This window comes from Carettochelys insculpta, chromosome 6 (genome assembly GCF_033958435.1).
Source record: "Carettochelys insculpta isolate YL-2023 chromosome 6, ASM3395843v1, whole genome shotgun sequence".
NCBI lineage: Eukaryota > Metazoa > Chordata > Testudines > Carettochelyidae > Carettochelys > Carettochelys insculpta.
In genome coordinates this window covers 10,415,544-10,550,034 of record NC_134142.1, presented here as the reverse complement: position 1 = coordinate 10,550,034, position 134,491 = coordinate 10,415,544, and the positions used below count along the sequence as shown (strand labels likewise).

General features: G+C 43.4%; 2 protein-coding genes across 5 annotated transcripts; one reads left to right on the top strand and one right to left on the bottom strand.

Annotated features, from left to right (window-relative positions):
- Nucleotides 1-34,983: 34,983 nt before the first annotated feature.
- SOCS4 (suppressor of cytokine signaling 4) lies at nt 34,984-48,868 on the bottom strand. Of its 4 annotated transcripts, none has more exons than XM_074998643.1 (3): nt 48,791-48,858; nt 46,704-46,839; nt 34,984-37,593 (listed from the first exon to the last, which is right to left on the bottom strand). In XM_074998643.1, exon 3 carries the CDS (start codon nt 37,491-37,493, stop codon nt 36,183-36,185), a length of 1,311 nt encoding a protein of 436 aa, XP_074854744.1. In that variant the 5' UTR covers nt 37,494-37,593; nt 46,704-46,839; nt 48,791-48,858; the 3' UTR covers nt 34,984-36,182. The 4 variants fall into 4 exon arrangements, with proteins under 4 accessions (XP_074854744.1, XP_074854743.1, XP_074854745.1 ...); XM_074998642.1 differs by having other exon boundaries at nt 48,795-48,839; XM_074998644.1 differs by lacking the exon at nt 46,704-46,839 and having other exon boundaries at nt 48,791-48,868.
- Nucleotides 48,869-48,966: 98 nt separating this feature from the next.
- WDHD1 (WD repeat and HMG-box DNA binding protein 1) lies at nt 48,967-113,772 on the top strand. The gene is made up of 26 exons (XM_074998641.1): nt 48,967-49,027; nt 53,592-53,706; nt 58,874-58,985; nt 63,742-63,893; nt 66,662-66,773; nt 67,347-67,397; nt 70,398-70,493; nt 73,999-74,091; nt 76,264-76,370; nt 78,971-79,112; nt 79,287-79,497; nt 79,690-79,874; nt 81,040-81,224; nt 83,861-84,102; nt 84,984-85,121; nt 86,832-86,988; nt 89,296-89,410; nt 95,668-95,799; nt 96,602-96,819; nt 103,494-103,621; nt 104,726-104,782; nt 105,490-105,533; nt 105,668-105,826; nt 107,263-107,387; nt 109,133-109,268; nt 112,980-113,772. The coding sequence occupies exons 2-26, from the start codon at nt 53,630-53,632 to the stop codon at nt 113,181-113,183; spliced, it is 3,378 nt and encodes a 1,125-aa protein (XP_074854742.1). The 5' UTR covers nt 48,967-49,027; nt 53,592-53,629; the 3' UTR covers nt 113,184-113,772.
- The last annotated feature ends 20,719 nt before the right edge of the window (nt 113,773-134,491 follow it).

Here is a 134,491-nt window from a genome sequence, read left to right as displayed (position 1 = left end):
GAGACTATTGAGAAAAGATACTTTGTGTAATCATACACAAGGCTCTGACTAAACAAAGGCCCATGTTACAGCTACACTGGATAATAGCTTGTATTTTTCTTTAGAGGCAGAGTTGTCCTCTGTAGCTACTCACTGTACAGTGGGATATGGGAAAGATTGTTAAGCAATACTTAATCTACAATTTAAAATATGAAGTGTCAGTAATGCCATTCCATGTGAGAACCATTAACATGTGCATTGTCTGTGGCTTCTTTGGGGTTGCAGAAGTGGGAAGCAAGGGTGAAATTTGCATAGCGTGTCTTCAATTATATTTCATAGGAGTTGAGCTGTCAGTGTTCCTATCAAGTCAGATTTAATCTTTCTCAGAGACAACAGCAGAGATGTAGAGATGACAAACATCCGAGGTAGGAAATCCAATCACACCCCCCGGGCTGTGCATACCACAAACAAGCTATCCAGAGGAACAACAACAAAATCTGTTTTTGTACCAGCTGTATGAATCCAGCTACTCAGACCGAAGAAATCCATTACAGAATGGAGAAAAGAAGCACCTTTTAAACCCAGGCGAATAAAAGATTTTTTTTATCCCAATAAAAGTTCTGCAATACAAAATTATTTGTACTGTAATGAAAACAGAAAGAAATTGCTGAAAGCTTACAAAGGAAAAGAAGGGTAAATGATGTGAAATTAATCTACAGCTACACAGAGCTGTTTTTTTCTGAGTTACTTCCATTTTTATTACCATCACTCTTCACTGAGCACATCATGCACTCTAAAGAATTAGCTAACCAGCCCTGAATCTAGTTTGTAACGCATACCAGATGGCATGTTCAATGCACGGGGTAAGCTTTTATGTTCTTCTCCCCTATGGCCAATCACAGACTGATAATTTACTAAAGAAACCCTCATAAAATAAATCATGTTGAAAAAAGACACCATCTTCTAGTTAATAATTGCTCTTTCTCTAGGCAGATTCTTGCTTCCTTGAAGATAAAAATCAGAAAGCTGGTTCCGTGTGGGATGAAATGGAAAAATGCATCCCATCGAGAAAATGAGATTAAACTGGGTTTAACTGGAAAGGAAGCAATGTTAGCTGTAGAACCTTTGATTCTTCCGGAATTATGTAGAAGTGGGCTGTTACGATACTTTGATAATCACTTAGACCAGTGGTTCTTAACCTTTACTGCAGCCTGGATCCCTTTGGTTCTCAAAATATGTTCTCGCACCCCTTATCAAAAATGGGATTGGGGGCCTATGCACTTTTAAATGCCTATTAAATATATGTAAAATAGTTTTATATCATCACTCACCACAAACAATAGTACGGTAGGCATACAAAAATACACAAGTACTACCTAGAGATATTGCAGAGTTTTACTGTGGAAGTAAAATGTAACCGATGTGCTAACAGCGGCTAACTGAATACAAACACATTTTTTGTTTGTATATTACAGTAATTTAAAAATGTATAAGGTTAATACATACATGGGTTTGTTGAATCAAAGTAGTTGTACTTACGTGCATGTGCTTAATTTGTGTTTTTAATGATTTACCTTCTAAAAAAATCTGACATGTCTCACACCCCTGAAAGGGCATCACACAACCCCGGGGTTGCATGCACCCCAGGTTAAGAACCACTGACTTAGACTCTGGAACACAACTCTGTGGCAAGCAGTGAATTCTACAGCAAACTGTGGGACTGGGGAATGTATGGACCCTGATCACCGAGCAGATAGGAATAAGGGGATTTTGAAGTTCACAGGGTTCTTTTGAAAAGGGCACCCGGCTGAACGAGCAATGCAGGAGCGAAAAGCAGCAATTTCGAAGTGCCACGGCCGACGGCATGCTAATGAGGTGCTGAATATGCATTTCAGTGCCTCATTAGTATTCTTCGAAATGGCCATTAGCACGGCTATTTCGAGGTTTAGTCTAAGTATAGACACGGCCAAAGTGTGTGTGTGTGCTGGCTACTGCTGGGTAAGTTTCTGTCACCCTGTCTCTTCAAGGGAATTCTGCCCTGCTCTCTTGTTTTCCCCATCCTCTGCTCTGCATTCCCGAATAAGTCATTTACCATCCATGCTTCAGATCTGAGCAGCTCCGCTGCGTGTCTCCCTCTGCAGAAATGGCGTACAGGGACAAGGGAACACCCTGCCTTCTGCGCTACCCTCTTTCCCCTAGCCCCTGCACTGAAAGCTGGAGAATCCTAGAAGCAGCTAAGTGGAACAAGGTGGTGGCGGCAGCTGAAAAAATCTTGCTGGCTGGAGAGAACTGCTCAGCGGGCTGGATCTGGCTGATTTTGCCCACCCCTGGCCTCCCTAGAGTTGCTCATATAATTTTCAGTTTTCTAAAAGGGAAAAATGTTTTTGAAAGTACTAAGCATTGGAGCTGGACCTGAACCAATCCCCCTTGTGTCTGCACAAACACATAGGCTGGATGTTGATCCACGGTTGCTAAGTAAGTCTCACAACTGCAGCTGCTTTGCTTAAAGCTCCAGTGATGGAATCAGGTGAAGGCCTCAGCATCTGCCTTTGCAGCCCGCGCTGTAGTGGGGAAGAAAGCATGAAAATGGGACATCTTGGGGTGCACAAAGCAGAGGGAAAATAAGAAGAACCCCCAGTTTGTAATATATATATTTGAAAATCTCATGATTTTAAAGCTAATCTTGTTTTGGTTTTTTTTTGAGGGGGGAAGAGCTGACTCATGCTTCTTGACCGCTTATGGCCACTGATACTGTGGATTCAAACTCCCCAGTTACCTCTGATTCTCTAATGGACAAGAGCTCCAGTATGGTGCCTGGTACGCCTTTTGCTCTCCACATGTTGTGCTCCTGTATCTCTGATGATGCAGCTTCTTGCACACGCATGTGATAGAGACTAGTTAAACGTTATATGCCTTGTAGCCCAGGTCCTCAAAGGTATTTAGGCTTCTAATTTCCACTGAAATCAATGGAAGTGGGGTGCCTAAATAGGTTTGAGGGGGTTGGGCATGGAGTCATAATGAATTTTTTCCCTACAGGTGCTCTTATTTTGCATGCTGTTTTGAATAGCATTAAAGCAATTCATATTCTCCTGTCAGTTTTTTTTCTCTATCACTTGTTTTTCTCAGTTATCAGTTATTCTCCAGATCCGAAGAAGTGGAGCTGTCCCACGAAACTCATCACCTAATAAATAGTATAGTGAGTCTTTAAGGTACTATAGGACTGCTTTTTGTTTTGTTTTGTGAAGATACCAACTAACAAGGCTACCTCTCTGAGACTCCTGAGAAAAGATATTTTGTGTAATCATACACAAGGCTCTGACTGAACAAAGGCCCATGTTACAGCTACACTGGATACTAGCTTGTATTTTTCTTTAGAAGCAGAGTTGTCCTCCGTAGCTATGTGGGAAAGATTGTTAGGCAATACTTAATCTAGAATTTAAAATATGAAGTGTCAGTAATGCCATTCCATGTGAGAACCATTAGCATGTGCATTGTCTGTGGCTTCTTTGGGGTTGCAGAAGTGGGAAACGAGGTGAAATTTGCATATTGTGTCTTCAATTATATTTCACAGGAATTGAGCTGTTGCATGTCCAAAGAAAGTGCAACAGTGAGGCCAACAGTCTCGCCAGGCTCCTGGACGAGCCAGAGAAGATCCTGCTTTGCATCCCTGATAGGGCTGGGGCCTTTGGCAGCCCTCAGCACTGCCTGGACCATGGTGTGACTCCCACCCCACACACCTCAGCACTGATGGAATCACTCTACCCTGAGATCCCACCTCCCCAGGTAGCCCTAAGGGCCTCCTGAGCGTGCCATGTGTCACTCCAGCAGCAATTTAAAGAGCTCAGGGCTCCGGCTGCTGCTGCAGTAGTGGCAGCTGGCAGCTCCGTGCCCTCTTGTATCACTGTGCCCTGGGGCAACTGCCCTGTGTGCTCGCCCCCTGTTTCCAGGCCTGACAAACAGTATTTTCTATAGGCAGTATACCCAACAGTATCCTCTGTGGCCATGTGATTAGCCCTGAGCAGGGAGTATATTGTGGACCACAGGACCCGAAAAAGGACTTGTGTCTGTACAAACAGCACATTATATCGACTGCAGTCACTTCAGAGACTCAGCAACATGGCTACAGCAGTCGACTGTTTGCCACTTGACTGCTTCCTGATGAGTCAGCTTGCGAACGCATCAGTGTCTCCCTTTGCCTTTCTGTACAATGTTGCTAGAATGCCTCCATCTGTCCGGAGATAAACATGAATGACAGGTCTTCCTCTTTGTCGACTGCGCTGCCTTTCCTCTATCAATCTCTGCTAGCTCCTTTCAGCTCTCTAACTTTGTGCAGCCATAAATGCAGGTATTTCTACACGTGACCATATAAGGCTTTTAATTTATCTAATTAAAATATATACTGAAGACACACACATAGGTAAGGTCAATGATCCACAGACTGGTGCCAGAGAACACATTTGCAATCTTATTGCTTGTAGTAATGGTTGGAATAGGGCATATAGAGATCATTTGGACTTGTCCGCGGTCTATAAGATACTCTTTTGGCAAAGATGCTAATGAAATACATATTCTGAATTATGGATATAAGTACTCAGCAACAGGGCTGACAGCCACCATGGGCCCCAGGGCAAGGTGGGACAGGGTTGGCTCTGCACCCTGGAAGGGGCGGGGCCAAGGGAGGAAGGGGCAGGGCCAAGGACATCAGCTCTTAGCGCCACTCAGATCTTGGCGCTGGGGCCCACCCAGGAGCCATGCATAGTGGCACAGCATCTCTGCCACAAAAGGGCCCAGAGCTGCCAACACCGGGCCCTGAAAAAACTGCCCCTTTTGCCCCCACTTGTCAGTGGGCCTGGTACTCTGTCTGCAACACTCTGTGGAGAGGGTGAGGTGTAGATGATCTGGCCCAAGAGTTAGACTCAGCAACCTCCCCTAGACAAACGGGGTGGGTCAAATTTTTCCCTTTTGTCTGGAGGAGGAAGGAGCTAATGGAGAAGATGACTCCTATGGACATGTGGATTTAGGTGACTCTCCACGAGGTTCCTTTGTTTCAGAGCAGCAGTAGATTTAAACTAGCCTGGCTGTTAATAACCAAACCTAGAGCAGGGACAGGACAGGCCTACACTAGAAACTATTACCTGGATCATAAGGTCATTTGAGAATGAGACACTGGGCATGTGAGAGAGCCCCAATGCTGACAGTTATACAGGCAGAAAGTGCTTTTGCCAGTAATGTGGAGCTTACGTCAGTCACTGAACCAGGCTAAGCCGTACCATCAGAAGGCCTTCTTCGTTAGTGAAAACTAGGTCTATCCCAGAAGGGTTTGCTGGGATAGCTACACTGCCAAACCTTTTCTAGTGTGGAGCTGGCCCTAATTTGGGGTACATGCGCCTCATGCGGCCAGGGACTTTCAGTTACACCTATGGGATTTTCTGGGGAGAATGGATGGGACAGAGGCCGCTTTTTATAGTGCTCTGTCAGTTGCTGACCATTCAAGAGCACTGAAGCAACTGGCCAGGCAGACTCAGGGGGGCACCATCCACATTCCCCACTCTGCCCCAGGACCCGCCCTCTTCCTCCCCTGCTCCACCAATCCCTTCAGAAGACCTGCACCACTTCCGGTGAGTGCGGGGCCGGTCCTGTCTCTCTCCCAGAGTGGCGCGGCCCGAGAACAGCGCGAGGTAGATCTAGCGTGCACTGTTCTCGGGCCGCACTGCTCTGGGGAAGGGGCAGAGAGCGTCCCTGTACCTAGCAGAAGTGGCACACCGCTGACGGTAAGTCTGTGTGTTGGGGGTGGGAGCTGGGGGTGCATGTGACCCCTCATGTTCCCCTTACAAGAGCCATATTGTAAGAAGGGGATCCTACTGTTATGCTTATGAGAAGCACATGGGATCTTTCTCAGGGGAAAAGGCAGTGCGTCGCATTTATTGGGAATACAGTAGAAAAGCAGTCAGCATATGCCCACACACACACACTGTCTGGCCAGTTGATGTTATAGTTACCAGTCTGTTGCTCACTTTCCATTAGTTGACCAAGGTAATGCCATACAAGGATGGTTGGGGGCCAGGTTCCTTTCAGCCGGGGCTGAGATCTCAGTGGAAGTGGCAGATGAACCCAAAGTCTATGGCAGAGCAGCCCCCTTCTTATAGTAGTTTTTGCACATTGTGATCTGTGGATTTGCATCTGTCTGGCCGCGCTTGTTTTCTCAAGTTTCTTAATGTTTCCTTAAGTTGTCCTTCTCATCTCTTGTCCCATCATGCTGATTCTCAATGACGACTGCTTGCTTCCTCCTCCAGAGTGGTCAGTATGCTCCCTTCTCACATAAGAAAAAAGCAGTCATGTAGCACTTTAAAGACTAACAAAATAATTTATTAGGTGATGAGCTTTCATGGGACAGACCCGCTTCTTCAGATCATAGTCATACCAGAACAGACTTACCAGATCTGAAGATCAATAAAATTGATCTGAAGAAGTGGATCTGTCCCATGAAAGCTCATCACTGAATAAAGCATTTTGTTAATCTTTACAGTGCTACATGACTGCTGCTTTGTTTTGATAGAATACAGACTTAACACGGCTACCTCTCTGTTACTATTCAACGTTTTAAAGAGGATATGCAACCAGCCCAGGGTCTGTCTTTGTCTCTCCCTAGAACATCTGGTGATGGTCTCACACTTATCACACACAGTAACAGAGAGGAAGCTGTGCTGGTCTATACACTATCAAAACAAAAAGCAGTCAAGTAGCACTTTAAAGACTAGCAAAATAGTTTATTAGGTGAGCTTTCGTGGGACAAACCCACTTCTTCAGACCATAGCCAGAGCAGAACAGACTCAATAGTTAAGACACAGAGAACCAAAAACAGTAAGCAAGGACTCCTTGAGTCTGTTCTGGTCTGGCTATGGTCTGAAGAAGTGGGTCTGTCCCACGAAAGCTCACCTAATAAACTATTTTGCTAGTCTTTAAAGTGCTACTTGACTGCTTTTCGTTTTTATCACACACAATCCTCATTCACTCAGCAGGGGGCTTTTATTAGCATAGAGACAATATAAACATTTAGGCAGAAGATTAAGTTAGTTTTAACAAACACTCATCATGCTCTTTTTTCAATATTTATCTTAGGTCTGAGTTAACATCAGAGACAGGTAAAGTATTACGATATTGTCCTAAATTACAATGTTATTCTAAATTAGATATAACTAAAATAGAATTTTATACTACACTACAGTTCTCGAAGCTCATTAATTCAACCCTAAAAAGGGCATTTCTTGCCACATCAGCTCAAGTCAAAGGGCATTCAACCACTGAAACAAATTTGGAAAAAACAACCACCCCGTTGTCCTTCCTTGGTTCCACTTTTCAGATTTAAGGCATTGTTTTGGCAAGTCACTTAAGCACATGCATAAGTGTTCTGATGAATCAGTGTCACTGATGATAAATACCAACCTGCATCTTTTACCCATGAGAAAGCACTGGAAGGGGGAAGCAGTCTCACAATAGTATTTCTCAAAATCCACATGAGCCATTCCCTAGTAGGGTGGGGTTGTTTTTTTTTTTTTGGTCACATCCGCCCTCAGGAAAATCTCATCAGGAAGAGAGGTAAGCCTGGGAAATGCTTTCCTTCTCTACCAATAAACACATCACAGAGAGATTTATTCAGAGGCAATTTAGATCAAATGGGATTTGCCAAACCTATACCCATCACTGGAGAAATGATTCCTTTAAGTAAAAGACTTAGATATTTTGAATACCTTTTTGACCGAGCTATTAAAATCCAGAAATTGTACCTTCAATTAACTGTGGTCTAATCAGTTCAAGCCAAAAGTCCTACAGTAAAATCTTGAATCTATCTTAATCTTGGACTTCTGTTTAATTTTGGACCTCTGTACTACATAAATGGACTGGAAATTCTATAGATCTGAAAAAGTGGGTCTGTCCCACGAAAGCTCATCACCTAATAAATCATTTTGTTCGTCGCTACAGTGCTACATGACTGCTGTTTTGTTCTATTTTAATCTTAGTGGTCTCTTTAGTCAAATACACAGCAATGATAATAAATTCAAACAAATGCCACAAAAATCTCTGTTCTTCCAACTTGAGACAAGTAGCATAAAAGTCACCATGTCCTCTTCCTTTCTATGAAAAGAGGAAGAAATTATAACAGGTAAGAATATTTTAAACCCTAGCCTACATCCCTGGGGAGTTTATAGACATTTCAATGATAAATTATGAGTGAAAATTGAATGTTTTGAATAGGCTTGATCCAAAGCCTACTCAGGTTCCTGGAAATCTTTACATTGATCTCAGGTCTCTGGATAAGACCCACCATGAATAGACCTTGCCTGGTGGAGTCATGTCTGAAGGCACTTCCCGGGGGCAGAGCCTGTAACAACTTGGGTTTCATAGGGGGCATTACAGAAATGTTAATTCAACCATGGCCTACAAAGTCAGATGGCATATTCTGAAATCATTTAATTCCTATGGCACATCTTGCCCTGCCACCAGTTAATCTCCTTCAGGATTCCAGCTTTCATCTGCAATATTAACCTTATCAGTTTCTCCAAAAAGGTAGAGCCTAGTGAACGCTCAGTTTGTACGGACAGTAGTCTTTGAGGACTCCACTTTCTTGTACAAACCAAAATATTTCTATTGCCATCTCTGTGCCTCCTTTTTAATCTTGATTTTGATGGTCTGCTCTCAAATGCAGGCCTTTTGGGAGGTTCTGCTTTTATGGTTTACCTAGCATTCCAGCCGGCTGGCTGGGGATCTCAGATTATCTCAGAGCGCACATGAGCCCAAGTTGTGAACCAGAACCCTGTGGGGATGGACGCTATACAAACACCAAACAAAAAGGGCAGCCCTCTTCCCAAAGAGCTTAGAATTTAAGCATAAGAGACAACAGATAGATACAGGCAAATGGGGAAAGTACGAGAACAAAGAGGCACTAGTGGTCAGCAAAGTAGGCTTTGGTCTCAGGAGCCCATTGTCAAATCAAATAGCTTCCCTGTTTGCACTCAAGCTCAGTCAGAATCTGAACTCAAGGCTTTCCAAGCATTTAGACCAAGGGTCAGCAGCCCCCGGCACTGGTGCTAAGAGTGGCATGCGAGCTGATTTTCATTGGCACGTGAGGCGGGAGCTCAGCCCCACCCCTCTTCCCCCATGCAGCCAGGAGCTTATTCAAAGCCATGCTGCCTGTGGATTAACAAAACCACCACCTATGTAGTAACACTCTGCATCTTAATTCATTTATTAATGAAGGTGTTGTGAGTCAGACTATTAGGCTATGTCTACACAGCTGTGTTATTTCAAAATAAGGTATTCCAGAAGAGATTTTCCAGAACAGCTTATTTTGAAATAGCACATCTACACACCAAATGCATACTGAAATAGTGCTCAGCTGTTTCGGAATAGAGTGTCTAGAAACAACAGAGCCTATTTCAGATTAGAGCACTTGGATGTGCTATGACTTATTGGCTATGTCTACACTAGCCAAAAACATCGAAATGGCTATGCAAATGGCCATTTCGAAGTTTACTAATAAAGCACTGAAATACATATTCAGCGCCTCATTAGCATGCAGGCAGCCGTGGCACTTTGAAATTGATATGGCTCGCAGCCGTGTGGCTCGTCCAGACAGGGCTCCTTTTTGAAAGGACCCCGGCTACTTCGAAGTCCCCTTATTCCTATGAGCAGATGGGAATAAGGGGACTTCGAAGTAGCCGGGGTCCTTTTGAAAAGGAGCCCCGTCTGGACGAGCCGCACGGCTGCAAGCCACATCAATTGCGAAGTGCCACAGCCACCCGCGTGCTAATGAGGCGCTGAATATGTATTTCAGCGCTTCATTAGTAGACTTCGAAATGGCCATTTGCATAGCCATTTTGAAGTTTTTGGCTAGTGTAGACATGGCCATTTTAAAATAGCCCCTATTTCCTGTCTACACAGTCCCTATTCTGAAATACCTATTTTGGAATAAGTTTCAGAGAGGTAGCCGAGTTAGTCTGTATCTTCAAAAACAACAAGAAGTCCTGTGGCATCTTATAGACTAACATATTTGCCCACGAAAGCTTATGCTTCAAAATATCTGTTAGTCTATAAGGTGCCACAGGACTTCTTGTTGTTTTGGAATAGATGCTATTCCTCATAGAATGTTAGTTAAAGCCTATTACGCCTGCTGGCATGTAGAGCAGCAATGAAGGTTTTCCACTTCTGTCTTTGACCATTTTCTCCAGCATGTCCCAGTTATAGCTCATTATCTTCACGTCTGCCTCAACAGTATGCTGCCATGTTGTCCTGGGCCTCCAACGTTTCCGTTGTCCTTCAGGCATCCAGTGAAGTGCTATCTTTACAATGGCGTCTGCCTCCTTTCTCATCACATGCCCTATCCACCTCTGGCGTTTTCTCATGACAGTAGTGATCATATCTCCTGGTGGCATCACAGGAGCAGGTCTTGGTTGGAGATTGTCTTTGTCCATAAGATGCGAAGTATCTTGCAAAAGCTAGTGGTATGAAAAGATGAGACCTTGGCAAGGTCACACTCTGTCATTTGCCAGCACTCTGAGACATATAGTAGTGTTGATATGACACAGCTCTGGTAAAGCTTAAGCTCGGCGTGGACACTGTTATGTGTAGATCTCCATATATTTTTCATATATCTGAGGACATTTCTGTACTTGCTTAGTCTGCTCTGGATGTCATTCTTGGTGCTCCATCATGGCAGATGCTGCTGCCTAAGTATGTACAGCTGTCTGTGCTGGGTAAATCTGCATTATATCCCTTTTGGTTGGTGCTGGTGAATCTATGTTGACAGTCATAATCTTTGGGTTTTTTGGTTCACTCTTAGTCTAACCTGCTGTCCACGGGTATGTAGGTGTTGTGTATTTTCTTGCATGTGTTGATGGGTGTGGGAAAGCAACACAAGGTTGTTTACAAAGTCAAGGTCTTCCAATGTGGAAAAGGATGTCCATCTGATATCCCTTGACGTATCTGCTGTTGCTTTCCGCATCACCCAGTCGATGACCACGTTGAAGAGTAGTGCAGACATGATGCTTCCCTCTCTGACCCCAGTCTTGACTTCAAAAGACAGACCACAGTATCCCAGGCTGCACGTGAAATTGGTGTAAAAACTCTTGATGAGCTGGATCGCTTGTAGAGGAATTCCGTAGGCTCTCAGAATGCGCCAAAGGCTTTCTCTGTGTATGCTGTTGAAAGCCTTCTCAAAGTCCAAAAAGTTTATGTACAACTATCACTTTGTCCACTGTTCTAGCATGTTTCTCAGGGTATAGAATGAGGTTTACTAAATTCAGAATAAACCGTCTGCTATTTTGAAATAACTTTGAAATAGCGGTTGCTTTGTGTGGATGCTTGCAAAGTTATTTTGCAATAGTGGCCGTTATTCTGAAATAACCTTGCTGTGTAGACATACCCTTAATGAATTTGAAAAGAGTCACTGGCTCTCTGACCGTACACAGAGGTCAAAAGGTCAAATTTTATCACTCCACCTCAGAAAAGTTGCTGACTCCCAATCTAGTATGCTGTTTTAACTGCTTGATGGCATAGTCTTCCTTGAGCTATGACGTAGGTTACTGAACAGCACATGTTCTCTGCGCTCTTTTAGTTGTCTGCTGAAAATCATGGCCTGTTCCTTTGTTAAGCTGCTCTGACTCAAAATTCTCTGTAATTTTTTCCAAAGGGAAAAACTGAACCTAATTAATATGTAAACATTTTAGGAAGAAAGAATTGAAGATGGCAACAAAGCACCCTGCAGAGGCAATTGGTTTGATACATAGCTATGTCACAGGAATCAGAGGCTGGAATGATAGACTGAATCCCAGAAATGCTGGGCTGGAAAGGACCTTGAGAGATCATTTCACCCAGCCCCTTGCACTGAGGCTGGAGCTGAACCGCCAGATTATCACTCATGGATGTTTGTCTAACTTGTTCTTAGAAACCACCAAAGACCGTGAATTTAAAACTTGCCTTGAAAGTCTGTTCCAGATCTTTACTATCCTTGGTTTCAGAAAGTTTTTTCCTAACACCTAACCTACATCTCCCTTGCAGATCCCACCCCTGGCTTCTTGTCCTACCTTCCACAAACATGGAGAAGAAAGGATCCCTGTCCTCTTTATAACAGCCTGGAATGGGGTAGGACTCACCATGGCAGCACCTCTAGCTGGCCATTTTAGGAATTAGCTCTATGCAGCTGGAGTGCATTGTCTTCAGGGCATGTTCTGCCCGTTGTCTGCTCTGCTGTCTCCACCCTGTGGCTCTGGAGCTGTGTCACTCCTTTGGACCATGGCTTATGCTTCAGGACACTCCCGTCTGGCAGTGCCCCCCACTCTCTTCTCCGTCCTTTTCTGTGGGTACCATTAGTCCTCAGTCTGGCCATGCTGTCCCCAGTGTAGCCCCTCCCACAGGGCAAGGTGCAGTCGTTTACTTAGCCAGTCTCTCCAGCAGCTAATGGGGCAAAGGATGGGGCGCAGGCCCACACACTACTGTGGAGCAAGCCCTGGGACTCCCAAGCAGCAACCTCACAGTGCCTTCCTCTGCTCCTTTCTTCTGCCTTCTGTCCCCAGGCCACTTCCCCATAGCCCTTGCACCCGCTCAGTCCTTTTATCAAGGCTGCAGTCTAGCAGTGGTCAGCCAGAGCTTCTGCTGCTTTGCTACCCAGCCTGGAGCTGGTGCTGTGCCTCCACCAAGGACCAATCCTTCCTCCTTGCTAGTCAGGGAGAGACTGATCTTGAAGTGTAGCCCTTTCCAGCACAACTCAGCACTTGCCCAGGGCTTGCGGTTCAGGAGAGCAATGCTTCTCCTGTTCCTGCCCCACAAACTCTGCCCAAGTTAGAAGGGGTGGGACCATGGTCTTATTGGCTAGCCCCTGGCTCCAGCATCCGTGCACAGCACTCCAGATGAGCCTCACCAATGTAAAGTAGAACAGGACTCTTACCTCTAGTGTCTCTGCTACAACACTTTTTTTAATACACTCCAGAATTATAGTAGCCTCGTAACTGTCTCACTGTTACCTTGTGCTACCTGAGCTGTCTGCAGCACTCACCTCCTCTCCCTTGAATTATACTCAGATTGTAAGCTTTTTGGGACAGAGACTATCATATAAAAGCGCCCAGCGTCTAGAACAGCGGCGTCTGAGAGGAATTCAAAGATCGTCACACTTGTGGTTGTCTTCTTTCCCTATTCGTCACATTATATTATTCACAACTTTATTAAATAATACTTGAATATTGGTAGATACTTCATACTAAATAATACAAACCAAAAATTTCAAATGCTCCATTTATTAATGTTATTAGAGAAAAGTGTGACACTTTGCAATCTGTATCTGTTACTCAATATTATTTCTTCTGTCCCCCAGAGCCAAGCACTCCCAGCCCCCCAGTTCTAATTCAATGTTGGTGACTGTACTGAGTTGCCAGAGCTGCCACCAGGCCCTCTGCTGGCGCCGCCACGTGTTTCTCCCACCAAGTGGTGGGGTGTGTGTGCAAAGCAGGTGGACGGTACTCCCCGCATGTGGCTGTCAGGAGGAGCTTCAGTTAAAGGCTCCAAGAGACGCGTGCAGCTTGAGAGCTGCAGGTTGGCCATCCCTATATTCACCACAATGCATTGTCCCATTCACCATGAGTGGTGAATGTATTGGACACCATGGGTCTAGAACAATAGGACGGCAGCCTTGAGAGCGGGTAGAGACAACTTTTTTTTTTTGGTGGGGTGGGGGAATAAAGTTAAGAAATAATAAACTAATAGTTGTTAAATATCATTTGAACAAGTAGTTTTGTGCCGTGACTAAATTTGTCCATTTTTAAGTAAAATTAAATAAATTATCTTAAATTCCAAGCTCAGAGTTTTCTTTATCAATGCAATCCCTATATTTCGGGGGGTTTTCCAGGTACCCCAAGCCTCCAGTTGTCTGTCCCTGTTCTTTAGGTGTGTCTATTTCAGTACATAAGTGACACTCAGCTGTCTATATCTTCTGTGTCTAGTACCACACTGAAAGGCAATCTCTTGCGAAAAAACAGAACCTCAGAGCTGGTTGCTGACCTGAGAAAACCAGTCGTATTCTGGAACACTTCAAAGAGATCACTGTCCCTTCCCTACCATTCCCCTTGCTAAATACATTTTGAGAAAACAAACTTTGCTGCCAAAATAGCTAGAACAGACCAACTCCCTTAAATGGAAGCGAGACCTTCCTCTATCTCCACTGCTGCTTCAAAGCACTTTCCTCTCTTTAGAACCAAGTATTTTTAGTGCTTCACAAGAGTAGCCCAAGATTTTGTGATGCTGCTATTTGTGTGGTTGTTTTAATCGAGTAACAGTGAGTTAAGAGCAAAGGGCATGATGCTATGAAGAGTCCTTATTCAAAGTCACAAGACCAGTGCCTTGTACGTAAAAAAAGAGGAGCCGGTTCTCAGCCAATTCCAATCCCAGTCCAAAGGCTGCTGAGGTGCTGGTACTCGGTACCAGCAAGTACTGGTAGGAAAAAGAGCACTAGCCAAGACTAACTTTATAGAAAGACTACTATGTAAAGAAAGGTTGTTGGGCAAGAACGCAAATCCTGTACATTAGGGCCTCAGAGTTGCACAGCATTTAAGCACAAGCTTAACTTCGAGAAAGTGCTTAGATCTCATTGGATTTAGATACATGTATAAAGTTCAAAAGTGTTTGGCTGATCAGGATGGAGGAAGAGATTTTAGTTTTGCAGATTCAGGTTGATATTAGACCAGGCAACAGCATCTTGGAACATTTCAAATCATTATTCACTACAAGGATGCTCCTTGCATTTTATGATATTGAACAAAAACTTAGGAGATATGTTGGAGTCTGAATGAGCCATATTATGCACCCCAATAAATATATTTACTGCAAATTTCTGGTTGAAGAAAATGTTTTGCTAACAGGAACGTGATACTGTACAATCTTAGTATCATCAGAAACCAAAAGGAAATTAATGCCAAAGGCCATGTCACTTACTATCTTCCTGCATTTGCACTAGTTATCATTTGGTGGTCTACATACACTGAATAGTCTTTTTCCAGGTTGTTACTAACCCCTAAAAAATGACATTAAACAGCAGGTTACTCAATTAAGTTCAAAAAGAGATTTTATGTAGATTGTCCAGAGCTTAGTTCTAAACTATACTGCACTGTTGCTTAGGCAGCTGTTGTGTTGAGACTGGGGCTGTCCATAACTATCTCATTGTTACCTTATGCTCTACCCATCTTCTTGTATCCATCTTTGGGGGCAGAGACCATTTTTCCCGTCTCTTTGACCTATACCTAGCAACCTACATCACTCTTTGGGACTCAAAGCATTATGGCTTGGATCCCCAAAGCTATGTAGGCACCTAACTACAAGTCTCCTGAAGGACAACACGTCTATACAAATGTCCTTTCTGAATGTGTATCAGAGAGGTGTTACCAAACCAGATGAGGTCATGGCTGAGGTTTCTCATAATCAGAATACAGATTGTACCTCCCTGGCTGGCACCCTGGTGACCCACCAGGGAATTTGCTGGACCAGGAGAGGTCAGTGCTGGCTCCTCTGCTGCCTCCAGTCCGGTCTGGTGGCAGCAGAGGGGCTGATATTGACAGAGCAGGGTAGAGGGGAACACTCAGGGCAAAAAGAAGAGCGGTTGTGGAGCTCTCTGGCCAGAGGCCTGGAGCACACCAAGCCCTGTGATTTCTGGGCTGTGGTCCCGGCCCCTGCCACCAGATGTAGAGCTGCACTCATGGCCCCCAGCTGTGGGGCTCACCCCACCTCTTCCTCCATGAGTGCCCCTTCCCTGTTCCCTTTCCTCCCCTCCACCCCTGAACTTGAACACCACAAATGAGCTATTTGTGGGACTCTGGAAGCTCTGGGAGGACAGGGGAGTTGTTATTGGGTGCGGGGGCCCTGGCTTCTCTCCTTGAGTGCTACAGCTCAGGAACACCCACAGGATTGTCAGATCATAGATGTTACCAGATGAGGGAAGTCCAGATTATAGAGGTCCAACCGGCACAAGTTTGGGGAATCTGGGGTTTCTGCTTCTGGATATTTGTTGGCGACAGAAGTTAAAGCCATAGGGAACATTGGAGCGTGTTATTGATACAGGGCCTACATTAGGATTTATGACACCCTAAGCAATACTGCGTAACCGGTGCCTCTATGCCTGATGTCACGTGCCTGTTAATTGGCTTCATCACCACTTGAATGGCTCTTTCACAGGCTCTGCTAATAGCTTTAGCAGACTTTTTCACTTTTAACAAACCAGCAGTCCTGTAGCCCTTTAAAAGCTAACAAAATAATTTATTCAGTGATGAGCTTTCATGGAACGACCCACTTCTTCAGCTCTGGAAATTATTGGAGTTTTCCAGCTCTGAAGAAGTGGGTCTGTCCCATGAAAGCTCATCAGCTAATACGTTATTTTGTTAGTCTTCAAAGTGCTATAGGACTGCCGGTTTGTTTTGTGATGTCACAGACTAACATAACTACCTCTCTGTGCCTTTTTCACTTTTAAATTAACTAGATATTCTGGGGAGGAAGCCGAGCCACAGGCAGAAGCTGGTGGCTAGACCTTAAAACCCAGAGCTGTCCCTTTGCAACTGCATATGGATAGGAACCACTCTATATTGATAGGGCTGAAGGCCAGATGGCAATGGAAAGGAAAACACAAGTCTTTTCCCTTAAATTCTTATTTTAATCCTTGTAGAGTTATGGTGGATGGATTATGCATGTGGCTTATCGCAACCTTTACTGCCACTGCAATGTACTCTTTGTTTGCTAATCCAATATGCTCTTTGTGTGAAATTGAGTATGCTTCCTTCTCAGACCACAAAGGGTTAAGCCAGTTTCCACAGTATTATTTATTACTGCAACCTTGGAAAGTGTTGACAGGCTAAGCTCTAGAAGTTGCTCTCTAGAGTGCTATTTGGTCAAGTCTGTGTAGGAGTTTAATTACTTAAGGATGCAGTTTTGGGGACGGAAGGCATTATAGTTAAATAACAATGTAACAGTGGTTGGCTTGATGAGCGACTGGGATTGGATGAGTCATGTGCTTCGCCCTCCACCCCCAAAAAACAAAACAAAACAAAACAACCCAAAACCCTTTTCCCAACTATTCCTGGCTGTTTTGACTCCAAAGAGATGAGCATGGTGGATTCAAGAAGCTGGCAATTTATTTCCTGCTTTTGTCATTAAATGAAGGAAAATATAAAAGTCTTGACTGCTTGGCCTTGGCCCTTGTAAAAGAAGAAAAGAAACTTCCTGTTTCATCAGCCAGTCTGTGTCTAGCCATGAATTTGCTAACTGCACATCTAATTTCTACGAAGGGACTGCTTCATGCATTGTTAAGCAGCCCCTGTTCCTTTCCATATCTTTTCATTGAGGTTTATATAAATGTGATCATGAGTGAGAGTTTCTTTGAAATCCTAGTGCTTTATACAGTTCATACATTTAAAGTTACACAAATCCGTACACTGCTGCCCTGGCACAAATCTAACTCACTCCATTAACCTCCTATTCACCATCACACCTGCCCAAGTGAACACTGGGTCAAATACCTCCATAGTGAAAAATCTTCTGAAGCCTTTGGAGTTACCCCAAGGATTAATTTAACGACAGAATGTAGTTGGCTTGTCTGTCTTGTCATTCCCCTCTGACTGGTTGAAACCCAACCTCAGCCCCAATCTCCAAAGCAAAAATGTTGTCATGTGACAAAAGATCTTGAGTCCACAGTGGTTAGAGAGGGAAGGTTTTTTGGTAGGAGACCTTTAGGGGAATTCTGAGCAGTGATCAGGAACTGCAGTATCAAGTTCCCCTCCAGGAAGCATGACAATGGGGATTCCTGCTTTTATGAAACAGATACTGTCTACATCTACACCAGCACACTACGTCGAAGTAGCCTATTTCGAAGTGAGGACATCAAAATAGGCTACTTCAACGCGTATCGTCTACACGTCCTCCAGCGCTGGTGCCATCAACGTTCAACATCGAAGTAGTGACGGGGAACATCGAAAGGAGCCGCCCCGGAACGAAATGTGGAGCGTCCACACACACAACCTCTCCCTGTCGAAATAAGGGGCCAGCAAAGCCCCAAGCCGCTACCTTAAAGGGCCCCTCCCAGACACACTTGCCCTGCACAGCACAAGATCCGCAGAGCTGACAATGGGTTGCAGATCCTGTGCATGCAGCATGGACACCCAGCTGCAACAGCAGCAGCCAGAAGCCCTGGGCTAAGGGCTGCTGCATACAGTGACCATAGAGCCCCGCAGGGGCTGGACAGAGTGTCTCTCAACCCCTCAGCTGATGGCCGCCATGGAGGACCCCGCTATTTTGAAGTAGCAGGACGCGGATCATCTACACATACCCTACTTCGACGTTGAACATCAAAGTAGGGCGCTATTCCCATCTTCGGATGGGAATAGCGATTTCGACGCATCACCGCCTAACATCGATTTCAACATTGAAATAGCATATGGCATGTGTAGACATGACGCGTGCTATTTTGACATTGTGCCGGCTACTTTCAGGTAGCTGGCTAGTGTAGATGCACCCACTGTAGCAGAGTGCAGGGAGCTAACCGCTAAGCCAGGACTCTGATCACTGGCTCCCACAGAAAAGGCTGATTAGATCATTAACGTCAATTATTCAGTCAGGTGAGAGTGGTCAGCAGGTGAGTGAAAGAGCTAGTTAGCTCATCAGCCCAAGACTGCTAAGAAAGACACAGAATAGCAGTGTCAGGAAGAAGAGGACACTGGTGGTGGTAGGAGTTGGCGCTAGCTGTGTCTCAGGTCAGAGACAGCTCTAGGAAATGAGACCTCTTCTCTACTTGGGGTGTGGGAATAGGCCCAAGGATACAAGGCACGTGGTCAATCATGTTGATGCGCAAAACTGGAAAGATGTTGGTGGAGGAACCACATACAAACAGCACAGTATGAAGCAGGTTTTTGTATTGCAAGAAGGCAGGAACAGAGCATGCCCCATGAAAAAGAAACATTCAGTGGTTCCTGCAGTTTGATCCTGCCCCACATTTGGCCTTCTGTCCATACATCCATTGCAGTGGTTTTCCATTTGGACTGCTGTGTTCTTCCCTTGTTTTCTTTACTTTGGGCCAGTAATGGGTTGGGCACTCTGAATGTGGGTGGCCACTGGTATTTATATCTGTAAGGAATGTGCCAGCAGGAACTCAGTGCTGTTGAAGGCTGGGAGGAAGGTATCTCCCAGAGATCATTTGCATGAGAATGCAAAGGTCTGCATATGTTGCAAACAAAGCCTCTTGGGTAGCAAGGAAGCGATGAGATTTTGTCTATTGTAAACACGTTATTGTAAAATCACAATTTATGGTAACACTCAGTATAAGAATTGTGAAATCTCACCAATGCTCCAAGTCGTTGGTGGGGGGGGGCGGTGCGACACGCCAGGTCATCATAACTGCAAAAGACATGGATCACACAGGGGTCCCCTGGTTGAAAGTATTGTAAAACAGAACGGGAGGGATATGGATTGAACCAGCTAGTTGAGTGCCTTGGCTGGATAGCTATAAGCTTGATTTGATTAGCCCTTCCCACCTGTTAAAAAATAGAGCTTGATACTAGGCTTTTTTATGAGATTCTGCTTTGATAGGTATTAAGACCTGAAATCAGAGTGGTGGCTGAGGCTGCTAAGAGCTGAAATCATAGGGTTTTGCCTCAGGCCAAACCCACAGTGCACGGGTGGTGTGACCAGTAGGCAGCCAGTAAGAGAAGCGTCCTGGACAATAACAGCAACAAAGGGTCCTGTGGCACCTTATAGACTAATAGAAAAGTTTTGAGCATGAGCTTTGGTGAGCACAGACTCACTTCATCAGATGCTGATCTTGGAAATTTCCAAGACCAGCATCTGATGAAGTGAGTCTGTGCCCATGAAAGCTCATGCTCAAAACTTTTCTGTTAGTCTATAAGGTGCCACAGGACCCTTTGTTGCTGTTACAGATCCAGACTAACATGGCTACCCCTCTGATCCTGGACAGTGTGACTGGCAGGTGGCCGGTAGGAGCAGCAGCAGTGGATGGTGCGACCGGCACAAAGATGGTATTGTCTCAGGTTCCATGAGGGAATGCGTCAGTGTGAGGTGTCAGTGCTCTCAGAGACTGGACCAAGTTGTAGGTGGGTACAGAGAAAGTTGGGTGTATGGATTGGCTGTTTACACTATTGGACTGGTGAGCCTGAGAGGCCAAGGACATTACCGAATGCATTTGAGCTGCATTTACTTGAGGATTGGTTATGCACTCTGGGTGTGGTATTTTCCCAGGCTTATGCTAATTGACCTTTCTGCCTCTTTTATTAAAAGTTCTTTTCTACACTCAGACTCTGTGCTTGCGAGTGGGGGGAAGGATTGCCTCTCCGAGGTGCCCAGGGTTGTGTGAAGTTCCCAGGCTACTGAGTGGGGACTTGAACCAGTTCTGTGTGAGATGGATGAAAAGGAACCCCTAGATGTTGAACCCGGCCCTCCTTGCTGCCAGCTCCTTCCGGCAGAGGGTTACATATCAATCCTTTGCAATGCAAACCAGCTCCATTCATTTGGCCCATTCATTTACAAATTCAAGCAGATGACAGTTGCTCAAAACAGCCAAAAAGCATTTCATCACCAGTCCCTGTTGGGTTTTATTGAGGCACTGCTAACATACCTGGCATACAAGTCTTGTGTGCATATTTTGATAAAGAAAAAGTATTTTCTAGTGAAAAATACCCATAATCAATGAGACAATGGGGTTTGGGGTTTTCTGTACAAATGATACAGTAACACTGCAGTAGCTCAGATTAATTTTAATTGCAATTTACTTGATCAATTTGTCAGGGGCTGGATACCAATTAAAAGAACCTTGTCCATTTGTCTTGTGTGTTACTCCCCTACAAAATAATGAGCTGTTTAATACCCCAGAGGCAATTTCAATTTATCTAGTTTAATGAGGGAGGTTGCGGCAGAAGATTTATTACCCTGCTTGATCTGCTAATGTATTTCCCTGACCAACCCAGCAGCACCAATCACCATACAGTATTTACATTATACAGCTCTATTTTCAGAGGTTCATTGCTTGCAGACTAAAAATAACATAGTAGGTCTCAGCTTAAGAGCTAATCCATTTTTCTTTTTAAATTGGAAACAATTTAATCAGACCGGCATAAAAAATTCAGAGACATTTACAGGGTTTTTTTTGCCATCGTATAACTTTTGCATGTATAAAGGCCTGGGACTATAACTACACAGCTGCTGTGGGAAAACAAACTTCAGCCTAGGCCTTTAAAAATCACATTGTTAGTGCATGCAATAGGTTGCAGCTGGTACTGAGTAACACGTATTTTTAAAAATACCGTAAGAAGGACCTGTTCAACTGATACAAACCCAGAGTTTTTTCTAGCTGTTGGCTCACAATGGCTGTGTCTACACGTGCCCCAAACTTCGAAATGGCCATGCAAATGGCCATTTCGAAGTTTACCAATGAAGCGCTGAAATGCATATTCAGCGCTTCATTAGCATGCGGGCGGCAGCCGCGCTTCGAAATTGACGCTCCTTGCCGCCGCGCGGCGCGTCCAGACGGGGCTCCTTTTCGAAAGGATGCCGCCTACTTCGAAGTCCCCTTATTCCAATGAGCTCATGGGAATAAGGGGACTTCGAAGTAGGCGGCATCCTTTCGAAAAGGAGCCCCGTCTGGACGCGCCGCACAGCGGCAAGGAGCGTCAATTTCGAAGCGCGGCTGCCGCCCGCATGCTAATGAAGCGCTGAATATGCATTTCAGCGCTTCATTAGTAAACTTCGAAATGGCCATTTGCATGGCCATTTCGAAGTTTGGGGCACGTGTAGACATAGCCAATGACACTCAAATAAATTGCTCAAATATGCAAAGTAAAAAGGTAAATAAAAACATTTCTGATGAGTTAGAGAAAGAAGCAAAGCAGGGTAAAGTAGTTTATGCTGCCAATACAAAGCCACACACCTCTGAGTTACTCGTTCAGACCCTGATTGGGTTGGCAGTTTCCAGCAGTTGTTACCATACTGATTCATTGATTGCTCTTCTGTCAGGGACAAAAGTGACATAAGCGTGGTGGTTTTCAGGCTCTATTTCCATACACAGCAACCAGCAGTGCAGCTGGCACCCTTCTTGTCTATGGCCACAGAAAAGCCCAATGGACTTAATGGGTGAACTGGTCACCCCTTTCAAAGTGTGCATGCCACTAGGTCAGTAGTGGGCAACCTGTGGCCCATTGGGGTTCTATGTGTGACCCTCAAGACATTTTGTTTCCCCTTGTCCATGCATAAGGTTTCTGTCCGCATAGGTTTTTTTTCCTATCGTTATTACTAAAGGGACACACATGTGACACGATGGCCCATGAAGTGAGGTGTGTGCTGATTGCACACATCATTGACTGTGAGAGCTGTGTGCGCCCTCTGCATCCAATCAAAGCATTGCTATGATGCACTCCACACACCCTGAAAATTCTAGGTATCCAAGAGCTGTTAGCAAAACTACCCTATCTCAGGAAAACATCATGGTTATGACAAACTTATGCTCCAGTGAGATGAAGGAAGGCCACTCATGTGGCCCATTCATTAATCTAGTTTGCCAGTTGCTGCTCCAGACTGAGTCACATTGATTGGGAATGTCCAATGCCACGTTCTAAATTACAGCAGATCTGCAGATACAAAGAGGATTTCAGTTCTTGCAGCCAGAGCTCTTATCAAGAAGGACGATATAAACTCCGCAGGTAGATTTACCTGATAGAATACAATAAGCATCAATTGTGAGTCTATCTGAAAGATCAAGGCTGGATATTATTCTAAAATCCATGGTCTAGGAATTTTTGAGGAGGGGCGTTTAATGGGCCTTTTTATACAGGAGGTCAGATTAGATCAATATTTCAGTGTTTCTCAACACTTTTGTGTGGGTGGTCAGCTTGGGATTGAAAAAAAAAACATGACCCCCGCCGTCCCCACTAGAAAAAATTACAACCCTCTACTGCAAGCTTGGGGTTTCAGCCACAGGGGGCATGGGACTCAAGCTCCACACATCTGAAACATACACATGAGGTCTGTCTTGAGGACTTGGTGGTGATGGGGGACTTCAGCTATCCAGCCATCTGTTTGAAAAGTAACAGATTATCCAACAAGTTCTTGAGGACAATTTTTCATTTCAAAAAGTGGAGAAAGCAAGGGAGGAGGCTGTTCTAAATTCCCTGACATCACAAAAAGAGAAGAATGGGTAGAGAGTTTGAAAATGGAAGGTGGCTTGCGGGGGGACAGTGATCATGAAATGGTAGAGTTCATGATTCTAAGGACTAGTAGGAGGAAGAGCAGCAAAATAAAGACAATGCCTTTTAAGAAGGCAGACATTAGCCAACTTGGGGAGTTGGTAGGTCCCATGGGAAGTGAGTCAGAGGAAAAAAATTGAAGACAGTTGCCAGTTTTTCAAAGAGACATTAGCTAAGCGTGCAAGAGAAAACTATTCTACGGTGTAGAAAAGATAAGGAGTATGGCAAGAGACCTCCCTCCCTCCCCCGCTTACCCAGGAGATCCTGAATGAGCTGAAAATCAAAAAGGAATCCTAAAAGAAAAGTGGGTCAAATGAGAAAGGATGAATATATACAAATAAGACCTCAGACTACTTCTCCAGTTTGTCCAGATTATTTTGAATTCTGATCCTATTCTCCAAAGCAGTTGCAACCCCTCCCAGCTTGGTATCATCTGCAAAATTAACAAGCATACTCTCTATGGCAATATCTAAATCATTGATGAAAATGTTGAACAAAACCAGTGCCAGAACAGACCATTGTGGAACCCCACTCGTTATGCCCATCCAGCATAACTGTAAACCATTAATAACTACTCTCTGAGTATGGTTATTTAGCCAGTTATGCACCCACCTGATTGTAGCCTCATCTAAATTATATTTGCCTTGTTTATTGATAAGATCATGCAAGACTGTATTAAATGCCTTATTAAAAATCTAGGTATACCATGTCTATCGTTTCTGACCTTATCCACAAGACTTGTTATCCTATCAAAGAAAGCTATCAGGTTGGTTTGAATTATAATACAAAATTAGATGGACAAACTAAAGAAATGGTCTGAGGGAAATAGGATGAAATTCAATAAGGACAAATGCAAAGCACTTAGGAAGAAATCATCAGTTTCACACATACAAAATAGGAAATGAGACCACAAACTGAGTATGAGTTAATTGTGTGACATTTGCAAAAAAAAAAAGTAAACACCATTCTGGTATGTATTACACCGGTGTTACAAACAAGACACGAGAAGTAATTTTTTCCATTATATTCTGCACTGATTAGGCCACAAGTGCAATATTGGGTCCAGTTCTGGGCACCGCATTTCAGGAAATAGGGAGACAAATTGGAGCAGGTCCAGAGAAGAGAAACAAAAATGACTAAAGGTTTAGAAAACATAACCTGTGAGGGAAGATTGAAATAACTGGGTTTGTTTAGTCTGTAAAAGAGAAGACTGAGAGGTCACATGGTAACAGCTTTCAAGTACCTAAAAGGTTGTTCCAAGGAGGAGGGGAAAAATATACTCACCATGTAATGTTAGGGAAAGAAACAATGGGTTTAAATTGCTGCAAGGAAGGCTTAGTTTCGATATTAGGAAAATCTTCCTAACGGTCAGGATGGTTAAACACTGAAATAAATTGTTTGGGGAGGTTGTGGAATCTTCATAACTGGAGATTTTTAAGAGCAGGTTAGACAAATAACTTTCAGGGACGGTCGAGATGGTGTTTGGTCCTGCCATGAGTGCAGGGGACTGGACTTGATGACCTCATGAGGTTTCTTCCAATTCTATGATTCTATGGTTTGGGGCCCAGACAACTGCCATGCTACCTACCCCGTAAAGCTAACCCTGATAGAGACCTTCCCCCAAATCTGTCATGCAACTCCCAAGTTAAGAAGCAGTAAGATGGGAATCTATGAATCTTGGCACCTTCAAAGGTCAGTGTAAATTTTTCCACTGATGTTATAGGGAATAGAATCAGGGACAGAGATCCCACAGAAGAATTAATGAAAATAAGAAACACTCAGGCTTTATTCAGGATATGAACATTGACCTACACTGGACACAGGCACTTACATATCTAATGTAGATAAAATAAGTTTTAATAAGGGTGTAGGTAGGGGAACTGCCATTCTTTGGATATGTGACAGAAGACCAGGGAGGGCTGAATTTGCCAAGCCCATGGATGGGAGGGGAGGGGGCAGTGTGGACAGATAAAGAAGAGAGATTGCATCCTAAGCCCTAATTTAGCTCTCCTTAAAGCCAATGATGTAGCACACTGCCCAAGTGTGATTTTGTCCTTTCTCATCACTGGACCTCATAAGAGGCTCTTAAGCTTGCTACTGGTTTCAAACAATGGAGCTAGTTCTCTAGCTCTAGCAGTAGAGGTCCGCGCTTGTAGATGCATGCAGATATCCCTAATGTACTCTCTACAAACCACCTGACCAAGGAGCCTTATAGCAAAAACCCCTACAAGCATCTACAAGAAGAGATCTGGAGTCAGGAAAAGTTTACCAGAATCTTTAGGGGTGTAACAAACACCTTTAAAAATTCACAAGCTCTTTAGCCTGAGAGTAGCTGATGCATTAAACGTTTCCCCTCTAGCAATCAGGTCAAATGCTATGTCTATACAAGACATAGAAGTCAACCGCTAATACGCAATTTTAGCTATGCCAGTTGCGCAGCTAAAATCGACTTATCAGCAGTCAACTGCTATGGTTGTCTACACAGAAGAAGGTCGACAGAAGCATTTCTCCCATCAACCTTCCTTAATCCTCACCCCTCGTGAGGCAGTCCAGGGTCGACTTTGACCCTAGAAAGCTCTGTTTCGCTGAAAGGGTCAATGTTCTGTGATAGGACACACTAGCCTCATTGAGGCAATAATTTCAATGAATATCGGGGGTGAAGTTAACTGCAATTCATCCCATGCATGTAATATTGGTTTTATATGCAGCCCTAGCAAATCATGCAGAGTTGAGTAAGCCCATATCAATTTTTACACTATAGCACAAGATGAAATTTCCACCAATCTAAAGGCTTTCATGATGATCTTGGTATCTATGCCTTCACCCTGGCTTCCTGACAGTAGCATTTAATCTGGACAATCAACTTTAAAAATCAGTTGACAGCTACAGCCTCTGTTTCAAATGGAAATCAATGGATACAGGAGGTCAGCTCTCACACAGAGCAAAGGAGGCTGCTATTGCCACCTGACCATGGTCCAGTTTATTTCAGATAAGATAAGTATGTAGATCAGTGTTTCTTAAAATTTTTGAGACCATGGAACACCAAACAATATTTTTTATGTAGAAGACCTATGAAAATGTTCTTAAAAAGGGGGGAAAAAAACAGCAACATATACAGCAAAACCAAAATGAAGTAATTTAATCAGGTATCTTAGCAATGAAGTAGTAACATTGTATCTGGTTTTAATAACAGAAGATATATCCGTGTGCTGCATGTCACTTCCAGTAGGTACACTGCCGCAGTGCAACTGTGAGTTGTTCATGGAATACCTGTGTTCTGCAGAACATAGTTTAACAAACACTGGTCTAGATGATTCTACACATTATTACAGTCTGCAACTTAAAATCAGAAGTTTGGTTTCTGAGGCACATGAGGCTGGTGTAGAGGGAAAGCAACGAGGAGAGGATGTTTGAAATGGAGTTTGCTCCAGTCCCTGGTGTTTGCCGGTTCCCATCCTAGCCCTGACGTCAGCACTTGTGTATCCTGCCGAGAGGCAGAATAAAATAGATATGTGATTGCAGAGCCGGGACCAAGAAAGAGAACAGCTGTCAGTATCAAAGAGACTATTTTATAGATCTACTTAAAATCCAAACCATCTGAGAAAGCTACCAACAGAACTATGTGAGCTGTGGTCAAGATTTCTATCTCACAACATCAACTTATCACACCCCATACACATACAAAAAACAAAACCCAACCAACCTCAACAGCATTTTCTAATATAACATACCCAAGTGACTAAAAAAACCCAGTTTCCTCACAGTTAATTTTGCTACTCTGGATCAACGTACAAGTTCTTTATTGGATTTTTATTATAGCTAAAATTGACAAAGAAAATCACTAGGATATACTTAAAAATGGGAAGGAAATGTACGTTTACAATAAATAGGTCTCTGAAGGTCTCTTGTTTCATAGGAAGGAAGCTGTCTTTATATTACATGAACTATAAAAATGATTAAAACTGAAAAGAGACAGGAAGCTGATAATTTGATTTATCATCTTAATGGCTATGATTCATGAATAAATAATATAATGGTTTATGTCTCTCTCTTGTAAAAAAGTAGGGAAGAGCAATTTGTCTAACAAATGACTTCAGAAATTACAGCTGAGTCTTGTTTGCCACATTTGTTCTATTTAAAAGAATGAGTGAATACCTTATTCCTTATTACTTACTAAGACATTTGTTGTATTATTTATAAGAGTCAAAAACCTTAACTAAAAGCCACTCATCTTTGACCGCAGTCTCCCATTAGCTTTAAATTCAGGAAAGAAGAGGGGATTGATCAGCAGATCAATAAATCTAACCTCAAAGCTGACTAAAAGCTTCCTTCAACCTCCTTCCTATGGGGTCTTTTTTCAAAATTAAAGTACCCCCTTTTTAATTATTTAAGAGCTTGTCAGTTTTACAGTAAGGCCATGTATGACAGCATCACACAAAGATTCCTTCTTTTATATTGGAAACATGGGCAACTTCTTTAAAGGAACAGCACATAAATTATGATCCCTCTTTGCAGCTGCATGTGCTACTGAAGAGACATATGGTTTGGAACAAATGCCTGTACTGTAGTTTTCATTGGTTTGAAGCCGCTGACAAGAGTAGTAAAATTGACAAGAAATAAAGGCCCCTGATTATCAGACTGTGATGGGGTTCTGGGGTCCCCAAGCTCTGCACCCCATCTGCAGACAGGAGTGACTCTCACTCAGCAGAAGAACAGCAGTTTATTAGCTGACAGGACACAGCGTCTTACAGAAGAGTCAGTACAGCCGGCAGGGACAGTCACTCCAATCCATGCTGGGGAGAGGAGGGCCCGAGGGGCCCCGGGAGCTAGGGCTTTGCCCCCTCCTTTGTCTCTCTCTCTCTCTCCCAACCCAGACTAACTGCTTTCCAAGTCCCTGTTCCAATTCAAACCCCTCAGTCTCCACCTCCTCCTTTGTCTGCAGTCCAGAGGTGTCACCTGGTCACCGCAGTTACCCTCAGCAGGAGCACCACACCCTCTGTGAGCCACTCGTGTACACATGTATCCCCCACTATATCACACAGATATACTGGGCACCCAAAATGTAAACTCACTCCAATGGGAGTTACAAGAGCTCTGAAATGCTGATGTCAGGCCAATAACTTATATTGCTGCAGAGGGCTGTGTAAAACTCAGGGAGAGTAAAATCCAATGTAAAGAGCAATAACCAAAAACTCTCTTTTCCATAGGAAAAGTTTATATCAGACATTTGTCGACTGTTCCTCTCTGGGTCTGACTATCCTTCCTGCACTATCTTACCAAACAACTATTTTACTAAAGACAATGGTAGCCAGGTTTTTCCTTTTCTGTACCAGATGGAAGAACTAACTAGCAAAAGTTAAAAGCATTTCATATTTCTTGCAATCAGCTAGACATGTTTTTACTAGAAGGGTTAAAAAAAGCACTTCAGCATGGTACTCCCCTCTCACCCATGGTCATTCTGCCTACAGCAAGACTGGCAGCATAATTCAGTGGTAAGATGTTGGGCTTGGTTGTATTCCAAGTTTAGCTACTGACCTGTTGTATAATCCTCGGTCAGTTGCATCACATCTTTGTATCCCTTCTTCTTCCGTGTTTAGTGCTTCCAGTTCAAATGGATGACAATCTCTTACTATTTGTGTGCACAGTGCCTAACCCAATGGGACCCCGGTCTTGATTGTGATCTATCAGTGCCAGTGGAAAACAAGCAGTAATTTACTGGCACTCATTTGTTGACATGGAGAAGCATGGATGGGAAAGAGGATTTTGCTTCATAACAAACATATGGACCAGTTGTTAAACTACTGACATATTCATGAGCTTTATCCACTAGCCTAGGATATCATCTCTGGATCTCTCTCCAAAACAATTTCATTATCTCTGAGGCTATTTAGGTTTGTAGTCCTGGGTCAGGAGCAGGAAGTGTAGAGCCAGTCCTACAGCAGTACGTGCATTTTCCTAACACTGAATACAGTGTGCGATTCACCGCACAAGCTGTGGTGGTTAGCACACCCAGACCTTCTTATACTAGTGTTTGCAGCCTTAGACAATAGGACCAGAGTAGTAAATTGAAGGATTATGAGGCCCAGAGGTGAAATGGTATGCCAGGTCTACTAGATTTTGCATGGATCTGGAAATAATAGAGATATTAGTTCTAATCCGGTTTGTGATACTAATTCTCTGTATGATCTTGACCTTTCACTTAACTTGCCAGGCTCAGTTACCACTGAAGGAGGTATATTTGCCTAAAGGTGGTGTTAGATCTTGTACTTAAAACATATGAGCCAGACTGTTAGGGGCAGAAATGGAAAAAGAAATGAGGAGTGTTCTAAGCGAGATAGAACCATTTTAGACTCTCAAAAACTGATCAATTTGTACTTTTCAGCAAAAGGTGGTTTTGAGATTTCACATACTTCACAATAAAAAAAAAAGAAAAAAAGAAATTTTTTTTTTGGTAAAATTACATGCCCCCTGTCAGATCCCAAAGGTGTAAAAAATCACATTAAATGAATTGGTAAAACAATACGGGCACAAATTTTCATTGTTCGGCAGTTTTGTTTCTATCAAGTTACTTCAAACAGTTATAATTAATTAACCCATGCAAGAATGGCTCTGTTTTTACACACACAGCAGCCATTCTAGTGATCTATTTAACCTCCCAACATTGTAGGGAAATCTGGAATAACTAAGCTACTGTTTTGTTTCAGTGTTATGACAACAAATGCCACAATTACCAAGCCTGCATAAAAATACACAAACAAAGCTGAAAAAATACCGCAAGCTGTAAAATTGCATCCAAGGCATATTTATCTCATGGCCATTCATTTTGAAGGGACAATTTTTGTTGTTGAAAATTAAGATAGTCTTTGCTTTGTAAGCCTTCGTTAAAGCATTCATATACCTTCATAATAAGGTAGAACAGTGTAAGTAGTAATCAAGGTTGACAAACCAGAAAAAAAATGATCAAGGTGAGCAAATCAGAGAGTAGAGGGGTGGGGTTGGGGGGAGTCAAGAATTAGATTAAGTCAAGTATGCAAAAGAGCCCCTATAATAATGCGTCAGTATAGGGGCTCTTTTGCATACTTGGCTTAATCTAATTCTTGACTCCCCCCCCCTCTGATTTGCTCACCTTGACTATTTTTTTCTGATTTGTCAACTTTGATTACTAATTTTCGTTCTCTATGTCTTAAATATTGAGTCTGTTCTGGTATGGCTATGGTGTGAAGAAGTTGGTCTGTCCCACAAAAGCTCACCTAATAAATTATTTTGTTAGTCTCTAAAGTGCTACTTTACTGTTTTTTTGTTTTGATTGTATGCTCTATCCCTGCTCCTGCCCCTTCCTCCCAGAGGTGGAATGTTGCACATCAGCTCTTTGTGACTGTTCAAGTTCTGGGAGGGAGGGTAAGGAATGGGGATGGAGCACAAAATCAGGTGATTCTTGGTGCTCAAAAGTGTTGGGAACAAGGGAGTGGAGTAGGAAGTGTGGAGCCCCAGTGCGCCAGAGGCATGTGGGGGAGGGAGGCAGACAGGGAGGTCTGCAGGCTGCTGTAGCCAACTGGTATAAAGGCACCTCACTTGAAGGAAGGGATAGCTCAGTGGTTTGAGCATTAGCTTGCTAAACACAGGGTTGTGAGCTTAATTCTTGAGGGGGAAATATAGGGACCTGGGGCCAATAGATTTAAAAAAAAAGGGGTGGGGGGTGGTGCTTGGTCCTGCCAAGGGGACTGAGGGACTAGACTCCATGAGATGTGTATCTCCATATATTAATTTTACTCATGTCTCCTACTCACTATTCTTGGTTGCCTATCACTGAGTATGACTGAGCGGACTTACAGGCTCTAAAGTTTTCCATTGTGTTGATTGACTTACACATGAATGGCTCTCTCTCTCTCTCACACACACACACACACATACACACTTTAAAAACAAAAAAAACCCCACCCTCTACATCTGTAAGTTACACTTTCACAATAGTTTGCAATACAATACCTTTAGGTGCTGAACCGAAAGATACTATCTTTTTCATTTTTACAGTGCGTATATATGTAATCAAAATATTAAGCACCGTACACTTTATATGTTATGTTGTAATGGAAATCAAAATATTTGAAAATGTAGAAAAAACATCCACAATCTTTAATACACTTCAACTGGTATTCCGCTGTTTAACAATATGATTAAGATTTTTAAAAATTAGTTAATTTTTTTCAGTTAATCTTATGTGATAGCTGTGATTAATTTACAGACCTAGAAGAAATAAATTTTCTAATATGAACTAGCTTAAAAAATCATGAATCCTTAGAGAACGTCCAATCTCTCTAATGAAGTTAATTGAAGTGAAGCTGTACAAGTAAGCACTAATCGCTATGAATAGTTTCATAAATATTAGTTTAATAAAAGGCATTTGGACATACATAGATGGAGGCTCAACTGATGTAAACTTCAATGGTGCTAACAGAATATACATTAGCTAAGAATCTGCCTGACAGTGTATTCATCAACATATGACATATTCATGCACTAGCATGGATTGATGCACTAGCATTTTATCTCTGGAGACTTTGATTCAAAACCTATTTAAGCCACAATTGAAAACAAATACGATGGTTTCTTTTTAGTCCATAGTGGAAATATATCTACATCACAATGTCATCAGATTAATTCAACACATGTTCTATGGCTGATACCTAAAAAAGGCAGATGAGATGCTGAGGCCCATTAGTGATAGCAACTCTTGAGGCCTGACATACTCACTACACCTAACACACTGATGTTATGAGATATGCCCAAAAGGGGGCATGTAATATCTTATTGACAATTAATATTCCTGAGTGGTATACTTATATGGGATGTGTATAAAGAGTTAAGTATGTGCTAAAATTAGCTTCTTAAGACATGCTTGGCAAGACATGATTACGCCTAGACTGCTTTAGATGAAGGAATGTGTATTTGCTTGTCTGACCAGCCTGGTCCTCAGGCAGAAACAATTAAGGTACTTCTGCATAAAAGGAAGCAAAGCTATCAAGCTAACATGGGAATGAACCAGCAGACCGCATGGCATCTCTTCCCATAGGCAAAAAGTTACTTTATCTGAGAATATATTTCAAAAGTTTATTGGTCTATAAAGACAGGGGTCTAAACCTCAAATGATAAGCAACTGAATTAACTGATTACAAACAATACTGCTGTATTATAAAACCTATTCAATAAGATCTTACAAAGCCTATGATGTGCTGGTGCTTAATATCATTGTAAAATGTATGCATTAATACTATATGGGCTTGTCTACACTAGCTCCCTACTTTGAAGGGAGCATGGTAAGTAAGATGTCAAGAGATTACTAATGAAGTGCTGCGCTGCATATGCAGCACTTCATTAAGCTAATTCTCCCCAGTGGCAACTCTGAAGCGTTAAACTTTTGAGGAGTTTGAGGCAAAATTTTAAGTTCTGAGAAAATTTTGAGGACTAAAGGGACATCGAAGTTGCCCAGGAACTTCGAAGTATGGGTGGGTTAGCCACAGCTACACGTGAGCCAGCACTTTGAACTTGCCATGCGTGAGAATTAGCTTAATGAAGTCCTGCATATGCAGTGCAGCACTTCATTAATAACCTCCTGCCACCTTACGTACCATGCTCCCTTCGAAGTAGGGAGCTAGTGTAGACAAAACCTAGGAGGAATTGCTGATATTCACTGACACGCTTTAAAGTATGTGAACAAATGGGAAAAAAAGGAGCGATAGCTGTGTTAGTCTGTATTCTTTCAAAACAAAAAAGCAGACATGTAGCACTTTAAAGACTAACAATGATTCATTAGGTGGCGAGCTTTCATGGGACAGACCCACTTCTTTCGTCCCATGAAAGCTCATCACCTAATAAATCATTTTGTTAGTCTTTAAAGTGCTACATGTCTCCTTTTTTGTTTTGATAGAATACAGACTAACACAGCTATCTCTCCTTTTTCCTCCCTGTTTGTCATGGTCTGTCCCATGAAAGCTCATCACCTAATGAATTATTTTGTTAGTTTTTCAAGTGCTACATGGCTTTTTTGGGGAGAAAAAAGTTCTCTCTCAGACAGGGGGAAGGCTGCAATGTATATCAAGCAATCTAGAAACAAGACAAGGGAAACTCATACAAATGAGCCAGGGATAGGAAGCCTTCTTCACTCTGGAAACAGGCAATGAACTTTGGAGTGAAATAAGGAGACAAAAAGGTAGTTAAGTGAGCCATTCATTGGTTGATTCAAGGTGCCAGAGCTCTTGAAGTCAAAGAACATTGGATCCTTCAAAGTCAAATGTTCAGTAGGGGAAGAAGTCTCAAGAAACCTACTTCAGCAAACACGGCTAACTTGCTGCAATTACATTTTAGCCCTTACAAGGGTATTTTACTTTTGTTTGCTTGTCACCCTTTCTATTTGTCTTCCTTATACACATAGATTATGGTATAATTTGAGCCTGTGTCTTTTTAACAACCTTATTTTACTATAACTCAGAACTGGGGAACCTTTTGTGGGTTAGGAGCCAGACACCAGTGAGAAGCAAAAACAAAAAAAAACCCTTATGGCTCCCAACCCAGAAGCAGAAAATAAAAAACATTCCTCTCAGGCTTCTGGTCCATTTGTGTGGGAGGGCAGTAACATTCAGTGATTCCCTGTATGCCCAGATTAATTCTTCTGAGGGCTCAGGGCTAAAGATTTTGTGGGGGGTCCTCTAGGCTCTGAGGTCAAAGATGAGGAGTTCAGTGTATGGGAGAGGGCTGCCAGGGGGGCAGGCTGAGGGTCGGGGTGTAGGATCTGGGTGTGAAGCTGCTAGGGATGTGAGGTCTGAGAGTTAATGAGTCATGGGGTAGAGGCTGGGGGTTTGGGCAGGAGGGAGGCGGCAGAGGCACCCCCAATCCTATCTGGGGCAACTCCTGGCAGGGGAGGAGGGGAAAAAACAAGGGGCTCTGTTCCACTCTGTGGTTTCACGCACCACCTCCCACTGGCCATGATTACCAGCCAGTATAAGCAACAGGGTGGGGGAAGTGGAACCTACAAGCAAGTGCAAAGCTAGAGCTTCCCCATGGTAGTTTCCCTGTGCTATCTTCCCGCAGCTGTGAGAGAGGGGGAACAGTAATATGCAGAACTACTTTGTCTTACCCATCAGGCAGAGCTTGCTGGCCGCAATCCAGCCCATGGTTTGGTCCAGTCTTTTAGACTTGGCCCCTTCCCTGCAGGAGGGTGCAATACTGGCTATAAACCCCTTCAGTCCTGCGACTAAAATAAGAGTGTTTGTGAAACCTCAGTTAAATGAGCAACTGCCGTGTAGCTGTCCCTTTAAAGGAGCAAAGAACTTAACTTGTGTGAATGATCCAGGAGAGAGCTGGAGGGAAAGAACCAGGGAAATTTGGGACTGGGCAGGCACTGGCCTTACTGTGCAATGGAAGCCTGGGTGTAACCTGCATGCTTGTAGACTGGCTACTGGCATTCAGGCTCTGAGCCACAACAGCCTAGCATTTAAGGCATCCAGAGTTGTAAGGGAGGCAATGACACAACCCCTTCCAGGCCTGTGTTGAACCCCAAGACATCACAGAAAAACTTTTAGGCAAGGAATGGAGTGCTTCAGTGGAGTTGTGTGGGAAAGCTTCCAAAACCAACTCTCGCATTATTAAGTCTCCAGTTTTGTGGGGAGGGGAGATTTGCTGCCACAAATCAAAATGGCCAGAGAAACAAAAGTAATGCTATTTTAGGTTCTAGTTTTGCAAACATATGAGTCATCTCATTCAAGCCAAAGAAACTATGCAGGAGTACGAGAGTTAATTACATACAAAAGGATGAGGGCCTAAATTCCTGGGGGATTATTCAACATGTTACAAATTGTCCATGTGGTTAAAGGAAAAAAACAATATGCTCACTTTAGTTACCTATATTATTACTTAGCACATTTGGCAGACTGGCAAATCTGGGCTTTGTGCTGTAAAGCAGAGGTGAGTCCCTTCAAAGGCGAAAATGAGATTTGGAAACTGTTCAGCATCTCACAGAATTAGGTCCCTCTGCCATTTACAGTGCATGACCTTATGCCCGATCCTACACCCACTGAGGTTCACTGGGATTGTGCCATTAATTCAAGTGTGACCAGAATAAAAACTTTATTGAAAAGAAGGCAAGAGTCTGATTTTCATAAATGACCACACAACTATAATATAAAATGGTGCAGCTTTCTGGAGGGTTATCCATGCATAATATTCTTGCACACAGAATTTGGCAGCAAGCTATTTTGTTGTAAGATGTAGCATTTGATCAATCTTTGCTGTTTCTTCTAAGCCATACAAAAAGCCCTCCCACTACGAATGGAGTAAGAAGGTTATCCATCATCTTTTCAAGATTGAGAGTGCAAGATAAGACAGTGCTGCGTCATAAGCATTTAAGAGAAGAAAAGTAGAAAAAAAACTTGATAGAAATAACTTCCCATCAAAAGAGAATGACTGCTTATTTTACACACATTAATAGAATTAGAAACTGATCAGTTTTACTTTATATATATGTCATTAGCACTCATTTTAAAAGAAAGATAGAAAATACAGATTAGTCAATCTTGAGTTTACAGTGCATATGTTTCAAACATGCCTGCAACATATGCAAATTACAATATAAAAAGACAAAATTCAAATATGAATTTTTATTTTTTAAATCTAAAGTCTATCCCTATGTGGAAACACCAAATTCCATAAAACCCTAGGGTATGAACATCACCAAAACCCCAGAGATTCTGGTGAGTTGACTAGAAAGAGAGGCAGGAAGAGTCAATGTACATTGGGCCAGAAAGTCTGACGGAGAGGTCAGTTTGGACAGTAAATAACCTGCAGAAAAAATTTAAATTGCCATAGAAAAAAATTCAAGGGAGGAAGAATAAAACAAACATTATTAGATCAAGAGGCAATTCTGTTCCCCCACAAAACTACATTCTACTTTTGGGGCTCTGGTACATCGATCCTGAGTACTCTTACTTTTGATTTATAGTGATATTCCTTCAGATATAACTTGACAGATGGAGGAATAGGAAGAGCATCAATGCCGTCATACGTTGTAGAGTTGCAAATAACTGTTCTGCATATATGCTGAAGGGAGAAAGGGAAAGTTCTGTTTAAGGGAGTGGATAAAAGTGGTTCAAAGAACATACAAGAGCTTGGGTCTTTATAATGCTCCAAAAGACCAGTTATGTCAGGGGAATGGAAGACACAGGGATCATGAGCATCAAAGCTGAAGTTATGATTCCACTGTTCAATTCTTGCATGAAGAGAACGGCTATAGCGTCTAAAACTAACAGAAAACAAATAGTCTTCTTGGGCAGAGTCCCGTAGTAAAAAAGTTCCCTCTGGCTTTCCTTCTAGTAGTGCCTCAGCTGCATATTTGTCCATTACGCCCCAGTAGCATGGGTTGTTATTGATCTGAAGAAGGTCTGGGACAAGACAGTGAATGTAATCAATCTGGGTATGATATTTGGGAGGAGTTTCCAACTGTAGCAGCTCATCATCCATTTCCCATTTGGGTTTGTTCCTCTTTCTGGAACTTGTGCAAAGAGTAATAACTTCTTCATCAGAGTCCATATCACCCTCCTCTTTATGGTTCTTTAACACCTTACTTATAACCGATTCAGTCCTAGGATCACATTTACAGGAGCTGCTATCTGTAATGTCACATGGCTGAGAGAAAGCTTTTACTCTCCCATCTGTGCTCTCTGCATCTCTCATCTGATCATCCTTCTCTTCACTTCGGGATAAATCAGTGATTATCCAATCTTCTGACTTTTGACTTATAGGGGCAGTGTGTCTTTTAATCAAATGCCATCGAAAAGCTAGCTCTGATCGTGGTGGGAAAGGACACTTATCAAGCATTAATTCACTTATATGAATTTTTCTCTTTGATGGAAGAACTGAAGAGTGCCGACTGCTACAATTTTTTATGGGAAAACACTGTCCCACAGCATCTTGCAATTTCTGTTTAAGAGACCGGCCTAAAAATCTGTGGCCACATGAATGATCTAAATCCAGTTCAATAGATGAACAGCTGTGCTTCCTCTCTTGGCTCCTTAAACCAGTTGATGGTTTTCCTACACTGCTCGCTGCTTCACCATCAGCACAATTCTCATTCTTTTTTGACCATGAGAGCTTCTTTCCACTCCATACGTAACCATCCTTTCTGTCTGCACTCCTACTACGGATAGTTTTGGGTCTTACATCTATATTTTTACTATTACTTTCTTTATTTTCTGCCATTTTGACAGTTTAATTCCAAACCCTCCAAAAGGTATACGTTGTGTTCTTCTATAATAGTTTCTACAGCATGAAGCTTCTTTCAGGAATTTTCTGTAAGTATCTAAGGAAACAGAAAACACAGCTAGGTTAACAGCTTTACAAGTTCACAGCACACAACCAATGCAATTGTATAAATGATACTAATGGCAATTAATTGCTGATATATGTATGAATAATATGATAAAGCTCAATTCATTAGGAAGATTTTTCACAAACACTGCATTGGTCACAGAGCTAGACACTCTTAATTCTTCTCCATTATTAATATTTTCTAGTATTTACCAACTCCTTGAATATGAATAAGACATATATTTACACTATGCTGCACTTAGGTGTTGACATTTTTGAGCGAGGTAGGTTTTAAAATGGTACACTGCATGCATAAGGTTATATTGCTTTGGTTGTTCAGTGAGCAAATGCTACATCTGTTCTAATCAGCCTTTCAGGAAAAAACAAGCCAGAACAGAAATAAAGTAGGTCAAAGAGTACAAAGAGCTACTGTACCTATATGATATGCTTGTTTATTACTAATCCACAAAGTCTAATACCTGGGATCCCATTCTTAATTGACATTTTTGGGTCACTTTCAGGATACAAAATAAATAAGTTACAGATTCTGCCAATTCTGAGTGTTATTTTTATTTATTTTTCAAAATGGAATTAAAAAAAATTGAGTCCACAGGGGGGCTGAAATATCTGAGGCTTTGCATACTGAAAAGGATTAAAACAAATCCAGATCCCTTACTACACAGCAAATGAAAAAAGGCCACAAAAGATGGAGCTGTTCATTACTCACTGTGGAGGAAAATTTACATTAAAGGAGCATTTTCCTTAGACTTACGTATGTTAGTTCACTCCCTATGTTTGTTTCCTAAGGCTTCTTTTATTCTTAAGACTTAAAATGTTTATGTGGGTGTATGTGCATGTACATACTATGGGAAAGGGAGGGAGATGTCTTGAAAAACATCCAAGTACACAGTGGAAAATAAAGTAGTGCATTTTTCAAGATGCATGGCAAGGTGCACCTAAGCCAAGTGTGGGGAGCCTTTTTTGGGCCAGGGGCCACTAATCCGCAGAAAAATTTGTCAGGGAACACATGAAAGTGAGAAGCAAAAAAGACCCTACAAACCTCTCACTAAGATGTCTTAGTCAGAGACCATTACCACTCTCCTCATGCTCCAGCGCCACAGGAATGGGTGAGGTATTGAGAAGGGGGGACTGATGTTCAGGGCTTCTAAGGTCCTTTCGGGGTCCCAGGGAAGGACCAAAAACAGGGGTGGTGGTGGTGGTTCGAGATTCATTGTACGGAAGTGGGCTACCAAGGAGCTGGTTAGGGTCTGGGTGGGAGGGAGAGTGCAAGAGTGGGCTACGGTCGAGGATCTAGTTGGGATGAAAAGTAAGGGAGCACGGTTGGTGTGTAGGGGAGTGGGATCTAGGTAGGAGGGAGAATATGGAACAGGCTGAGGGTGGGAGGTATGGGCAGGAAGAGGGGGCAGGGGCATGCTGAGGAAGTCTGGGCAACGGGGAGGGACATTTACTGTCACCACTGCCACTCCCTCTCCTGGCTAGGAGAACGGCAATATGGAGAAATGCTCCCTAGAGAGGATTTTTTCTCTCTCCCTCTCTCTCCCCTTCCCCCCATGCACCACCGTCCCATTGCTCTGATTGGCTGGAATTCCGGTCAATGGGCGGAGTTGGGGCGGGGCGGAGGGCAAGGCAGTGCCTGGGAGGGACAGGGAGAAAAGCCATTCTGGGGAGTTGAGCTGCTGTTTCCCCCAGTCACAGGAGATGGAACAGGAGTAGCAGCATCATAGGCAGTGGTATGGCTGTTGCTTCCTGCCACCCTGGCCCCCCTACTTCCCAGGCAGAGCCTGTGGCGGATCCGGCCTCTGCTTGCCTGATCCAACCCGCAAGGCTTCGGGCTCCCCACCCCTCAGTGGCCAAATGCTGGGGAGGGAAGCCCCAGGCCTCATGGGCTGGATCCAAACAAGCCACTGTCCAGATCTGGCCTGCGGAATCCCTACCCTGACCTAAGCGCTCCAGGTATGTCACACCCTGAAATAGGTTTTTCCATACCAAATCAGGATATGGTTCCTCTCCTCCACAGTTTAAAAACTGATAGAGAAGGGAAAGAAAAGGCATACACTTCCTCCCTCCATCAAATCCATTCTCATTATGAGAATTACCGAGTGTATTATACCCCATCACTCTGCATTCCCTGAGGGGCTGAGCGTGCTGGTGCTTCTGCATGCTGAGTTCCTTCCTCCTCTGTTGGTGAGTGAGCAAGAGTGAAATGAAAAATTAAACCTTTGTCTCTGCTAAAGAGCTACACAGCAGTACTATTAGACTATCGAGATGTCTAAATTTAATCAAAGGGCCAAATTCATGCCTGATGTAACCCCACCATGGATTTTGGAAAGACATGCTTAATTTTACTAGAAAGTATTTCCACAGGCACAGTGTGGGTTTAATACCTGAGTAGACACGTATATGACATCATAGTTTGCACAAATGCCCCAAAAATAGTTGTGTAAACTCTGCAGGTGGCAAACCGGAGACAGCAGTGATGCCTCAGCCACCAGACAGCTTTAGCACATTAGCCCCACCCTGCCTACCCAGGCTGGCAGGCTCACTCCCAGTTTCTGTGTTACTATCCCAGTTTCTATGTTGATATACTTTATTTGTATTTCCCCTATTTAGCACATAAAGTATCAGAAGTTTTGGAAAAATATTTGATTAGAGCACCCTTGATGATTAAAAACTCAACATCTAGTATTGGGCAATGGGAACTACAGGCCTGGAAAGTAAATTTAATAGATCCACCAGCCCAATTTTCATTTACATCCATATGCATATAAGAACAATTATAATTTGTACTGCAGTAGTGTCTAGAAGGTACAATCAGGGATCAAGCTCCTGTTAGGGTAATAGGCATTGCACATAAACATAATAATAAGGGCGTCCTGCCCCCAAAGAGAATATTGTTTTTCCAGTTTCATCTGCTGCTGCTGCAGACTAATTTTGTCAGCCCAACTAGAGAGGCAATTGGTACTCAGAATATATGTCTGTGAAAGAGTACCTGGTATTACATCCTCTCTAAACCAGGTCTGAATATGGGCCGGATAAAAACAGAAAGAGGGAGTAATGGTTAATTGGGGACCTTGAAGATCCAGATTCAGTTCCCATCTCCGTACATGCTTCCTGTGAGACCTTGAGGAAGCCACTAAGTCACACTGAAATTAATTGAAGTTAGGCGCCTACATACCTTTACAGAGGTGCACTTGCATCACTGTAGTGCTTCAGTGTACACCTTACCTACACCAATGGAGGGTATCCTCCTGTCAGAGTAGGTTAATCCACCTTCCTAGGAGGCAGGAGCTGGATTATTGAAAGAATTCTTCTGTCAGCCTAGTTCTGTCTATATGGGACTCAGGTTGATTTAGCAATGCCACTCAAATGTATGGTTTAACTGAACTAATTTTCTACCACAGACCAGGCTTCAGTTTTCTACTTGTAAAAATAGGTTAACAAAATCATAGGGGCATTGTGAGGATAACTACTTGAAAGATTGTGAGATGCTCCAGTATTATAGTAATGGGGATCATATAAGTACCTCAGAAAGGAATTGTACACTTAAATATCCCATCCATAAACTGAAGACTAACTAAATAATTCCATGTAGGTGTCATTCCGTTAGTGACCGAAATGCAACCAAAGGGAGGAAATGGGGCAGGAGTTGGGGAAAAAAGAAACAGAGATAGAGAGTAAATTTTACCTACAGGCAATGTTAAATGAAACAGCAATCCAGTATACCAAGTTATGCATGTCAGCGCCGAGAACTTTACATTTACAAAGATGAATAGACACGACAACCAACTACACACATAATAGAGTCTCCTGTCTATGAAGGCTTTCTTGTAAAGCAAATATACCTTAGCCATTTTAAAAGCAGATACAGCTGACAAAACTCTTCCTCCTAAACAAATGACAAGACAAAACAACACGCAGGAATGAAGTTTAAAAAAAAAAAAGTTCATATCAGGACACAGGATTCTGAAGGTTAAAGGCATCATCATAGCTTTAAAATCTCTATTAAGTCATTGCTCTGCTGTGTCTTGATATAAATTTCAGGATCTCCACTAAAAGCAACATCTTCTAGCAGATGTATTTATACAATGAAGATGCTTCCCCCAATGAGACAGAGAACAATCACAAGGCACTGAAAATACAAAGGAACAGAGCCTAATCCTGCACACTGAAGTCAATGGCAAAACTCCCATAGACTTCCTAAGCAGTAGAAGCATTAACAACCACAGGTAAGTCTTGTTCTAAGTAACTTGACTGTTGTTCCACCAAAATATGCTTTTTCTACAGCCACTGTGAATGTCTGTCTGTACTTCACAGCCAATCCTCCCAAAATATTTCTAATCAAGTTGCTAGTTACAATTTCCAGGTGATTAATTATTTAGACAGTTCTCTACTCAAATGCAAAAACCCAAGTGTCTCCACCTGATTATTCCTCTCATTAAAATGGCATTCAAAACACTTCTGGTATATTACTAATCGATAAGGTTAATTTCAGTCATAATTGTGGAAGCTGATATTAAGATGTAACTTAGGACCTACTGGTAGATCTTTGACCCTCTGCTGGGTGATCCTGATTGTTTTGGCTGGGAGGCTCTCCAGTACTGTCACTTCAGCTGCCCATCTCCACTGTGTTCTCCTTGAACCCTCTGCCTCGGAGCTGCTTCCCCATCCTGGGAGCCTTCCCCTTGCTGTGCAGGGTGGGGAAGGCAGAGAAGGGGAATGCTGAAGTCAGGGTGTCTCCTTCTCTCCACCCCGTACCCCATCTCAAGAGGGGGACATGATAGGGCTCAGGATGGAGGGAGCTTGCTGGAAGCTGTTCCTATGCTTGAATGTGCTCAGCATACTTAAAGGGGCAATGCAAATCTCTGTCACTCTCACATAGCGTACGTCTCTATCACCCACACAAACACACTCTCTGACACTCACCTTCTGACCCACCACATAATTGGATTATTCTTTTACTTCTTTCAAAATGTGTATTTTTAGGTTTTTGACTGGTCTGTGGATTTCATAATTTTTTCCCTGATGCTTAAATTTAATTTGAGTAGTGAATTCTCAAATGACTAACCTGTCGTGTCTAGAGTAATTATCCGGACAGTAATTTTTAAAAAATATGTCTAGGTTTTTGGCTTCTAGTGGTGGCACACATCTGCACATTATCTTGATATTGGTGTATGTAACAAAAGTAATTTCCTCTAATTTTTTCCTGTGTGCAGAACACTGACTGAATCTCCTGGAAGCTCCTATGGCCAAATGAGGAGATCAGCCACTAACTGTCCAGCAGCACAGTGGGGCTAAGCAGACTCCATCTTGTTCTGTCTCTATGCCACTCCTTGACATGGCCAGTGTATCTTAGTGGTTTCTGGGATGGGAGTCTCCACAGGCTTGCTTGCAGGTACCACCTCTGCAATGGAAAGCATGAGAGCAGTGCCCACAGATAAGGGGCAGTGTGCGGAGTCAGTTTTCATCTCTGCCTCCCCTGCACAACAGCCATCACTGAACATGTCAGACACCTTTGGGAGTAGCACAGGGCAGGGGTAAACCTGCCTCAGCCCCACTGCATCACTTCTTCGAAGCCACTTGATGTAAGTTGTGCCAAGCCGAAGCCCGCATCCGGAATCCCTGCCCCAGCCCTGAGCTTCTTCTGCATTCAAACTCCTTCCCAGAACCTGCACCCTGAACCCGCTTATGTACCCCAACCTCCTGCCCCAGGCTCAGCCTAGAATCCATCCCACGCTCTGAACCCCTGGCCTGAGACCCAGAACCTGCATCCCAATTTCTTGCCCCAGCCTGGTGAAAGTGAGTGAGGATGGGGATGGAGTAAGCACAGTCTGGACTCTAAGAAGGCATGGGGTGGGGAAGGAGGTAAGATGCACACATCATGGTAGCAAGGTATGAAAAAAAATGGTTGCACCCTCTTGGCTAAGCAAAGATGAAAGAAGCCTTAATAGAAAAAAAATACTGCTAGACAATCTTTTTTTGCAGTCCCCTTGCTTCTCTTGTGCGCATTGTCTCTTCTCCAACACCCTCACAATATTCTTCCTCCAGTTGGCATGTAGATGTAATTATCAGTGTACCTTCTGCTGGCTTTCCTAACAGCATCTTTGTTTTCTGTGAATTCAGCTTCAGTAAGATTAGCTGTAAACTGATGGTGTACTTAAAGAACCCTTTACAATATAAAGCATTTTTGTTGAAAGCATTAAAACTATTGTTTTAAGGAAAGACACTGTGTAAAACTACTGAATTGTTTTACAATGTTTCACATGAAATTCCCTCAGCTCCCATAAGAAATTCAAGAGCAAGTCTGTTGAAGAGAGTAGTTTTACCTTCCCACTCACCTGATTAAGAGTTCCTACTATAGTAATTTGTTAGAACACATATTGCCCTACAGAAAAAGCAAGACTGACTGAAATATATTTAAATTTCCCCACTGAAAAACATGTCTCTGCACAGGTTCTACAAGTTTCCATAATGAGAGCTGAGACTATTAAAAGAAAAAAAAAAAAACGAAAGAAGAAGCATAAAGTCTAATATGCTCACTGACTCAAACATGAGAGAACTGATGATCTGACTATTCCAAGGGCCCAATATCTCTTCCAATACAAAAATAAATTTCCTTCTGCCAGGGACTGATAATGCCACTGGAGAATAAAATTGGCACAAGGTGTTTCAGCCTATAAGTCATTTTTGTTGGAAACTTGCATAAAACGGACCATGTTGTTAAAGATGCAGTAAGGAAAAACTGATCTATTTTGTTATTTAAGATATTTTGTGATTTTAAGGCAAGCCTTTTTTTGTCATTAAAGAAATGAAACTATATATTGCACCATTAGTGCTGACTATAGTGTTTCAAAGTAATAGAGTCTAGCTGTCTATTTATTGGAGTATCTATTCACTTAACTACAACAGTATTATAAATGTCAATAGGATGCCTCTAATCCAGTGTTTCCCAATTTTATTTGGCCACAAAACCCTTTTAAACTTGAAAGTATTTTGCGGAACCCCATTCCCAGGGTCTACCCACTTCAGCCCCCAAAACCAGGCCCATCTCCAGGCTTTATCCACCTCACCCTCAGCCCCCCAAATCCACCCCACCTATTCCCAAGCTTTACCTCCCCATCCCACAAATCTACTCCCCTCCATCCTCAGGCTTAATCTCTCTCAGCCCCAAACCTGCTCCTCCACCCCCAGGATTAACCCACCTCAGCCCCCAGGACTAGAAAATCTGTGGCACTGGCTGAGAAGCCTATGCTTGATGGCCACACACGCCCAGCAAAGGGAAGGCTGGCATGAAGGTGTTCTGCTGGTGGGCATGAGACGAGCCATGCCCACCAGAGGGGTGTGGCTGCTCACGTAACAGGGCGAGTGACAGGCTCTCTGCAGTTTCCTGCCCTGCCGCTGCCGAAATAAGAGAACTAAATTCAGTTGGTTTAATGGCTGGATCCCTCCCACCACTAAACCAATTAAATTTACTTCTTCTGTTTCAGCAGCAGCAGGGCAGGGAGCCACAGAGGAGTCAGCTATTGTAATAGAATTTTCTTGCGGAAACCTTATTTTCACTTTGCAGAACCTGGGGTTTTGAGGAACACCATTTGGGAAACACTGCTCTAGCCACAGCATAACAACAGATTAGTCTCGTATGATTGTGAGAATGATCCCACAACAGATCAGATCCTGCACTCTTCATTCAATACCCACCAAAATCAGTAGGAAATATGATGCCTGAGTAAAGACAATAGGATCATGTTTTTAACTGGAATGTCTCACGATTTTATTGAGAATGAAGGAGGTACAATCACAATGGGGAGTATACTTCAGTTGAAACAAGGATTAATTAAATGAAGGCTCCCCTGTGTTTGCAGGGACAATTTTCTTTCTTAAACCACCATCAAAACACTTCAGGATGGCTTGAACAGACAAGCTAAGACAGCTAAAAATTATAACAGCAATATCACTCAGCACAGCATAAGATGGTGACTTGTGTTTATAAAAGTCTGCCACTGTACTCTGAGCAAGTCTATTTTAGTAAAAATTACTATGTAAGTCATCATGAAACATAAAATATGTTCTTGTGTTCTGCAAACACAGGCTATAAGACATCAACATTTACTTAAACTGCTTTTGCAGACATCGCAACTATTTCAACCCTGCACCAAAACACTTGGGAGGACAAGTTCTATTTCCTGTTATTCTCTCCTTCAGAAAATTTAAGAGAGAACTTAAAAACAGATTACATTGAGAAATTTGTGAATAGGAATTCATATTCAAATTTGACACATTAACACATGGTACAAACAGAGACACCAATTACCTTACGCATTACAAGGACCGCTTCCCTTTCTTTGATGCTCGTAAATTATCTCAGGCAGGACATCCCTCTGCCACCTACTTCAGTCCTATGTACTTGATTTGTCAGTTTTTATTGCAATTTTTTTGGTCCTCTGTACTTATGTCAGTTTGTATGGGAAGTTAGATTGATCAGATTAAGCGTTTCAGTCCCACAAAAGCTCATCACCGAATAAATCATTTTGTTAGCCTTAAAAGTGCTACATTTCTGCTGTTTTGTTAAGTACAGACTGACATGGCTATCTCTCTGTTACTCTCAGTCAGGGAGACAAGGGTAGGAGAAGAGAGGGAACATGTCCTCAAAATACTATTATGTGTCTCCCCACTGCTTATAAAGTCACAGACATTTAATACCTGACTCTCTGGAATTAACAACAGAAGAAAAACATGATCACATGTTCTGATCTATATTGGAGAGTTCTCTCTCCAGGAATGTGACAATTCCACTAGTAAAAGTTCAGCCTAACACCACCTTAAAAGCCAAGCAACAGCTCCTCTAGGACCACTGTGAAGGACTATTAATGAAAATAATGCATTTTTTAAATAAAACACAGATTTGTGCATTCCTTTTTCCAAACCCTAGCTTCTCTCACCAGACTGTTCTCAGCAGTATTAAAAATCCAGCATCCTCCCATATGGTAAAACATGTGAACTGATAAAAACTTTGACCCCTTCTCATGAGCAGCAAAGAAAAGAATAGTACTGTTCTAATGTGAATGCAGCGTCTATTACACTTACCTGCTGCTCCCAACAGAGCTATTAGGAGAGGACTATGCAAATGGGAATCCAAGAGCCGGACCTCATGCCAGGCAGCAGTAGGTAACACTCCCGGTCAGACACAAAGATAGACCGGATTAACTGAACAGCTGGATGGCTGGTAAGGGGAAAGGGAATGGTAGAAGGGGCATGGGGAGAGAGAAAGAAGAGATTACAGGGAGCAAGCGTATTGTGGGGGAAGGGTTTGGAGAAGTCAGACTAGAAACAAGAAAAGAAAGGGGACTGCAGAAAAATGAGAGAGGCAGACAGAGTAATGGGAGTCTGGGACAGGGAGGGGAGGGGAAGGGAAGGAGAGAGAGGCCTGGGGCAAAGCAGGGCCACAAGAAAGAGGAGAGAAGGGGACACTCAGGAAGAGGGAGTGAGACAGGCTGGGGCAGGAAGAAGGGGAGAAGTGAGGGATAGGCAGGGGCAGGGGCAGGACAGGAGAAAGGTGGAGCGGGCTGGAGCAAGAGGAAGAAGGGGGGTGAGGCAGACTAGGGGGAGACGTTGGGGAGGAGAAGGAAGAAGAGCGAGTGGGGCAGGAAGACGGGGGAGAAAGCTAAAGAAGGGGCAGTAGAAAAGGGCAGGGGGGGTTAGGAGAAGAGGCGGCGGCGGCTGGGACAGGAGCTCAGAAGGAAGGTGGGGAGAGAGGAGGCGGCGGCGGCAGCAGCAGCAAGGGAAGAGGAAGGAAGAGGGGAGCAGGAGGAAGCAGAAGTGAGAGGGACCAGCGGAGGAGGGGGACGGGGTGAAGAGGGGAAGGGGCAGACGCAGGTGAGCTGGGGGTGAGGAGGGGGACGGGCTGGGGCGAGGAGCAGGCGGAGGAGGGGGACGGGGTGAAGAGGGGAAGGGGCAGACGCAGGTGAGCTGGGGGTGAGGAGCGGGCGGAGGGGGACGGGCTGAAGAGGGGAAGGGGCAGACGCAGGTGAGCTGGGGGCGAGGAGGGGGACGGGCGGGGGCGAGGAGCGGGCGGAGGAGGGGGACGGGGTGAAGAGGGGAAGGGGCAGACGCAGGTGAGCTGGGGGCGAGGGGCAGGCGGAGGGGGACGGGGTGAAGAGGGGAAGGGGCAGACGCAGGTGAGCTGGGGGCGAGGAGGGGGACGGGCTGGGGCGAGGAGCGGGCGGAGGAGGGGGACGGGGTGAAGAGGAGAAGGGGCAGACGCAGGTGAGCTGGGGGCGAGGAGGGGGACGGGCTGGGGCGAGGAGCGGGCGGAGGAGGGGGACGGGGTGAAGAGGGGAAGGGGCAGACGCAGGTGAGCTGGGGGCGAGGAGGGGGACGGGCTGGGGCGAGGAGCGGGCGGAGGAGGGGGACGGGGCGAAGAGGGGAAGGGGCAGACGCAGGTGAGCTGGGGGTGAGGAGCGGGCGGAGGGGGACGGGCTGGGGCGAGGAGCGGGCGGAGGAGGGGGACGGGGTGAAGAGGGGAAGGGGCAGACGCAGGTGAGCTGGGGGCGAGGGGCAGGCGGAGGGGGACGGGGCGAAGAGGGGAAGGGGCAGACGCAGGTGAGCTGGGGGTGAGGAGCGGGCGGAGGGGCGGGCGGAGGGGGACGGGCTGGGGCGAGGAGCGGGCGGAGGAGGGGGACGGGGCGAAGAGGGGAACGGGCAGACGCAGGTGAGCTGGGGGTGAGGAGCGGGCGGAGGGGGACGGGCTGGGGCGAGGAGCGGGCGGAGGAGGGGGACGGGGTGAAGAGGGGAAGGGGCAGACGCAGGTGAGCTGGGGGTGAGGAGCGGGCGGAGGGGCAGGCGGAGGGGGACGGGCTGGGGCGAGGAGCGGGCGGAGGAGGGGGACGGGGTGAAGAGGGGAAGGGGCAGACGCAGGTGAGCTGGGGGCGAGGGGCGGGCGGAGGGGGACGGGCTGGGGCGAGGAGCGGGCGGAGGAGGGGGACGGGGTGAAGAGGGGAAGGGGCAGACGCAGGTGAGCTGGGGGTGAGGAGCGGGCGGAGGGGGACCAGCGGAGGAGGAGACAGGCCAGGAAGGAGGGGGCAGGGTAGGGCGCAGCTGCCCACTGGGCTCGGGGACCGGCTGTCCCCTATTCCCTCCGCACTCGCCCCTGGGCGGAGCCGCGAGCCCCTCACCTGCCTGGGAAGCGCCTCTCCGAAGCGGCCTCAACCGCGCCCGTAGCCGCCATCCTCCTGCCCGGCTCAGGCTCCTCCTGCCGGCCCGCCCCGCCCCGCCCCGGCGGCTGACGGGAGCAGGCCCACGCGCGGGGCGGGGTGAGGCGGGCGGCGCAGGCGCGGCGGGGCGGGGCGGGGCGGGGCGCCGGCCGGGAGCGCGGGAAAGGCTGGAAGCGGGGCCGGGCGGCTGTGTGCCTGGTGAGCGGCGGGGCAGGGCGGGAGGCGGCGGGTTCTCGCCGGTGGCGGAGTGGGCGAGGCGGGGCCGGGCCGGGCCGGGAGGGAACAGTTTGTGTAGTGGAGCTGCTGAGATCCATTGGCCCTGACTAAACCCCGCCTATGGGGGACCCCACTTCAAGCCGTGGGGTGCTGCAGCCTCCCCGCACCCTTAGTTCCAGCGCCTAAGGGGTGGGGCAGCGTGTGGGGGGCAGGGGGAGCTGGGGGATGTCAGGCACCAGCGTGGTGCGGGGCGCTGTGGGGGTTCGGGATGAGGGTTGAACCTCTCTCGTCCGGCACCCTGTGGCCCAGACTTGTGGCAAACGATAGGATTTGCCGAACAATGGGAGGCCAGTAGTGTCTGGCCCAGGACTGGCCAACACGTGGCCCTCGAGTCAGAATCTGAGGTAGGGGGAAGAGGAGGCCCCTGAAGCCTTTTCATCCGGCCCAGGAAGCCGGCAGTGGTGCAATTTTGAAAGCCGGGTGCGGGCTCGGCAACCTGCAGCTCCAGAGCCAATTGTTGCTCCAGGTGCTGTCACCGCTGACACTGGATTGGTTAAGCCCTAATTAGTGTAATGGCCCGGTGAAGTGGTACGGGATGGAGCCAGCTGTGGGCGGTGGACTGCAGCTCCTGCTGGCGTCTCACATGCGGTGCATGGGCTGCGCGATGCCAGCGTTTCCCCACGGCTGTGTGCTGAGGAGGGACTGCTAACACTGCACGCAGCTGCCCAGGGCCAGCCCCACTCTGGGGTCCGAAAGCTGCAGCCGGTCCCACGCTGCCTGACAGAAGCTGGCTCTGGGCCGGGTGGTGTGTGCCATGGATAACTGCTATCAAGAGGTAGGGGTGCCAGCGGCAGTGCCCCTTGCTTCCCACAGAGCTGCCTGAGCCATCCTGAGCTGCTCCCCCAGCTCACTGCACCCGGCGGGAACTGCAGCGCTCACCTGCCAGCTGCAGCCAGTCCTGTGGCATGTGGCTGGGCAGTGCTGGGCAGCTCCCTCGTGCTGGCTCTGCTGTGCTGTGCAGACTGGGGGAAGCGAGGGAGAAGGTGAGAGAGCCAGCAAGGGGCGGGGTGGTGGCCAAGCTAGGGAAATGCTCCCTGCGAAGTGGCAGGTGTCAGAGAGGTAGTCGTGTTAGTCTGTATCTGCAGAAACAACAAGAAGTCCTGTGGCACCTTACAGACTAACAGATATTTTGGAGCATAAGCTTTTGTGGGTGAAGATGCGCTTTGCTAGATGCAACAAAGCAGGTCTTTGCCCATGAAATCTTATGCTCCAAAATATCTGTTAGTCTATAAGGTGCCACAGGACTTCCTGTTGTTTCTTCCCATGAAGCCACTCTCTCTGCGCATGCTGGGGCACGCCGGATGTCTGGCACTGGGGATAGATGACTGGGTGCCACTGGCTTTCCTGCTCAAGGAGAACTCAGTGCTTATGCAGCTCGAGGCTGGTCAGTGTAGGACTAAGTGGGTTCCCCAATGTGGAGCCATCTGGGAGACTTGCTGGATAGCAGGTCAGAGGCAGGTTCTGGAGTGGGACATCCCTGGACTGAACTTTGGGGCAGGGAAAGGATCTTGCTGGGTGTCAGCTCAGGAGGTGGAGCATGGTCATCATCAAAGCTAAGAGTAGTAGCAGGGTTTGCAGTGCTCAGTGCCTGCAGACTGCTGGCGAGGTGTGGGGAAAGCATGGCCTCTACCCAAAGGGCCACTGAGCGCTGGTGTTATCTGGGAGGTCTGTGCAGTTATGGGTGGTGTGTGGCAGGGGGTTTGGGAAGTGTTACTAACCCCTTCATTTAACTCAGAACCTGGGCTCACCCCATGGAATTAACAGAAAGCGGATTTGAAAGTCAGGAGAGTACTTTACATCTTGCATCCTGCCTGGGGGTGCCCTTGACCAGAGGGTACTGAGAGGGGTTAAACTTGGGGGTAGGGTGCAGGGGGCAGGCTGGGGACTGTTTTGTGTTTGGCCTCCGGAACACGTAAAAAATGCCGTGCGGCCCCTGATGGGGAAGAAGGCTGGCCACCCCTGGTCTAGTAGACTTACCAACACTTCCACTACTTACTGGGCTCTTAGGAGACATTTAGGATTAGAGCTAAATAACAGCACAGAACACTGAGAGCCAGGACTGATGGCTGAAACAAACTTTATGGGACAGTGGGAAATTTGGCCACAACCATGATAAGTGGATATCCGGCTAACTAAAATCATGCTGGACTAAGTATGTTGCTGGAGGAGAGACTGCAGGGTTAGAGAGGTTCAACCTATAGTGTAGGTTATTGCTAAAGTCATTTGTTACCATATATTGTCAAAAGTAAAACATTATCAAGGAATCAGTAAAACAGACTTATATGAATTGTGTGTTTTGCAGTTTTATCCAGTTTAGAGGCTTGCTGGAAGGGTAGAATATAAATTATAGTGGTATTCAAAAAAGCAGATGTGGAGGCAGTTTTCTTATTTTAAGAGCCACCATGTTTAACAAAATTCAAGCGATTAACTGTTTTAAACTCTGATCCTCATGGATCTTCAATAACACAAGCAAAAATGAAGTGCCCTCTCTCCGTGCATTGTTCTGTGACAGTTCTTCATGAAGAATTTTAAACACTATTCTGTTTCACTTATGTCAGTACAACTTAGACCACATACAGAATTTTAGAATAGATAGCTTTTTAAAAAAATGCCTTGTTAAGAACAAACAAACCCCACCCTTGAAATGACTGTTATGGAGCTGGTGTATATCCATGTTTATTTCCCTTATAATAAAGATATAGTCTAGTGACAAAAAGATATTGGTGTTGCTTGTGTGACCCACAGTACTTCACGTGGCTCCACCCAGATGAGGGGTGGACAATAATTTTTGATGTGAGGGGCTATGTCAAGATTTTAGTAAGTGATCAAAGATTGCACTTTTCTATGGAGGGTGTGTGGGGTCTGGGATGGAGATTGGATGCAGAAGGGAGCTCGGGGTAGGGGTCTGGGGTACAGGATAGGGTTTGGAATTTGCGAGGGAGTTTGGGTGACCATTGTGACCTGGAGCAAGGTACTGTATTGGTGTGCAGGGCCCAGGGGGGGTTAAGGATATAGCAGAGGATTCTGGCTTGGGGGAGGGATGTAGGAATGTTTTCAAGGTGTGAGAGGGAGTTATAATCTGGAATGGGGTGGAGGGTGCAGAAGTTTTGAATGGTGATCTGGGGCAGAGAATTGGGACGCAGTGTCTAGGAGGAGTATGGGTGCAGAAGAGGATTCAGGCCTGGGGAAGGGATGTGGGAGCAGGTTTAGGGTCTGAGAGAAGGTTGTGATCTGGGGCAAGAGGAAAGGAGGGAGCACAGTGTTTGTGTGATGACCTGGGGCAGGATCCAGGAGTGGGTATGGGTGCAGCAGTGGGCCCAGAAAGTGTGTGTGTGTAAGAAGGAGCGCAAAGTCTGGGAGAGACTTGGAATGCGGTATCAGAGACAGGCTGTGGCTGGGAGCCACTTATCTAAGCAGCTCCCAGCCAGCAGCACCTTCAGGCAGGCTTCCCTGCCTGCCAGCAACCCCGACCGCCCAAAGCAAATGGCTGGTTCATGTGGCTCTCTGCACTAGAGGGAGGACTTATGTGCTGCTCCCTTCCTTGGCAAAATCACTCAGCTCCCACTGTCTGATTTCTGGCCAGTGGGAGGCAAGAGGTTTTGCTGTGGGGGGGAGCAGAACATGAAGCTCTTTTCCTTCCATAGTGCAGAGAGCCACAGGGAGCGGCCAGCTGCTTTGAGTGATGTTGCTCCCTGCTGCGGGGTGGGCTGGGTATGGCCCATGAAGCCTTGTATTTTCAGGGGACCTCTTTCATTGGAGCCTGACATGAGTGCAAGATTCTGCCTATGTGGATATGCTTGCAGGACTCGGGCACGCTAAGTATTTTAGCATAGACTAGTAATTTTTAATAAAGATCTAATCAATTTCACTCTTATAGGCTGGGTTTACACAGAGCTATGCAAAATGAGCTTCTCGGGATTGCAGATGGCATCATGAAGCTCATACCATCGCCACGTGAGAGTTCGGTGTTGTCAGAAGGGCATGCTGTAGATGTGCCTCTGCTGGCTAAACCCCTCTCTGTCACCAGTCCTTTATGCCTCAGATGTTTTAGGCATAAGGGACTGGCAACAGAGCGCAGGTTTAGCCGACAGAGGCACGTCCACACGGCCTCTGTTTTGCGAGTATGCAAATGGAATGCCATCCCAAGAAGCTCATTTTTATAGCTCTGCCAGCAGCAGCGCTGGACAGAGCACCGTGTAGACATAGCCGTGCGGTAAGGTGTTGTATGCTTTTGGTTTGTATTTGTTTAACCAGAACCACTGCAGTATTTGCTGATTCCCCATCTAAATGTCCTCTTTTTCCCCTTTATCATACTTTTCTATAATAGTTTCAAAATACATGTAGTGATTCTTATGCGCACTGTCTAAGCTCTTTAACAGGGAAAAACATGCAAAATATCACTGCATCAAAATGTTTTTGCTTTTGAGGTTTGAATTGCGTTTTCCTATTATTAACACTAAAAATCATTTTTATTTGTTTTATGAAGATTTTCACAGTTATTTTATTATAAAGATAAGAAAGAAGATGCCTTCAACACAAAAGCCAATGCGCTATGGACACACAGAAGGCCACACAGATGTTTGCTTTGATGACTCCGGAAGGTAAATTTATTTAATTTAGGGTTTATGTCAGTATTGGCAAGCAGTGACATTGATATTGCAAAACTAGAGGGGGTTAGAAGAGAATGAGAATATTCACAGGCTTGGCAGAACTCTCATATGAACAGGTATTGAAAAGATTGGGATTGATTACCATAGGAGTTGAGTATAGGGGACATAGTAAAAGTGTATTAAATAATTAATGGTATAGAGATGGTAGATCAAAAGCTTCAGCTCTCCTTGTCTGAAGACATGAGAACAAGGGGATGTTCAATAAAATTGAATGGTGAGAAATTCAAAAAGGTTAAATAGAAATATTTTTTCAAATATGTGTAATTAAACTGTGGGTCTCAGTGTCACAGAAAGTCAATGAGGCCAAGATCTTAAGAAAGTCCAAAAAATTATTGCATATTTATATATTATTACCTTTAAGCAGGACACCTCCAGATAGTCATATCAAGAATATCTGGAGATGTCCTAATTAGTGAGGATACACATTTTGGAATGGATATTAAAGCTTGTGCTTCACACTTTAACCCTATCGTTAAATTTTAGAGGTCAAGATATTATTGCAGTTGAAGTTGAAAGAATATAAACCAAACTGTCTTCATTATTTGAGTCTACAAAAACTCGGGAGGAAATGTTAGTGGGTTAAGGGCCAGTTCTGTAGCTAACTGAGGTCAGTTGAAAGACTGTTATTGACTTCAGTGGATTTTGGACCAGGCCCTATATGAAGATTTAGTGAGGTAACTTGTTGTCTTCTGTAACACGTCCAGAGACGCCCAGCCCCTTGGCCTAGGGCGGGCGGCAGCAAAAAGGGGTTAGAGCACCAGCCCGTACTCAGTTCGGGTGGTCAGCGGCTCACCGCTACAACACCATACAGGCCCCAGCCCTCAACCTAGGGCGGGACCGCAGTTCACAAGAGTAGTATAATTCTGGGCCCAGCCCTCAGTCCAGGGCAGGGCAGCAGTTCACAGGTAATAGTACCGTTCTAGGCCCGGCCCTCAGTTCAGGGTAGGGCAGCAGTCCCCAAGTACTAGCACAGTTCTGGGCCCAGCCCTCAGTTTGGGGCGGGGCAGCAACACAAGGTACAACCACAGGCCCAGCCCTCAGTTTGGGGCGGGGCAGCAACCCAAGGGTTTAAACACAAGCCCAGCCCTCAGTTTGGGGTGGGGCAGCAACACAAGGGGTTTAAGCGCAGGCCCAGCACAGGCTGGCCCTGTCAGGGAGGGGGGTAGGGGGTCGCAGGCCCTCCCTCTCCACTGCGACCCGGCCCGGGGCCCTGGGGGTCGCTCACACGCCACCCCGGCAGTGGGGATCCAGACCGCAACACACTGCCATGGGTTCGTGAGCGTCGTTCCCCGGGCCACTTCCTACCTCACCCTCTGCTGGCGGAAGGTCCCAGTCCATCTGGTCGAGGGGTCCCCCTAGGTCGGTCTCCTCCGGGTCATCTACCTTCGGGGGCTCCGGCCAATCGTCCATAACAATGTCGTTAGGGTAGTCAGGCGGCGGCAATACAGGAGACGCAAGGCGATCCTGGGTCTGAGTGCTGTAAGGATCCACCGGGACTCTGGGGCAGCCCGCTCCGGGGGCTTCTTCCAAGGCGGGGGGTGTCCGCCGGCGTGAAGGTCCTGGTAGGTCTGGGAAGTCCGGGTAGTCTCCTTGGGGCATATGGACCCGGGATTGCTTGGAGCCTCTGGGGGCCTGCTCCTTCGGCCTGGCCGGGAGGCCGCAGGCCCTCTCCCTTTGGTGCCGAGGAGCTCGTGCAGGCACGTCCTCCCTGCCCGGAGGCCCAGGCCCGAATGGGTCCTGAGTCCCGCCTTTGGCTCTTCTAGCCCTTGGCCCCGCCCTCTGGTCTCCTGGCTCCGGCCCTGCCCACCAGGGCCTCTGCATAGTTTCCCCGGCCTCCGGGTCTGCAGGAGGCCATACTGACTCACTACATCTTCCCAACAAAAAAAATTGCTCCCTTAGGCTGTGTCTACACTAGCCCCAAACTTCGAAATGGCCATGTAAATGGCCATTTCGAAGTTTACTAATGAAGCGCTGAAATACATATTCAGCGCCTCATTAGCATGCAGGCGGCCGTGTCACTTCGAAATTGACGCGGCTCGCCGCTGCGCAGCTCATCCTGACGGGGCTCCTTTTTGAAAGGACCCTGCCTACTTCGAAGTCCCATTATTCCCATCTGCTCCTAGGAATAAGGGGACTTCGAAGTAGCTGGGGTCCTTTCAAAAAGGAGCCCCGTTGGGATGAGCTGTGCGGCAGTGAGCCGCGTCAATTTCGAAGTGCGGCCGCCCGCATGCTAATGAGGCACTGAATATGTATTTCAGCGCTTCATTAGTAAACTTCGAAATGGCCATTTACATGGCCATTTCGAAGTTTTTGGCTAGGGTAGACATAGCATTAGAGTTAGGGTTTTTTACTGTTGTAATTTTAATTCAAATGATAAAACAAGGAAGTCATCAAGTAAGACTGCAGGCACCCCTAACACAATGTCAGCCTACCAGCATTCGCCTGCTATCTTTGTCAGACTTTACTACACTAATATCCTCTGTAGCATGGTCAGTTGCTGCTTTGCTATCTCACTATCTCAATTGCTCTCTCTCAGTGCGCACTCGTGGAACTGAAAATTGCATAGAAACACAAAACTTTAACTCCTACATTCCAGTGCTATGTTATTTAAATGTAATTCTAAGACTACAACCATACCATCCAGTTGCAGAGAAAAGAATGCAAAACTTGATTGCATATTCCATTTCTGAATTTATTTAAAAATGCAAACTTCTGTATATTAACATGACTTTAAATAATCAGCTCAGCTATACAGTACAAACAAGTAAATAAGCATACATACACAATTTACACCGTATATTTTATATAACAAAGTAACAAACGGGACAGAGTGAAGTGGGTGAGAATTATGCTATGTCTGCACTAAAACATTACATCAGTGCAGTGGTTTGAGCATAGGCAGTCAATACAGCAATGGGAGGGATTCTCCCATTGCTGTAATTAATCAACCTCCCGATAGACAGTAGCTAGATCAAAGGAAATATTCTTCCATCAGTCTAGCTCTGTCTACACCTGGAATTAACTTAGCATAGCTACATCTCTGACATGTTGATTTTTCTCCACCCTGAGAACAGCTAAGCTGATGTAAGTTTTCAGTGTTTCGTCTGTAGAGTGGTTGTCAATTCTTTGGGCCTACAAAAGGTATAGCACCATAATGCTTTTGAATTGAAACTGAGCTCTGGTCTACAGTACAGTGTGAGATCAACAAAAGGAAGCGTTCATCCACCGATGTAACTCATCTGCTGCGCTTGTCTTAATTCCGTCTCTACAGGATGTGTAGAATCACTGTTGATCTAGTTATTATGTTAACACAGTGACAGTGTAGAAGAGGGGTCAGCAACCCCCAGCACATGTGCCAAGAGCAGCACATGAGCCAATTTTCATTGGCCTGGGAGGCAGGAATGTCAGATGGTACAGGGTTGATCTACCAATAAAGAACCAAAACCATGAAAGCACAAATACAAAAAATGATTGATGGAAGTTATAAAACCTTACCATTACTTAGCCAATGTGACTGCAGTAATGTTTTAGCACAAATGTCTTAGGCTGAGCCAAGTACAGTACGAAGAGGCTGAATTGTTGCTGATGTAATGGAATCCTGAAATAATTCCTGTTCACATAGCATTTAAAATTGGAGATTCAGATTTCTGCTCCAATTCTCTGTTTGTGAAGATGTTGTGTAACAATTTGTTGCATCAAAATCGTAGAAGGGAAATCATGAAATACAGAAAGTTGAATTCAGAATCTTGACAGTTTTTAAGAGGCTTGCACTCCTATACAGCCATCTCAGATTCAGTCAAGTGTGTCTGAGCATATTTGGATTTGGTCAAAACTTTGTCAGGATGAGGGCAGATTTTCAAAGTCAAAAAGGACAGTTGGGTGCTCAGCTTCCAATGAAAGTGCAGGTTGGGCTCCTGATTTTCCTTTGTGCTGTTGAAAATTTCCTCCTAGATCAGGGGTCTGCAACCTGTGCCTCCGGAGCTACATGTAGTTCTTTAAGGACTTCTTTGTGGCTCCTAATGCTTAAAAAACAAAAAAACAAAACAAAAGCAACCCCAAAAAGCCAAAAAAAATCTCCTGATTGTTTTCAGTAAATGGTGAACATCTAAAACCCAAACAGTGAACAACTCATATCTAAACAGCAAACAATATTTGAACTCAAAACTTTGGATAACTCCCCCTTTAATATGTGCGGTGCATTGTGGGATATGCTGTATCTGTGTTTTCAACATGTTGCTAAGAAAGTCTAGATTTTGAAAAGGAAAAGGAGGCTTGCGGCATTCCCGCTGTGAAGGCAACACACATTTTCAGAGAGAAAATTGAAATTAAAAATAAAGTAAAATTGGCATAATTAAAGTACGTTCTGGAGTGGAAGTCAGCAAGACAGTGGTACAAACACACAAGTAAAGTGTGAGGAAATAGAATATGTACAAAGTTTGTGAATGTGTTGCAATAAATATGCATCACATAACAAATCATTGTGTGTGTACTGTTCTTAAAAGAGGGGTTACAAAAAGTATGGTTTGACGTTATGTATTACAAAAGAAGGAATAGGCATATTTACTTAATAGACTTGTATTGCACTCAGTTATTGTCTTACATAGGTTGAATCTCTCTGGTTGTGAAACAACCATGGCCTAATATGATTTTTGTTAGCTGGATATCTACTTATTGTGGATGTGGGCAAGTTTCCCACAGTCCCACAAACTTTGTTTCAGGTCACCAGTACTGGCTCTCAATGTTCTGTTCTCTAATTTACCCCAAAATGTCTTCTAAGAGTGCAGTAAGCAATGGAAGTGTTGGTAATTCTGTTAGACAATATTGACTTCCTGTAGCTCAGCATATTCTCTGATTCAGCACTGGTCAGGTCCCAAGGGTGCCAGACTAGAAAGGTTCAACCTATAAAAGCAGAATTGCAGGTTTTTCATGTTGTATAATCTAAATGTCTTTCTCATATTTGAAGAATAAATGAACTTATAATAAGTGTATTAATAATTAATTGAAATGTGAATTCTTAACATTTCCTCTCCTTGTTTTGGGCTGAGGAAAATCATGATAAATCTTCTATATGTAAATATTAATATTATTTTTTTAACAGTTGTATTGTGACTTGCGGCAGTGATGGAGATATTAGGATTTGGGAAAACCTGGATGACGATGATCCTAAATCCATTAATGTGGGAGAAAAAGCATATTCATTTGCTTTAAAGGTATTAGTATAACATTTCCTATGAAATGTTCAATACAGATGCTGATATACATCTCAGTCCTGCAAAATGTTCTTCATGTACTTAAATGTATGTGTGTGAACTTGAAGTGCTGATGTGCAAGAGGTAAGCACGTGCTGGAAGTATGTGCAGGAGTGGGGATGGAGTAAGGTTGGATTTAACAAATGAATAACTTGATTTAATGTTATTCATGTAGCTTGTTTCATTAACTTATATAACTAAGTCTGTTGTATTTGTTGAAAGCTAACTTTCTTACTCTTGTCACAGACCCATCTTACATGAGATTAAAAAGGTTTGTTTTAATCATACAATAATAGATGTGTAGGGCTAGAAGAGGCCTTGACATATCCATTGATGTATCAACTTGTTCTTTTCCTATTTTGGCTTACATTCCTTCCCCCTTATATTAACTGTTGATTATCTGGTCTTCATTAACTTTTTTAGTAAAGACTGAAGCAAAATAGGCACAAAGCAACTTAGCCTTCTTGACGTCACCTGTTAGCTTTCCTTCTCTGCTAAGCAGAAGACCTATGTTTCTCATTGTTTGTCTTTTGTGCTTAATATTGGGTATGTGTATGCTATGTGGAAGATTGACCAAGTAAGGTTCAATCTTCTGGGGTTCCATTCCCCATATCTGGTCAGGACACACAAAATCAAACTATCTGAGTCTGGCAGTCGACTCCTCAGTGTCATGATGGATAAGGCTGGCAGGAGAGTATCTTCAGTCAGCTTCCCTCTCTGAGGGATAGCCACGTAAGTTGATTGTAGAAGAGTTGATTCTGGCTACACAATTGCCTTAGCTAGAATTGTGTATTTACAATTGACTTTAATGCCTTCTGTAGACCTGGCAATACTTAAAGAACCTCTTTTTATTGCTTTTATGTCCTTTGCTAGATGTAAGTCATTTTGTGCCTTAAATGTTCTGATTTTGTTCAAAGGTGCTTAGCTGTTATTTTGTACTTCATAACAACTAATCCATGTTTCCGCTTTTTGTAGGATTCTTTTTTGATTTTTCAGGTGGTCAAAGAAACCCTGATGAAGCCATATTGGTGTGATGTTGTTGTTCCAATTTTTTCTTTGCCGTAGAATAGTTTGCAGTTGTTCCTGACACAAACTGCAAAACTAAATGCATTTCACCAGTGTATTTACACGAAGCACTAAATAATTGATCAATTTAAGTATCATTTTATGCCCACATCTACTGATATCTGTTCCCAAAAGATATATGAATGCTGAATCACTAGAAACCTCTAACTGGTTGAACATGTCCATCTGGTTTACAATTTAGGTAAATCATTCAAGAACTTTAAAATGCTTTAGAGTAGATTGATTTGACAATTTTTTCCTTATTTCCTTATGCTTAGTTTTTGTAATGTACATATATATCAGTCTTCACATCAGGATGTTTTTACTTCCACATTTTAAACTCCCTTAACAGAAATTGAAATGGCAAAATATTTTTATTTTTATATATAATGTAATTTAATTATGTTTGGACTTTGTAGTGGTCATTTGGCTATGTGGATCAAAAATTATGTCCAGAACTCATTTTCTAGTGGTGCTGATAAATTTGCCCTTATTAGTCAATAGGACTACATCTATGCTCGTGAGTTTTTTTGAAAAAACTGTCTCTCTTTCAAAAAATCCTGCGGTGCATCTACACACAAAGTGCATTCGTTTGCAGCACTTTTTCCGGTGACCCTCTTCTCCCAGATGAGGAAGAGTGCCTTTTTCCGGAGATTCTTTTGGGAAAAAAAGTGTATAAATTCCCTCAAAAGAGCAGTCCTCAAGGTGCTGGATTTTTCCCTGGCCTGTTCTTTGGAAAGAGCGGAGAGCTGTGTGGATGCCCTCTATCGAAAGAGTGGATTGATTTTTTTCAATCCACTCTTTTGTATGTGGACCTGCTCTTTCGAAAAGTTTTTTTCAGAAAAGCTCTTCTGGAATAACTTATTTCAAAGGATCACTGTAGTATAGACGTAGCTTAAGTGTTGTTTGGCTTTAAGAATTCTCTGACCTTTCCAAAGGTAAGAGAGAAATTGAATTTTGAATCCTTCTTCCCAAATAACAGTCTGTGGGAGTACTAATTATAACCTGATCTAGTAACCTAATTAATCTGCTCTAGCATTAAAGTGCCTAATATAACTTGCTATATCTGTCCATTATGAATGAATTCAGTCACATTTTTATAATATGCATGGAAAGTTTATTTGGATATGATAATTAAAATAAGGATGACTTACATCAGTTATGTCAACTGTGCATTAGAATGCATCTTTTGAAAACTGCACATATTTGTGTTGAGAATTTTCATAATTCCTTTGTCTGAAGCTGTTCTTATGGTACATGAAAAACTTACGTAAATACTTTTTTGTTTGTTTTTGTATAAAATCTGAAATGTCTCATTTTACAGTGTTTTTTGAAAATGAGAGAATGAGCCCAGGAATTTGTAATTAATCTTCAAAAAGGAAGCAGTGCTTGTGGCATACAAATTGGCAACAATAGCAGATTTTTTTTTTTTAAAGTGTGTGTATCGAATTTTGGTATCCCTTTTGGGGGATAAATGAGTAAGCAGTTATTGATATATGTATACTTCAAAGAAAGAACTATATTTGGACATAGAAACAAAAACTGAATGCTATCAAGAAAAAATTAATACAACAGGAAAAATTTGGGTAATAGTATTTTTATTTTTGCAGATTAGTTAGCCCACTGCTTTCAAAGATGTATCTCTGAGTTTTAGTATGAGTTTGAAAAACATTTTCAAAGACTTAACTCCAGTAATTGTGTTTTAAATATTATATTTCATTCCTAATTCCCTCATAAATAAAGTTTTTTCCCTTAAAGATAAATTAATTTGAAATAGGTCTGAATCAATAAGGTACAATCTGATAGATATCTCTTGACATGCATTAGATTATCTAGTCTGAATGTTGCTGCATATATATTTTTTGTAATATTTATATTTTTGAACATAAAATTTATGTAAGTCTCCTTTTTGAGAAAAATATGTCTGGCATATGTAATGATATATTTTATTTAGCCCTTAGTGTAAATTGTCAAACCTGCTCCATACATATGTGAAGAGTTAAGATATGTCTTCTGTTAACAATAGATTATTTCTGTGAATGTAAAAGATTGCCATACAATTTGCCACAGCACTTTATCATATATTAATTTGGAATCTTTATGAATAGGGACTATTGGAAAGGTTAATTTGTTGGTCTTCTGTTTTGTGTTTCTACAATGTGGTAATTTGTCAAACTGTGGCTGACAAATGATCAAGTTTTCCTTAATGACATTTAGTTCTTGAAATTTGGGACAAGGGTGCCCTCTCATGATAACATGGCACATAAAAGCTAAATATATTTTGATTATACTTTTTCTATGGGAAAGCAAGCTCTTTCCTCTGTGAAAACACTGAGAAGTTCTCATTTACCTGCTTCATATTCTCCAGTTAAGGCCTTGATATCCCCATTTTCTAGGTAAAGAGGATCGGTTGGATCTCTTTAGAGTACATTAGTGCCATTCCTTAACTCATGCTCACAGTTTTAATAAAGACACAAGGCTCTAATGTTCTGATCCCACAAAGACCTAGTCACAAGCCTAACTATGCATTATGAGTGAGCCAGTGGGGCCACTGACAGACCAGACATTTAAGGCTGTGAATATGTTTTTACAGGAGTGGGGTTTTAAAGAAGTAACTTGTTTAAATATCTTAAGGCAGTAATTCTCAACCTCTCCAGACTACTGTGTTCCTTTCAAGAGTCTGGTTTATATTCACTTTACTTCAACCTACAATATCAGACTGTGGTGGGATGGACTAAGCCCCAATGCCACCTGGAGGAGGCCAAAGGTCTTGCCACACACAATCCCAGTGAGGAGCAGACATGAGGTCCTACAAGGAGGATAGAGCGGCTGTCTCGGTGGCAGGCAACCCAGGCCCAGCAGGCCAATATAGAAGAAACTGGTGGGCTAGTGCCAGGCAAATCCATTTAGGAGCTCAACCCAAGCAGTTGCCTATGCTGCCTGGGAGTCCACCAACACTTGAACAGCTCCAAGTGAGTGCTAGTCTTTGGCCTGGGCAAGACCCAGGCCCAGTGGCTGGAGACTGACCACAAACCTGGTGAGGGGGCCGACAGAACCCTGGACAGGATGTGTCAGGTCTCACCCTCAGGACTCAGAAGGCAGCAGTCAAGACCAAAAGGGTACCCTTGACCACAGAGGGACACTCGAGAGCAGGCTGATTCTGTTACACAGACGTAAAATACAAATACCATGCTATTACGGAAATTTGTACTGACTTCACTTGTGCATTTTATATAGTTTGTTATAAAATTAGGCAAATGCCTAGATGTATCAGTGTGCCCCCAGAAGACCTCTGTGTATCTGCAGAGGTATGTGTTCTGTTGGTTGAGAACCACCAGTTTATGGAAAATAGTTAAGTTGTTTTACAAATTTAAAAAAAAATTAAATTGTGGAGTGTTGTTCTTGTTAACTGAAAATTTGCTTCTTGATTTCTGTGTTTTTTTTGGTGGTTGTGGGAGATGCAAGAGGAAGAAATACAGATGGAAGGAACATTTCCCTGCTGCTGTTTTCTTTTTTTTTTTTTCAACAAGTTCGTGTGGAACCATTCAAGATTATCTCAGGAAATATGGAAAAGATCATAGTGGGTTTCTGTTCTTTGGACAAAATATTTTTCTTCAGTCCATCAATTCCAAAGTTTGTGTTTCATTTATAGAACGGGAGACTGGTAACTGCAGTATCTAACAATACAGTCCAGGTTCATACATTCCCTGAAGGAGCTCCTGATGGCATCCTGACCCGTTTCACCACAAATGCAAACCATGTTGTCTTTAACAGGGATGGTACTAAGATTGCTGCTGGATCCAGGTAATTTGATCTTGATTCTGGGACAAGCCCATAGCGAAACTAAATTTGTCAAGCCTGGCCATAAAAACCTCTAAGCTTGAAGAATCCATCCCTTCCCTATAGGTGACCCATGCCAGTGCTTCACCACCCTCTAGTGAAATGGTTGTTCTTAAAATTCAACCCAGACTTCTCCCGTTACAACTTGAGACTATTGGTTCTTGTTCTGTCATCTACCACGACTGATAATAGCCTGGCTTCATCCTTTTTTAAATCCGCCCCTTCAGGTAGTTGAAGGCTGGACTCACTAATGCAGCTATTAAATTCCCCTTTTTTTTCTTTACTTCTGCAGACTAAACAAGCCCAGTGGCCTCAGCCTTTCTTCACAAGTCATGTGCCCCAGTCCCCTAATAATTTTCCTTCTCCACTGCTGGAGACTCTGTTTTGTCCACATCCTTTCTGTAGTGAGGGATCCAAAACTGGATGTAGTACTCCAGATGTGGCCTCCCCAGTGCTGAATAAAGGGGAATAATCACTTCCCTCATTCTGTTGGCGGTGTTCCTAATGATACAAACCAATATGCTGTTAACATTCTTGGCAACTAGGGCACATTGTCAATCCATATCCAGCTTCTCATCTACTGTAATCCCCAAGTCCTTGTCTGCAGAACTGCTGCTTAGCCAGTCGCTCATCAGCCTTCATGGGGGGAAAAAAGTCAAAAGGGGGACCATTAAGAAAAATTTTTATGGAAGAGGTTGAGGACACATAAATAACTGCCCAACAGCATCAAGATTCCAGGTGTAATTTATATCCTTCAGGGACTGACTTTGTGCATATGCAATGGTTTAACTACATAGATCATTTCAGTATCAGGGCTTTATTTAGTAACTTTGTGTAAAGAATTACAGTATTGTTAACAGCTTAGGAACACAGTACTGCAAACCTTAATGCCCATGCATAAATTAAGCATGAGCATGTTTGTTGGATTGGGGCATTATTTTATAACATGATCTATTGACACCCTCTGAAGAGCAGTAGTAAATGATAGATGTAGAATTGTACCCCCTGTCCAAGAAGAGAGAGAAGTATTTGCAAAGTCTAGTTAATATGTTGCACAACTTATTTTATGCTATACACACCAATGGTTTAACAAAGGTGGTAAAACTGTCCTCTTATTCATTACTTTTAGACAAAATACCAGTGCCCAGTTTCCAGAGAGCAATTCTGACCCAAGAATTGACTCTAGTTGTATTAAAGCAAAGTATATGTCCCTGCTGTTTGTAATAACTTTCCTGAAAATTGTCACAAACCTAACAAATACAGTTATTTTTTCAGTGAACAGTCCTCCCTCACTAAGAACTTGTAAGACTGTAACAGTGCCATGAGGAGATTTCTGCCACAGTTGTGTTGAAAAAGAGAATGACATACAAAACAAGGGAATAGAAATAAATTGTTTTTATTGTAATTGTAACATATCAGTTTTTACTTGAAGTCTGGAACTTGGGAGTTGCCAGTACATTCCACTTAAATGCAGAACATATGGACTATTTCAAAGGTTCTTCTGATCTATTTAGAAATATTTATGTAGTTTGTTTAAAAGGTAAATTTGGTCAACTGTTCTGTTTTAAAGTTGCAAGCCATGTTATAAAGATGCAAAAATATTGCTATTAGTATGAAATTCTATATAATAGTAGTAATATGGATTTAAAGGAATACAATTTATATAGTTCTTACTACGGCTATGTTTTGTGCTAGACTAAAACATTCAGGACATGTCTATGCAACATCACAGAGTGCTCTTGAGGAATGTGACCTGTTGAGCTCTGTAACTTGTTGTGCTCTCATTGCTCTGTATGCAATGAAAGGGTCTACTTTGTCCATTTTACTGTGAAGTACGTACCTTTTAGAATGTGCTAGCAGGGTATTTGCAGAGCAGATAGGAAATGCCAAAGAACGCTCTACAAATCAAACCCTTAAAGCACTTCGGCATACAGTTGCATGTTTGGGGGCTAAGGCTGAATTTATTTAATGACTATGTAGATTGCATCTCCATAGTGGTACTATACAGTAGACCCCCGACTCTTGCTTTTCTTGGCTCCTGTGAGTGGAGGGGAGCCAGGGACTAGGCAGCAGTAGAGTTTGAGTATTTTCAAACTTTACATTATTTTTAAATGTGTGGGAGAGTTCTGGCTCATATGGCTTAAAAATTGATAGTATTCTTAATTATAGGCTAGGTTGTGTCATATTATTAAGAAGTCCAAATATCTGAAAATTGGCTACTGCATATTTACCTTAAATACTTTAGTTTCACAAACATTTTTGCAAACAAGCTTAATATCCATATGTCACATATATTTAAAAAGTCAATCACTGGTTGCACTGATAAAATATAAATATCTGCTTTTCAAGAGCCAAAATATGGATTTAGGTGATATTAGCCTAAAATTACGCAATAGTGTTATACATATGGGATGGGTGTGTGTGATTAATACATATATGATTTCTTATTAAGGCATCCGATTTCTTATTAAGGCATCCGATTTCTTATTTAGTTTAGGTGGAAAGTCATTTAATTCTGATACTGATGGCCTGCTTCTGCTCCTATTGCAGTAAATGGCAAGAATTCTGTTTTCACATAGAACCTGCAGTGATAGGTGTGATTAAAAAAGCACTATATGCCCCAACTAATTAATAATATAAAACTTGCATGTATTGCAATCAAAGCAGAATAAAGGCCAACCTTTCTGTGTTAATGTAATCCAGTTACTTAAGTACATTGCTTTCATCTACAGTGATTTTATGATCAAAGTTGTGGAGGTGACCGATAGCAGCCAACAGAAAACATTCCGAGGACATGATGCGCCTGTCCTAAGTCTGTCTTTTGATCCCCAAGATGCTTTTCTGGTAAAATATTTTCCTGTCACTTTCTATCTTGTGCTACTTTTTCCTCCAGCCTTTGTTTCCTATGGGATCTTAAATTAAGAAATGGTCCGCAGGAAAGAGGACATTTTTTACTTTGGTTGTCTCTGCTGGGTATGGCGTATCATAAGTATCATGTGAATATCAAACTGTCTCCAGTAAGCTTAACTTTATCTCCCTACAGGTATATGCTCAACGTGAAATTTTTAGTATTGTGCTTACTGCTCAGGGAGGAAGTTGATTCACTAACATTATTTAAAATAAAATATTGATTTTTAAAGAATTACATCTAAATTTAAGTATTTCATTCTAAAGAATTTGTAAATACAGCAGCTTTGAAGTGAATCATGGTTTCATATATTTTCAAACAAGATTATATATATTTTATTTAATATCAAATATTAATAATACTAATACAAAATTTTTTGTGAGTTTGTTTAATGGCTCTTTAGATAGTCTGTTTATTGCTGGCTATACACCTTTTTTTAATTTCTGATTGTAGCATGACTTTGATTGCAAACTGTTAATGACATTTTAAAAATTTACTTTCTTAAACAGACATCAGCAAGCTGTGATGGATCTGTGAGAGTATGGAAAATCTCAGATCAGGTAAAATGCCAATTCTTTGGTGTTAAACCTTAGATTTTACTGTGTGTAGTTGGCAAAGGAAAGTTCCTAACTAAGCAAGTGCATTATGTCTTTTGATTTTTCAGGATTAGTGTATTGGCAATAAATGGAAAAAATAAACAATATTTTAAATATCCTAATTCAGATTATGCTAATTTGCAAGTTTATTGCTAACAAAAGATCATAATAATTCAGTTTTCCAGAGTAGGGCCCAGTCCTGTGACTTTGTGTCTAGAATCACTTCTAGAGCCCTGTGTGGATAGAAATGTCTATATGCAGGTGCAGCTATCCATGGATAGGCATCATGATCCTCAGGCTCTAGTCCCATGAGTCTCTGCAGCCAGTGGAAAGGAGCGTTACCCCTTCGTGTCTGGGAGCCAGAGCCCTGCTCTGGCAGTTCCTCCAAGGAAAGTGTTTGCAGTGCCTTCAGCCCTTTCATCAGTGGGGCTGTATGACCCTGGACAGGAGACACCCCTGGGGATGTGACTTGGAGCTGTGCAGTCATGCTGCTGGGAGGAGCTGACAGGATAATGCTCCTCTCTGTTGTCTGTAGTGGCTCTTGGGAGTAGAGCCCTGTGGGTCCTTGGATAATGATGTCTATCCATGGGTATCTGCACCCACAGATAGATGTTTCTATCCATGCAGGGCTCTAATTACCTCTGCTTAAATCTTGTTGATTATGGTGGCACTTCAAATGGGCTGATTGAGCAGTATCATTGCGACTTGCTTATTTTTAAGACAAATACACACCTAAGTTGTCAGACCTAGCAGTAGAAGCTATGGTTGTAAATGCCTTTTGTATAGTAATATCGACACTGTAACTTTTCATATACAGTGTTTGAGATCATAGTTGCAATTTGCAATGTATATGCAGTAATACAATGCACAACAATACAATTGTTTTTTATTGCTGTGGTCAAATCCTTCCCTAACATACACCCTGTCCATCTGTAATCACTGTGGCTATGTCTACGCTACAGCAATCTGTCAACAGAAGTTACTGTCAGCAGATATTTGCCGACAAAACTTCTGTTGACAGATTGCGGCCACATGTGAAGGCAGATTGCTCTGTTGACAGAGAGGCTGGACTGCCCATACGGTTGCTTGATAGAATGGCCAACTGGAAGCACAGCAGACAGGGTTGCCTGGTGACCAGAGAGCCACTCAGTCTGTTGACAGAGGGCTCCTGGAGCGTTCACATGGCTTTTTTTTTTTTATCAAGAAAAGCAATCTGCCCCATGGAGGGAAGGCAGAAAGCTATTGACAAAGGGGCAGAGTTCTGTCAACAGTAGGTTGACAGAATGCATTTTTAGTGTAGACGCTCTTGTGAGTTTTGTTGGCAAAAGTCTCTCGTGTAGATGTAGCTTGTGGTTTCACAGAGAATAACTCTGAATGAGTAACCAATCTGATTTGTACCACATTTAATTAAAGATGAAAAAATTGTGCTTGGTTTGGGACATTATGCTGTATTTTGTAAGTAGCTGTATTTTTATAAAAATATTTTCACTAAGTTATAAAACCTGGAAATGGTTCTTCTTCTTAATAATAATAATAATAACAACAACAAAACAGACAGACTCACTATCATATTTTGGTGAGAGCTATCCTGTCACTTCTGCAGTTCTGGTATAATTACGTCTTTCCCCCATACTCCAACTTTAATAGTTTGTTTTTTTTTAAATTCAGAAAGATTTTTATCAAAACAAAAAAGCAGTCCATTAGCACTTTAAAGACTAACAGAATAATTTGTTAGGTGATGACCTTTCGTGGGACAGACCCACTTCTTCAGATCATAGCCAGACCAGAACAGACTCAATATTTAAGGCACAGAGAACCAAAAATAGTAACAAAGGTTGACAAATCAGAAAAAAATATCAAGGTGAGCAAATCAGGGAGTAGAAGAGCGAGTAGGGGTCAAGAATTAGATTAAGCCAAGTATGCAAAAGAGCCCCTATAATGACCTAAAACATTCCCGTCGCAGTTCAAAACATGTGTTACTGTGTTGAATTTGAATTTGAGCTCCCAACTCAAACCACTGCAAAGCATTATTAAAGATCTACAACCTATCCTTAATCAGGATGCCGCACTCAAGAAGGCCGTAGGTGACAGGCCTGTTCTCCCCTACAGACACCCTCCCAACCTCATAAGAATTCTCACCCACAACCACAGTTTATACCGCAGGAACACCAGTCCTGGAACTTTTCCTTGGAACAAAGCCTGTTGCCAGCTTTGTCCACATATCTATTCTGGAGATAACATCACTGGACCTAACCAGGTTATTCACGGAATCACGGGCACATTCTCATGTTCCTCAACTAACATCATATATGCCATCATGTGCCAACAATGCCCAGATGCTTTGTGTATTTGACAGACTTCAAACTCTCTTAGACAAAAAATTAGTGGGCACAAAACAGACATAAAAACACTCCTGATCCACAAACCGGTCAGCCAGCATTTTAATGGAGTGGGCTATTCTGTTAATGACCTGAAGGTTTGCGTCTTACTGAAAAGGAATTTTCACACTGCTTTGGAAAGAGAGGCTGCTGACCTCTCTTTCATATTCAAGTTCAACACATTAACACGTGGTTTGAACTGGGATGAGAATTTTTTTAGGTCATTATAGGGGCTCTTTTGCATACTTGGCTTAATCTAATTCTTGACTCCCTCCCACTTCTGCCCCTCTACTCTCTGATTCGCTCACGTTGATAATAGTTTTTCTGATTTGTCAACCTTGATTACTATTTTTGGTTCTCTGTGCCTTAAATATTGAGTCTTGTTCTGGTACAGCTATGATCTGAAGAAGTGGGTCTGTCCCACGAAAGCTCATCACCTAATAAATTATTCTGTTAGTCTTTAAAGTGCTACCGGACTGCTTTTTTGTTTTGATAGTATATAGACTAGCATGGCTTTCTCTCTGTTACTATTCAGAAAGATTTTTGTAATTCTAGATAAACTACTCTCTAAATAATCTGTTTTCAGACATGCGTGACAAGTTGGCCACTGTTGCAGAAAAGTAATGATGTGGTAAATGCAAAATCAATATGTAGGCTTGTCTGGCAACCCAAAAATGGGAAGGTAAGTGACACATTGTTTTGCAGTCAGAGAACAGCAAGAAGTCTTGTGGCACCTTATAGACTAACAGATTAACAGCTTGTTTTTGAAGCTACAGACTAACATGGCTACCTCTCTGATAATTGTTTTGCAGTCTGCATTTTAGTCCCCTTTCTCTGGCAGTATTGGGCACATTGGCTGCGTCTACACGTGCACGCTACTTCGAAGTAGCGGCAGTAACTTCGAAATAGCGCCCGTCACGTCTACACGTGTTGGGCGCTATTTCGAAGTTGAAATCGACGTTAGGCGGCGAGACGTCGAAGTCGCTAACCCCATGAGCGGATGGGAATAGCGCCCTACTTCGACGTTCAACATCGAAGTAGGGACGTGTAGACGATCCGCGTCCCGCAACATCGAAATAGCGGGGTCCTCCATGGCGGCCATCAGCTGGGGGGTTGAGAGATACTCTCTCTCCAGCCCTTGCGGGGCTCTGTGGTCACCGTGGGCAGCAGCCCTTAGCCCAGGGCTTCTGGCTGCTGCTGCTGCAGCTGGGGGTCCGTGCTGCATATACAGGGTCTGCAACTAGTTGTTGGCTCTGTGTATCTTGCACTGTTTAATGAAAGTGTGTCTGGGAGGGGCCCTTTAAGGGAGCGACTTGCTGTTGAGTCCGCCCCGTGACCCTGTCTGCAGCTGTGCCTGGCTCCCTTATTTCGATGTGTGCTACTTTGGCGTGTAGACGTTCCCTCACTGTGCCTATTTCGATGTTGGGCTGAGCAACGTCGAAGTTGAACATCGACGTTGCTGGCCCTGGAGGACGTGTAGACGTTATTCATCGAAATAGGCTATTTCGATGTCACTATTTCGAAATTAGCTATTTCGATGTTGCGTGCACGTGTAGACGTAGCCATTGATTGTTAAACAGTGAATTTGTTAGGTCAATCCATATCCCAACACCAAAAAATTAGAAGAATGTTTTGATGAAATTTCTTTTAAGAAAAAACAAACTTCGGAAATGGATACTTGCTAAAATTCTGTGTCATAGGTATCAAAATGGGTCTGGCAGTACTCCAGCTGTCAGCCTGATAAAGTATTATATATTCAAGCTATGCTGAACAAGAAGGAACCATGTTGGTGGAGAAATAACTTTTTGTTCACTACTAGGTATTAAAGTGGTTCAGTCATTCTTTCATGTGACTAAACTTTGGCCTGTGAAAAATTTCTACTGTATAAACAAACATGCCATTAAATAAATTACTGCATTTTCAACAGAAGAAAAAAAATTAATTTCAAGGCGGATTGATGTAAATCAAGGTGATTAAAATGACCAAAAATCATTGATTTAAATCAAGTTACCAAAAAAGCGAAGACTGACTTTGCTTACAATGCACTTAATTTTGGAGTAAGTCCTGTTGAGCTCACTGGCACTTTTGTTTTTTGAAAACACAAGTATAGAATACAGTTCCCTTGGAAAAGCTGAGATATGCTGAAGTAAAATAGCAATAGATTTGTGGCATCACCAGTATGGTCTGTGGCCATGATCGTCCAAAAAAAAAAAGTGCATGTATTATGTAATGTAAGATAAGAAATTGACACTCAGTGGCAAATGGCAACTTTAGATTTCTCTTACTGCCATTTTCTGTGTAGTGTACTAGAATGATAGATTCTAAACCTAGTTAACTTATTAAACAAGCCATAAGGATTAGCTAAGCTAAACCTTTTTTTCTGGCAACATCACAGCAAGCAGCTTGTGAATTTACTTGTCAAATCACACATATACTAAAAGACATAGAGAAAGTCTTGAAGAATGATTCATGAAAAGTAAATTAGTTAAGTAACTAGTCAGGTAAGCCACCCATCCACATCTTTATCCACATCATTTTCTCCCAATAAGCAGTTTTCCTTATGTCAAAATATTCCCACATAGAGACACTCTTATCCCCAGAAACCATGACAGTTTTGCTGTGGCAGAAGAGTGGGTGAATATAGAAAGCACTGTGTGTGCTGAATAATGTCTTCCCTTTTTCTTTCCAGTTCACTCCCCTGTTCATTTCTATGCTGCCTCCGTCCTTTCCTATATATTATCACACTGCCTTTAAGACTATCTTAACTAACTCCTCTGCTGTGCCTGGCCACGGTCCACCAGCACATAAGCACAAGAACAAAAACAGTCCCATCCATCTTGTCTCTTTGCATATATTACTTTTTAGGCTGCTGAGAAACAGAAATTGGAATCTCAAAATTTTCAAGAAGCAAAAGCTAGTAGTTAGTCTGGAAAGATTAGATATACTAATTCATTTTTATGAGACTGTAAGTGTATATGTAGCATGTTTGTGATGAGATTTAATTGTTATTATTTTACATGATAAATTTAGTATTATTGATTTTAAAAATAAAAAATCTGATTTGAATTAAAACGTCTGATTTTTTTTAATTGATTTTTATCTGCTCTGATTAATTTTAGTGTGAATTAAGAAGGATCAATTGCTACATTTCAAATAAAGTATATACCTAATGTGAAATTTACCTTGCCACGTACACAGACATATCAAGGGGCTTTGGAAAGGCAGCTAAGGGTCAGTCCTGGAGTAAATCCTCTTTCAGTTTATGATCTGAAACAATGGTTGCAACTTTTGCCCTACTTGTGGGGTTCCTGTACCCTGCATCTGCATAAATGCATTTTCATCCTTCCCGCCCAAAGCTTATTTAAATAGTCCTCTTCTGGCCATCTTGTTCTGAGGCTTTTGGTGGAGTTTCTTTGCCCATGTCCACCTAGCACTGGTACTTGGAGGGTAAAGAAGACCATCCATCACTTATTTGTGCTAGGCTGAATGTCACTGTATTTGCATGTTGCTTTATAGGTATACAATTCTACAATAGTAACAGTTTTGATTGTTCTGCCAATCACTATTGCATGTGTATTATGAAATTGAAACAAATGTATTATTTTTCTTATTTGGACATGATGCAACAAGTACTTTGAACTGCAGTGGTTTGTGGGGTGACTGGCACTAACGTTTTATTTTTTTCTTGTTTTTTACTACCCTTTGAAATAAGTGAAATGATCTTGTTTAAGAATCAAATATTCAAAGATGTACATGTAAAATATTATCTAACAACATAAGTATACAATATTAAGAAATCTGATCACAAGATAGTGTAAATATTAACTTTTGGGCAACGACTGGGGGAAGCCTTTTGTAAGTAGTTGAAAACTATTTACAAATTTTGGTATCTGTTCCAAAGGTGGGAGTTTCTGTAATTTTCCGGGATAGCTGTCAGCCCTCTTCATCTTTCTGTCAGAAGGCAGATTGAAATAGAAAGTGATGTGTTCAAATGTGCTTACTTTAGCCTTGCAATTTCGAATGTAATTTTCAATGTTTTTTCTGTGTTTATCTTATCAGTTAGCGAAGTTGGGATACTAATTTAAAAATGTTCATTAAATGCTGTGACAAATTGGCCGTTGTGTGAGTCACAACAATAAAATCAGTTTGTTTTATCCTAAATTAACCATTTTTTTTCCCCTGAGTAGTTGCTAGCTGTTCCAGTTGAAAAAGTAGTTAAACTGTACAGAAGAGAAACTTGGGATAATCAATATGATCTTTCAGATAATTTCATCACTCAGGTAAGTGCACTAAATCCCAGGTTTGCAAACTTTTCCATAGGGTGAATCACGTCGTATTAGAAATTGTCTAGTGGACATCTAGCCTCCAGGTCAACTTCCCTCTCATTTGCAAGTTTGTTACAGTCCTGTGGAAGCTACAGCGGTAGATTATATGGAAAAGTAATATTAGGGAAGTATCTAATGTGTTCTGAGGTATTCTTTGATGCAAGGTCATAGAATATCGAGAGGAGACACAGCATCCACCATATCTCTGTGAGCCACTGTTTGGAAACTTCTGTTTCAGGTGTTTGTTCCAAATAAATTTCACACACAGTGAACTGTTAGGAATACTTCTTGATTGTTTGCTTGCATAGTAGAGAGATCATTTATCTACTTTATATTTTGATTAATTGAAATCTATTTACATGGTAGGGAAATGGCAACTTACGAAGGGGGCAACTAGCGAAGGCCCCTTCTGTCAATAAAACTCAAGGAATGCCACACACTTAAAGCATTCTCCTGACAGAACTCTGCATTTTCCTCTACAGTTATTATCCCTCAAAAATTTGAGGCATAACAATCTCTGGATGAGAATACTGTTGACAAAAGTGCAGTGTAGACACTTCTGTTGACAGAGAGAACTTCCGGTTGCTGGGGAGCCCTCTTTGCAGGCACCTTTCTGGCACCAGAGAGCAGTGCTTTCTGACAGTTCTCTGTTGACAGAGGTTGTGTCGAGATTACCCTGTCGACAGATGCTTCTAGTGTTGATGTAGCTGACGATGTGCCGACCTACTCCGGGTCCCGTGGGTGCGCGTGGGGTGTGATACAGCGGGGGGAGTCGGGTGGCCCAGGACCAACCACCCCACCTTTATAGCAGCCTGATATAGTGTAGCAGCAATATGTGATTTAGTGTATTTACTTTAAAACCTAGGTTTCCACAGTATTATGAGTACCAGAAACAATAACACTCCGATTGTGAACACCACAATGCCCTGTGGCTGTTCTAAGTCCCAATAATTCTCTATACAGACCCAGCTAGACCAGCTAGTGGTATTTACCAATAGTGATTTATTCATTTATTTGTAACTACAATTACTTAACACTTGTTATATATATAGATAGTTATTTATTTGGCATAAGCTAAATACTAGGTTATATATAACTATATATAATTACATGTGACTTACCAATAACATCCAATGCTCCCACATCTCACCAATAACTACGTTACAGCGGCCCTTCAAGTCAGAGATACGGCTTGGTTGGGACCTTTCGTGGTGGTGACGTCCGGGTGATCAGGCCGGGGTCTGCTGTCTGGACTGGAAGTTGCTAGCCTCTGCCTTGTGTCCAGGAGCCCACACCCTTATTCCTGTTAAATCACCTTTTATATTGTTTCTTACTTGGGGGTTCGATACCTGGCCAATTAAAGCGTTTGTTACCTAATTTGGGCTTTCTATCCTCCCGGCCTGTTAGAACATGTTACAAGATTTCCTCTGTCCTTGGTCTTTTTCTGAACCTCCCCTGAGACCCTCTGATGTTGTACAACCAAGATGTTCTCTTTGGGGGGCTTCCAGCTACTAGCCCCAGCTGTTCTCTTTGGGGGCTTACTATCTGCTTGTCAGGATGTTCTCTTTGGAGACTCTCCAACTACTTGTCAACTTTCTGATTTCTTTCTCCTGGCCTGACTTCAGACCTTCCCGCCGCTGTATGATAGCATTCCAAGATGGAGTGTATGGTCATTCTGCCTTGCGAGTGAGGCCCGGCCACCAGGTGCTCGTGCTCCCACAGTAGCCTGAGTGTATAATCAGTGGAACGGATATTAATAGTCTTTCAAATTTTAAAATAAGAGTCTTTTATGCTGTACATAACTCCAGCTAAAATGGCTACTTTCTGCACTCACAAAATGCATTGTACTTCTGTCTACATGTTGGAGGGCATTTGAAAAACTCTGATTTTGTTCCACTTCTACAGAATGCAGTGACTGAAAATAAGTACTCTTCATGAAAAGGAAAAAAAACATGCTCATATTTAATTAGTATTCCTTATAAAGGGGAAGCAAAAAAAATCCTGCCATGGACAGCTGGATACAGTTTCCTAGAAGTTTTTAATCTTTTTTTAATAGATGTCTGCTTTACTATACAGGACCAAGAATGTTGTCAGCGCTCAGCTAATAGCAATGTCTACTTTCCCTAGACTTTGAATGTTGTTACCTGGTCTCCCTGTGGACAGTATGTGGCAGCTGGAAGTGTTGATGGGTGTATAGCTGTTTGGAATGTGGAGACTCAGGAGTGCATGGAAAGGTATTTGTTGCTTTCCCATAAAATATGTAAATGTTTGTCTAGTATTTTCACAGTGTGGGGTTTTATCATATCATTTATTTTTAGACTTTGTCCAGGTAAATAGACACATAATTGGCTTTAAGAAAACTCTTAAATATATGTTTGTAGATTTTAAAAAATCTCACTCATGCTCCCTAAGAGCAATATAGAGACAGCCCCCTCCTGGCCTTTATATGGCCCCATAGTGGGTAGGAGGAGGGAGCATGGAGTGTCCCCACTCTTTCACAACCTGTGAAAGAGATGATCAGAATAGCAGACTTTGCACTGAAGGCAGCACAAGTACTGCCTAAGATGCTTTATCTCTTCCCTCCACCAGGAGCAACTTCCCAGAAAAATGGTAGGGAGTAGGCAAAGCCATGGTGTATCATAATCACACATGTACACACAACGTGCATCATACTTTTCTCTCAGAGCAGCCAGGGTATAATGGGAGTCATTATCTAGCTCATTTTGAGTCCAAATACCTCTTGGTGGTTCTCCTGGGGCAGAGACCCCAGTGTGGATTTATAACTACGTAACACTATCAAGTCCTCAGTACATAAGGTGATATATTTTATTACTCACCTTCATCCTTTTGCTAATTCTGAAGAGTAGTATTGTGATGGGCTGTGAAAGGGTTATAGCTTTGAGCTTTCTGAAAGGGTAAGAACACTGGCTCTTGTGATGCATCTTGTGATGCAAACCAGGAGGTGATGGAATAAGGATTCATCGCAGAGCTTGCCATTCTTTCTTCTCTGGGGCAAAGAAGAAAAGACAGAACCCGGTTGTGCTGCTGTCCTGTTAGTAGAATATCTTTGTTCAATAAATATGATCAAGTGAGGAAGAGGGAGGGTTTTTGCACGTGAATAAGTCAGATAAGAAACATGATTATTTTCAAATACGTGTTAGAAGCCCCAGAAGAATATATGCAGAGAATTCCTAGGAGGATGCTTATGTGAGAACTAAGGGAGGGTGGAGGCTTAATCTATTTGATATTAAAGACAAAAGGTTAAGTAGTCAAATTTGATTCATGAGCGCAGCAGTGTGTGTCATGACTGGAAAATTTCAGTGGGATATATTTTTGGGGGAATTACTTTTCTTTTTCCAACTATAGTAGGAATTCATCATTTTGTGAATATAATTCTGAGTTATTAATTGTTTTAAAACAACTCAATTTGAGTTTTTTCATATAAAAAGGAAGACATTTTACATGCTATTTACAAAATGTTTCTGCTAACTTCACTTCAGTTCATAGACTTGAAGGCCAGAAAGGACCATTATGATCATTTAGAACAGTGATACTCAGTAAGCAGCCTGTGACCCCAACAAGACTTCCATACGACCTGCCAGCTCACTTTAAAAATATGTTCCACTGCCTGTCATTCAATGTTTCCTATAAGCTGTGTGCTTTTGCAACTGCTCAGGAAATATTCAAATCCTGCCCCGCTCAATAACAGGGTGTCCACAGGCAGGTTTTGGTACACATGCCTCAGTGCACATAAAAATATATTTTCTGTACATGGATGGTAAAAAATCTGCACAAGGATGGAAAAGGTTAGAGGAAACATTGCTATCATTTGTTTGACTTATTTGGTAGGTAACTTACTAGCAGTGCTTAATTTGTAGCACACGCAGTAAATACTCTCTGGGGAGCTGAAGCAAGGTCAGACACCCAGCTATGAAGACAGTGCTGCCACCAGCAACACCACAAAGGTAGGGGTTGCATGGTATGATAATGCCGCTCTTACATCTGTGCAGCTGCCTGCTGATGGTCGTGCTTCCTTCAGAGCTGGGTGGCTAGAAAGTGGCAGCTGATGGGTGAGAGCCTAGAAATGCCTGCACAAAATAAGTATATTACTAAAGTTCTTGCGATCGAGCTAGGATCCTACCCCATTTTTGTTTAGTAATGGAAGTGGAGTCAAAAATGAGTGAGGGTAAACATCACAAAATCCACATTAAAAATCACCCTGAGATTCATCTGCCAGACCTATGGGGAAAAAACATTTGTAGTAAGTCAGAGCCCTCCCCATCTAGAATCCCATCTGTGACCATTTAAGATATTTGCTAATAGCAATTTTGGATGTGCTGTGTGCCATTGTAGGCAACCTCCTAATACCGTCTCCTCCATAAATTTATGAAGTTCAGTCTTGAAACAAGTTGGATTGTTTTGCTCCCCCTCCTTGGAAGACTGTTCCAGATCTCCACTCCACCGAGTGGAGAGAAATCTTCGTCTGATTTCAAATCTAAACTTGTTGATGGCCAATTCATATTTGTATGTTCTTATGCCAGCATTAAATCTCTTCTCCCTCCCTGTTGTTTATCTGTCCAGTGTATTTGTGGAGCGCAATCATCTCTTTTCTCAGCCTTTGTTTTTTAGGCTCAACAAGCAATTTTAGTCTCCTCTCATAAGGCAGTTTCTCCATTTCTCTGGTTATCAAAGTAACCTTTCTCTGTACCTCTTAATTTTATTCCTACATTTATCTATATGTTTTATAGCACCAGGGAGCACTACAACTTTGCATAATGTACTTATGAAGGGTTCTGCCTTAAGAATCTTAAAAAACATTTTTGTGTGTTTTTAGGATGAAACATGAGAAAAGTTATACAATTTGTGGGCTGGCATGGCACCCCAAAGGTGGGCAAATAGCATATACAGACACTGAAGGAAATTTGGGACTGCTTGAGAGTGTTTGTAATAGAGATGGAAATAAATCGAGTGGCAAGGTAACGAAAATATTATTTAATCCTCACCTGTGTTGGTTATGCAGTCATGTTCATTTAAAACTCGGAGCTCTAGCCGACTCAGCCCTTGTATGTCTTGGTCTGGTTATTAGCTAATCCAGCTTGTGAATGCAAGGTTCAGAAAAATGGTCTCTGAGGATTGTTACTTCGCTTTAGGTCTCCAGTGCAGTGACAAAGGGCTATAATGATCTCTTCGATGAAGATGATGACTTTGTAAACACAGGCCTGACTGGGCCACGGTCGCCTCCAAGGGTCATATCTAATGAGGAAGAAGATGATGACGACGACGACGACGACGACCTCATGCGAGCTTCAGGCCATCCTAGGCACCGAGGGGCAATAATAGAAGATGATGAAAATTCATTGGGTACAGTATGAACTAGATTCTGCAGCTCTTATTGATTTGGTGCTTTAGCTGGGTTTCATTGTGTCTTCCTTACATCCCTGTTCCTATATGTCCCATGTCTTATCCAACTGCACAGCTCTTCAGTGTTTTCTTTAATTGTTTTCTATCTGATATGCCACAGTAATTCTCTGATACTCAAATTTTACCTTTTAGATACTGTACTAATGAAAGTTAATGCCAATCTTGAAAAAGTTGATGATGATGACCAAGATGGCAGCATTGCAGCTCTGCCAGTATCAGCTATCCCAAGACCTTTCTATGACGGACCAATGCCAACACCCCCACAAAAGCCATTCCAGTCTGGTTCCACCCCTTTACACCTTATGCACCGCTTCATGGTAAGTCTAATTTTATGTACGGGTGCTGGTATAACTTCTTAAATCATTACTAACACAACTTCTTGTTTGTCTAAGGCTAAGATCAATTTTTTAGTTTATCTTGGAAAACAGTAAAGTTTAACATAAATGTAGCTAAATAATAACAGTAGCAATACCCAAACCTCTTAATGGTATGCTTTGCACTTAGATGGCACGTTTTGCTTCTAAATCTGAAAGTACCTTTACAAAGATGGCTAAGCATTATAGCCTGAAAATATATAGCCCAGTTTTACACATGGAGGTAACCTGGCTGAGAAGAAGTTAAGTAATTTGCCCCAATCACACACAATGTAGAAGTTACTGTTTTTATTTATTTTGATGTAGCCAAAATATTTAGTTTTAAGGGAAAAGTAGAATATGATTTTTGTACCTGCGTTATTGCATTCTGACAGCCCAAGTCCCACCACGGGCAGTGAGGGAGGGGGGGATTAACAGTTCTAGCTCCAGCCCTGGCCACTGGGACAGTGCCAGCAGCTGACATGGCAGCAGCCAGCTCTGGCCATGGTCACTATTGGGGAGGAGAGCAGCTCTGGCCCCAGCATAGCACTGGCCACTGTGGCTGACAGTTCTGGCAGCAGTTGCTGGGGCTGTGTGAGATGGGAAGAGGAGGAGTGGACGATACTGGACACTAACAGCTCCAGCCCCTCCCTGGTGGCTGAAAACTTGCTCTGCTGACAACCACAGCCCCAATGGCTGATGGATTGGACACAGCTACTGTGGCAAGGGCTGAAACCAAAGAAGTCAATGAGATCTGCTGAAGTCATAGCATCCCTGACTTGCTTTTACTCAGCCAATTTTGCACTTTTAAGGCTAATTTTTGTTTTATGATGATCTTCCTGTAAATGTCTTGTATTATTTCTTCCTGTGTGCAAATGCCTCACACTTCAATGACTGGCCTTCTTCATTTCCCAAGGAGAGAGATGGTTAATCAATAAACATACAGTAATTATAATTTATTTTGTAATCCATTATAGTTTCTAGAGATGAAAGGTGGTTAAATTTGTGTTGCTGAATTTATTCAGGAACTATTAATTTGATTTTTTTAAAACCTTTTTCCTGTTCATAGGTGTGAATAATTGAACAGCTTCTTTGGAATTGCTAATGTTTTCTACATTTTGTTCTATAGGTATGGAACGCTGTTGGTATTATTCGGTGTTATAATGATGAGCAGGACAACGCTATAGATGTGGAATTTCATGATACTTCTGTACATCATGCAACACACTTGCCAAATTCTTTAAATTACACAATGGCTGATCTCTCTAGTGAAGCTATTTTGTTGGCATGTGAGAGCACAGAGGAACTTGCAAGGTATACTATCGTGCATCAGCATGAAACCTGTACTGTGGAATTAAAATCAGCACATTTTATAATGACGTGGAGCTCTTCGCTTTTTGCTTCTTGATTTTGATTTTAAAAAAAAAAACCCAAACAATTTTGGTGGTAGAGTTTCACATACTTCTACTACGTAGATTTAAGGAGTATCCTAATACTTTGTGTAGTGTGGGTAGCTTTTCTTTGTTTCTTTTTAGAAGTTCTTCTGTCTTTCCAAGTATATATTGGAAAGCTTTAATGCAATGATGTCTCCTGAGAAACTATACATACTAGTGACAGAATTTCAGGACCCTCAGGTCCATAATGCATGATAAGACTGTTGGCCAGATTGTGCCTTTACTTCTCTCTGCAGTGCTGGGAGTGACAATAAGATGCTATTGTGACTGAGCTTAGGTGTATAGATGCATTTTAGCTGCAGGGCAAACACTGGCAGAATAAGTTAGGCTGTACATTGCATAGTGCTCCTAAGACCTGCTGATTCTTGCCCATAAGTTAAGGAAGTATGGATAGTATACCTGGACTATAAAATGGATAGAAAGGTGGCTTGACGGTCAGGCCCAACAGGTAGTAGTGAATGGTTCAATATCTGGATGGCGGTCAGTTTCAACTGGCATGCCCCAAGGCTTAGTTCTGGGACCGGTGTTGTTCAACATCGTTATTAGCGACCTGGATGAGGGACTGGATTGAATCCTCAGCAAGTTTGCGGGTGACACTAAGCTAGGGGGAGAGGTAGATATGTTGGAGGATAAATTACCTGGATAAACTGGAGGACTGGGCCAAAAGAAATCTGTTGCGGTTCAACAAGGAAAACTGTGGAGTCCTGCACTTGGGACGGAAGAATCCCAAGCATTGTTGTAGGCTGGGGACCAGTTGACTAAGCAGCAGTACAATGGAAAAGGACCTAGGAATTATGGTGGATGAAAGGCTGGATATGAATAAACAGTGTGCCCTTGTAGCCAAGAAGGCTAACAGCATATTGGGGTGCATTAGGAGGAGCATTTTGAGCAGATCTAGAGAAGCTGTTGTTCCCCTCTATTCAGCAGTGGTGAGACTACATCTGGAGTACCGTGTCCAGTTTTGGGTCCCCCCAGTATAGAAGGAATATGGATGTGCTGGAGCAGGTTCAGCAGAGGGCAATGAAAATGATTAAGGGGCTGGAGCAGATGGCCTTTGAGGAGAGACTGAGGGGTTTGGGCTTATTTAGTTTGCAGAAGAGAAGACTGAGGGGTGATTTAATAGCAGTCTTCAACTTCCTGAAGAGGGGCTCTGAAGAGGATGGAGAGAAACTGTTCTCAGTGGTGACAGACAGCAGAACAAGAAGCATGATCTGAAGTTACAGAGGGAGAGGAGTAGCTTGGATATTAGGAAAAACTACTTCGCCAGGAGGATAGTGAAGCATTGGAATGGGTTGTCTAGAGAGGTGGCTGAATTTCCATCCCTAGAGGTTTTTAAGTCCTTGCTTGACAAAGTCCTGGCTGGGATGACTTGGTTGGGGTGGATTCTGCTCGAAGCAGGGGGCTGGACTCCTGAGGTGCCTTCCAGCCTTATGATTCTATGATTCTATGAAGGGCGCAGTACATGCTATAATGCTCTTTTTTTACACTTCAGGAGTAGTAGCAGTAACATTGTGCCTTATTCTTCAGTGAGTATTCTGGGGATAAAGGGGTCTTCCACGCATTTCCTCGCCTAGCTCATTCATCACAGCTAGTCAAAATGTAGCCCTTAATTTATAGAATATGATCAGCATCTACTAGTTACAGGAGCTCTGAAAAATCTGTACGCTTTTTAAAGCTTTTCAAAAATATGCTGAACACTTGGGGTACTTATTCTGCCTTTTTTGCCTTCTGGTGTCTGAAAGTAACTCTCAAGTAGCTGTATCTTTAAGTTTGCTATGTGAAAAATGTTGCATTGGAGTTCCACTTCTAAATGACAAAAAGGAATGTAATAGGCAGTAATGACCAATGACATAGGGATCAAGTGCCAAATTTATAGCTCTAAACATGTGGCTCTACCCCTGGATCTTATTTACTGCTGACAGATATCTGTGGGAATTGTATATCCTTTTTAATTTTTTTCTATCCTTGCAGCACTTACTAGAACTATTCGTGAAAATAAACTCAAGTATATTGCTTAACAAGTCAGTCAATTTGATCTCTCTCTCTCTCTCTCTCTTAAAGCTTAAATTTAAAAAATCTCAAAGTTTTTAATAAACAAAAAAAACACCCTGACAATTTGTCAGAAAAGTGTGACAATTTTGTAGGGCTTGATTTTTCAGGAGTACTTAGCACCCTCAGTTTCCATTAATTAGAGTTGTTGTTGCTCAGCGCATTGGAAGATCCTACCCATAAGCACCTAATCAGATTCCACATCATGCTTTCAAAGAATCTTGTTCTCCGAAGCTGCAAGTTGATTTGGACTATTAGTCACTGAGCAACAGGATTACAAACTGTAATCTGCAAGTATCATGCCATTTCACTTGTGTGATCATTGCAGATGTAGGTGATCTCCAGTCTCTGAAAATAATAAGTTTACAAAGTACAGATGGTATACAGTGTGTTGAAAGTTGTGCTGTATTTCAAATTTAATTGTTTTCCTTTTATTCTGCTTTTTAGCAAACTTCATTGCATTCATTTTAGCTCTTGGGCTTCAAACAAGGAATGGACAGTAGATATGCCAAAGGATGAAGATATTGAAGCTATTTGCCTGGGTCAGGGCTGGGCTGCATGTGCCACTAGTGCCATGCTAATTCGTGTATTTACAATTGGTGGAGTTCAGAAAGAGATCTTCAGTCTCCCTAGTACAGTGGTGTCAATGGCAGGACATGGAGAGCAGCTTGTGGTTATTTATCACAGAGGTATTCTTCCTCTTAGCTCTTTTATTTTATTTTATTTTATTTTATTTTATTTTAAGTCCTTATCATTTTTCATTAATGATTTCAGATACTATTGTTACTTGTCACCAATTCTTCTTTTCTTCACTCTGTGCTTCCTCCCTTCTCCTCTACCAGTTATTACTTTTATTGCGGCAACTCCACAAATGTCACTGAACAAGAAGCCCTATATATTCAGACTTGAGCGCCTTAAACCAGGCACTTAAATAGCCTGATTTTGAGGTGCTATGGATGCGCAGAACCATTGAGTTCAATAGGAGTTGTACGTGCTCAACATTTGTTAACATCAGCAAAAAGTTTTTGCTTAAATTTTTAGATGCTCAAGTTTGCAAATGCTGGCTTTTTGTATTTATGCATAGCTGTCTCAAAATGGCTTGAACTTTGATGATACTATAGACATTATATTAGACTTTAATATACTATAAACATTTAACTGCTAGGCAGAGTCAAAGGAAGTGCTTTGATAATTGGCTAAGTTTGGGGGAGAGGATTGTAACTGTAAGATAACCATCATCCAGCTTGGATTTCAGATACACAGGAGCAAATTGCTTCTGCTGTTTGTAAAAACAGTTATTACATATGTGTTTTTATCTTATAAGATTAGGTACCTCTCTTACACACACTATATACCCATATCTGAGATCAGAATTGGGCTCTCTGTTATTTGACCTAAGCGTTCAGGCATAGACCTAAATTAGAAATACTGAGATAAATGTTCAATTAAACTTACATTTAAAATGAGCTGAGAGGAATATACCTTTTATTATCAGATGCTGTCAAACTAGGTATACAGTTACACTGTAATGCAATACAGTCATTCAAATCAACCTTTTTTTTCATACTAGGTGTTGGCTTTGATGGGGACCAGTGCCTTGGAGTGCAGCTAATGGAGTTAGGAAAAAAGAAGAGACAGGTTTTGCATGGAGACCCACTTCCTCTTACAAGGAAATCCTACCTGATGTGGGTAGGATTTTCAGCAGAAGGTAAGATGATGCAGTTATATGATTAGCATTCCAGTGAGAAATCTTGGCTGTTTTGTAGATGGAGAATTTTGCAGAGGAGTTCACCTAATTTTTAAACAATAAGATTATTATTATTTATTACTTATTAATTATTTATAATTATTATAGCTACAACTTCTTTTTAAACTTTCTTGACCACTGTGAACATCTTAACCGATTTAAAGTATGGTAATGAGAAACTTTAGTGCATTTACAGTATTAACAAAAATATGTTAAAATCTTACCAAAAAAGCTTGAACCAACCACCTTCCCTCTTTCCCCTCCAAAAGCTGCCTTTCTGCCATCCCGAAAAAGCTTGAAATCCAATCCAAACAGCCACTTAGGGAAAAGCCTGTGGGGGGGAAAGAAGGATAAGCCCATTAGCTTTCAGTGAAGGTCAAAAAAAGTCTTCTCTGTCTGTGGAGTGAGTTCAAGAACTGAGGCATCTGGGAATGTTATGACTTCAACTGCTGTGATATAGCATGAGGAGAAGTGTTGTCTGCAATAGTCAGGAAGAAAATTATTACGTGTTTATAGTTTGCAGCCAATACCTTCACTTGCACCTAGATGCAAATTAGAAACTGGAGTACGCTGTGGGCTATCAGTGTCAATCTTCCTGTGAGAAGTACCATTCACTATTTAGGAAGTGGTCTTCAATGGCAGCTTTGTGTCCAATAATTGCATCTTGAAGTCACAAAGACCAGGTAAATGGGCAATTCTGCATCCAGAAGGAGAGGTTCCAATCTACTCGTCATACATAGATAGAAGAGCTTTTATTGGCTATTAATGCTACTGGAATGCTAATAAATACTGGGGTTCTAGCAGGATAACTGACTTGTACACCTTACTGACTAAATGCAGATGGACACCTTCTAATCAAAGCACAAATATAAACTATCACATCTTGGCTGAATATTTTCTGTGCCCACAAATATTACTACTTTCTTCTGTGGATTGAGACTCCACCATTTAATCTCCAGGCCCCAACTTTGGCTAGATAGCAAGAGACCAGAGAGAATGCACCATCTGAATCAAATACTGAAGATGTTTACAGCTGCTGAGTAGTTGAATTTGGGAGCTGGCTGCCTTGAGTAGAAGGATAAATTGCAGATACAGCTGTGCTGGGGCTGAATAAAGCAACATTCTTTCTTTTGAACTGTTAACTTCTGAAACTTACAGCAGGAAAAAGTGCTTTCCCCCAAATTTGGAGTTTTTCTTAAGCTTATTTTCTGTCAAATTCTTCAGTTCTTTTGGGAATTCCAATTTTTTTTTTTTGTCTCCACATTTATATTTTCAGTTTGTATCATCTGACCAGCAGGTGGTGCAGTTTTCTAAGTAAACAGAAGCTTTTCTCCTACAAAACAAAAAGCAGTCAAGGAGCACTTTAAAGACAGACCCACTTCTTCAGACCAAATGGGTGTGTCCCACGAAAGCTCATCTAATAAATTATTTTACTCGTCTTTAAAGTGCTACTTGACTGCTTTTTGTTTTGGTAGTACATAGACTAGCACAGCTCCCTCTCTGTTACTTTTCTCCTACAGTTTGTGTTTTTGGTTTGGAGGACATTAGTTTAAAAGTTGAGTGACCTAATCATGTACTGCTGCCAAGCAGCATCTCCCATAAATCCTTTAGTCATATTGCAACCTTAATCAGAGTTGAATGGCAGAACTTGCTTGTGTTTGTTATAAATAGGTACCCCATGTTATATGGATTCTGAGGGAATTGTGAAGATGTTGAACAGAGGACTTGGAAACACCTGGATTCCAGTGTGTGACACCAGGGCATATTGCAAAGGAAAATCTGATCATTACTGGGTAGTTGGCATTCATGAAAACCCCCAGCAGCTGAGGTGGGATATTGCAGCAAAGAGAATTACTTGTGTGTTTGTCTTGGTGATGGTATATATGTTATAGTTCCCCTTTATAATATAAACTGGGGAAAAAAAACTTTGATTAACATGATTTTTAAAGGGTAAATAGCTAACACATATGCTCCCATAGTGATCCAATTATATATGTAATTTTTAAAATGGAGATTTAATTACTAAGTTGACCTTGAATAAATTTGCCTGTAAGTATTTGTTTAAGAAATTTCTAATGTGCGTCTGACTAATTTTACGTTTTTAACTTGGCTAACAGACAGCTTGCATTCTATCAGGCATCTCAAATTCATGATCTCTTGGAACTGAAGAGCAAACTTTACTAAAATTACAGTTTTCTAAAAACAGTAAACTCAAGTTTTCTTCTGATTATGGGGTTCCTAAAATAGCATCATAAGCTCCCAATTCCATTTGGTCCAGTCCTTCATTGCCTTTTTTTTTAACACCTTGATCATTTTGTATAACTTTCCTCCTCATATCCCTTCAGTAATGGCCAGATCCTGCAATGGCAACCTTATGGATGGATACTGTCCTGTGTGAATTCAGTCGTAACTGGTTACTTTTGGGAAAATACTTAACCTATGACTGTGAGGATCTGACAGTGATCCATCATTTTATAGAACACTGTGGCTGGGTCTGCAATAGCACACCCCTTTCAAAAGGGGGATGCTAATAAGACATTTCAGGATATGCTAATGAGATGCTGCAGTGAATATGCATCACCTCATTAGTGTAAAGGTGACCGTAGCACTTCGAAAGTGCCGCTTTTGATCGTGCATGGCTCATCTATATGGGGTCCCTTTCGAAAGGACCCTACACACTTCGAAATCCCCTTATTCCTATTTTGTTATAGGAAAAAGGGAATTTCGAAGTGGGCAGGGTCCTTTTGAAAAGGCCCCAGTGTAGATGAGCTGCGCTCGATTGAAAGGGGCACTTTCAAAGTGCCATGGCTGCCATTATACTAATGAGGTGCTGCATATCCTGCAGTGTCTCATTAGCATCCCCTTTTCAACATGGTTTTAAGTAATTGATATTTTTCTATCCATTTTTTAATGAACCCAAGCATCCTGTTTAATTGCTGATCCACACTAGGTAGGCCTCTTTATTCAGCTATTTTTGACAACTCCTGCATCCTTTTCTGGAGAAGATTCTGCCAGTTCAGAACCCATCAGCTCATGTGGGAAATTGAGATTATTTTTTTGTCAATGGTACGCTACCCTACAGACTGGTGGCTGATAAACTTAGAACAAATGTAATTCAGAGAGGAGCGTGTTACAGTCCTCCATAGGTTTTTTTTTTTTTTTTTTAAAGTGAAAGTATTTTATGTCATTGATAATCTTCAATGCACTGTCCCCTTCCTCTTCCAGATCTTTAAATAACCCTGGTTTGCAGGAAATTCATTAAAATGTGTATCAAACCGTTGGGATGACTGAGTCACAGTCACCATGAGCCTTTTCCTCCTACTTCTCTAAGAAAAAGTGTGTTCCTCTATGAATTACAAGGAAGATTTTATTCAAAGCCACTAGAACTGCTAAAGATAAGAAAACAGGACCAGACCAGTAATGCTTCCTCTTTTATTATGCTTGAAATTCCACTTTAAACTCTTCAGCGGAAATTTTGTTAATTTAGCGTTGCAGCTCCACAGACAGCTGAACCTTGCAAGAGTGTACTGGTGTACATGCCATAATAATACTGCAATAATGCTTGAATCACTTAATTCAGGACTGTATCTGTATACCCAGTATGTCAAAAGGCAGAATGTTTGTTACAAGTCTGTCTTTGAGAGAGTGTGTATATCCTCTTTCATCACACACTTCACTTCTCAGCCAAAAATAAAACAAACATAAGAAGGCCAGCTCAAACTTTGCAATTAACTTCAATTTTTCAGTAGTCCATGATTTGGATAAATTTGGATTTACAGTTTCTAGAACATGTTAATTACATGTTAGAAATTCGCTGTGATGTTTTATAGCCATATTGAAAGTATCTAAAGTGAGTAAGAAAATGGGATGGGAACTTCAGTGTAGCTGACATTGTGGAGAAAATGTTCTGGTGTTTTCCTAAGCTTTTATTTATTTCACCAGTTGTGCAGATGTATTTAATCCCATTACTAGGATATTGATACAGCTCTAAGGAATATGCTGCTTTTGTAAATAGTAAGTACTGTTAAAATATTCTGTTTCTTCCGTATTCTTTACAGACCTGGCTTGCAATTAGGAGTACTGGCTTTTCTATAGATTTTGAGTGGTTTGTGTCTGTTTTGTTTCCCTTGGACAGATGCATTCCTTGTAAAGGAGCTCGGTTCCCTCCTACACTTCCACGTCCTGCTGTAGCAATTTTATCTTTTAAACTTCCTTACTGTCAAATTACAACAGAAAAAGGACAAATGGAGGTATGCATACTTATCCTCATCCCAATTTGTTCGTAATCTTGTGTGTCCTCAGGAACAGGGCTCCACACCTTTAAAACTGCCACTGCAATGGGCACCAAAGAATCAAACTATTAAATACATAACAGCACGGTACTATTTTTTTCTCCTAGGTCAAATCTGAGACACATTGATAGAGTAATATAGGAAATCTGCTACTTCTGTAGACCATTTTCTTCATCTGTACATGATTAGGGTCTTTAATCATCATGGCTGACAGTCTGGCATCTTTCACTAAATTTGCTGTCAAGTATTTATCCAAGAAACAATTTGGGAACCATACTACAAAGAGACTGTAAAACCTGTTGAAGAGATCTAAGAGTTTGTTCAGTGTTGATGGTTCGTACAGGTTTTTGTTGGTGCAATAACTGTATGTATCAAGGAGAGTAAATAAAGAAACGACACTGATAGAATCAATGTAAGATTACTCATTAGAAATGCTGTTTTATACCAACAAAATATAATCTGTTTTCTTTTCGAAAGTAATTCGTATTTTTGGCTACCTTAATGTTTGGGTTCCAACTTGGATTGCATTATAGGTGCCTGATTTTGAAGCAGTGCTGATCACCCAGCTTTTGAAAATCAGACTTCCTTAACATATCTCATTAAACGCCCAAAATTATTAGTCATTCTGAAAATTTTGATCTCCAGGTTTTAATTTGTGTCTCAAATTAGACTAGTTAAAAAAGATCTAAATACAGAATAGACTTCAGTATATCTGCAAAAGATCTGTGTTTTGCTCCAAATTCTGGTTCAATTTAAAACTCATTTACTCCTATTGTTTCCAGTTGGGATACAAATTGGCACTGAGTTTTAACCTCCGTCTCAAAGGCAATGTCATATGTTTTAAAATTCATGCACGCTGATCTCTGCATACAGAAGAAACTCCAGCAAAAATGACTTACTGTTTTGTGAACATTTCAGTGGTTTTCCTCCATTTTTCAAAAGTACCAACTGAATGTGTGAGTCGTTGTCCTTGCCAAACATTTGAAGAAGGACCTCATGAAGTGTTAATTTGGTTGGAGGGCACTTGTACAGTAGGATCTTGACATTTGTAGGGTTTGGTGTTGGCAACCCTTGTGAATACTGAATTTTGCAAGCAGCATTTTACCCCATGGGGGAGACAGGAATCTTGACATGGGGTTTACCTGGCTCTGCCACCGCAGCAGCTGCTGGAGCTGAGCTGCTTCTTCCCTCCCAGCTGCTGAGGTGAAGCCAGGCAATCCCCTGTCAAGGGGGAGGGACGGAGCAGCTCAGCTCCAGCAGTCGCTTCCATGATGGGGCCAGGTGATCCCCCTGCTTGCAGATAGTTGCATTTGCATAAGTTAAAGTCGCAAATGTCACAACCTTAAGGTATTATAGGTAGTGTCTACATTACAGAACTGAATGGTTCCTGGTAGATCCAGTAGTCCAACATGGACTAATTTAAACACAAATGGTTCGATTTACACATGGTAGCCCTGTTTATGTGTGTTGCAAACCACTGTAGTTTTGGCCAATGTCCAGCTAATGCTGTTTTATATACCATTTCACCTATAATGCTTTCTGGTAATCTAGTCTACTGTTTCTTTTATAGCTCCCAAAAGCAGTGGATTCCAGTGAATTTTGAAAGGCTGCCAATGCACTGTAGAACAGTAGTAGTTGAACTGTTTGAACAGTTTTATTCTGAGTTATTTTACATTGTCCACTCTCGCACTAATGGGGTACAGGCTCAGATAGTTCAGATTACCAGCTGTTATCAAGTATGATAAAAATGGTACACTCATCCCTCATTTAATAAGTACTTTATTTATGAGTACTTGCTAAAATGAGGAACATATATTCCTGCCTTTATTCGCTATATGAGCGAACTTCCCCTGCTTATATGAGCAGGGTCCCTGGATCATGGGTGGGGAGACCCGCAGACGTGCGGCTGGCCCAGCTCCAGCCGTGGGGTCCCTGGCTGATGGTGGGGAGACCCTCAGCTGGAGCCTTCTTCCTCCATTCCCTCAGACATGCAGCTGTCTGACAGCCCTTCAGCTGGGGAAAGAGAGGGAAAAGGCTCTTAGCCTGGTTCCCTCCCTTGCAGTGGTGGGAACGTGAAACTGACCAGCCATGAGCTGATCATTTTCCTGCCCTGCAAGCCATGGGGAGACTGGAACCAGCCTGCCCCTGATTCTAAGCTCCTGCCACTCTGGGAGCCAGGAACCTGACCAGCACTGGTGGTTCCTGGCTCCCCTCCCCTTGCAGGAAAATTCAAGTTATACAGGGGTTGTAGGAGCAACGCCTGGGAAACTTGAGGGTTTACTGTATTAGACCCCCCACTCACCCTGCAGACCTCAACCTCCTCGGCCAGGTTTTGACTGCCCTCTACGGTCCCAAATTGCCTCCAGCCTTAAACCTGCCCAGCAGCCCCAAACTTCTCCAGCCTTATACCCCCACCCCCAGCAGCCCCAAACTGCCCCCAGGCTTACACCCCCTGCAACCACAAACATCCCCCAGTCTTAGACCCCCCTGCATCCCTCAACAGCCCCAGCCTTAGACACTCCTCCTCCTCCTCCCACAGCCTCTTCAGTGGGGCTGCTAGGCTGGGTGGCTCTCCCAGCCCTCCTGCTCCCAGCAATTAACTCAAGTGTTAAAGTTTCAGCACCTAGGCATAAGGTAATTGCTATCTTTAGAGGTAGAGATAGCTGCCATCTCCAGCATAAGAACGGCCATACTGGGTTAGACCAAAGGTCCTAGCCCAGTATCCTGTCTGCCGACAGTAGCCAATGCCAGGTGCCCCAGAGGAGGTGAACCGAAGACAATGATCAAGGGATTTGTCTCCTGCCATCCATCTCCCACCTTCGACAAAAGGCTAGTCACCATACCTTACCCCTTGCTAATAGCCATCAATGGACCTAACCTCCAAATATTTATCGAGCTCTTTTTTAAACTCTGTTAGAGTCCTGGCCTTCTCAGCATCCTCTGGTAAGGAGTTCCACAGGTTGACTGTGTGCTGTGTGAAGAAAAACTTTCTTTTATTAGTTTTGAACCTGCTACCCATTAATTTCATTTGGTGTCCTCTAGTTCTTATATTATGGGAACAAGTAAATAACTTTTCTGTATTCACTTTCTCCACACCATTCATGATTTTATATACCTCTCTATCATATCACCCCTCAGTCTCCTCTTTTCTAGACTGAAAAGTCCCTGTCTCTCTAGCCTCTCCTCATATGGGACCCGTTCCAAACCCTTAATCATTTTAGTTGCCCTTTTCTGAACATTTTCTAGTGCCAATACATCTTTTTTGAGGTGTGGAGACCACATCTGCACACAGTACTCAAGATGTGGGCATACCATAGTTTTATATAGGGGAAGTAAGATATTCTTGGTCTTATTTTCTATCCCTTTTTTAATTATTCCTCACATCCTATTTGCTGTACTGACTGCCGCTGCACACTGCGTGGATGTTTTCAGAGAACTATCCACTATAATTCCAAGATCTCTTTCCTGATCTGTTGTAGCTAAATTTGCCCCCATCATATTGTATGTATAATTGGGGTTATTTTTCCCAATGTGCATTACCTTACACTTACCCTCATTAAATTTCATTTGCCATTTTGCTGCCCAATCACTCAGTTTGCTAATATCTTTTTGAAGTGCTTCACAGTCTGTTTTGGTTTTGACTATCCTGAACAGTTTGGTGTCATCTGCAGACTTTGCCACCTCACTCCTTACCCCTTTCTCTAGGTCATCGACAAATAAATTGAACAAGATTGGTCCCAGGACTGACCCTTGGGGAACGCCACTAGTTACCCCCTTCCATTGTGAAAATTTACCGCTTAGTCCTACCCTTTGTTTCCTGTCTTTTAACCAGTTCCCAATCCATCAAAGGATCTTTCCTCCCTATCCTATGACCACCTAATTTACATAAGAGCCTTTGGTGAGGGACCATGTCAAAGGCTTTCTGGAAATCTAAGTATACTATGTCTACCGGATCCCCCCTGTCCGCATGCTTGTTAACCCCTTCAAAGAACTCTAAGGCCATGTCTACACTAGCCAAAAACTTCGAAATGGCCATTTCGAAGTTTACTAATGAAGCACTGAAATACATATTCAGCGCCACATTAGCATGTGGATGCACGTGGCGCTTCGAAATTGATGTGGCTCGCCGCCATGCGGCTCATCCAGATGGAACTCCTTTTCAAAAGGACCCCGGCTACTTCGAAGTCCCCTTATTCCTTTGAGCAGATAGGAATAAGGGGACTTTGAAGTAGCCAGGGCCCTTCAGAAAAGGATCCCCGTCTGGATGAGCCACGTCAATTTCAAAGTGCCGGGGCCGCCCGCATGCTAATGTGGCACTGAATATGTGTTTCAGCTCTTCATTAGTAAACTTCGAAATGGCCATTTGGAAGTTTTTGGCTAGTGTAGACACGGCCTAATAGATCACTAAGACACGACTTCCCTTCACAGAAACCACGTTGACTTTTGCTCAACAAATCATGTTCTTCTACATGTCTGACAGTTTTATTCTTTACTATTGTTTCTACTAATTTGCCCAGTACTGATGTTAGACTTACTGGTCTGTAATTGCTAGGGTCTCCTTTAGAGCCCTTTTTAAATATTAGCTGTCTTCCAATCATTGGGTACCAAAGCTGATTTAAAGGATAGGTTACAAACCACCGTTAATAGTTCCGCAATTTCACATTTGAGTTCTTTCAGAACCCTTGGGTGAATACCGTCTGGTCCCGGAGACTTGTGACTGTTTAGCTTATCAGTTAGTTCCAAAATCACCTCTAACGACACTTCAATCTGGGACAGTTCCTCAGATTTGTCAACTATAAAGGACGGCTCAGATTTGGGAATCTCTCTAACGTCCTCAGCTGTGAAGACTGAAGCAAAGAAATCATTTAGTTTTTCCGCAATGGCATTGTCTTCCTTGATTGCTCCTTTTATGTCTCTATCATCCAGGAGCCGCACTGCTTTTTGAGCAGGCTTCCTGCTTCTAATGTACTTAAAAAAAAAATTTACTATTGTTTTTTGAATTTATGGCTAATGGTTCCTCAAAATCTTTTTTGGATTTTCTTATTACATTTTTACATTTAACTTGGCAGTGTTTATGTTCCTTTCTATTTTTGTCACTTTGACTTCCACTTTTTAAAAGATGCCTTTTTGTGTCTCACTGCCTCTTTTACGTGGTTGTTAAGCCATGGTGGCTCTTTTTAGGTCTCTTACTGTGTTTTTTAATTTGGCGTATACATTTAAGTTGGGCCTCTAATATGGTGTCTTTGAAAAGTTTCCATGCAGCTTGCAGGGATTTTACTCTAGTTACTCTTCCTTTTAATTTCTGTTTAACTAACCTCCTCATTTTTGTGTAATTCCCCTTTTTTAAATTAAATACCAGAGTGTTGGATTGTTGCAGTGTTCTTCCCAACACAGGGATATTAAATGTTGTTATGTTATGGTCGCTATCACAGCAGTTGACTATCACTATGGTCACAGCAGTTATCGCTATTGATAGATATCTGCCTGAGGCAGCAGTATTAAGAAACTGCAAATGGCTTCTTTAACAGCCACATGCAGCTCGGAACTGCCCAGCTGGTGACCTTTAATAAATCTAATGGGATCCATATTTGGGTCCCGACACATATGTTGGGAACCCCTGCTCTACATACATAAACTACATCCTATTTCTGGTGCCACACTATTCAAATACATCAGAAAAGTACCCAAACTCAACTGGTTTATGTCAAGTTACAAGCACTTGGAACAAATTGGAGACTTTTACATGTATTTTAATGGGAATTTAGTGTAGCTCTTATTAATTTTCACCTACAAGCAGAAAATTTGGGAACAGTTGCACTCATATAGCGAGGGATGAGGATATTTGCCGTGTGGGTAAGCTGTTGTGAGTGCCAGTATTGTCTGGGAATCTCCAGAAACTTAATCTTTAATTAGAAATTATGTTGTGATGAAACCTCCAGAAATATGTACAACCAAAATCAGCAACACTATTTGGACCATTTTGTGTGTGGACGTGATGTTTTACAAGCACACCACAAAGTTCTTTTTGTGGTATATTTCTCTTTTCAGATAAAGGCTAAAGTAAAGGTCCTTAGATAAAAGATACCCTTCTATGTGTCACTTACTCAAATATGATGCGAAAAGGAACACTAGAAAATAATTTGGTACAAGTTGATGGAAAGTACTAAGCATCTTTTTGTGTGTCCTTTAGTACGTTTTTCTCCTCTTTTGTTTAGGAACAATTTTGGCGTTCAGTTGTGTTTCACAACCACTTGGATTACTTATCAAAAAATGGATATGAATATGATGAAAATGCTAAAAATGAGGCAGCGAAAGAGCAACAGGAGCTTTTAATGAAATTGTTTGCTGTAAGTAAATTTTAACCTACAAAAGACAGTAAAGCTTATCGTTGAGCATTCAATAGATGGCATTTCAGTTTACTTACGGATAGCTACTTTGTCATTTTCTTTCATGTGTCCAATTATCTACCTAAGATGCTGTATGCATTTTAGCCTAACTGTTGTTTCTCAATTGTGGAATAGATTTTTGTACAGAGAGAGCTGCTTGTTTTTGCTAAACTGTTATTGGGTGTAGTTGGCAGAGTCCACAGAAGAACTCTAGAACAAGAATACTGTAGGGGCTGCAGGGTTGGAATTGAGTTGTGATGACAGTGCTGTGCAAAATATTTCTGTAGTTCCTGCCCATATTTTTTATGCAACTAGTCCCACTGAAATTAGTAACGCTAACGAGGAGAGTCAGATGAGCAGGATGAGGTCTATCCTGCATTGCTCTAGGCAGTGTTAAACTTTCATTGTCATGATTATTAATTTCCAGCATTATTTTAATAAATAAAAGCCATAATTGATGAGCTTGCATACCCATGCATGCTCCCTATTGAAAACTATTTTGTCTTTCCAGGCTTTATTTTCACCTATATCACTGTAAAAATATTATTAACCAGTAGGTCTGTCTTGGCTAAGAGCAGATCCCTGTATGTCCTAAAAAGTTGTTTTTATTACAAATGCTATATGGGTGTCTGGCTAAACCGTGTTCATCTGAAATATTAAGTTGGTGTGGCTAGTGCCAATACTATGATTATATTCTGTTTGTGTTATTCGTGGAAGCATGCCTGTGGAGTGTGTAACTAAAGGATTATTTTTCTTTTGTTAGCTTTCTTGTAAACTAGAACGTGAATTTCGTTGTATGGAACTAGCTGACTTCATGACCCAAAATGCAGTCAATTTAGCTATCAAGTATGCATCTCGCTCTCGAAGACTAGCATTAGCCCAGCGCCTTAGTGAGATGGCAGTAGAAAAGGCGACAGAGTTGGCAGCCCCTGAGGAACAAGAGGAGGAGGAAGAGGATTTCCGAAACCATCTGAATGCTGGGTAAAGAGAACTCCTATGTGATAAAGAAACCTGCTTTTTTTCTTTTAATATATTCAATATTATAGTGCCATCAATACAATTGTATTGTGCAGTGCTATAATTTGCAAAATATTTATTAGAGTATGACAATTGGCTCTGATCTCAGTGTGATTCTGCTCTAAAAATGGTCTATATAGAAGCAGAGCTGTGCTGTTCAATAGCTCCCCCTGGGATTTCATTGTAATAGGTGCTAGAGTCAACACAGCTAGAGAGAGTGGGTTGGTTCACTTCCTGTTTGAGTTGTTGTTGGGAGAATTTTTAATTAAGTCGCTCAGCTAGCACAGTAATGAGGGTGGTACCTGAACCTATATAGAGTAGAACAGAACTAAATTCTGCAAACTATTGTTGGTGTTTTATGAAGCTGAAGTAACTCAGATTAACTTCTTGGGATCCTAGGCTAAGTTAGTAGTGCATGGACTTAAGGCTGGTTTGAGGAGGCAAAATATGGCTTGTGGGCTGGCTGCAGCCCGCCAAGCCACCAGATCCAACTCAAGGTGCAGTGGAAGCTTTGGGCAGGCTCGCGGCCTGCCCTTCCCCCATCACAGAGCTTAGCTCAGCCAGCTGTGGAAGCCACAGCCTAACATTGGTGACTTCAGTCTCATTGTGGGTTGGATTATATTACGAAAACTAGGTTCTTCCTATTGCCAGATTTAGTGATTGCTGTGAGTGTCTGGTTGGGAAAAAGAGCTTCTGTGTAATACCCACACACCTTAATAGTAATTGATAGTTTAATGAAATTTCAATAAAATAAGAGACCATATTTTCAAAACTTGTTGCCTAAATTGCAGTTTGAAAATGTATGCATCTAGATACTGTCTGTGTATCCAAATGGGTAGTTTGTGCATGTAGTTGGTATGTATGCATATTTAAATGATTAATCTTGAAAACTTGGCGTATTTATATTTTTGCAGATTTTCACTGCTGTAAAAGGAAATCTTGGATGTTGTATTGCTTTTGTCAATAGTTAGTACCTTTCTCCTTAACGCGTCCTCCAAAAATAGTTGGCACGTGGCCAGAAAGGGATAACCAACTCATAGGCTGACTGACCCAGGATTAATCTTTAATGACTTGTTAGGAAGAGGTATAAATGGTAGCTGGGCTATGATATTAGAGTACAACAGAACTTTGAAATGCAAACTTATATTGTTAGCACATTGGAACCATAGGTGTTTGCTCATGTCTTATGATGTGGAAAAAAAGTACTTGTTTGTTACTATAGTATTGATTCAACATCAGAAGCGAATATTAACCTTTATGATGAAACTTGATTGAAGTAGTATTATGTTTATATGTTTCTCTAAAGCTTGCAGTAAACTGCTTAATGGATAAATTACCTTATGTTAATTACCATGATGTTTGGGAGATAGGAGATTATGTCAAAAGGCTTGTGTAATCTCCTAGGCTAAGAGGCTGCAGCAGAGGTATAACGTCTCTTTGGACAGGATCCTTTTTGTTTCTCATCTGCTTGGATGCTCCTGAGAAATACTGCAAGCCACAAGAAATGAGATCCCAGGATAGCTTGGTACTCCTTTAGTGGACATTGACTTAGGGTCTTTTATCTACTGGAGGATTCTGACAGGGGAAACCCAAGCCATAAAGACTGAGGTCTCAATCATTGAGTGGAATAACCCTGGACATAGGTTTTGGGTTATAAGCATGGACTAAATTTTAAAGAACTTTTTTCATCGACAAGATCAGCATCTCTGTTACGTAACTGAACCTCAAGAATTAAATTCATATCTGTATGTATACTGAACTCTTAAACTACACTTTTTTTCTTTTGTAATGTATTGTAGTTAAGTTAATAAGAATTGGCTGTGAGCGTCTATTTGGGATAACGTCAGAAATATTTATTGATTTTGAAGGTAATGTGTCCTCCTTCTATGAGAAGTGTCCCCATAGGTGCTCCACTCTGGGTGATGGTGCGTCACCGTGCTGGCACTCAGAGATTCTTCTCTAGCCATGGTTTCCCGCTCCCACCATGCATGGTAGTGCCTCCTCATGTGGCATGGGACCCCTCAATTCCTTCTCTGTTGTCCTCGGCTGTAGATGGAGCTTTGTCTTCTCTCTGCAAAAGAAGAGTTGCTTAGCTAGTTAGTAGTTCTTTCTGTAGCCTATCCAAGTTGCTTTCTGTGTAGTGTGAGACAGTTTTGCCACCGCCACCGCCCCGCAGGAAAAAAGTTCTATTTGGTTGTAGGTTTTTCTGCTGTATCATTCCCAGTCGAGGCTCCCCAGGCTTTAAGCAATGCGCCACATGCAAGGAAGCCATGCCAGTCTCCAATGGCCACACTTCCTGTGCTAAGTATTTGGGTGAGGGCCACCAAATGCAGTCCTGCACCCACTTCTCCAGCCATACGGTTAGGGCCAGGATGGACCGAGCCAACAGGCTCAAAACTTATCTTATGAAAAGTCCCTCCAACCTCTGGGCCTGCAGCAATTGTCTGCCAATACCTCAGCACAGGATGCTGAAAGTATGGACTTAGCACATCCCTCTGCCTCAGTTGGTGCCACTCCCACAGTGGTGGGCTCATCTCCAGCACTGTGCTGACCTCTGGCACCATCTCCACAGGTCGCAGCAGCCAGAAAGTCTACCTCAGTTTCCCCAGCACTGTCTATGCAGACACTGCTGAAGAGAGTGCTCTCAGAACAGAGCTGCAAACATTTGGCACTCCTGACGCCATCGACACCGCCAGCCTTGGTTCCCTCCGTTCCAGGGCAGAAGATGTCATCAAAAATCAAGACTCTGCCTTCCGTGCCAGATTTGGAGCCCAAGTGGCACCGTGCAAAATCTCCACGCTACTCACACCAGTCACAGGACCCAGCACCATGCACTCCCCGGACTGAGGCACTGCCCCACTCCAATGTAGGATTGGAGTTGGCACCGAAGCAGCACGAGGATGCCCTCCCAGTCATTGGCAATGGAGCACAGCATGGCACCAAAGTGGTGCTGCAAACACTTGCCATCCAGAGCATATATGGCACCGCGCCCAGCACTGCTTGGCCTGCACCATGTATCTCTGCAACCACCGACATCGCCATGCTTGTTCCAGTGCGCAGGGTTCTTGCATGACTCAGGGGCTAGACCGCTCACTCCAGGCGGCAGCGGCTCTGATGTGGGAGTGTGTTTTCATCCTAGCGCTCCAGTCCTAGTCATCCCACCTGGCAGTACATGCCTCCCACTATGGCATACCAGCAGCCGTCACCTCCCTGGTTTGCACACCACAACTCCCATCACCAAGAGCCCATGCCACAGTGGTCATCCTGGCAGGCATGGTTCCCATACTCCCATGTTCTTTCGGCACCATCGATGACGTCCAGGAGTTATCTGTCATCACCAGAGCCAATGACATTGGCGTTGTACCAGTCTTGTCATCTCTCTGGCACTGAGGATTCCTTATCAGAGGGTGAACAGGGATCCACTCTGCACATGTCTTTGTCCTTGCCAGAAGATGCAGTACTTTCGGTCTTGTTCCCTGCTGTGGAGGATGTCAGGGCTTTCCAGGAACTTTTCTGAAGAGTGGCTCACACTCAGGAAAAGGATCTGCAGGAAGTGCAGGTTAAACAATATGGGCTCCTCTGCACCCTGCAGACTCCTCCTTCCTCCCACTTGCCATGCCCATGGCCGAGGCCATTATGGACCCCGCCAATGTCATCTGGCAAAAACACCGGCATGCATCCCACTTACCAATAAGAAGGTTGACAAGCAGCACTTCACGTCTTCTAAGGATGCAGAGTTTTTATTCACCCATCCACAACCCAACTAGTTGGTGGTGGACGCTGTCTGCAACAAGTCAAAATCCTCTTGTTCAGCTCCTCAGGATGAATCCAATAAAAGATTAAGGGTCATTATGGAACGTGAAGTTTACTTGTCCAGCATACTGCTCTTGTGATTGGTGAACTATGCAACTACATTGGCTGATTATGACCATTTGAACTACTCAAAGTTGCAGGAGCTTGTCCCTGCCTTACCCAAACAACAGCATCCGGCTGTTGGTAATGTCATTCACGAGGGGCACATTATTGTCCACACTGCTTTACAGTGTATGTGAGCTCTGATGAACTCTAAGGATTGCATGGGCTGAAATGTGGACTTCAAGTAGTTGGATTGTCACCGCTGGGATCTATGGTATTGGTGTGGCTCAAAGCGTGTTTGCGGCTGTTGCTGGAACTGCTCCCATGGCCTCTGGTAAGGGGACTAGCGAGCTCATTTAACTGGGGGATTGTTCATGCCCAGAGTGCGCAACATGGTGCAGGAGTCCTTCATGGAATGAAGGACCTCATCGGTTTTCACAGCAAATAAATGCTGTCTATCAAAGAAGAGGTTCTCCACGTTCTGTTGTAAGTCCTTGGGGACTCGTGAGGACTGGAGCCAGGACGTGCACCTCATCACCATGGCAAATGCCGTGACTCTAGCTGCTGTGTCTGCAACATCCACTGTGAACACCACCAGGGCCACAGAAAAGGTTCCAGGCCCTGCGCAATCTCGTACCGTCTGTATGTCAGTCCCCCACCATCACAGTGATATTTGACTCAAGCTGCTGGGACACAGGACTGCTGCTACATACGTGGTCAAACTGGCCAGACTTTGCAATCACTGTCTTCATTCATAGCTGGCCATGTGCTCTACTCTGGCCAGGGACATGCTGTCCAAAACTGGCCATCCCGCCATGCATTCTTGACTCTCTCCAGTGGTGGACATGTTCAGGCAACATTCTCACCTGGTATTATTCCACCAGTCGCCTCTGTTGGTCACTCTTACTCTGGATGCCTCCCTTATGGGCTGGGGAGCCCATCTGGGCTCTCACGTGGTTCAGGGCAAATGGTTCTTCACCAAAGAGGTGCTCCACATCAACCTCCTGAAGCTCTGGGTGGTCCATTATGCTTGCAAACAGTTCCACAGGCACCTGGCAAACAGGTCAGTCAACATCTTTATGGACAACACCACCTGCATGTACTATATCACCCATCAGGGTGGGGTTCGGTCCCCATCCCATAGTGCAGAGGCATTCTGGAACCATGCATAGAGACACAGCTTGAGTGGATCAGGGTGAAGAGTGTGGCCAGGTCCTGAGACAGCAGGTCATGATGAGGAGGAAAGGGATAAGGAGCTACTACTAACATCTGCTAGAGGTAAGGATACCAAGTTTGTCTCAACCACACTGGGACTATCAAGATGAAGTGGGCCCACTCAAATCTGACCTTGTGAATCCAGGGGAGGAAATGTGCAGAGATGCGCGCATCCCACTTTATGGAGAAGGCATTCATGAGGGAGCGTCTCCCCAGACCCACTCTGCAGCAGTATTGGTGACATTTCCTGTTGACTCAGGTGGCAAATAGGTATGTGGTTATCCACAAAGTCAAAATACGTGACTGAGGGCTGTCATAATGGTGTCCCACTCATGGTGGTCATTGAACGAGCGACTGAGAGCATCCATAGTAATGTTTAGCACCCCGGGAAGGTATGTGGCAGTAGGGGCGATGTGATGCCAGAGGCACCAGGTCCCCTTGCTGGGGATACTGTTTAGGGCCCCCTTTGTGGAATGGACAAAAGCAAGTACCTGAAGAAGCAAAGACAGTTACTATCTTTCATAACTGGTTCTTTGGGATGTGTATTTCTCATGTCCATTCTGCATCCCACCGCCTACTTCCCCACCATTGGCGTTTCCAACAAGAAGGAACTGAGGTTGGAGTTGGCATGCCACACAACCCCTTATACCATGAAGGTGCCAGTTCAGGGGTTGCTAGAGCCTCTCTGCTATGGATACTGCTGAGGGAAAAACTTCTGGCACTGGTGAATGTGGCAAGAACACACACATACAATGGAATGGACGTGAACAACACGTCTCAAAGAATACCAGTTACAAAAGCATCTTTTCTTATTTAGACCCCACCATGTGTTTGCCCATCTTGGGGAGTAAGGTAAAATCATATGATCTGTCTTTGAATTCTGAGTACTTTGGAGGTCAGTGTGGGCTGTTTTAATTCAGTGTTGTGACCTTCAAGAGAGTACACAGGCACTCACGGTCCCTCTTATTTCCATGTGAGTTCTGTGGAGGTTGTGGTAAATGTATTTACTGTGTCGGTGGCTCTGAAGTGGTTATTGATATTTATTAAACCAGTTGTGTCCAAGAGAAATTTAACCAATCGCCACAGGCCTTCCCGTTACGCGAGGCAGTCACCGCCGCGTCCCCTCCTCACCCCGAGATTACTCACTTGAAGCCACGTGAGCTGCCCCAGGCTGAAGCCGCGCCATGTTAGTCACGCCGTGGCTGGAGCCTGCCAGGGCCCTAGAAGTAGCCTCCACCGCTGCCACCAGACACTTGTTCCATGCAGCCGGGGTAAGGGGTATGCCCCACGTGTGCAGCTCCCTGAGCGACGTTTTGCCACACTACGTTGCCCCCCTGTTTGACGAACGGGGAGTGTATTGGACACCATGGTATTAAATCCTTCATTTGTTTGTCTGTCATATCACAGACTAATCAACAGCATAATAAAGAAAGCCCAAATAGCTTTCATTTTGTAAAATTAGCACAGAAATACAAATTGGTCACACTCTGTTCCTTTCTGCTCTTTTCCCTTTTGGATGAGGTAGCGTTTCATGCATAGTCTCGTTATGTTAAATTATTTCCATTTAGTTATAGCAACTCTGCCACAGAGTGGAGCCAGCATCATGTCAGAAACCTGCATGAATCAGATATAGAAGACAGCAAGGAAGCTGATGCAGTGGAAGAAGTGGAAGAAAAGCCAGAAATGCAAAAATTTAGTAAGAAAAACTCTGGGGACAAGTTGGGAAGTTTACATAACTATTTGTTTTACAGATTTAATAGGAATTAATTTTCATGTTGGAAATTCCCCTTGATTTTATAAAACAGATTGGCTAATAAAAGTTTATATATTGTTAAATGTTTTCAAAGTATTAATCTTCATGACACCCATTTGATGTAGGTAAGCATCATCATCATCTTACAGGGAAAGTGAGGCACAGATGTTAGGTGATGTGGCAGGACAGAACGTGGGAAGAGCCATATTTGGATCCACATCCCCCAGTGATTCACAAAAATCATTTGCGGGTAGCTGTATATGCATATTCAGATATAAAATGGATATTCAGTGCATTGTTGCATTTTTTTATGGTTTCATTTTTAACAACAGCACCTACTGAGTTCTGACTCACCTGATGGAATAGTTTCCTTGTCTTCAATTCAGCTCCTACTAAATTAGCAGAGTGAAGGTGTACACTTGTGTGCCCTCTCTCTGGCTGCTAATGCCCAATTTCAGGGGCACCTGAAAGAAGATTATAGACAGCTTGTAATAGTTTGATATCACCTGCAGGGTGGCTTTCTAGCTCACTTCCTTCTGCTGTTTTATGTCCTGTCTTCTCTGTATTAGTACATATTTAGTAAAGTCAATATTTGGACTATAAGAGGCTGAGGAAATAATAATTGAATTACAGTCTAGCACATGCTTACCATGATTTCTGGAGGAGGGAAGAGCAGTTATAATTTTATTTTTTCTTAGTATGATCTTTTCTATATTATGATAAAACTTTAACTATCAGAAATTTTTTAATAATACTATTTCTTCTGCTGCTCAAAAAGATGAAGTCTAAGTGGGGTTTATCCGTAAAAGTGGCAAAGTAAAGCTTAGTTTAGCAAACTAAATACACAGCTCTTGTCTTCTTTGAAAAGGCGAGTCTAGGCAGGGATAAAATGAATTAAATGTCTCTTAAAACACTTGTGCAAATACTGAAATGTAAAGTAATGATGAAAGTTCCGTATCAGTTCATTAGGATTTTTTTAAAATGAGTTGTGAAGTTTTAAAAGTTGCACTCCATTCTGAGTTTAAAATGCATCTTTTTATTCTGAAGGACAAAATCCATTCTGCAAAAGTGTAGTATCACCTGAAATATCTACTCCTAAATCTGGTGAGTATATCTCATTTTATTTCAGTAAGAAATTAGTGTTGTGACGTCAGTTATTTGTTGTCAGTATCTACCCATGTTCCTCTCCTTCTCTTTCCTAACATCCTGGTAAAAGTTAGTGCAGAACTTTCAGTTTTGATTTAGCAGGCTGGAATAATTTTGTTTGAGAGAGTTTGTCTGTGTGTCTGTCCATCTATCTGTGAGTCTGTTTGTTCAAGAGCGCCTCCTAAATGGTAAAAGCTAGGATCACCAAATTTGGTGTTCAGCTTCCTCTTACCAAAACTTAAAGCAAAATAAGGATTTGGTTGTGCCAGGACAATGTGTGTGAAATTCAATTATTTCTCATCAAACTGAAAGAAAGGAATGTAGTAGAAAGGACAGCTATACTCCTGAATGGCTGCAGTGGGGCAACAAGCCATGGAGACAGTTATATTCCTGAATGACCACCAGGGTGGGCAGGCAGCAAATACCCCAGTCCTGAGCCGTTCCTCACCCCTCAACCCTGACTTGAGCACACCCACGCAGCCCTCTGGCCTGACCCTCTGCCCCCGACAACTCTAAGACGCTGCCCTGAGGGACCCAACCAATGCCAGATAAATCTGCTAGCAAGGAAATAAGGTGAAAAATTATCTATTTAATCATATAAACCATACACACTACATTACAGATTGTCACGTATTTTTTTTTCCCCCCCTTTCCTATAACAAAAGCTGTAATTATGTGTAGCAGCCAAGGACGAGTCAATCCCTTCAAGGTAAGAATTTTGCTTATCATCTGATAATGTTTTTTTAATGTAAAGTTAAGATTATCATGCAGCAGAAATTGTTTGGAAAGGAAGACCCCCTGTGTGACTGAAAATAAAATGCTCCTAACTGTTTGTTACTTTAGGTATCAGCTAACCAAAAAGACCCAACCGCTCATTCAACTAACATTCTAGACAATATGAGCAAGTTCTCCAAGAATACCCCAACACCAACCAGCCGGGCCATAAACAAACAGAAGTCTCCAGTCATAAAGCCTTTGATGCCCAAGCCCAAGTCCAAGCAGGTAATTTCTAGTCTTTACACTAGTTCAGTGAGCAAAAAAATGAGTAAAATTTAATTTTACCTGATCTTGTTGTGCATAGGGAATACTGCTGATTGAATGAAACAACCCAAATAATAAACTCCGTCCAAGCAGAGAACAGAAATGTGTGAAACTACACTAGGGGCTGGCAACCTTTTAAAGAAGAAAAGCCTTTTGTTTTGTTTTTATCTTTGACCAAAATATTTCAAGAGACCCATGTCACGCAAAGCTACTTATACACATACACCAAGATAGCAAGTCTGCAGGAGATGACAAATTTTGACTTAAATAAACAAAACAGGTGATAGTGTCTATTTGGGTTTTTCCCCCGCTTGGTTATTCATTAACACAGCTTGTATGTTTTGTTGTTGCAAAGACATTGCATGGTGACCCGTTTCCTGCCATATTTAATGAATTGCTTGTTATCTTCATGTTAAATTATGTTTATAATTGGTCTGAATACAGTTAGAATTTATCAGCTAACAATACTTGAACATACAAAGGTTATTACTAATAACCAGTACTTTTAATATGACTTCTGCCGTGGGAAAACTTTAGAGTGTTGCTCTGGGAAGAGGGCTCAGGGTAAGGGGATGGCATGCAAGAGGTGGTGAGGGTGCAAGCTCTCAGGGAATTTGGTCACAGGAGTGGGGTCTGGGCTGTGGCAGAGTGTTGAGGAGAGGAGAGTTCAAGGTACTAGCTCTTAGAGCGGGAGAAGGTCTGGGTCTTGGAGTGCAGGAGGGACTATTGAGTGCAGCCTTGCACTGGGCACCACTTACCACATGTGGCTTCCTATTGGTGACACAGGTTAAGATAGGCCTCCAGCCTTTCCCAGCCCATGCCACTCCCAGAAAGGGCCAGTGTGTCTGGTAGGTTTAGGAGGTGGGGCAAGGTGGCACATGGTTACGCACACTTCCCCTCTGCTGGCACAACCTCCTATCTCCGATTGGTCACAATTCCCCATTCCTGTCCAAAGGGAGCAGCGGGGGCTGCAGGCAGGGCCAACATGCTGTGGGCTCGCATATGGGGCTATGAGGGCTGCTTCCGGGAATGGTTTGGGGCCAGGACAGGAAGGGAGATTGCAATCAACGGGGCGAAGTCCCCAAAGAGCCATAAGGGGACAGCCAAAGAACTGCAAGTTGGCAACCCCAGAACTATGCCTTGTACAGACAGAAAAGCTGTAGGAAGCATACTCTTGCAGTGACGTCAATATTTAATTATTTTATTTCTTATTTAATAATAGAGTATTCATAATCGTGCACTGTCTTAAGATTTTATACCAGCAGACTAACAACATAAGTACTTTGTAAAATTGCTTTTCCTTGGGATGATGTGGTTTGTATGGTCATATGTAGACATATACTCACAAGGTGTAAATATCACAAATGAATTTCTCTAAATCTTTATAAATTTTATAGGCTTTAGCGGCCACTTTTTTCCAGCCTCGTCCCCCCAATTCTGGTGACAAAACAGTAGATGAAAAAGCTGAAAATGTATTGCCTGAAATCCAAGCTGCTGCCACTGACCACACTGAAAACAGAAGGTGGGTGAATACAAAAGATTTTGTTTCTTGCGCACATCTTAGTTTTAATTTTGATGTATACATTTGAGAGAGTTTCAGAAATGTCCGCACTTTTAATATCTGCCTCACTAGTTGTCACTATGTCACTTTTCTCACCTGTACGTTAATGTTCTTTAATTCTTTAGATCTGGCTCATCTAGGAGTCTGACGGCATTGCAGCTGGGGGTGCGAATAGTAACTCACAGAGATGTACCCACACTTGCTGTACTCTACCTAGTTTGTGAAAAAATAGAAGTGAAGATTGTGTGGCAGTGGGCTTCAGCAGCACCTGCACAATTGAATATAAACCCAGCAGGGTCAGATGGACTTTTGCTGCTCTTACTGAAGCCTATGCTATGATGGCCTCACTTCTCTTTTTAATGTTCTAGCTAGATTAAAGCTAGCACAGGTGTGGCTACATGAGCTGCCATTCACACCCCATGCTGCATTGTTGACATACACTAGAAGTGTGGTGCTTTCTTAAAGTTTGGTTTGAACACTTTGGAATGTGAAGTATCAAAGTGATATATCAACATATCTGTGGTAGTCATCTTCTGAGTCTCAATAGCTAATTAAATATGAAGACTTAGGCTTGTCTATGTGTACTGGAAGATTGACATGCTAGCGGGCAATCTTCCAGGGTTCAATTTTAGCACGCTGAGTGGGGCCACACTAAATCGAATGATCAGGGTGCCACTGTCGACTCCAGATACTCCTCACAGTCACGAGGCGTAAGAGAAGTCAATGGGACTGTTTCTACCATCAGCTTTCCACTGTGGGGACGGTGGCAAAAATTGATTTAAGATACTTCCACTCTAGTTACACAATTCTCATAGCTAGAGTTGCCTATGTTAAATCAATTTTCTTTTCCCCCTAGAGTAGACCTTCCCCAAGTGGACACACCCTGTAGAGGTAACCTTTATACATCAAGTTTGTTGGAATGATTTCTAAAGGCATTGGAATGAGACACTACAGTACAAAGCCATTATAAGAACATTAATTAATGAGTTTTCATAGTTGTGAAATCACCTTCAGGATTTTAGCTGGCTGCTATTTTGTGTGTGTGTCTACACAGAGTCAAATTTGTCTCTATGTAGAACGTCATGATTGTAAGGAAATTACAGTGAAAACGTAGACTGTTGTACACCTCCCAACACTTACAGACAATCCGTTCATAGCAAGTTTTGCATGACTTTGAAATAGGTGCTTTCCTAGGTCATAAAGTAACGTAGGCTGTACAATGTGAGTTTTAGGTCTTTATTCATGATTTCTGCGTGAGTATTATTTATGCATCTGATACTAATTGTTGAGCAATAGTTTAAGCCATATTACTATGCTAGGTCAAAATGTTGTCGTATTTACATTTGAAACATTCCTTGATCTCTGAAATCCAAACCTACAAGCTTCGTCAGAGGCTCCAGACTCACAGGATCCTCACAAAGTTCTCCTTTCAAAGCGGACAATTCTGTGTAGCAGAAAAAACCTAAAGCTGTTTTAAAGTCAAGAACTGTATTTTTGTAAGCACACAGACCTGATCCATTGCTGCCACATGCTGGTGACTTGTGCTGAAGAGAGAATGGGAACAGCTGTGTATACTGACTTGCTTTTCTAGACAGGAACTCTGTAGCGATAAAGAACATTGCAATCACTTCTTGTTGCAAATGCTTTTTGTGTAAAGCTTTTCTGTAGGCTTCATCTACCGGAAATTGTTTTTGTGACAATTTTAGACCAAAGACAGGATTCCAAATGTGGCTAGAAGAAAACAGAGAAAGTATTTTGGCAGATAATGCTGATTTAGAGGAAGCAGATGTAATAAAAGAAGGCATGAGTCGGTTTAGAGTGCTGTCATCTGATGAAAGGCTGGTAAGGTAGCTTGTTTGTATTATATTTTTTAAGAATTGTTTCTCTTACTACTGGAAAGAAAATTTCCAGTTTTGAAATTTTATTTAATGCTGGTGTTCTCCATCTGTATTGAAAATATGATACCAGGCCAAAACCCAAAATGTGTGCTTTATTTCATAGAATCATAGAATATTAGGACTGGAAGGGACCTCGAGAAGCCATCGAGTCCAGCCCCCTGCCCTAATGGCAGGACCAAGTACTGTCTAAACTATCCCTGATAGACATCTGTCTAACCTGTTCTTAAATATCTCCAGCGATGGAGATTCCACAACCTCCCTTAGCAATTTATTCCACTCTTTGACCACCCTGACAGTTAGGAACTTTTTCCTAATGTCCAACCTAAACCTCCCTTGCTGCAGTTTGTCCATTGCCTCATTGCCTCTTGTTCTATCCTCAGAGGCCAAAAAGAACAAGTTTTCTCCCTCCTCCTTATGACACCCTTTTAGATACCTGAAAACTGCTATCATGTCCCCTGCTTAATCTTCTCTTTTCCAAACTAAACAAGCCCAATTTTTTCCGCCTTTCTTCACAGGTCACATTCTCTAGACCTTTAATCGTTCTTGTCGCTCTTTTCTGGACCCTCTCTAATTTCTCCACATCTTTCTTGAACTTCTAGATCTTTATAAATTGTTAATTTTTCCTTCTAAATAATTATAAGAATGGTTACAATAGTAAATTGCAGACATGATATCATATTTTGAGAGGATGCAGAGTCCAGGAAAGGAAGAAATTTGGAAGTTCAGAGAAATGATCAAGAATTAGTAAGTTGAGGTAAAGAGGTACAAACACCAAGCAGAAGTTAAAATGGGAAAATACTTGTTACAGATGAGAAATACTGAGGAAGACCTAGATATGATCAAGAGCAGCAAATCAGACAAGCACTTAAAATTAAGCTGTGGCAAATGCCATAATGGTAGGTATAAATAAAGTGGCATGTAAGAAGAGAAAGGAGCCTTGGTTAGACCATGTTTATGTGAAATAGCATATGCAGTGTTGTCTTATTTGTTAAACACAAGAAAACTTTGTTATAATTTTGAACCTTGTGGGGTAAATAATGATTAAGTATCAAAATAAAAATGGACCAAGGCCAGAATAAAACCTGACATTTAAAAATCATAGGATAGAGAAATCAATGCAGGAACTGTAACTGCACTAAAGCCTCAAGTATTGGCGGGGTAGCCGTGTTAGTCTGGATCAGTAACAGCAACGAAGGGTCCTGTGGCACCTTATAGACTAACAGAAAAGTTTTGAGCATGAGCTTTCGTGAGCACAGACTCACTTCATCAGATTCTCCATCATCTGATGAAGTGAGTCTGTGCTCGCAAAAGCTCATGCTCAAAACTTTACTGTTAGTCTATAAGGTGCCACAGGACCCTTCTTTGCTGCACTAAAGCCTGGAACATTAAAATATCCATCATGCTAATTTGAGAGAAACATACTTTTGTTGGGGGGGATTTTATTTATTGATATCTTGGGTCATTCACATTGACTTATTTGACTTAAGCCCTTGTACTCTGAGTGGAGCATAGGTCATCTACAAGTCTCCTCCACTTCACGCTGTCTTGGGACAAAACTAGCTGACTCCAGTAGTACCCTAGTTGTTGTCCTTTAGTCTCAGTAGATCTTCTCCATGTAATCCAAGGTCTTCCTCTTTTGTGTTTTCCTCCTGGGTTCCATTTGAGAGCTTGACAGATGCTGGTTTTCTGAGTGTGGCCTAGCCATCCCCCCTTTATTTTCTTAATTTGGACTTCAAGTGGTTCTTGTCCTGCTCTGTTCCAAAGCTCCTCATTTGTGACAGTCCTGCCATTGTGAAGGATGTGCCTCAGGCATCCATTTGAAAGTCTGTAGCTTGTGATTTGAAGACTTCTTAGTATGCCAGGTCTTGCATCCATATAAGAAAGCACTTTTCACATTTGTGTTGAAGATCTGCAATTTCATCTTTGCAGATATTATTTGTGAGCTCCATGTGGAATGAAGAGTCTTGAATGCAGTTGTTGCTTTCCCTATCCTGGCATCGATAACCTTATCTGTTCCTCTGTCTCTGCCTGTAATACTCCCCAAGTAGGTGAACTGCTCCTCATCTTCCAGGTCATCCACTCCCTGTGTGATGATGGTGATAGTGGACCAGTTGATCCTCATTGTCTTTGTCTTTCCCTTGTTAATACTCAGTCCAGTCATTGAGGCAGTTTTGTTTAGTGTTGCAACTGTTTCTTCCATGCTTTTATGTCGGTGTGAAAGGAGGGTAACATTGTCAGCAAAATCAATGTCCTCTAGCTGTTTCAAAAGTGTCCACAGAATGCCTCACTGGTGGCCATCTGTTGTCCTGCTCATAATCCAATCCATTGTGATTAGGAGCAGGAAAGGTGGCAATAGGCACCCTTGTCATACTCCTGAGAGGATGCTGAAGAATTCTGTCAAGACATCATTGTGAACAACTTCCCAACACAATCCAAGCAGATTGCCATCTCCTCCCAAGACTTGCGTAGTTGTAGAGTTCTTCGTAGCTGATTCCATAACGTATGGTGTTTTTTTAGGGATAGGGTTGGGAACAACTTCCCAACTTCCCTACACAATCCAAGCGGATTGCCATCTCCTCCCAAGACTTGCGTAGTTGTAGAGTTCTTCGTAGCTGATTCCATAACGTATGGTGTTTTTTTAGGGATAGGGTTGTTAACCTTAAGCCAACCCGTTTTACCTCAGAGAGGTGATCCAAATTTTTCTGGTCTCTACTCCTAGACCTGTCTAGTTTGGGTGATCTTTCCAGAAGCTGTAGCTCCCACGGACCTAGCCCTCTGTGACCTTGAGACACACAAACCACCTCACCACAACAAGGAATGGACCATGAGGAGGTCATTCACATTAAGACATTACAATTACAATATTTTGACATGTATAGATACATATCTTAATACATAATTAACAACATTGAAGTGATATCTTAACATTTCCTTTTGCTGTCATAATTATTTAAACACAACTTTAGTGTGAAGTGTGTGCATTTAGAACAAAGGATCATTGCATAGTTTGTCAAGGGTGAACATTCAAATATTACCAGTAGTGTTCACAACTAGACTACATAAAATATTAATAGAAAGAAGAGTCCTACAGAAGCACAAGCAGGAATCAGGAAGTAATTTTCAATCTTACCAATGACTCTGTGACTCAAACCTTAGTCGTGGTTAGAGTTGTCGTTGTTCCAATGCTGCCTTATTTTGAAGACATTTTATTTCTGTGATTAGATGGTAGGACCATATGCACCATCTCCATTACTGCTCCTGGGCTGGAGACCTCACCGGCAGTCCCCCGTTCGCTCCTGGCCTCCTGCCCATCAGTGGGCCTCACAGATCATTGCCTCCTGCTCTCTCCCTGTGCCTCCTGCCTGTTGCAATCAGCTGTTTTGCAGCAGTTGGGACTGGGAGAGAGAAGAGAAGATGCAGCCTGCTCAGAAGAGGGGACAAAATTGGGCAGAAACAAGTGGGGTGGAATGGAGGCAAGAAGAGACAGGCAGGTGCGGGACCTTGGGGGGAAGGGGTGGAGTGGGGGCGGGGCCAGGAGCAGAGCTGGGGCTGAAGCATCCCTTGTTACCTTTCAGAGTCAGTGCCTGTGGGTAGGACAGTAGAATTCACTATATTATGCTTAGGTTTTCATTTGTAACCTGCGTGCTTTTTTAAGGTCTGGACAGAGAAAGCCAAAGGAGGAGCAGCTAGTAATTCAGCTGAAGCAAACAAGCGGAAGCGCCTAGCAGATGAAAAGAAGGAGGGGAAAGAGAGACTGGAAGAAATATCAAAGGAGGACTCTAGTTTGCCCAAAAAACAGAAGCTGATAGAGCCGTCTACAAATATCAAATTGTCAGCCTTTGCCTTCAAGCAGAGCTAAAACAAAATTGGTAACTTCCCACTGTTTCCTTGTGAGAGACTAGTTTCTCCTGCACTGAGAAATTTGGCAACATACTCAGTGCACTAGCAAAAAGAGTGAGTATTTTGTCCTAAACATTCCTTTATAAAGTGTTCATAGAGGCAATGATACAGCACCTCTGAGATCCTCAGTGCAAATAAGTTTTTATATAAAATGTGTAGTAGCTATAAATAGTCATAATTCACTGATTATTTTTGAGCTGTAGGGCGAGATTCAATGGTGCTGCATGGCCCTAGTGTGCCATACCACATGTGATATAGTTAGCCTAGGGAGGATTTGTGTTTAAGGACAATTTTGTGGTGGTGTAGAAGTGATGTAGGGGCTTTTATGTTACTTATTCTTCCTCCTGTCAACAAAGCAAGAGAGAGAAATTATGGCCAGAGGAAATGGGGTAGAAACAAACATGCCCCTATACAATACTGATCTTTGGCTGTAGCTTCAACCTCTTGTGGCCTTTTCCACCATTAAGCTTCAGCAGCCTAATTTAGTACAGATGGTCCAGCTATGCACCAAAGCTGTATTGGGAACCGTGGGAGTACAGAGGAGAGGTTTAAGCCATCATGGCTACGTCTACACGTGCCCCAAAATTCGAAATGGCCATGCAAATGGCCATTTCTAAGTTTACTAATGAAGCGCTGAAATGCATATTCAGCGCTTCATTAGCATGCGGGCGGCAGCGGCGCTTCGAAATTGACGCGCCTTGCCGCCGCGCGGCGCGTCCAGACGGGGCTCCTTTTCGAAAGGGCCCCGCCTACTTCGAAGTCCCCTTATTTATGGGAATAAGGGGACTTCGAAGTAGGCGGGGCCCTTTCGAAAAGGAGCCCCGTCTGGACGCGCCGCGCGGCGGCAAGGCGCGTCAATTTCGAAGCGCCGCTGCCGCCCGCATGCTAATGAAGCGCTGAATATGCATTTCAGCGCTTCATTAGTAAACTTCGAAATGGCCATTTGCATGGCCATTTCGAAGTTTGGGGCACGTGTAGACACGGCCCATGTGTATGAATGGTCCTCATCCTGACCCAGACTCTGCAGAAGACCTCTAGCCTAGGATTTAGCCTTGAAAGTGCTCTTAATTTTAGAATTTAGTAGGTTTTGTATTTAATATGTGTTTAAAATAAAATGTGAACATTTCTGTGTTTAGATTGGTGGAGTCTTCTCTTCAATTTTTGCATGTTGCGCTAGAAAGTAGACTTGCATCTTATAGTCAGAAGTCAGCTACATACACTGTTCTTGGATGCATAATGACTGATGACTGGAAATCAGATATATGTTAATTTTGATTTTGAGATCTAAAACGGGGTCAGCAACCCCTGGCACATATGTCAAGAGTAGCACGCGAACAGATTAGCGTTGGCAGGCAATGCTGGAGCTCAGTCACACCCCTCCTCCCCCATGCAACCAGGAGCTTGCTCAAAGCCATGCCACCTGTGAATTAACAAATGACCACCTAATGCTACCAACCACCACCTAAACAGAAAAGCTGTGCATCTTTATTTATTTATTAATGAAGCTGTTGTAAGTAGGACTGTTAGTGACGTTAAAAAGTATCACCAGCACTCGGACTGTATGTAGAGGTCAAAAGGTCAAATTTCAGCACTCCGCCTCAGAAAGATTGCTGATCCCTGATCTAGGGGTAACGGATTTAGCTTTTAAATGCAGCAAGTCAAATCTGAAGGCCTACAATCATGACTGGCCTGACTTCTCTACTGTCAGCGTTTTCGTCAAGAGGAACTGAGGGTAGGAGGAGTCAACAGTGCCCCTTATACCACACCATAATAGCGCCACTCCAGGTGTTGCCGGGGCCTCTCCTCTATGGATACTGCTAGGGCGAAAACATCCGGCACTGGTGCATATGGTGAGCACACATACCTAACCTGGAAAAGACATGAGCAACACGTCTTGAAGAACACGCTTCAAAACAGGTAACTATTTCCCTTGAACTGATTGCAAATGCTTGGGCACTGATCTGGTGTTGGACGCAGAAAACCAGAGTAGAATTGGTGAGCCTGGTCGTTAGAGGGAGCAGAGACAAAACCCCTGGGGGAACAGAGCTGTTTGAAAAGGCAGCTTTGGAAATTACGACGACAGAAACTGCCTGCTGTTTGATCCTATTCAGGAAAACAGGACTTTATATTCATTCTTTATAAGTAAGCAGTATTGAACCATGGAAATACCTGATTCATACAATCAATTTCTCTTCCTAATGGAAACATCCCAGCAAAGCTCTGAGTAATGGCTAATCTTGGGTTAAGGGATGACTGTCTTCTCCTTAGTATTGATGTGAGTCTTCGCTGTGTTTCCTGTCATTTGAAGTGAACTACCTCTGCGTCATTGCTTCCACTCCTCTTCAAATCCCAGCTGAGGATAATCTTTTTGGTCAGTTTAACTTTTTCTGTGGAGGGTTTTGTTTTGTTCAACCATCACATTACATGTGAGCTAGAAATCCGTTTTTCTCCTACGTTGTCAGAAGGAAGCTATACAAAATGCAGTTGTATTGACAAAATGAGTAACAATTACTACAGTCTTCATAATAAAAGAACATCTTTACCTATCTTTGCTGAACCATTGAGTGTTTAAATTTACTTGGCATCTACTTTTGCTGTTATTTTGGTTGCCTCAGTAACTTGTAGCAGGATCGCCATCAAATTTCACAGTTGATGACATTGTAAAGTCTCAGCTGTGACTCAGTACAGCAATTTTCTGGAAAAGCAAATCACTGCAATTAGAGCACACATTTCTGTCTCGTGCTCTCGATGGCTAGGTCAGAGATGCCTCTTGCTGAAAAGCTGCAACTGCTGCAGTTTGCTATGTAATCTAAAAAATGGTATAGTCTGTAAGAATATACACTTCTTGCTACAGTGGTCACAAAATGAAAATTGCATGGTAGCTTTTGATGGCTGAAATGTTTTAGTGGTTGCCCATCCACTCAGTGACCTACAGAGATGCTTTGAGATCCCATCTTTAAGGCTTTAGAAGTGCAACACTTGAAGTATAAGACTAAGACGTTCTGAGACCCATTTACTTCAAATGGGAATTACAGTACTCAGCCACCCTAAAGATCAGATTAAATTGAACACAGAAAACTAGATCTGAATACCAGGCATATTACTACATTTCGGAACATACATACCAGCAAAACATTTATGCCATAAAAAAATAACATACATAGCTCAGTCTCCTAAGGAACGTTTTCTTTGGCCGTCCAAGCCCTTGCTTCATAACAGCATTTCAGTCCAAAACAAGATAATTATGCAAGGTTGTCAATCTTTTGCAATAGGACTGAGGTATTTTAAATATTTTTAAATGTGAGATCTTAAATGCCTCATTCAAACATGGAGCAAATCTTTTATCAGATGAGAGAATTAAATACCCTTAAAATTAACACAAATGGAAAGAGCTACCAAACCAGAGAAGTGACACTTGAAAGGTCTATGTGTTGTCTTTTGAGTGAAGAAAAATAAAGCCTGCCACCTCCCCAATTTCTTAGCCACTTGTTTTACATTAGTATGTAGTGATTAATTTTTTTAGAACCTGAATACTCCTGAGCATGAAATAGCCTTAGTATTCCTCAGAATATTGGATTTGTCCAAATTGTTTTCTTTCACTGCCCTTACATGTAGTAGGCATCCTTCAGTCTGCGTAGACTATGGATCAATGCTGTTAAGTGATGCTGGAGTACCTCTCCAGGCTCAAGCCTGGATAAGTTTTTTGGGACCTTGGGCTGCCCAGACACCAGTGTCCCCCTCTCGGCTTTACTGATATAGTCCAAAGGAGAGGATAACCTCTATGTGTGGTACCAGCTCAGCTGCAGGAGTTGCCGGGTCAATGCCAGAAGTTGGCACAGAACCGCCTTAGGACTCCCCTCCGGATTTTCTGTCAAGGTTTGCTCCCTTAGCCTTGCTCCTTCCCAGGGTAACCCACAAGGCTGGGAGTAACTTATGTACTAGAGGCTGTGTGAGAGCAGATCTGGAATGGTCACTCTCACAATGGAGCTGTAAAAGAGGCACCCCAATCTGGAAAATTGAGGGTATTCATCTGTTCAGCAGTCCAGGTTGGACCCTTGGTAATGTCACAATGCCTTTTCTTTAAATGCAAGGATTTTTAGGCTTCATAATTTTCTTCCCTGACTTACATAGGTGTTCAAATGAGAACGTTCTTCTATGGAATGATGTTTGACTGAGAAGTTTATTATGAGGAACAGTTAGACATAAATTCAAAAAACATTAGTAAAATGTTTTTTAAGTACATTAGAAGCAGGAAGCCTGCTCAAAAAGTAGTGGGGTCCCTGGATGATAAAGACATAAAAGAAGCAATCAAGGAAGATAATGCCATTGCGGAAAAACTAAATGATTTCTTTGCTTCAGTCTTCACAGCTGAGGATGTTGGAGAGATTCCCAAATCTGAGCCATCCTTTATAGGTGACAAATCTAAGGAACTGTCCCAGATGGAAGTGTCATTAGAGGTGGTTTTGGAACTAACTGATAAGCTAAACAGTCAGAAGTCTCCGGGACCAGATGTTATTCACCCAAGGGTTCTGAAGGAACTCAAATGTGAAATTGTGGAACTATTAATGGTGGTTTGTAACCTATCCTTTAAATCAGCTTCAGTATCCAATGATTGGAAGACAGGAATAACACCAATATTTTAACAGGGCTCTAAAGGAGACCCTAGCAATTATAGACCAGTAAGTCTCACGTCAGTACTGGGCAAATTAGTAGAAACAATAGTAAAGAATAAAATTGCCAGACACGCAGTCAACATGGTTTCTGTAAAGGGAAGTCGTGTCTTACTAATCAGTTCTTTGAAGGGGTTAACAAGTATGCGGGCGGGGGGGATCCAGTAGACATAGTATACTAAGATTTCCAGAAAGCCTTTGAGACTGTCCCTCATCAAAGGCTCTTATGTAAATTAGGTGGTCCTGGGATAGGAGGAAAGATCCTTTGATGGATTGGAAACTGGTTAAAAGACAGGAAACAAAGGGTAGGAATAAATGGTAAATTTTCACAATGGAAGGGGGTAACTAGTGGCGTTCCCCAAGGGTCAGTCCTGGGACCAATCTTGTTCAATTTATTCGTCAATGATCTAGAGAAAGGGGTAGGGAGTTAGGTGTCAAAGTTTGCAGACGACACCAAACTGTTCAGGATAGTCAAAACCAAAGCAGACTGTGAAGAACTTCAAAAAGATCTCAGCAAACTGAGTGATGGGGCAGCAAAATGGCAAATGAAATTTAATGAGGGTAAGTGTAAGGTAATGCACATTGGGAAAAATAACCCCAATTATACATACAATATGATGGGGGCAAATTCAGCTACAACATATCAGGAAAGGGATCTTGGAATTATAGTGGATAGTTCTCTGAAAACATCCACGTAGTGTGCAGCGGCAGTCAGTAAAGCAAATAGGATGTTAGGAATAATTAAAAAAGGGGATAGAAAATGAGATGAAGAATATCTTACTTCCCCTATATAAAACTATGGTATGCCCACATCTTGAGCACTGTGTGCAGATGTGGTCTCCTCCCCTGAAAAAAGATATATTGGCATTAGAAAAGGTTCAGAAAAGGGCAACTAAAATGATTAAGGGTTTGGAATGGGTCCCATATGAGGAGAGGCTAGAGGGACTGAGACTTTTCAGTCTAGAAAAGAGGAGACTGAGGGGCGATATGATAGAGGTATATAAAATCATGAATGGTGTGGAAAAAGTGAATACAGAAAAGTTATTTACTTGTTCCCATAATATAAGAACTAGAGGACACCAAATGAAATTAATGGGTAGCAGGTTCAAAACTAATAAAAGAAAGTTTTTCTTCACACAGCACACAGTCAACCTGTGGAACTCCTTACCAGAGGACACTGTGAAGGCCATGACTCTAACAGAGTTTAAAAAAGAGCTCGATAAATATTTGGAGGTTAGGTCCATAGATGGCTATTAGCAAGGGGTAAGGTATGGTGACTAGCCTTTTGTCGAAGGCGGGAGGTGGATGGCAGGAGACAAATCGCTTGATCATTGTCTTCGGTTCACCTCCTCTGGGGCACCTGGCATTGGCTACTGTCGGCAGACAGGATACTGGGCTAGATGGACCTTTGGTCTGACCTAGTATGGCCGTTCTTATGTTCTTATCTCATTATTTTGTATCAATGAATTAGCAATGTAATTTTTAATTAAAATTCTTTGATTGCTCATGTGCCTTCCAAGATGGGTGTGTACTGGCAGATACGCAGTTTGCCGGAAGCCTTTTCCCCCAGCCAGTAGCCATAGGCTCAGTGCGGTGCCCCCTGGAGTGGTGCCTGTATGGCAGCCCATATATGCACCACCCCGCCCTCCCCCTGCTCAGTTCCTTCTCGCGTGCTGTCGGTTGCTGGAGCATTCTCACTTCTTGTGTATTTGGCTGATAGCCTGTACTTTAGTTAGTGTAAATAATTGTAAATAGTTTAGATAGTTGCCTTTTAGTTGTAAATAGTTCTGCTTAACAGTTAGTGAGCCAAGGCAGGACTCTAACCCCTCTCAGTGTTTTGGTGCCAGGGGATGCCCAGCTCTCCAGGTTTTAAAACCTGTTCTAAATGTGGTAAACGACTGCCTGAAAGCGATCCACATAAGACTTGTTTGAGCTGCCTCAGTGAGGCACACCTCCGAGAACGGTGCACCATATGCAAGGCCTTCAAGCCTAGAACTTTGAAGGACAGGGTACAACACTTGAAGGTTTTACTGGTGGAGGCAGCCTTACGACTGGACATTTCACCTGTGGGGGTTCAGAGCGGTACATCATCAGTGCAGAGCGCTCGGGCATCTTCAGTGCCATCAGAAAGCTCCCAGCCTCAGGACCAGGATTCAGCACCTAGCACTTCACGGTGGCATAGGAGTCAGTCCCCAGTGCCTCTCAAGAAAAAGAGGTAAGACCGGGGCTGGTCTCATGAGGGGGCTAAGTGTGGACAACCCTCTATGAAGTCCGCCAGATCGCACCATAATCAGGGTCATGAAGTGCACACATCAACACTGGCGTGAGGTGGGAGCTCGTGCTCTCTGAGGCTGTCCTTAACACTGGAGGCTTTCACTGCAGCACAGGGCTTCTTAGAGATAACGGTGCCGGGACTGGTGCCGCGCCAGGAGTCCTCGTCACCACAGGAGTGCACACGTCAGGTGCAGGCACCAGAACAGTCAGCAGGAGCACTGTCACAGTTACTGACACCAATTCAGCCCCCACAAACAGGTACCTCCTTCGGCTCTGCATATCACATGATGCAAGGCACACAGGAGTTGGCGTCCATCACGGGTCCTGTCGCACCACCGTGGTCTTCAGCATCGTCGTCAGACTCTTGTTACTCCAGCTCAGCTCAGAGTGGGAGTACAAGGTCGTCTCGACGTAGTAGACATCAGCCCCACTGTTGTCGCCCTGCAACAGGGGGATTGGCAGATGCCCCTCCAGCTGGCCCCCAATGGCCCTTTTTGACCCCATGGGCAGTCCATGAGACACTGGGACAGGCTGTGGGACTCCCTGCTAGGGCGCCCAGCACTCCACAGGTGCCGAGGTCGGTACCGTCAGCTTCACTGCGAGCGCCTCCACGGGAATAGTCTGAGGAGCTGACGGAGCAGGAGGTGCCCTCTGTGACTTCACCACCCACACTGGCATCGGCACCGGTGCATTTGATACTGACCCAAATTTGGGCACCATCCCTGCAGGCACTGGGAACTATGGTGTCGGCAGTGTCGGCACCGGCAGGCCTGGTGCCGTCCCAGGTGCTGAGATACTCCTAGCATGACAGCACTGCAGCCCAAGTTGTTATGGGGCACTCCACCCCAGCCACTGAGCAGGGCACTGTGGACCACGGTGCCGGGGACTCAAGCAGGGGCACTTTTGAACCCCCCAGGCTGGCGGTCTTGGAGGGCACTGGGCTGTCATCCTCGTCCTCCCCAGACGAGGCCTTGGCGGGGTCCTCCTCATCCCCAGTAATGGAGGATGGAAGGGCATACCAGCAGTTACTGAGAAGGGTGGCCCGGGCCCTGGGTGTGCAGGCAGAGGAGGTCAGGGACGAAATGGACCCGGTTACAGACATTCTGGCAGCATCTGGGCCCACTAGGGTGGCACTGCCCGTTATTAAGACAATTGCCCACACGGCAAAGACAGTGTGGCAGGCCCTGGCCTCAGCCCTACCCACGGCCAAAAGGAATGAGCGCTGGTACTTTGTTCCTGCCCAGGGCAACGAACATCTTTTTAGTCACCCTCCCCCAACTCCCTGGTTGTGGATGCGGCTAACCACAGGAAGAGATGGGTTTCTAGGCCCCTCCCCTAAGAACAGAAAGGCCAAACGCCTTGACTTGTAAGGCAGGAAGGTTTATTTGACTGGTGGCCTTCAGTTAAGGATCGCTAATCAGCAGGCTCTGGTTAGATATGCATATAACACAGCCAGCTCCTTATCTCACTTCTTGGAACTGGTCCCACCAGAGGCCAAGGCTGATTTTAATGCCATGGTGGATGAGCAGAAGCTCATATCTAGAGCAGTGCTGCAGGCCGCACTAGATGCAGCAGATGTGGCCACCAGAAAGGGGATACACTATCCAAAGTTCTTCTTACCCGCTTCCCACCCTCCCTCTCTGTTCCTCTTCAGGGACCCCCCTCACGAGAAGGAGGTACAGTCCCTCCTGTAACGGGGGACTATAGAAGAGGTTCCCCAACAATTTCTGGGGCAGGGGTTTTATTTGCATTATTTCCTAATCCCAAAAGCCAAAGTGGGGCTTAGGCTCATTTTGGACCTGTGAAACCTAAACAAATCTGTGAAAAAGTTAAGGTTTCATATGATAACCCTGGGCCTAATTATCCCAACGCTGGAACGAGGGGACTGGTTTGCCACTCTCGACTTACAGGACGCATATTTCCATGTAGCAATTTATCTGCTCCACAGGAGGTTCCTCCGGTTTGTGGGAGGGAAGGACCATTATCCATTCACAGCCCTTCTGTTCGGTCTCTCCTCAGCCCCAACGGTCTTCACCAAATGCATGGCAGTGGTGGCAGCCTTCCTGCACAGACAAGGGGTGCAGCTCTTTCCCTGCTTGGACAACTGGCTAATCAGGGGTTGCTCACTGCGCCAGGTGGCGCAGCACGTACAGAAGATACAACAGACATTCGACGCTCTGTCTCATAGTGAACGAGGCAAAGTCAGTGCTAACCCCGACTCAGGTCATGGAATCTGTAGGCACCATACTGGATGCGGGGCAAGCCAGGGCCTTCCTGCCTCAGAGCAGGTTTCAAGCTATAGCATCTTGCATCCATAGTAGCATGTCCTAAAAGAGGTGCGGAACATGCTCCATTGTAAGATGGCTCAACCATGCACTTCTTGTTTGTTAGTCAGAGCTGTTTCACATTAGGCAATATCATCTACATGTTATGGAATACTCTTCATGAAGAATGTTTGAAACTCTCCCATCTTACCTAACCCATCCATATTATTTCTAAGGCACTGGTCTCAATTCTGGCCTCGAACAATTAAAGAGAACAACAGAACTTTTTCACCTGTCTCCTACCAGATGAATCCTCTTGCTGAAACAAACAAATGCCAGTAAAACAAGGGGAGGGGCATGACAAGAGCTGCTCTTCTGTGGTTTGTGCTGGTGTATATATTTGGTAGTGACAGTATGTTTAAGGTATCTGCACTTTGTTTCTTCCACTTCAACCCAGCTGTGTGCTGCTAGTAAAGCGATTTTGAGGTCCCACGATGAAATAAAGACCAAGCACAACAGCACTGTTGCTGTATATTGGTGCAAATGCTGCTACAGAAGCACTGGTTTGATACATATTTATTCCTAGCATGCCAGGTGCCAACATTGTGCTTGGAAGCCTATCAATCAGTAAAACAGATTGGTGAAATGATAAAAAAAAAAAAAAAATGTGTGACAATGAGTTGAACTGGTAGAAATTTAGTGAGACAGGCTAATCAGCTCCCTGCCTGCCTCCTACTAAACCTACTTAGAAACATTATTTCTAACTTGAGTGACATTTCAAAAGCGCTTAGCCTTTGGTGTGATGTTCCATGCTTTATGAAAATGGATTATGAATATAAATATGCATAACTCAGATGTTTGGACAAAATACCTTTTGTAACCTATCGTTTTTAATGTTATCTGCTGAATTTGTATATCCTATTTTTGTGTTTGTCGTTTTTGTATTTGAAATTATGAGCACTGTCTATGTATTTGAGGGGTAGCCGTGTTAGTCTGGATCTGTAACAGCAGCGAAGGGTCCTGTGGCACCTTATAGACTAACAGAAAAGTTTTGAGCATGAGCTTTCGTGAGCACAGACTCACTTCATCAGATGCTGGTCTTGGAAATCTGCAGGGCCACGTATAAATAAGCCAGAGCAAGGGTGGGCATAACAAGGTTAGCTGAGTCAGCAAGGGTGAGGCTTACTACCAGCAGTTGATCTGGAGGTATGAACACCAAGGGAGGGGAAGCTGCTGGCACATGATGGCATAAATTATATTGGTAGATGTGCAGCTGAATGAACCCACGATGGTGTGGCTGATCTGGTTAGGTCCTGTAATGGTGTTGCTGGTGTAGATATGGGGGCAGAGCTGGCAACGAGGTTTGTTGCATGGATGGGTCCCTGAGATAGAGTGACTGTGGTGTGGTGTATAGTTTCTGGTTAGGATTTGCTTCAGGTTGGCAGGTTGTCTGTGGGCAAGGACGATCTGCCTCCCAAGGCCTGTGAAAGTGGGGGATCATTGTCCAGGATGGGTTGTAAATCCCTGATGATGCTCCGTAGAGGTTTTAGCTGAGGACTGTAGGTGATGGCTAGTGGTGTTCTGTTGGTTTCTCTCTTGGGCTTGTCCTGTAGTAAGAGGCTTCGTGGCACACGTCTGGCTCTGTTGATCTGTTTTTTCACTTCCTCAGGTGGGTATTGCAGTTTCAAGAATGCTTGGTAGAGATCCTGTAGGTGTTTGTCTCTGTCGGAGGGGTTGGAGCAAATGTGGTTATATCTTAGTGCTTGGCTGTAGACAATGGATCGTGTGGTGTGTCTGGGATGGAAGCTGCACATCTACCAATATAATTTATGCCATCATGTGCCAGCAATGCCCCTCTGCTATATACATCGGACAAACTGGACAGTCTCTACGTAAAAGAATAAATGCACACAAATCAGATATCAGAAATGGCAATGTACAAAAACCCGTAGGAGAGCACTTCAATCTCCCAGGCCACACAGTAGCAGACTTAAAAGTAGCTATCCTACAGCAAAGAAATTTCAGGACCAGACTCCAAAGAGAAATTTCTGAGCTACAATTCATCTGCAAATTCGACGCCGTCAGCTCAGGCTTAAACAAAGACTGCGAATGGCTGGCTAAATACAAAAGCAGCTTCCCCTCCGTTGGTGTTCACACCTCCAGATCAGCTGCTGGTAGTAAGCCTCACCCTTGCTGACTGAGCTAACCTTGTTATCCCCACCCTTGCTCTGCCTTATTTATACCTGGCCCTGCAGATTTCCAAGACCAGCATCTGATGAAGTGAGTCTGTGCTCACAAAAACTCATGCTCAAAACTTTTCTGTTAGTCTATAAGGTGCCACAGGACCCTTTGTTGCTCTCTATGTATTTGTATTCCAAAATGCTTCTATGAAGACCTCAGTAGTAGGTGTGGCTACCCTATTGTGAGAGAATGGCTTGTCAGGTGAATAGCAACAATTGACTGACAAAGGGCTTTGATACACATCTAAGGAACTTTGCTGTGAAAGCTCAGACCAGCAGGTAGGCAGTGTCTGCAGCTTGAAAAAAGGCTGAATCATACATGGACAAAATGACTTGCTCATGTGACAATCTCCATACTGGAGTATATTTTTACACAAAGAGAAGAAGGGAATTCCCTTAACAGGATCAGGGTATAAAGACAGCCAGGAGGGCTCCTCCTTTCTCTTCCACCTACTTTGGAATCTGCCTGAGACACCCTCTGAAAAAGAAAGAAAGAAAGAAAGAAAAAACTGTGAAAGGTTGTTGACCCAGATCAAAGAAAAGAACTGCTGTGGTTTGAAGATTTTACCTGACATGGGAACAGCTCTTTAGGGTAAGAATCTGTATACAATAAGTCTCTTAGGGAAGGTGGAACAAGCCAGGTTTACAGTAAGCACTTTCATGTCTGGCATTCTATTATGCAGAACTCTCAATTGGCATTTTAACCACAAGTAAATTTTAGTTACATTTTCCATAAGTACAATATAGTGAAAGTAAATACAAATAAAGGAAATACAGTATGTTTACAATGTGCAGTACTACTGTTAATAAATAAAGTACTCTGCATACAATTGTTTGTTTTTTTAATATCTAATCTTGTTTTTCTTTTGGTGTTATGCATTACTAGGTATACCTCTCTATTATCCAGAATCTTTGAATATCAGGCAACCTCCTGGTCCTGGAGCTGCCAAATATGAAAGAGTTTACTGTATTTTAATTTGGTAAATCACTTTGGTCTGTCTCCTTTTACTTACAAGCACTTAAATCCTACTGTTTTGTTTATAATCACATCCATTGTAAGTAATTATTACCTGGGGAGGGCTACCATTTTGCATGTCTCCATTTCGTTGATAAAAGGGGTGACATGATGAGCCCTCTCTGTGCAAAGCTTTTGCACAGAGAGAAATGGATATATTTGGGGGTTTGATCCCTTTGTGGTGTTGATTTCCTGGGTGCTGTGCCCTTGAACTGCATCCTCTCAGAACTGAAATAAATCAGTGTCTGTGTTGTTCTGCGTGGGGGCAGTAACCCCAAATTTGTGCCTTAGCTAGGGGGATCAGAGGATCTGGCCCAGCAGGACAAGGTGATGGGGAGTCCCAGAGAGCGAGAAGGTAGGCGTCAGTGGCGTGATCAGTACACTGGGGAACATCCTAAGGGCTCTTCTGTGATTGCACCTTGTCACAGTTGGCTTTGGTAAATGCCAGTTGCAGAACTGTTGCTGACTTCAACTGAAATAAATGAATGACAAGCACTTTTCAAAATCTCATCTTAGAAGTTTTGCAGGCACTTGTATCCTGCACATGTGCTTTACATCCTGGCATCATATTTGCCCAGTACAAATCTTTTCTCTCTTTAAAGCCGCGTCTACACGTGCCGGCTACTTCGAAGTAGCCGCGCCAACTTCGAAATAGTGCCCGCCATGACTACACGTGGCCGGCGCTATTTCGAAGTTGACATCGACGTAAGGCGGCGAGATGTCGAAGTCGCTATCCCCATGAGGAGATGGGAATAGCACCCTACTTCGACGCTGAACGTCGAAGTAGGGCACGTGTAGCCGATGCGTGTCCCGCAACATCAAAATAGCGGGGTCTGCCATGGCGGCCATCAGCTGAGGGGTTGAGAGATGCTCTCTGCAGCCCCTAAGCTCGATGGTCGCCGCGTGCAGTGGCCCCTTAAAGGTCCCCGCCCCCTGCCTTCCTGTGCAGGAAGCTGAGAGCGCGTGCAGGCGGCAGCACAGCCACGCGGCCAGCCTGCACGTCTCACAGCAGCCCAGAGACAGTCCCCCCGCAGCAATGGCAGCCAGCCAGCCAGCCCCCCAAGCTGGCAGGAAGCTGAGAGAGCGTGCAGGCGGCAGCACAGCCACGTGGCCAGCCTGCATGTCTCACAGCAGCCCAGAGACACCCGCCCCCCACAGCGATGGCAGCCAGCCAGCCCCCCAAGCTAAATTTTGCCGACAGCGGGGCCCCTCCTGGACGGAGGCCAAGATCCAGGACCTGCTGGGGCTCTGGAGCGAGGAGGAGGTGCTCCAGGTAATGGGGAGCAAGAGGCGGTACGCGGATGCGTTCGCTCGGCTGGCCGAGGGCCTGGCCACCCGGGGTCACCCTGCCCGCACTCCTGACCATGTCAGGAGTAAGGGTAAGGAGCTGCGGCAGGCTTACGCCCGGGCCCGGGATGTGGCCAGCCGATCTGGGGCCGCCCCCATCACTTGCCCCTTTTACAGGGAGCTCAGGGCCATCGTGGGCCCCCGGCACACCACCTCCCCTCCGGCCACTCTTGGCACCTCGGCTGATGAGCCCCAGCAGGCCCCAGAGGCAGAGTCTGCCTGGGAGGCAAGCCCCGCACCCCAGGGGCCCCCGCAGGAGCCCACCCCTGGGACACCGGAGGAGGAGGGGGAGGGGGAATCCTCCTCCAGTGATGGGGGGCTCTGGATCATCCTGCCATCCCGGAGCTCCAGCAGGGCATCCGCCCAACCGTGGAAGTGGACTGTCAGGTATGTACCCCCCCCCCCCGGTGCACACCCCTGGGTTGAGGGGTGGGGGCAACAGACATGACCGGGGCCCTCCACATGCCCAGATGACCATGGCCGCAAGGACAGCAGTGGCATGTCCCTCAGAAGAGTGCATCAGCCCCTGCCCCCCCAGCACGACAGTGCCATGCCCCATCCCTGGGGATGGGGGGAGCGAAACCTAGTGTCCCCCGGGGGGAGGGGGTGGGACACCCATCAGCAGCAGCAGCAGCATCTCCCGGGCATGGGGATGGGGAACCAGCAGCAGAGGGGTTGGGGGACAAGGGCCACGGCTCGGGGCCCACACTAACGGCTGTCTCCACTCTTCTTCCCCACCCCCGTGTTCCGCAGCTGCACCATCGGAGGGACCAGAGAGTGCTGGCAAGGTGTCAGTGGTCCCAGAGAGCCCACCGGGGCCATCACTCCAGGCCAGCCCCTCGGCGGAGGACCGACCAGCCCCAGGGCGGGGACGACGGCGGACCCAGCACCATCCGAGGACAGCGACGGACCCCCAGCTGCTGAGGGCTGAGGCTGAGGCTGAGGCCGAGGCGCGGGTCGCAGCCGCCCACCCCCAGTGCTGGACATTAGGGGGTGCGGGGCCCAGGACGTGCCCCCCCTTTGTACATATCCCCTTTTACTTGTGTTTTGTATATAGTTTGTATTAGACCCCTGTTATGTTATGATACCTGCCCCCCCATGTAAATAGTTCTCCCCTTCCTTGTCTTCCCCTTTTTTTTGCTTATCATCATTATAATATATATAATATTTATGTTTGTTGTAAATAATATAATAATAATAAGAATTCAACGTTTGGTGGTTTCACGAACAACAGGTCTATTTTTATTTGCAAGAAAAGTGGGGGGGCGGCCAAATGTGCGCTCAACCACCTGGCACGCGTGGTTCAGGCGCATGTTGAAGCGCTCCTGGCTGGCTGACAGGTGGCCTGTGTAAGGGTGCATGAGCCAGGGCCAGAGGGGGTACGCCACATCTGTGACGATGCAGAGGGGCATCATGGTGTCCCCCACAGGGATCTCCCGCTGGGGGATGTAGGTCCCCGCCTCCAGCCAGCGGCACAGGCCCGAATTCCACAATACCCGGGCGTCATGGGTGCTGCCAGGCCAGCCAACATATATGTCCAGGAAGCGGCCCCGGCTGTCCACCAAGGCCTGGAGGACCACTGAATGGTAGCCCTTCCTGTTCAAGAAGCATCCTGCACTGTGCTCCGGGGCACAGATGGGGATATGGGTCCCATCCAGAGCCCCGAAGCAATTTGGGAACCCCAGGGTGGCAAACCCCGCGATGGCGGCATCTGGGTCCCCAAGCCACACGAGCCTGTGGAGGAGCAGGGCGTTGAGGGCGCGGACGACCTGCAGAGGAAGGACATGGGAGAGCACCAATGAGGAGGGGTGTTCAGGGTGTGTGTGGCCCTCCCCCCCAGGGCTCCCCTCCCCTCCCCTCCCCTCCCTGGGCTGCCTCCCCCTCCCCATGGGTCCTCTTACCTCCATGAGGACAGCCCCAACGGTGGCCTTGCCAACGTCAAACTGCTGGCCCACGGATCGGTAGCTGTCTGGAGTGGCCGACTGCCAGACAGCGATGCTGACCTGTTTCTCCACACTGAGGGCACACCGCATGGCGGTGTCCTGGTGCCTCAGTGCGGGGGTGAGCCACTGGCAGAGCTCCAGAAATGTCTGCCGGCTCATATGAAAGTTCTGGAGCCAGCGGTCATCGTCCCACTCACCGAGCACCAGCTGCTCCCACCAGTCGGTGCTCGTGAGGTAGCTCCACAGCCAGCAGCATGTGTGGCGGGCGGGGGGCGGGGGGCTGCAGGGTCTGGGGTTGCTTCCTCCTCCCCTGAGGGCAGCTCCTCTTCTGTGGCTAGAATGTGATCAGCTGCCTCCTCATGGCATTGAGCAGGGCGAGCACTACTCCTGCAGGGGCGGCTGGGTGGACCTCTGGCTGCTGCTGCTGCTGGGGGTCCATAACTGCGTTGCCGAGGTGTGCGTGCCTATGGCTCTGCAAACCGTGCTGTGCAGGCTGAGTGTGTCTGGGAGGGGCCCTTTAAGGGAGTGGCTAGCTGTTGCCCCGGAAGTGCTAGTCTGCCCTGTGACCCTGTCTGCAGCTGTTCCTGGCACCCTTATTTCGATGTGTGCTACTTTGGCGTGTAGACGCTGCCCCGCAGCGCCTACTTCGATGTGGTGCTGCCCAACGTCGACGTTGAACGTCGACGGCACCAGCCCTGGAGGACGTGTAGACGTTATTCATCGAACTAGCTTATTTCGATATCACTACATCGAAATAAGCTATTTTGATGTAGCATACACGTGTAGACGTAGCCTAAGTGTTTTAAATAATCAAAATATTATTAGTAAAGTCCTGGTTTGTTAAAATTAGATGGGGTAATGGTCTGGTGGAAGCAGAAGTCATTGCTCATCATTTTGAAAGGGTTCCATTAATGAAATCCCTGGGCTGCTTATAAAATCATACATTTTCTCAGATGGACCTAATCCAGGCTAAGGGGCCAGGTAGGGATAAGACTGGTCTTGCAACTCATACAAGGGAGAATAAAGCTTTCAAGGAAATGCATAAGTGAAATCATCCCTTCAAGTTCATGGCTTAGGAAAGGTGGGGAAAAAAAACCCTGCAGGAATGAAAGAAGGAAATGTTTCTCACAATGTTAAGGTGTCCACTTTTTTGTTATCAGAGAGGTACCTGTTTTAGTCTGTATCTTTGAGAACAACAGGAAGTCCTGTGACACCTTTTAGACTAACAGATATTTTGGAGCATAAGCTTTCATGGGCAAAGACCCTCTTCATCAGGTGCACTTTTTTGTTGTATTCTACGTTATACAAATACTAAGCTTTCATATAAAAATCAATTTCGTTTTCCACAGCAAGAGTAAATTGCATAATGTAAACAGCTGTAAACATGTTAACTTGTTTTGCAGAAAACAGCAGTAGTAAAAACCAGAATCTTGTTCTCTGTCCTTTCACCAAAGCCATGCAAAAGTAATATCCACCGAAACTGTGAAAAGAGCCACTTGATGCTAGATTCAGTTGGACTTGAATGATAGGAAATTTGCTGGATATTTCCATGATGTGTGTTGCCCGGAAACTGTGTCCAGAGTACAAATCACATTATCGATCTCAGGATGATAATGCCACAAAGTTTAAGTGAGCACAGAAATGCAGGGACACAACTATTATGTCAGCTTCATTTAATCAAAGGCTTGATCTTAGATGAAGTTTTGTAGAAGATTGCTGCTTTTAAGGGAAGAACAGTTATAGTAATAAAGCAACTCTGTTTGCACCAAATATTTCACTTTTATTTTCAGATGAGAATTTTTATACCTTGTAATCAGCTGGTAAAGTAACTCTAGCTGGTTTAATCTGAATTTATTTTATATTTTCTTTTTGTTTACATACCGAAAGATCTGTGTGGGGAAATAGACAAGAAGAAAGCAGTATCTCCATAGTGTCACTCCCAATCCTTCTGTTCTTCTCACAAGAACTCCTTAGGGTGGGGGGTGTTTCCAACTTCAGGTGTTCATTATTTACCAGGACTCCATGGTGCTAGGTACTTTTCAAACACAGGAGAAAGAGATGGTCCCTGCCACTAAGCTCTGTGATATGGTTTCACACACACGGACTGAGGAAATTTACTTTTTGTGGTGGTATGCTTTCCTCCTCTAATACCAGAGGACTTTTCCAGATAAGTTAATGTACAGGATGTATTGTAGGCAAATTGTGAGTGGAAACTTAATGGGTTTGTCTGTGACTCTTGAAAGCTCATCTCTTGCACCAACAGAAATTGGTCCAATAAAAATATTTCCTTCACCCACTTTGTCTCTCTCATGTGTGGGACCAACATGACTGGAATAAGACTGCGAAAACAGTACATGCTTTATTTGATGAAGCAGGTCTTTGCCCTCGAAATCTTATGCTCCAAAATATCTGTTAGTCTATAAGGTGCCACAGGACTTCTTATGAAGGTGTAGAGTTCTAGGTGCCTCATGCACAACTTTTCCCCTCATGTTTTTGAAGAAACAACAGGATTAGGCATGTCCCAATACATGATGATGGTTTAACAAACTCTTCTTCATTCCTGTCTCCCTTTACTTTCTTTTTTGTTTGATTAAAATAGTCTTTCAAATGCTTATCATGTGTTAGAGGAAATAAAAAAAGGATCTACAGAACAAACCTTTAACCTGTGAAGTACCCACTGTAGTCAGTGGTGGTCTTCACATTCACTTCTGTGAATTTTGAATTAGCCCCTTAATAGGTACATCTGCATGAAGGGCACTGACACAGCCCAGATAGCCAAAAACAACACGAGGTCCTTTGGCACCTTATAGACTAACAGATTTATTGGAGCTTAAACTTTTGTGGGCAAAGACCTACTTCATCAGAAAAGCACACAAAAGCTTATGCTCCTATAAATCTGTTAGTCTATAAGGTGTCACAGGACTTACTGTTTTTGTGGATACAGAGTAACATGGCTACCCCTCTGATACTTGTCACCTTTATAGCCAGATGTTCTAGAATTTGAATCAGTTCAATGAGATTGAATTTGTAGAACAAGCAACATCAATGTTGCCAAAATGTAAAACCCCAGCAAGTATCTGCTATGAGTAGATAGCTTCCCCCAGGACTGGCTTATACACCTGTTTTTGGGTTTTAATCCCTTTGTCCATTTGTCAGCAGTGTCTGCCTGACCCAGTGTCCCGAGCAATAAAACTGAAAGCTCTGCTTTTGCTCCCATGCTGTTTCTTCGCTAGTGTAATGCCACTTACTTAATTGGAGCCACTCTAGCTTTATGCTGCTGCAAACTGAGATCAAAATCAGAGCCCCGGTATTTAGATTTGTTTCTATTTACTGCCTTGTTTTCAGTATTGGTACCAACTGGGAGACGAAGGGAAATGTCATGTTCTACAATCGGTGCCTGTGAAACATTTCCCAGCCCATATCTTGTCTCTTGGGCAATTTACCGCTGCTAGGTGCCATGTGGCAAACTAAAGTACTTGATACAGAGAACTCAGGTACATGGACCCCAAGTGAAAAAAGACCAAAGAAGCTATCACCATCAACATGTAAAGCCAGGGAAAGGTTAAAACTTCCCTGGACTGTTTCAAGGGAGTTTACAGTGACAGACAGGCTGGTCATTGTTTGCAGAAATAGAGACTGGAGAAGTTACAGATATATGATTGTCCCCTGCAATTTAGAACTGGGCCAGAAGAAAATTCCTAGTTCCAGCTACCCCCAAATATTCAGTAGAGAATGTCTGTCTTTCCATCTAATATTTCTAGTTTTGATTTGCATAAAAGATTTAATACTTGGTTCTCTTCTCGTGATCTGTCTATTTACTTATCTGTTCTTAGCCTATGAGTTCCTTGGGGCAAAGCCATCCTTTCTTGACTATGTAGAAGACTCCTAGCACATAACAGGTGATACCATAATCATAGCAAACAAATCCATGTGCTGTCTGAGCTGTGACATAGCTCTGAACTTCAGGGCTGGCCTCAAGTTGTGTGTATGTGATGGGGATGAACCACATCTAGAGTTGCAAACACTGGCGGACTTAAAATCGGACTTGGCATTTTACAGCTTAATCCCATCTCTGCTAAACACCTGAGGAAGAGATAATGTCTTCGTACATGGCATATTTGCACAGCACAATTATTATTTCTATTAAAATGGAGCTGAAGGTCTCAAATCTAGGACCCGATGTGATAAACCCTACACAAACATAATAAGAGAATGGCCCTTGCTCTGATGAGCTTTCAGTCTAAACAAATAAGGAAGATACAGTATTGTGAACTCCAAGTGTTAAAAAATGAGTCAGAATCTCAAATGTCATGAGAGTACCTTAAAACCATGAGCTTTTGTAACACAGTTGGGTGCTTGTTTAAAAAGAAATTGAGCCTTTAGGGTGCATTTGAACAATGTTTTCAGGCTTTTTCCCATAACCCTGAAGGCCAGAAACTTACCTTTTTTCAAAAAAAAAAAAAAAAAAAAAAAAAGAGAGCTGAGACTATCATGTAATCCCCTAACTCCAAGAGCTAAGGCTTTAAGGAAAAGACCAAGTGTGAGGAGAGCTGGAAACACTGCAGCAGGGACAGGAAACAGAATTGAAGTGACTTGCCCACAGCAAATCAGTGGTAGAGCTGGGAATCTAACCAGGTCTCCCATGACATAGCCTAGCATCTAATCTATTCAATCAGTGGTTTTCAAGAGGAAGTGCTGACCCCTTTGGAAATCTTAGATATAATTTGTGGACCCTCCAGGCTGAAAACCAGAGCAGCAGACCAAGCTGGGAGTGGGGTTGGGAGATATCACAATACAAATAACCATTTATTGACAGAGCACACTGTGTAATTTACCATCCTGTAAGAGCACATTTTCAGTTCACTGTCCACTGCAGATCCCTTTCCACATTGGTGTTTGTGAGTACATAGTAAACCAATGGTCCTTTTTGTTTTTATTTGCACACAGCAGTGCCAACCCCACTTAGGGCCAGGGTAGGAAGGGGTTAATGAGATGGCTAGCAGGCTCCATCCATACAACATCAGCCATAAATATTAAACAGAAAGGAGAGATCCTTAAGATGAAGGAAATAAGCAGGCAGGGGAATAGGAAATTCAAGGGTAGCAGCAGAATTCAGAGAAAGGTTGACCTGATTAGTCTTCCATGCTCAGAGGTGTCTGGGTGTTAAAATCTGCCTGAATGTGGGTGATGGTGGCCTAGATTCCTCAAGCTAAGGGATAGGCTGGTCCCAAACTACATAGGGGATTTTTCTCAAACTACAGATTCAATAACCATATTGGGAGTGGGTGAGATTGTCCTGGTCTCCCTGGGGAAAATGGTGCCACCAGCTTCCCTCCCCAGACCTAGTTCTACCCTGCACCCAATTCAAACCATGGTATCCTGTTGACTCTTGTTTACCGCTTAAGTAAGGAGGGAGTTGTTTTTTTCCAGCATTACCCAGCTATGTATCCCTTGATACTGTTGCTGTGGCTAGCTAATGTTTTAACATGGTACCCATGCATCCATGAGAAACGG

Coding starts and splice junctions, on each gene's coding strand:
- SOCS4 (XM_074998644.1), bottom strand. CDS start 37,493: ATGGCAGAAAATAAAGAAAGTAATAGTAAAAATATAGATGTAAGACCC.
- WDHD1 (XM_074998641.1), top strand. CDS start 53,630: ATGCCTTCAACACAAAAGCCAATGCGCTATGGACACACAGAAGGCCAC. Junction 66,774..67,346: donor ATCCCCAAGATGCTTTTCTG/GTAAAATATTTT, acceptor TTTCTTAAACAG/ACATCAGCAAGCTGTGATGG. Junction 70,494..73,998: donor GGCAACCCAAAAATGGGAAG/GTAAGTGACACA, acceptor TCCCCTGAGTAG/TTGCTAGCTGTTCCAGTTGA.